Source organism: Microcebus murinus, chromosome 4 (assembly GCF_040939455.1).
Source record: "Microcebus murinus isolate Inina chromosome 4, M.murinus_Inina_mat1.0, whole genome shotgun sequence".
In the NCBI taxonomy this organism is placed as follows: Eukaryota; Metazoa; Chordata; class Mammalia; order Primates; family Cheirogaleidae; genus Microcebus; species Microcebus murinus.
In genome coordinates, this window is record NC_134107.1 from 67,346,123 (window position 1) to 67,490,301 (window position 144,179).

General features: G+C 39.3%; 2 protein-coding genes across 6 annotated transcripts; one reads left to right on the top strand and one right to left on the bottom strand.

Annotated features, from left to right (window-relative positions):
• The first annotated feature begins 6,776 nt into the window (after window positions 1-6,776).
• On the top strand, window positions 6,777-60,685 carry ANKRD42 (ankyrin repeat domain 42). The gene is made up of 13 exons (XM_076001402.1): window positions 6,777-6,801; window positions 7,881-9,020; window positions 12,642-12,805; window positions 18,453-18,560; window positions 20,679-20,798; window positions 21,440-21,575; window positions 30,714-30,914; window positions 33,344-33,469; window positions 38,097-38,202; window positions 42,731-42,906; window positions 46,385-46,511; window positions 49,944-50,088; window positions 60,596-60,685. Exons 1-13 carry the CDS (start codon window positions 6,777-6,779, stop codon window positions 60,683-60,685), a joined length of 2,664 nt encoding a protein of 887 aa, XP_075857517.1.
• Window positions 60,686-63,483: 2,798 nt separating this feature from the next.
• Window positions 63,484-79,756, bottom strand: CCDC90B (coiled-coil domain containing 90B). 5 transcript variants are annotated; one of them, XM_076002361.1, is made up of 9 exons: window positions 79,227-79,751; window positions 75,933-76,052; window positions 74,219-74,322; window positions 72,045-72,146; window positions 71,265-71,306; window positions 71,109-71,180; window positions 70,966-71,019; window positions 69,076-69,190; window positions 63,484-64,089 (listed from the first exon to the last, which is right to left on the bottom strand). In XM_076002361.1, the coding sequence occupies exons 1-9, from the start codon at window positions 79,324-79,326 to the stop codon at window positions 64,031-64,033; spliced, it is 768 nt and encodes a 255-aa protein (XP_075858476.1). In that variant the 5' UTR covers window positions 79,327-79,751; the 3' UTR covers window positions 63,484-64,030. The 5 variants fall into 5 exon arrangements, with proteins under 5 accessions (XP_075858476.1, XP_012591580.1, XP_075858478.1 ...); XM_012736126.3 differs by having other exon boundaries at window positions 63,484-64,073; window positions 79,227-79,749; XM_076002363.1 differs by lacking the exon at window positions 74,219-74,322 and having other exon boundaries at window positions 63,484-64,073; window positions 79,227-79,756.
• Window positions 79,757-144,179: the final 64,423 nt, after the last annotated feature.

The window sequence follows — 144,179 nt, forward strand, 5'->3', positions numbered from 1 at the left end:
ATATATATGTGTGTGTGTGTGTGTATATATATATATATATATATATATCCAGCTATAGAGAACCATCCAGATGTTCATTTTTGGAAAGTATCTAATGAAGCAACTTTTATTCTTGAACATGGACACTGATGCCATCAAACAATTAACAGATATATTTAAAGTACTAAAGATGATTTTTTTTTTAAAGACATTTTTCAAATTGTCAAATGATTTAATGCAGGTGAACATATTTCTATTTTAAGTTACAGGGGAATCTGTAAGAATGTTTATTTGAAACATGGTTAACCTTTTTCCTTTGTTGGTTTTGACTGAATTAGATGGATACCATGAGATGTTAATATTCATACATGTAATAAATAGAATGATGAAGAAACTATTTGTATTCCTTTATTTCTTGAATGGCTGTAGAATGTGACTTAACATCTTTCATCTCTCTGTTCTTTAAAACATGAACGTGGCTCCTGCTATGAGCCAGGTATTCTAAGATACAGAGTAATCTTTTCTGCCATTTATTGGAGACAGGCATATGAAACACTGAGTTTTATTGAGCATTTACTATCTGGTAGGCACTAGTAGACTTTTCTACATGCATTTTCTCTGGTACTCACATCTTATGCTGGTAGACTGTGTCCCCAGTTTATAGTTGAAATTAAGCCACCCACTCAAAAAGTTGTACAAGAATACAAACCTGGCTTTGTCTCACTTTATTCCACACTATTTCTGCATTTTTAAAAAAAGATACCCCATGATTAATGCTAGGATAGAAACAGGCACACCAAACTACCTTCAGGTGGGTTAAGGAAGATTTTTCAGAGGTAATATTTGAGTACTGGAGGATAACTAGGAGTGGAGTCCATATTGATGGGAAGGATATCTTTGGAGAATGAACAGCAAATGTCGGGGCTTGAAACACTTCAGGTGTTTTCAAAAATTTGTTTTTATACAGCTAATACTTGGTAATTTTGAACAGATTATGAAGAACCTTCATAATCATGGGTCATGCTAAAGAGTTTGTTATTACACTGATGACCAGGGTAGCCACTAGAAATTTTAAACATAAGTGAAATCTTATATGCATCTAAGTGTTTGCTTTTTTTAAAGAACCAAGTGAATAGAATGTTTAAGAGATCATCATATGCTGCAGAGAGGTCCAGTAAGAAAACTAGTGTCCATTAGATTTCAGTTAAAAACACATATACAATAGCTGAACTTATGAATATACATGAATACTGCCATGGAAGAATTGCAGAGATCTTTGAATCCAAAAACACAGGCAGAACTTCTGTTGTATACATACTAACAATACATCCTGTTGTATGTTTTTCTGGGGAGACCACCTGTAGCTTTTATCAAATGCTTAAAGGCTGTGGTCCCCAACCCCTGGCTGAGGCCTGGTACTGGTCTGTGGCCTGTCAGGAACCATTTTGTGCATTACCCCCTGAGCTCTGCCTTTCCTGACCTGCAACCCGTGAAAAAATGGTTGTCTATGAAACTTAGGAACTGGATGACAGCAGTAGTGAGCTGCAGAAGGAAGCTTCACCTGTATTTATAGCTGCTCCCCACTGCTCACATCACTGCCTGAGCTCCATTCCGACCCCTGGTCTGTTGAAAAATCATCTTTCATAAAACTGGTCCCTGGTGCCAAAAAGGTTGGGGACTGTTGCTTAAATGTATGGGATGTTCAATAGGAAGGTGACATTCAAACCTACAAGTATACCAACAGTATCTACATAGAAAAGGGCCAAGGGTGGGTCTCTGGGGAATAAACAGACCTGTGGCTGAGAAGGTAAAATAGATGTGCTAAAGAAAAGTGATAAAATAGGAAAATCAGCAATGGGGAAAAAAATTTCAAGGGATAGGTAGTTAGCAAAAAAGTCAAGAAAATACGGTATGATTGAGAAATACTCCCTGTTGACCTAAGAACAGCTGAATATATGGATGACAATGCCTGGTGCAATAGGTAGTGTGTATGAGAGGTAACAAAATATTAAGAGCTGTTTTATGAAATATAACTGTAGAGATAAAATCGTAATTAGAATGAGACAAATAGACACCAGCATGGATATATGTTAGAAGGAACTCTGTGGAGAGACAGGGTGAAGACAGAGATGATTGATACACCAGTTTCAGAGCTGGAATCAGACAGTATCAGTGGCACAGGAGGGATTAGCTTTCTCTAAGATGGTCAGTGGTATTTACAGTTGGAATTCAGAGTTCAATTCTTATTTTCTCTTTGGGGAAGGAGGCCAGAGGTGGAGTAGTGACTTAGATCTATCTGTGGAAGGAGGCCAGAGGTGGAGTAGTGACCTAGATCTATCTGTCCCAAATTTGTGCATCAGAATCACTTTATGGTGAAAGTTAAGAAGAGATTCTCAATGGGGGGGGGGTGTCTCATGTAGTTCATTCTCATCTAGGGCACCTCTAATTTTAAGAAGATCCAGTTGATTCTAATGAACAGCCAGATCTGGTAACTAATCTAGAAAACCAACTTTAGCTTTGAGCCTCAAAAGACAGAAAAGTTAATAGTCAACACATATCACTGGGAGCTAGAACTAGTAATCTAACACTGTAAAGTGCAGCAAGGAAAGCTAAAGGAAGCTCCACAGAAGATGGAACAGTCTCTTTTTTTTTTGAGACAGAATCTCACTTTGTTGCCCAGGCTAGAGTGCATGGTGTCAGCCTAGCTCACAAACTAACTCCTGGGCTCAAGCAATCCTACTGCCTCAGCCTCCCAAGTAGCTGGGACTACAGGCATGTGCCACCATGGCGAGCTAATTTTTTCTATATATACATTTCTATATATACATTCTATATATACATTTTCTATATATACATACAGCCAATTAATTTCTTTCTATTTATAGTAGAGACGGGGTCTTGCTCTTGCTCAGGCTGGTTCTCAGGCTGGTTTCAAACTCCTGACCTTGAGCAATCTGCCCGCCTTGGCCTCCCAGAGTGCTAGGATTACAGGTGTGCCTCGCTGAACATTGTCTTTTTTTTTTTTTTTGAGACAGAGTCTCGCTTTGTTGCCCAGGCTAGAGTGAGTGCCGTGGTGTCAGCCTAGCTCACAGCAACCTCAAACTCCTGGGCTCGAGTGATCCTTCTGCCTCAGCCTCCCGGGTAGCTGGGACTACAGGCATGCGCCACCATGCCCGGCTAATTTTTTATATATATATCAGTTTGCCAATTAATTTCTTTCTATTTATAGTAGAGACGGGGTCTCGCTCTTGCTCAGGCTGGTTTTGAACTCCTGACCTTGAGCAATCCGCCCGCCTCGGCCTCCCAAGAGCTAGGATTACAGGCGTGAGCCACAGCGCCCGGCCTGAACATTGTCTTTTAAATTAAGAGTTGAAGTTTGTGATAACAGAGGAAAAGAATATTGTTTCCTAAAATCCAGAGATTTCATTAAGTTTATAAAGTTTTTGTTTTTGAGACATGATCTTGCTATGTTGCCTAAGTTGGTCTTGAACTCCTGGGCTCAAGCCTCCTGGGTAGCTGAGACTACAGGCACATGCCACCATGCCCAGCTCAGATTTCATTAAGTTTATACCCTCCTGGTTTAAACAATTTTCCTATTTAAAACCACCAACTTTGATGTTTTGGAAAAAATAAAGCAATCTCACTGTAATTCAGCTAAAAATATAAGAAACTTTGGGAAGAAAAATAAGGATTATATATAATATTTTTAAAAAATCTCATGTAATAGTTTAGCCTAAAATAGAGAATTCTACATTCTAGTTATGTTTTTCTGTATGGCTGGGCTTACATACTATTTAGCACCAAGTAAGTACCCTAATAGAGGTTTATACAAAATTATTTGGGAAAATCTAGTAGATCATGCCTGTAAGTGGAAAGATGTAGCTGTGGAGGTAGAAATGGAAAAATCAGGAGGCTACTGTTAAAGGTCTGAACTTCAGTTGAAGTGGAAGTTTTCTCCTAATCCTAAATGAGGTCAGCTCCCAGAGATAATGGGCACTTTGTTGAGTAGGTGGGGAAGAGTAAGCTAAATAGGAGCCAGAAGGTATCCATGGGATAACCCAGTGAGGATTTGGGGGTGAGCACCAAAGGGAGAGCAAGAATGCCTGGTAAGCAAGTAAAGACTGGCACATGGGCAGAAAGGAGTACAGAATGGTTACTAAAACCCACTTAATTGTTTTTGCCTCTCCCTCCTCTGAAATTAGATGCAAAGAGCTGACTTAATGGGGGACAGCTTACTTTATCACCCCACTTTAGAAAAACTGAGGTAGGAGTGGAGGACTAGCCATTTCCAGTTTTATTGGAACCACAGCCGCCTAACTCACAAAGGGATCCAATTTTCTGGAATGTTGAAATGCCCAGTCCAGCATGTTCTGAACCTTGTTTCAGCTGAGAAACTTCCTTCATAGTCAGTCACTTACCTTGAAATCCTGTGCAATCTGGTTTTTGTATCTTGACCATTTTATTAAAACTGCTCTCCTAAATATTATCAATGACTCCTTGCCAAACCAGTGTACTTTTCTTAGCCTCTTAATCTCTCCTGTACTACATACTCTTCCTTAAAACTGTCTTCTTTTGCTTTATGTGACAATAAAAGTTTTTCTTAGGAAGGATTTACTTCCTATTTACTATTTACATTTTTACTTTAGGAAGGATTACGACATTTTTAAAACCATATACTACAAAGTATAAAAAATAAAGTCTCTTTTCATACCTTTTCTTGCTCTGTAAAGTAACCACTGAGTTAACAATTTAGTATAGATCCTTTCCAAACTTAAAAGAAATATTACAAAGTAATTTTTAAAAATAAATGGGATCACATATTGTTTTGCACCTTTTTCACTGCCTATATCTTACAACTCTTTCCATGTTGATGAATGCATGTGGATCTACATTCCTACCACTGTGTAACATTTTGTATTATAAATGTAGCATAGCCATTCTTTTACTGATAGATATTCAAATTTCTAATTATTTATAATTACAAAGTGCTATGATGACCACCATAGTACATATATCTGAGCAAGTCATTTTGAAGACTTTACAACCAGATAGTTGATTGATGAGTAATATGTATTTGACAGGGTTAGGGTTACGCTAGCTTCATAGTTGGGAAACACTACATCTTTCTCCATGCTTTGTTCCTGGTGACATTTGTGGAGGACAGACTGCCTTGGGACTTTTTTTTTCTTGAGACAAAAGTCTTGCTCTGTCACTGGGGCTAGAGTGCAATGGCATTATCATAGCTCACTGCAACCTCAAACTCTTGGGCTCAAGCGATCCTCCTCCCTCACCTTCTGGAGTAGGTGGGACTACAGGCATGTATCACCATGCCTGGCTAATTTTTTGACTTTTTGCAGAGACAGGGTCTCATACACTCTTGCTTAGGCTGGTCTCGAACTCCTAGCCTAAGTAATCCTCCTGCCTTTGCCTCCCAGAGTGCTAGGATTATAGGTGTGAGCCACTGCACCCAGCCAGGGCATTCTTTTATGATTATCAGTTTATTAAGTTCTAACTCTTGAGCCATTTTTTGAAATTTGTATTTTCCAAGTCAATTTTCAAGATTAGTAAAGGTTGATCATCATAAATCTGAAAATCCTAAATGCTCTAAAATCCAAAACGTTTTGAGTACTGACATGATGCCACAAGTAGAAAATTCCACATATAAGTACTTAACAAAACTTTGCACAAAATAACTTAAAATATTATATAAAATTACCTTCAGGCTATACATATAAAGCGTATACAAAACAAATGAATTTCGTGTTTAGACTTGGGTCCCATCCCCAAGCTATCTCATTATGTATATGTAAATATTCCAAAATCCAAAAAAAATCTAAACCTGAAACACTTCTGGTCCCAAGCATTTCGGAAAAGGGATACTCAACCTGTGTAAGGTTACAAAAAATAATTCAATTCTGATTTTCAACGTCTCCTTCATATCTGAAATATGTTCCCTTTGCTTCCACTGTTTTCTCCCTCAGATTTGCCAAGTGTCCATTTATTGTTCTTTTCCAACACCAGCTATTACTATGATCAATTTTATTTTCTATTTTATGAATTTCTACTTTTAATTCCTTTTATTTTTGGAGATTTTACTTTTTCTGCTTTTCTGATACCTGTTTCTGTTTCCTTTTCTGATCCTTTCTGCCGGGTGTGTATACTTTAAGGATGTGTAATGTGCTGCCTCATTCCCTGAGTTTTATCCACTCCATATTGCTGAGCAAAAAATAAAGCTGTTACCATTATAAGTGGCTACAAACACTGTATTAACTTGGAGTCAGTCATAGTAGGTTCCAATTCCTCAACTCCTACTTATGTAATCTTGGTCAAATCTGAGCTGTTTCTTCATCTGTAAAAATAAAAATAACAATACAGATTAAGTTTGAAATTATTTGCAAATCACTTAGCATAGAAACTGGTCCACATTAATAACTCAATAAATGTCTGGTAGACCAAAAGCCTCAGATGTCCCATTTCTAAAAATGAGGGAATTGGGATGACTAATCTCAAATGCCCTTCTAATGTGAAAAACTTTATTTTCATCCTATCAGTTCATGCACCTGACAGTTAACTGATCAATCTACCCAGTCACCCATACAACAGTTACTAAGTCCCTCCCTTGAACTAAATATTCTAGATGTTAGAAATCCCAAGATGAATAAGATACAGTCCATACCTTCAAGAAGCTCAGAGTCCTTGGGAGGTGGGGGTGAGGAAAGATTGTTAAATAGATAATTACAATACAATATAATAAATGATCTAATAAAGGGTGTGGAAATTCAGAGACTGTGAGGAACATGTGCAGCAAAATCAATGACACAGGTTGGAATCCTAATTTAGGTATTTACTACTTACCAGCTGTGTATCCTTAGGCAATTAATTTTTTTGTGCCTCTTTTCACTATCTGTAAAAAGGAAAAGTAATACTTTTTCTGGAGGTTATAACAAGAATTAAATAAGAAAACTAATATGAAGTACCTAGTACAGTGCCAGACTTATGGATTTAACAAAATGGCAGACGACTATGGAAGTTAAAGGCAATTTACTGTGCCTCAAGAGAGGAGAGGTAGGGTCAGGAGAATTCCCCAAACATGTTCACAGAACAAAAATAGGAGGAGGGCAGGGTAGCTTCCTGATAAAAAGAACAGCACGCACAAAGGCAGAAATATGACAAAGTATGGTATGTTTCCAGAACCCCGGTTCATTATTCCCAAAGAGAGAAGATAATGTGTGGCAAGGCAATATGGATGGAAAAAATGGACCGAGCGGGGAATCAAAGTGGATGACGCCCTTGGAGGGCAGAGAATTCTAACTAATTTCTGAATTCTCAGCTGCTAGTACAAAATCTGACTCATGTTTGCACCAAACAGTAAGTAGAAGAATTCATACCTATTGTTAAGCAATAGGGTTGAAGAGAAAGATCTGGGCCAAACTGTTGAAAGTATACATGTTACAATGAAAGGAACCTTGGATTTTGAGTCAGGAATAGTCTTTTGACTAATGACCTGTGCTTTGACACTGGCTTTGCAACTTACCTGCTATCTGGCCATATTGACATCTTGAGCCTATAAAATGGGGATAACACCTAACAAACGATTATCAAAGAGCCTGACGCAATTACCCAATGGCAGAGGCTGCAGCTGCTAACTTCTCCTTTAGTTTTTTTTTTTTTTTTTTTTAACCACCCTTGCGAAATGATAGGGTAGGAACGGATTTTCTTCCAACCAGTACTGAAAAAGTATACTAGGTTTGCTCAAGGACGAAAAGGCCCCGCCCGGCCCGCGCCACACAGGTCACCTACGCAGACTGCAGAGCTGAGGCCTCCACTTGGGTCGCTGAGCGATGGAGGGCGCGATCGATGACAGGCAACTCCAGAGACTGGCCTAGATAGGCTCGTGTGAGGCCAAGCGGAATTCACCGAAAACCAGTCCGTACCAGCGCCCAATTGCTCTAGAGGGGAAAGCCTTGAAAAAGGTGAAAGAAAGGAAGCCGGAATTGACGTGAAGCCGCGAGGAACCGGAAATGACCGCAGCGCGCCGGAAGTTTACTCGTTTCCAAGGCGACGGCTTAGCCACCACTCCAGCTTGGTGGCGGGAGCCGGGAGGCTGGAAAGCAACTCGGAAAAGGTCCCAGCAGAAGGCGGCCGCCGCCACAGCGACTCGCGGGAAGTAGCGAACGAAGACGGCGGCCGCCGCACAACCCACCGCGGGTGGAGGATAAACGGCCGAGAAGGCCACCGCGGCGCCGACTCTAGGGAAAGAGTTAGTGAAGACCAGTACTTTCGTTGCAGCGACGACGGGGAAAGAAAACGTGAAGACGGAGACCGCAGCTCCAGGATCTCCGCGGGAAGAGTAAGTGAAGACGCCGGCTTCTCCCGCAGTGACTCGAGAAGGGTCAGTGAGGACCTAGGCCAACACCGCAGTGTCTCTCGGGAGAAAGTTAGGGGAGACAGTGGCCACTGTCACAGCAGCTCTTGGGGGAGAGTAAAGGGAGACCGCGACGTGAATTTAAGTACAGTCGGCGGCCACCAAACTAGCGACTCCAGGGCAACAGTCAGAGAAGATCGTGGCATCTGTCCCAGTGGTACTTGGGAGAGAGTCCGTGAAGTCTGGGGCCCCCGAACCAGTGGCTGCGGGGAGAGAGGCTCTTGGGAGGCGGGGAGTGTCGATGGCGGCCGTAGCCTCAGTAGTTCTTGGGAGGGAATAAGTGAAGACCGCGGCTACGCAGCCAGCGATTCCTCCGGGGTGAGCATCAGTGAAGACGCCAGCCGCCGTCTCAGTGGCTTCTGGGAGAGAGACAGTGAAGACGAAGGTCCCCGCTGCGGGGTCTCCTCGGAGAGACCAAGGGAGGATCGTGGCCCTAGTCCTAGCGACGAAGACGAAGGCCGCTGCCGCTCCATTGGCTCGTGGGTGAGGGCAAGTGAAGACCGCCGCAGCAGCAGGGGCCTGGGCTCAACTCCTCCCCTGAGCCGGAGGGGCTGCACCATGCCCGGGGTGGCCAATTCAGGCCCCTCAACTTCCTCGAGGGAGACTGCAAACCCGTGTGAGTCAGACTATTTTGTTGGCCCTTATCTCTGCCACCCTGCTTTTCTCACTTCAGGCCACATCAGCCTTGGCCCTTTCTCAATGCATCCCAAAGGCGTTTACTCGTCCCCCATTTCCCTCTTCCCCTCATTTCAGCTTTCTTCCCTTTCTTTCCATCTGCACAGTCCTCTGAGACTTATTATAAGTTTGGTTGTTTGTTTGTTTGTTTTAGACAGTTTCATTTTGTCGCCCTGGCTAGAGTGCGGTGGCCTCATCGTACCTCACTGCAACCTCAAAACTCCTGGGCTCAAGTGATCCTCTTGCTACAGCTCCTGAGTAACTGGGATTACAGGCGCGTGCCATCACACTGGCTAATTTTTTCTGTTTTTAGTAGAGACAGGGTCTCGCTCTTGCTTAGGCTGGTATTGAACTCCTGACCTTCAAGGGATCTTCCTGACTTGGTCTCCCAGAGTGCTAGAATTACAGGGGTGAACCACCGTACCCGGCCTCTTTTAAATTCTTACTTGGCTTCAGTGCAGCATTTGACCCTGTGGACATGACAAATTAGACTTATCTAGTTTTCTTCTTTCCATTCTATTGAGTCTCCCTTTCCTTTGCTGACTTTTTTTCATCTGCCCTCTTTAAATGTTGCTTTTTTTCCCTTGATGGTGCCATCATTGGTCCTTTTTTTCTTGTCATGTACTATCACTTCAACCCTATTGATGACCCTCAAATCTATGTTATTCATTCAACCATCCAGTAAATATTTATTGAGTGCTACCATGTGCTATGTCTTAAGGAAATATCAGTAAAGAAGACAGGTACATCCTTACCTTTTAATGGGGAAGATAAATACTGAGCAAATAAGGACTACTGTGATGGGTGTTATGAAGGACAGGAGAGTGCCATTGGTTCCAGTATAGATTGAGTATGGAGGTCTGAAAAAGCTTTTTAATACTGAGACACTCCTAACACTGAGACATGAATTCTACATCTCTCCTCTGACTGAGCTGCAGACATATATATATATATATGTATATATATATATATATAGGTTTTCCTTCTGGAAATCTTCCTTGGGCACCTCAAGACCAGCATGTCCAAAGTGTAATTTTATATCCATAGGTTGCCTCTGTCCTTCAGTGTTTGCTGTCTCAGTTAATGGCATCAAAGCACTCATGTGACTAAACCAGACACCTCGGAGTTATTCCTTTACTCTTCCTTTATTTCACCCACTATATCCATCCCCAATCAGTTTATCCAATTTCCCTTAGTTTTGGTTGAATCTGTCTCCTTTCCTGTTCCCACTGCCACTATCTTAATTGGGAGTCTCAACTTTTCTGGTCTAGACTATTGTAGGTATCTTCTTATATGGGTGTCCTGACTCTGTACTCTTGCCTTTTTGCTCCTCAGTCAATACATTTCCCTCCCTGCATCCAGCTGTGTAATTTCAGCATTACAAATCTGATCATTGTAATTATTCTGTTTAAAATCCCTCAATGATTCTCTACTCTCTGCTCAAGACAAAGTTTTTTTTTTTTTTTTACAAGTTCTACCATAGTCTGTTTCTTGTCTAGTTCTAGTCTCTTCTTCCACTTTATGCTGTAGCAATAGAAAAATTTTTTGTTGTTTCTCGACCACATCCTACTGTTCATGCTGTCTAGTTAGCCTCTCACTGCTCCTACTTTACCTGGCAAACTCCTGTGAATCCTTGAAGATTCATCTTAGCTGTTACTTTCCCCAGGAATCCTTTTCTATTCCCCTCCTACCCTAGCTAAATTAGAAGTCATCTATGCTTCCATAAGTCTTACGAATATTTCTGTCATAGCTCTTACCACATTATTTTATAATTTGTTTGTATCTTCTTTACTAATCTGTGAGTTCTTTGAGGGTAGATACTGAGTCTTCATCTTTTTATCCTTATAGTACACACCAAATTAATATCAGGTGGACGAATGAGTGGATGAATTAGTTAATTGGGATGAAATGTGGTGAGAAAAAAGGCCATAAAATTAGATGGAGCCAAATTATGAGGGAGAATATACTGTCATACTGAGAGTTTGGATTTTGCCCTGCCTGTAGACTAGCATTGGCCAACCAGTAGCAGTTTAGAATAGGAGCATGAAGTGATCAGGTTAGTTTCCCTGTATAAAATGGATTAGAGTATCCCTGTGTAAAATAGACTAGGTAGAACATTATTTGTAGGTCTTGCTGTACTAGTTTAAAGGAGAAAAATGAAGGTCTGCCTTAGAGATTAGCATCATTAAACATTTATTAAATGTTTGTGTGTGAATACATCTCCCCTAATGTATATACTTTAATTGTTCTTCTGGGTGTTGCTCAAATGTTTCTCTTCTTCTTTGACCTCTTTGATTTCTCCTCCTTCTTAATTTTACCTGTACTCTCTGAGGCATTGCTATCAGGTTTTTGTCATTGTATTTATCTAAAGACATTTTAAAGTGTTGGTAGAAGAAAAGTATATTAATAAATCCATGTTTATTTTCCATCATGTTATTATAGTGCCTGACACATGGTAAATGTTCAGAAAGGATTTTTGAGTACAACATATAGCGTTTTGCTAACAGTTGGTGTTAAGATACGATTCCAGTGTAAGACATGGTTCTAGCTCTTAAGAAATTAGCACTCTGATTATGGAGAAGAGGATATATAGATAGACAAATAGTAGTACAAGTTTGCATAGATTATTTGCCAGAAATGTCGGTGAGTTGTTTTCAGAACAACTTGATGTCTGGAATCATGTGTTTTTTTGGTTTTTTTGTTGAGGGAGTGAACTATTTCAGTTGAACTATTCAGTTGAACTATTTACTCCTTCCTCTTCTACTATCTATTCATGCTTTGATACTTTTATTTGCCTCTGGTTCCCAATACACATTAAAACGTTTCACATTATAGTGGGCCTGAAAAATTGTGACTTGTCCTTACTTTCTTAGTGTAAGACATATGAGTTAGAAAGATAAGAAAAATATTCAAAAAATATATCTGCATATGTCAGCTAAGACTCTTGTAAAGTCTTTTTTACTAGGGAGGCCTTTGTTAAGGAGAACACTCTGGGCATATTTCAAAATGATTACTTTCTCCCCCTGCCAAAAACATGAGGTGATTTTTCATGACTTCACAGTGATAGTCTGGTAGGGTTTCTGAAAGTAAAAATCGATAAAAGTGTAAGGACTTCCTAAGACTGTGGCTCTTAAGACTTTCTCATTCTTATGCAGCTTCTGGCATGTAATCAAAATTACCATTTAAGTACTTCTACAAGTTTATAGTTCCAGCAACTTCTGCTCCAGATAAGCTGAACTTGACCATATTTCTGTGTATTTGTTTGTCTCTAGGTTTGGAGTGGCAGTTTGCCCTGAGACCTCGGTTCTCTGATGGGTCCAAGAAATGTTGTTGATTTTCAGTTTATTCAGTTTTTTTCCCTATAAGGGCGGGAAAATCTCCGTGCTCTTTACATGTCAGAGCCAAAACTGGAAGTCTGATTAAGATACTAATCATAAACATCTTTGTAGCAAATTATCTAGAAAGCCAAAGTGATATTGTGCTTTCTGTTGGATCATTGTTTTAGTCTTTTTTTTCTTTCATAGTTTTGTAGTACATTTTAAGCAATTTGATTTTTCAATAGGTACCAGGAAGAAGGTACATTTTGGTAGCATACATGATGCAGTAAGAGCTGGAGATGTAAAGCAGCTTTCAGAAATAGTGGAACGTGGAGCCAATATTAATGAAGTTGACATTCTTCATAAATTTAGCCCTTTACATTGGGCAGCACATTCTGGAAGTTTGGAGGTAAGAAGCTATACATAATTATTAAACTGAGGTAAGTTTACAGCTTTAGTAGTTTTGTAAATTTAGTGAACAGGGCTGAGACCTTATGCTAGGTACTGTAAATAGTTTCTTTTTAGTCTAATTCAGTTTAATATTTGGGTATTCTGCTTTGCTAGGACTTTATAACAAATTGCCCCAAAACTGTGTCATAAAATAACCATTTATTTATACTCATGAGTGAACCAGGAATTTGAATCCCAGAGACAGCTTATCTTTGCTTCATGATGTTTGGGACTTCAATTGGAAGATTAAAAAACTAGTGCTAGAATCTTCTGAATGCTTGTCACTAAGGTGTCGGGTGGTTGATGCTGTTCGTGGACTGAGCACCTTAATACCTTTCCATGTGGGTTTGTTTGTGAGGTCTCTCCACATGGGCTAGTTTATATTTTCTCACAATATGCTGGGTGGGTTCCAGAGGCAAGCGTAGAGAATAACTTGTAGAGGATAACATAATGAATACTTATCCTGACATTTTTGCTATAGTTGCTTCAGATTTTTAGAAAAGAGATGGAATATTTCAGGTTGAAGTCCCAAGTACCCCTCTCAGGTGTCATTCCTCTCCTTCCAACTCTAGACATAACTATTACCCTGATTTTGGTGCTTATTATTCCCATCTATGCTTTACACTCTTATTACATATGATTATATAGTTATTTCAAATGATATTATACTTTATGTAAATGATATCACATTATGTGTATCATTCTGGAGCTTGCTTTTTTTGTTCAACAATATGTTTTTGTGTTTTAACCATGTGGTTACAGGTATGTACTCTAGGTCATTTCCTTCAGCCCTGTTGTAATAGTCTATTCTTAGACTGATATCAGAATTTATCCATTTTTCTATTAATGGATATTTAGTTGGTTTCAATTTTTAGCTAGTATAAACTGCTTAGTGAATATTTTTATGCAAGTCTTTTTATTCCTGAGCTGTGTACAAGGCCAACTGGAATTTTCCTCATGATTCAAGGTTATGTATGTGGGTGGGGCCTTATTTTAGCTACTACATTTCCCCAGTCTGTAGGCCACAGTAGGTCTATTCACAATGGAGTCTCTCTTTTTCACTCCTGCCACATACACAGACTATTTTCTATGAATATGGCTACTCTGTGCGATTTCTTCATTGTTTGGACTTCTCTGCTTTTGTAACCAAATCTGGTCCAGAGAATCTTCCTCTACTAGTCTGTATGCCTCATTTGTATTGTTGTAAACATGGGATTTTCACTTTTACCTTTCAGTGGATCCCTCTCACTTGGGAGAAATGTACCTTGATGGCTGTTTGTGAGCTTGTAGACCTGGATAGGTGTTCTCTCTGCTCTTTCCTCCCACACCTCCCAATTTGATCTGCACTTTGGGCAGCTTTTTCATTCGTTTGGTGATTTGAGTTACAGATATTTCCTAGTTTCGTCAAAGTTGGAGTTTTCTTTCTGTTTTTCTTGCTGTTTGCTTTTGGGTGATTTTAGAGAGAAGAGGAAAGTACTGATTTTACTATACTGTATCCAAATAGGACATCTTTTTTTTTTTTTTTTTGGAAACAGAGTCTCACTCTTGTTGCCCCAGCTAGAGTGCTGTGGTGTCAGCCTAGCTCACAGCAACCTCAAACTCCTGGGCTCAGGTGATCCTCCTGCCTCAGCCTCCCGAGTAGCTGGGACTACAGGCATGTGCCACCATGCCTGGCTAATTTTTTCTATATATTTTTAGTTGGCCAGTTAATTTCTTTCTATTTTTAGTAGAGACGGGGTCTCTTGCTCAGGCTAGTCTCGAACTCCTGACCTTGAGTGATCCTCCTGCCTGGGCCTCCCAGAGAGCTAGGATTACAGGCGTGAGCCACCACGCCTGGCCAGGACATCTTGATATACCAGTTATTTCATCTCTTGATATACCAGTTATTTCATCGATTTCAACCTCTCTGGTTACTTTCGCTTGGTCTTTGGTTAACTTACCCTTCCTACTCTGTAAATATAGATATTCTTTACATTTTTGCCATTGGCCTTCTCTCTCAAACTTTATACTCTTTTTCTTCAGGCAGTCTTTTAGACTTCCTTGGCTTTATTACTTCTACATAATTAATATATTTGCTTTCTTTCCTGACTTTTGGATTATGTATTAGGTACTTGATCAATAGCTCATGCATATCTGACTGGCATCTCAAATTTAATTGGTCTAAAACTAAAACCATTATTCTGTTCCCTCCCTTTCATAGTTTTCCAGGTTAATAATCTTTCAATCATTACTGAGTTATCTCAATATTTCACAAAAGTGAAACTAAATTATCAACTTTGTCTAGATGAAGGTACATTTTGTGATACACATTGATGCAGTGAGAATTTGTCATTCATTCTGTTCCATCTTTGTTTCCTGAATTTGTCCTCTCCATCCTACAGCCATTGGCTTAGATCTAATTGATTTCCTTCTTTTTTGTCTTGTCTACCTATAATCCATATTCTATGTGCAAAGCTATCTCTGTATAACTAAAATCTATATTACTTAAAACCCTTTAGTGACTCTCTGTCCCCTAAAGCATAAAGTTCAAGCCATTTAACTTTGTAGACTTGTCTCTCCAACCTCATATCTCATCATAATTGTTTTATGCTATAGTGCTGGTGATGACTATCATTTCCCAAACTAGTCTATTGTTTAATATTATTATAGACTTTGTACATGCTGTTTCCTCTACCTGGTCTCACCTTTTCCCAGTGGCTACATGGTTGAAACCCAGGTCAGGCAACATTCACTTGGTAAAGCCTTATGTGTTTACCCGCTCAATATTTCCCAAGTAGCTCCTGACTCCTTAGTGCTACCCCTAAATCTTATACATTTAAAAAAATTTCAGTAGATTTAGGGGTACAAATGGTTTTTAGTTACATGGCTGAATTATATAGTGGCGAAGTCTGGACTTTTAGCATACCCTTCACCTAAATAGTGTACATTGTACCTAGTTGGTAGCTTTTCATCCTTCAGTCCCCTTTCTACCTTACCCTCTGAGTCTCCAATGTCATTATGCTTTCCATATGAGAGAGAGTATGTGTGTGTGTGTGTGGGGCAGGTGGGAGCGGACAGTGTGATAGTTCTGAATAAGGCTAGGGCTCACTTCAGGGACCCTTGATGATGATGTTAAAAAAAATGACCCTGTATGATTCTGTATGTCCCTGCATCCCTACAGCTTAGCTACCACTTATAAGTGAGAACATGTGCTTAAATCTTTTATATTTAAAAAATTCTATTTATTGAATCTTATTCTTTATTAGATTTTAAGCTCTTTGAAGGTAGCATTTGGGTCTTATTCATCTTTTTTTCCATGACATCTAGTGTAGTGTCTGGCATATTGGAGTCACATCGTAGGTTCTCAATAAATATTTGTTGTATTGCTGAATTTGTTGAATTAAATTTATATTTTTAGTGTCTGGCACAGTACATAGCAGATGTTCAATAAATATTTGTTGAATTTTAACAAAAATCAGTGTAAACCAAAAGATTTTGGTGCCTTTCTCCATTCCCACTTAAGGATCATCTCCTAAATCTCTACTTGAACACTACATTAACACTTTTTATTTTGAGACAGAATCTTGCTCTGTTGCCTGGGCTAGATTGCCATGGCATCAGCCAAGCTCACAGCAGCCTCAAACTCCTGGGCTCAAGCCTCCAGCCTCAGCCTCTGCAGTAGCTGAGACTACAGGCATGTGTCACCACGCCCAGCTGAGTTTTTCTATTTTTAGTTGCCCAGCTAAATTCTTTCTATTTTTAGTAGAGACAGGGGTCTTGCTCTTGCTGAGGCTGGTCTCCAACTCCTGGACCTTAAGTGATCCTCCTGCCTTGGCCTCCCAGAGTGCTAGAATTACAAGCATGAGTCATCACGCCCAGCCTACATTAACGCTTTTCTATTTTGTTATCCTTTCTGAAGTTTCCTAAGACTTGTGGTACTTATATGTTGGTAGTGTGAAATAATCACTAAACTAACAATTGGTGAAAACTATGCTTTATTAGACTTCTTTTTTTCAGATGAAATCTGCTATTGAGCCCCTGTAGTGAAATTTTCATTTCAGATATACTTTTCAACTCCAAAATTTCCCTTTGGTTCTTTTGTAATTTTTATCTCTTTATCTGTATTTTCTATTTAATGAGTCATTGTCATCATACTTTCCTTTGATTTTTTTAAACATAGTTCCTTTAGTTCTCTGAACATATTTATAATAGTTACTTTGAAATCTTGCTAAGTCCAATATCTGGGTACCCTCAGAGACGGTTTCTTTTATTTTTTTCCCTGTATATATTAGTTACACATTTTTATTTTCTTTGCGTGTCCATACTTTTTAGTTTGACTTGACATTTTGTAAACTGGACATTTTATATACTGTATTATAGTAACTCTGTATTCTGATCATTTTCCCCTTACCTCTGCCCAGGAGTGGTTATTGCTGTTTGTTTTTTTAGTGACTTGCTTGGACTAATTATGTAGAGTTTGTTTCCTGTACAGTGTGTGGTCACTGATGTCTCTGTTCACCTTTTTTTTTTTTAATTCTTGTTTTTATTTTTAAGCTTGACTTGTTAGGGGATACTCCTAGGTCAGTATACCTTAGTGGTCAGCTAGTGATTGGTCAGAGGTTGTGTTGAAATACTTTGAGCCAGTAAGGATCCTATCTTTTACCCATGGCTCTGTGTGTGGCTTGGGGAATGTTTTCGAAGTGGTTAACAAGTCAACCTAACATTTTTTAAAAAATGGGGTTTCAAGGCTTCATGCTTAATTAGGCAGGGATGACTAGCCAACTTAGGCCTCCTTTAGTGAATACAAGAGGCCTTGTACATACATACAAACTTTTGGACCACCGGGATAGGTAGAGTCTTAGCAATGCCCACTTTGGCTATCTCATTTCTTGGTTTTCTTATTAATTTTGGGGGGTGGCTTTTAGTTTTATTGCTTGTTTCAACCACTATCATGACATTAGGCTAGCTCTGATGTTGACTTTCCCAGATCATTGGCTACTGAGATCAGAATTGTTTTTGACAAGGTGCATGGATATATAATTTTTTATTTTCCAAATAAAGTCAATCTCTATGGCAGGGCATTGGAGATGTCCATTGGAGTAGAACTTTTGTCCCATGGAGTTTGGGGTAGGGATAGTTATAGCCCAAGGCTATAAAATATCACAGACTTCCTCTGTTCTTACTGAGATTCAGTAGATTTTCTTTAATAAATACTTTGCATTTTGTTCTATACCTTTGGCCAATTTTCAGAATCTTTAAATGGTTGTTTTGACAAACTTTGTCTAGTTTTATAATTGTTTTCTCTGGGACACTGAAGTTATTGTTTGTTTTTTTTTTTTTTGAGACAGGGTCTCGCTCTATCATCCCTGCTAGAGTGCATTGGCATGATCATAGCTCAATCAAACTCCTGGGCTCAAGCAGTCCTCCTGCCTCAGCCTCTCCAATGGCTGAGACTACAGGCATGATTCACTGCACCACACCTGTTTTTCCTATATCTTGTCCCCTCTTTTACTTATGATGCTTCTCAGGCTATAGTGGAGATTTCATGATAATAGACTAAATTTAAAAAAGACATAAAAATGTTTAGAAATCTGCCTTATCACTTGTTAACATTCTTATTTTCTTAGTGTCTTCATTGGCTGCTCTGGCATGGAGCTGATATCACACAAGTAACTACAAGAGGTTGGACAGCAGCTCACTTAGCTGCAATCAGGGGTCAGGATGCTTGTATGCAGGTAATAATAATTGAGTTTACTTTTTTTTTTTCAAGTTCTACAATCAGCAATGATAATGATTACATTTTTAAAATTCAGTAAGTTCGATTACTTTAGCATAATTCTGTTGGGCTACTGCTATTATTCTAATTATTTGATCCCATGCATTTAGTTATATGTTCTAAACAATAACTTACTGGATTCCACAACTCAGATGACTCAGATATTTGGATACCAACTGTTCATTTAAAACAAATGATATGAGACCAGTATTCTTCTCTCTCTGAAGTAGTTGGCTATCTATTTGGGTGGTTTTGAGAGATGTCACAGTGATGCCCAGGTTATCTTCTTTATAGCTTGCTGCTATAGTCTGTATGTTTTTGTCTTCCAAAATAAATAGGTTGAAATCTTAACACCCATGGTGATGGTATTAGGAAGTGGGATCTTTTGGGAGGTTATTAGGTTATGAGTGTTTTCCCCTCATGAATGGGATTAATGCCATTATAAGAGACCCAAGAGAACTAGCTAGCCCCTTTTACCATATGAGAATTCAGTGAGAAGGCTCTGTCTGTGCAGAATGGGCCCTCATCAGACACAGAATCTGTTAGCACCTTGTTCTTGGACTTCCCAGCCTCCAGAACTATGAGAAATAAATTTCTGTTGTTTATAAACTACCCAGTTTATGGTATTTTGTTATAGTAGCCCAAGCAGACTAAGACATTTGCCGTGCCTAAAATTATTTATTTAATGTGTTTTCTGGCCAGGGTAACACATTAGTATGTGGTGGGATCTAGTGTATTACAGCAATTAGATTAAATCACTGTACTGAAATAGACTGGAATTTGTAAGAACTGAGAATTGTGTAAGCAAACTGTCTCTGCCTATAAGAAGCCTGAGATTCTGTTTGAAATGATAGGAACTCTACTTCGTGAGTTATAAAACAATATAAAGCAAAGTGTATGATTAAAGTTTTAATGAAAAGTATAGATGAAAAGAATTATAGAACTTAGAAGGAGGTAGAAGAATCATAAATGGAGGAAATAAAATACCATCTAAGCCCAAAAGAATGGGTTGATTTTAAAGAGATAAGTAGTAAGAAAGCATTGTATGTGGGAATATGTTAAGAACAAATAAAAAGTATGATTATTTATTGAGCATTTATTATGTGCCAATCACAGTCTCCCATGTATTATCTCATTTAACGCAGCAAATCTATGAGTTCCCTTTTTATAGATTAGGAAACAGATTTATGGTGTTATACAACTGTGTTGTTTTCTAGGAGTTTTATAATTTTATGTTTTGTATTTAGATTTGTGATCCATTTTAAGTTAATTTTTTGAATGGTATAAGGTCTGTGTTTAGATTCATTGTTTTTTATATGTGGATGTTCAGTTCTTTCAGCAACATTTGTTGAAAAGACAATCTTTTCTCCATTATATTGCCTTTGCTTGTTTGACAAAGGTCAGTTGACTGTATTTATGTGTGTCTGTTTCTGTGTTCTTTATTCAGTACCATTAATCATTTGTCTATTCTTTGGCCAATAACACACCATCTTGATTACTATACCTTTGTAGTAAATCTTGAAGATGGGCACTAATAATTCTTTTCAACCAATTACTCTGTATATTATATATAGAGGGATGTGCTGTGTTTATGATATAACCTGTATATAGAAACTAGACCAATTGCAAATTCAGATGGAACCTAGTTAGATGTAGTTAGAAGCTTGATTTGGGGCTTAGAATGTAACTTTAATAATTAAATTCCTTCATTGCATTCAAAACCCAGTTATAAAAAAATTCTGCTTTTAAAATAGTGGAAGTGTAAATTTCAGTTTTAATAGCTTAGCAATAAAGTATCTTAGTGGTTATTAATCTCTGCTCATGAAAAGTGTATCTTATAAATTGTATGTACATACTCAAATCAGAATATAAGATCAGGTATTATAAATGTCTCCTAGGCAAAGTTAAAAAAGATCTGAAGCATTTTTTTCCACAGTTTGCCTGTAGCACATATGTAAGAACATATATAATAATTTATCTGTTGGTTAATAAATTGCCTGCCTTTAAATAATCTATATCTCCATTTATGATTTAACATCTGTGCTCATGTAAACTTATTCCATTTCTCTATTTTTAGGCTCTTATGATCAATGGAGCAAATCTGACAGCTCAAGATGATCGCGGATGCACTCCTTTACATCTTGCTGCAACTCATGGACATTCTTTCACTTTACAAATAATGCTCCGAAGTGGAGTGGTGAGGGGCTCTTGTTTTATGTGCTAATGTATATTCATATAGATGGAATAGCATTTGGTAGTCTGTTTATCTCTTTCTGACTTTTTAAATCCCTTATATGATTTTGGGAAAGTAATTTAATTTTTCTCTCTAGCTTTTTCATCTTTAAACATGGGAGCAATAATTCAGAGAAATTCCTTCCTCCGCAAAACAACCAGAAATAGTTAAGTTCTTTTTCAAAAATTATTTTATGTGACTAGTTTTTTTTTGAGACAGAATCTTACTCTGTTTCCCCAGCTAGAGTGCCATGGCTTCAGCTTAGCTCACAGCAACTTCAAACTCCTGTCGTCTCGCTCTTGCTCAGGCTGGTCTCGAACTCCTGAGCTCAAATGATCCTCCTGCTTCGGCTTCACAGAGTGTTAGGATTATAGGCATGAGCCACCGCTCCTGGCCTGACTAGTTTTTTTTTTAAATTTCACTAATATCTTATTAGCTAATATGTTCAAGTTAGTGGTTGCAGTAAATTTTTCTATTTATATTTAGTGTTTGACTTATAGTTTTATGAACAGTTTCCAATTCTTATTTGTAGAATTAAGCTGCTAGGCTTAATGTTTTCCCTAAAAAATGGAAAGAAACTGAGTCCTTGTGAATGTTACCTCTAGGATCCCAGCGTGACTGATAAGAGAGAATGGAGACCTGTACATTATGCAGCTTTTCATGGGCGGCTTGGCTGTTTGCAACTTCTTGTTAAATGGGGATGCAGCGTAGAAGATGTGGACTGCAATGGGAACCTTCCAGGTATTTAAAAAAAAAATAGCAAATATTTAATTTTTCATTAATGTAAACTTTTAAATGTTTGATCATGTTTAAGAAATTGAAACTGTCGTTCTGTTGATTCCTTCCAAAACTAAGTAGTAAATATGTTGACACGAATATTTTTTATCTTACATGTCACCTATGTTTTATATCCCTCATGTAATTGATTTTGTTTTTCTGGAACCACATCAACAAAAAAGAAATTGGCAAAATTAAACACAGATTTTTTCTTCCCACCAGCTCTTTCTTTCATCTATTTATAGTGTTCTTATTAATATTTTTAATTTCATACTTCTCTGCCCCACAGACAACTTTTTTATTTTTTAAACAGCTCTGTAGAAATGGAGGATACTAGTGTATTTGAGTTAATTTGCTACTTAAGTTGTCTAACCTGCAGTAAGCTGGCCAGACAGAATAATATGAACAGAACTAATCAACTCACTTTGCTGTTTAGAACTTCCCTGGATTGCTGTGGAGCCTCTTGATTCCTTAGCATAGCATGCTGTACCTTCATAATGTGAATCCTACCCACCTCCCTGGCCTTATCTTCTATCCCTTTACACTACTATCTTTGATCATTTTGCTTCTTTCTAAAATGCATCTTGTAGTGGTTTGTTTAGTGAAAGTCTGTTGGCATTCACTTTCTCCATTTTTGTGTATCTGAAAATGACTTTATTTTTCTCTCATTCTTTTTATTTTGTTTATTGTTTTTTAAATAAAATTTTATTTTATTTTATTTTATCTTATTATTTATTTATTTATTTATTTTTTGAGACAGAGTCCCACTCTGTTGCCTGGGCTAGAATGCCCTGGCGTCAGCCTAGCTCACAGCAACCTCAAGCTCCTGGCCTCAAGCAATCCTTCTGCCTCAGCCTCCCGAGTAGTTTGGACTATGGGCATGCACCACCATGCCCAGCTAATTTTTTCTCTATATATATTTTAGTTGGCCAATTAATTTCTTTCTATTTTTTAGTAGAGACGAGGTCTCGCTCTTTCTCAGGCTGGTTTTGAAATCCTGACCTTGAACAATCCACCCACCTCAGCCTCCCAGGGTGCTAGGATTACAGGCCTGAACCACTGTGCCCGGCCAAAAATAAAATTTTAAATTGCATGCGTATAGGAAAGTGTTCAATTCAAATATACAGCTCATTAAATTTTCACAAATGAGGCCGGGCGCAGTGGCTCACGCCTGTAATCCTAGCACTCTGGGAGGCCGAGGCGGGCAGATTGCTCAAGGTCAGGAGTTTGAAACCAGCCTGAGCAAGAGCGAGACCCCGTCTCTACTAGAAATAGAAAAAAATTAATTGGCCAACTAATATATATAGAAAAAATTAGCCGGGCATGGTGGCACATGCCTATAGGCCTAGCTACTCGGGAGGCTGAGGCAGGAGGATCGCTTGAGCCCAGGAGTTTGAAGTTGCTGTGAGCTAGGCTGAGGCCATGGCACTCACTCTAGCCTGGGCAACAAAGCGAGACTCTGTCTCAAAAAAAAAAAAATTTTTTCACAAATGAACACTTCTTTGTAACCATCATTCAGATTAAGGATAGAATACTACTGGCTGGGCATAGTAGCTTAAGCCTGTGATTCCAGCACTTTGTCGGGGTGAGATGGGAGGAGGATCCCTTCAGTCTAGGAGTTCAAGACCAGACTAAGCAATATAGCAAGACCCCATCTCTACAAAAAAAAAAATAAAAAAAAAATAGAATATTACTAACACCCAGAAAGTTTCCCTCATATCCCCTTTCCAATTATTTCTACCCTCCAGAGTTAATCACTAACTTCTAACATGTATTTAGTTTTTTCACTTTTTGAACTCTAGGGAATGAAATAACACTTGGTAATTTTAGTTTTTTTTGTTTGTTTGTTTTTTAGTCATTCTGGTGGATGTATAGTGATATTTCATTGTGATTTTAATTTACATATTCTATGATGACTAAAGATGTTGAACATCATTTCATGTTTAATGGATATTTCTTTTGTGAAGCACCAGTTCAAATCTTTTGCCTATTTTCTGTTGGAATATCTGCCTTTTACTTATTGAATTGAAGCAGTTCTTTATATATTCTTGGTACAAACTCTTGGTCAGTTACATGTGTTGCAAATATCTCTTCATGCGAACATCTTTTCCATCTGTGCTTTGCCTTTTCATTCTTTTAAGATATTGTTTGATGAATAGAAGTTTTAATTTTACTGTAGTCTAGTTTAATAATCTCTTCCTTCATGGCTAGTGCTTTCTGCAACTTGTTCACAAAAATCTTTCCCTCCTCTGGGTCAAGAAGACATTCTCTTATATTATCTTCTAGAAATTTTATTATTTTATTTTCACATTTATATCCCCATCCCACCTGGAACTTACTCTTTCTGTGTATAATACAAGGTAGGGGTCAGTTTTATTTTTGTGTTGTTCTTTATCAAATATACCTGATCAGTTTTGTTAGTCTTTTGTCTGCTCATTAAAAAGAATCTTGTTTTTTTCTTCAAACATGTATAATTATTTTATAATCATGTAGAGTATATTTTATAATAGTATAATGTACAAGTTAAGAATATGGCCTCAGTGAGGTCAGGAGTTCGAAACCAGCCTGAGCAAGAGCGAGACCCCGTCTCTACTATAAATAGAAAGAAATTAGCCAAACAACTAAAAATAGAAAAAATTAGCCAGGCATGGTGGCACATGCCTATAGTCCCAGCTACCTGGGAGGGTAAGGCAGGAGGATTGCTTGAGCCCAGGAGTTTGAGGTTGTTGTGAGCTACGCTGATGCCATGGCACTCTAGTCCAGGCAATAGAGTGAGACTCTGTTTCAAAAAACGAAAAAAAAATATGCCCTGAGGACTAGACTGCTTGTGTTCAGACCTCTCTCAAAAAATTAACTTTATTGATACATAATAGATGTATGTGTTTTTGAGGTACATGTTATAATTTGATGCATTCATGTATGTTAAGATCAAATCAGGGTAGTTGGGATATCTATTACCTTATCTTTTCTTTATGCTAGGAACATTTGAATTATTCTCTTCTGATTATTTTGAAATGGACATTAGATTACTGTTAGCTACAGTCACCCTACTGATCTATCAAACACTAGGTTTTTCTGTTGCCGGGCTAGAGTACAGTGGCATCATCATAGCTCGCTGCAACCTCAAACTCCTGGGCTCAAGAGATTCTCCTGCCTTGGTCTCCCAAGTAGCTGGGACCACAGGTGTGTGCCACCACACCCAGCTAATTTTTCTATTTTTTATAGAGATAGTTATAGGGTCTTGCTCTTGCTCAGGCTAGTCTCAAACTTGTGACCTCAAGCAGTCCTTCTATTTTGGCCTCCCAAAGTGCTAGGATTACAGGTATGGGCCACCGTGCCTGACCCAAACACTATCTAACTATGTATTTCTACCCATCAATCAACCTTTCTTTATCCTACCCCACAAACTCTTCCTGGTCTCTGGTAGCCACTTCTACTCTCTGTCTTCATGAGATCCACTTTGTTAGCTCCCACATATGAGTGAAAACATGTAATATATTTAGATCATTAAGTATGAAATGTTCAATTTCCTTCAGTACTAAGTGTGACAATTGATATCTCTGACATTTCACTTTTACACTTCTTGTTTTATTTTTATTGTGAAATTAGTTAGTTACACCCTTATTCTTTCAAATGCATGGTTTGGCTTGCACTTATCTTTCAAAGATTTTTTAGAACAATTTTTGTGAATAAGTCCAAAATTACAGGTAAGTCCAAAATTCATGTTGTTTTCAAATATGAGTTCTGTCATGGAACCAGTGCAGCGCAGTCGCCTTGAAATATCAATAAAGTGTTTGGGAAGGATGTGGCTGATGAATGCACAATATGTTGATGGTTTGAGAAGTTTCATTCTGGTGATTTTAATCTTAAAAATGAGCCATATGAGTGACCTGAGACCAAGGTGGATAATGATGAGCTGAAAGCTATAGTGGAAGTGAATCCATCTCAACCTATGTATGAATTAGCAGCAAGCTTTGACATTACTATTCCAATAGTATCGGACCCTTTGAAACAAATGGGCCAGGTAAAGAAGCTGGATAGATGGGTACCATGTGAATTAAACAAGCGTCAGAAGAAAAATTGTCTGTAAGCTTGCCCTTGTTTGCTCTCACGACATAAAGGTGAACTACTTATACACTGTATTGTTATGTGTGATGAATCATGGATTCTTTTGGATAATCTCAAGTGTTCGGCACAATGGTTGGATAAAGACGAAGTGCTGAAACTCAGTCCAAAACTGAATATTTATCAAAAAAAGCTAATGATGTCTGTTTGGTAGTCCAACACTGACATTATCCACTACAGCTTCATGAAGCCTGGTCAGTTGATTACAGTGGATGTCTACTGCAATCAATTGGATGAAATGGTAAGGATGCTGTGATTAACCAGCCAAGACTGGTCAATAGAGACAGGCCAGTCCTCTTGAAAGACAACATGTTGCACAAACAATGCTGCTCAAACTACAGAGGCTGGACTGGGAAACTCTGTATCTACCGTATTAACCAGACCTTGTACCAACTGACTACCACTTCTTCCAGGCTTTGGACCACCTCTTGCAAGGAAAAATATTGAATTCTCAACAAGCTGTGGAAAATGCTTTTTGCGATCTCATCACCACTTGTTTTCCAGGCTTCTTCGCTGCTGGCATAAACAAGCTATTCTTAAGATGGCAAAACTGTGTCGATAGTTTAGGCACATACTTTAATTTGTACTGCTTCTTGTTTTAGATATAATAAACTACACTTTTAATTCAAAATCAGACATTTCATATTTAATGACCTAATAATTGTCTGTGCTTGGCTTATTGCACTTAGCGTAATAACCACTTCCATCCATGTTGCTGCAAATGACAGGATTTCACTCTTTTTTATGTCCAAATAATATTTCACTGTGTCTGTGTACCACATTTTCTGTATCCATTCATTTGTTGATGGACGCTTTTTTTATGTTGATATCATATTTTGGCTATTGTGAATAGAGCTTCAATAAACATGGAAGTGCAGATACCTTTTTGATAAATTAATTTCCTTTCTTGTGGATATATACCTATATATTGCTGGATCATATAGTAATTCTATTTTGAGTTTTTTTGAGAGACTTTGTACAATAGTACATGGTCCATGGTGGACTTTGTACAATAGTCCATGGTGGCTGTACTAATTTACATTCTAACCAAGAGTGTATTGAAGTTTCCCTTTCTCCATATCCTTCCCAGCATCTGTTATTGGCTGTCTTTTTTGATGAAAGCCATTTTAACTGGTGTGAGATGATATCTCATTGTGGTTTTGATTTGCATTTCTCTGATGATTAGTGATGTTGAGTATTTTTTTATATACCCCTTGAGCATTTGTATGCCTCCTTTTGAGAAATATCTGTTCAGATCTTTTTGCTCATTTTTTTCTTTTTAAGCAATCCATTCCTTCCACACAGTTTGGCCCATTTTTTTATTGGATTTTTTTTTTTTTTTTTTTTTGCTATTGAGTTGTTTGAGCTCTTTATATATTCTGGTTATTAATGCTTTGTCAGATGGATAGTTTGCAAATATTTTCTCTTATGCAATGGGTTGTGTCTTCACTTAGTTGAAAATGGGCAGAAGCTTTTTAGTATGAGGTAATACCAATTATCTATTTTTGTTTTGATTCCTTTTGCTTTTGAGGTCTTACCCAAAAATTCTTTGCCCAGACTGATATTCTGGAGTGTATCTCCAATGTTTTCTTCTAGTAGTTTTAAGTCTTAGATTTAATTTTTTAATGCATTTTGATTTGACTTTTGTATATGGTGAGAGATAAGGGTCTAGTTTCATACTTCTGCCTATGTTTATCCAGTTTCTGTAGCACCCTTTATTAAAAAAGACTGTCCTTTCTTCATTGTATGGTCTTGGCACTTTTGTTACAGTTGAGTTAGTTCTAAATGTGTGGACTTCTCTTTGGGCTCTCTGTTTTGTTCCATTGGTCTGTGTGTCTTTATGCCAGTACCATGCTATTTTGATAACTATAGCTATGTAGTAAAATTTGAAGCCAGGTAGTACTATTTGCAGATTTGTTCTTTTTGCTTAGGATTACTTTGGCTATTTGGGCTTTTTTGTGGTCCTATACAAATTTAGGATTTTTGTTTTCTGTTTCTGTGAAGAATGCCATTGGTATTTTGATAGGGAGTTCATTGACTCTATAAATTGCTTTGGGTAGTATTGTCACTTTAACAATATTCTTCTAATCCATGAACATGGGATATCTTTTCATTTATTTGTGTTCTCTTCTATTTCTCTCATCAGAGTTTTATAATTTTTCTTGTAAGGCCGGGCGCGGTGGCTCACGCCTGTAATCCTAGCACTTTGGGAGGCCGAGGCGGGCGGATCGCTCAAGGTCAGGAGTTCGAAACCAGCCTGAGCGAGACCCCGTCTCTACCAAAAATAGAAAGAAATTAATTGACCAACTAAAAATATATATACAAAAAATTAGCCGGGGATGGTGGCGCATGCCTGTAGTCCCAGCTACTCGGGAGGCTGAGGCAGTAGGATCGCTGAGCCCAGGAGATTGAGGTTGCTGTGAGCCAGGCTGATGCCACGGCACTCACTCTAGCCTGGGCAACAAAGTGAGACTCTGTCTCAAAAAAAAAAATTTTTTTTCTTGTATAGCTCTTTTCTTTGGTTAGATTGATTCCTAGGTATTTTATATTTTTTGTAGCTATTATAAATGGGATTGCTTCTTTGATTTCTTTTTCATATTGTTCGCTGTTGGCATATATATTAATGAATGCCGCTGATTTTTGTATCCTACAACTTTGGTGTATTGGTTTATTAGTTCCAATAGTGTGTGTGTGTGTGTGTGTGTGTGTGTGTGTGTGTGTCTGTGTGTGTCTGTAGTCTTTAGCTTTTTCTCAATTTAAGATCTTGTCATCTTCCAACAAGGCTAATTTGACTTCTTTCATTCCAGTTTGGATGCCTTTTGTTTGTTTCTCTTGCCTAATGTGCTGTCCAGGACTTCCAGTATTATGTTGAATAAAAGTGTTGAAAGTGGGCATCCTTGTCTTGTTCCAGATCTTAGAAGAAAGCCCTTCAGTTTTTCCTCAGTCAATACATTGTTGGCTATGAGTTTGTCATATATATGGCTTTTATAATTTTGAGATATTTTCCTTCTGTATCCAGTTTGATGAAGGTTTTTATCATAAAGGGATGCTGAATTTTATCAAATACTTTTTCATCATATGTAGAAAAAATTACATGAGTTTTGTTCTTGGTTCTGTTAATGTGATGTATCATGTTTATTGATTTGTATATGTTGAAACATCCTTTTATACCTGGGATGAATCCCACTTAATTATGGTGAATGATCTTTTTAATGTGTTGTTGAATTTGGTTTGCTAGTATTTTATTGAGGATTTTTGCATCTATGTTCATTGGTGATATTGGCCTGGAGTTTTCTTTCTCTGTTGTGTCCTTGTCTAGTTTTGGATTTAGGATAATGTTAGCCTCATACAATGAGTTTTGAAATATTCCCTCCTGTTCAATTTTTTTTTAAAACTTTGAGTAGAATTGGTGTTCATTATTCTTTGAAGTTTTGGTAAAATTCAGCAGTGAAGCCATCAGGTCCTGAGCTTTGCTTTGATGGGAGACTTTTTTTTTTTTTTTTTGAGACAGAGTCTCGCTTTGTTGTCCAGGCTAGAGTGAGTGCCGTGGCGTCAGCCTAGCTCACAGCAACCTCAAACTCCTGGGCTCCAGTGATCCTTCTGCCTCAGCCTCCCGAGTAGCTGGGACTACAGGCATGCGCCACTATGCCCGGCTAATTTTTTATATATATATCAGTTGGCCAATTAATTTCTTTCTATTTATAGTAGAGACGGGGTCTCGCTCTTGCTCAGGCTGGTTTTGAACTCCTGACCTTGAGCAATCCGCCCGCCTCGGCCTCCCAAGAGCTAGGATTACAGGCGTGAGCCACAGCGCACGGCCTGATGGGAGACTTTTTATTATGGCTTCAGTCTCATTACTTATTATTGGTTTGTTGAGGTTTTCTATTTCTTCATGGTTCAATCTTGATAGGTTGTATATGTCAAGGAACTTATCTGTTTCTTCTAGTTTTTCCAGTTTTTTTGGCATGTAGTTCATAATAGTTTCTAATGATTGCATTTCTGTGATCTTAGTTGTTATGCCTTCTTTTTTGTTCCAATTTTATTTCTAATTTTATTTAGTTGGGTCTTCTCTCTTTTTTTCTTAGTTTAGCTAAAAGTTTATCAGTTTTATCTTTTAAGAAAACTAATCTTTTGTTGATCTTTGGCATTTCTTTTTAGTCTCAATTTCATTTATTTCTGCTCTAATCTTTATTATTTCTTTCCTTCTACTAATTTTGGGTTTGGTTTGTTCTTTCCAAATTCCTTGAGAGGTATTATTATATTGTGTTTGTGATCGTTGCCTCTAAGGTTGTAATAACTCCAGAACCATTCCTTTTTTTTTTGTAGGTTTTGGGTTATGCCAGTCTCTTAGCCTGATCCAATATATACATTGTTTCAGTTATTCCTTAAAATTTCTTATCTGTTCATGGCACTTGTTTCTTTAGTTTTTAATGGCTTTAAAAAATATATTTTCTATTATCTTCAGGGATTTAGGCTGGAAATTGTGAGGTCAGAGTGTATGTGTTTAGTCTGCAGTTTTGATCCAATCTTCTTATTTAAAATAAAAATAATATTATAGGAAAGTAACAAATGCATACTGATCAAAGTAATATCATTCATACTTTCATAGTGACTATTTTGGTTTATTTCTTCTACTTTTCCCCCCAAATATTAAATTTTATTTATTTATTTTACATGATAAGCATTTTCTCATGTAATCATAAAGTACATAAGTGGGATTTAACTTTCTAAGATAATTTTCTGGGGCCTGCTATTTGGTGACCGTCATCTGGCCTCTCTATACTCATAGTAAGTGTAACTAATCAACTATTTAGTCTACTGCTTTGGCATGACTAGATGGCTGTGTAAAGAGATACAGGATGGAAGGTCTTTTCTCCTTGCTCAGGGAAAGTCTCTGTCATATGGGGCAAGTTAATTCTTTTTTCAGGTTATTTTAATCTCAATTTTATAATTAACCTTTTTTTCCATTACTTATAGTTCACTTATCAGCCATGGAAGGCCACCTTCACTGTTTTAAATTCCTATTCAGTAGAATGAGCAGTGCAACACAAGCTTTGAAAGCCTTCAATGATAATGGAGAAAATGTACTGGACCTGGCCCAAAGGTTCCTTAAGCAGAATATTTTGCAGTTTATCCAGGGAGCTGAGTATAAAGAAAATGAACCAGAAGATCAGGAAAGTAAGTAATAAAGCTGATATGTTTTAGGATATAATATGATGAAGATGCTAATCATATAATAAGTAGAATCAATGGAATAGGAAAAGAAATTATAAAGGCAAATGTTATATTAAAATGTATTACATATATTGCCCAAACATTCATCCAAATTCTCTTTTTTTTTGAGTCAGAGTCTCACTCTGTTGCTTGGTCTAGAGTGCCATGGCATCAACCTAGCTCACAGCAACCTCAAACTCCTGGGCTCAAGTGATCCTACTGCCTTGCCTCAGCCTCCTGAGTAGCTGGGACTACAGGCACGTGCCACTATGCCTGGCTAATTTTTTCTGTATATTTTTAGTTGGCCAATTAATTTCTTTCTATTTTTAGTAGAGACAGGGTCTCGCTCTTGCTCATGCTGGTTTCGAACTCCTGACCTTGAGCGATTCACCCGCCTAGGTTTCCTAGAGTGCTAGGATTACAGGAGTGAGCCACAGCACCCGGCCCATCCAGATTCTTTATTATGACATATTTTAGACAAAAATATGTAGAGATTAACATAATGAGCACTGTTTGTGTCACTAAAGAGTAAAATATTATGGAGCTGAAGTCCTTTGAATCTCTCTTCCTGATACCATTACCATTTGTTCTTCCTCCACGGTAGGCTGTTATTTTGGATTTATCATTCTATTCATGATTTTCTATTTTAGTTATATAATATACATATATTCATAAAATATATAGTATAATTTTGTGCATTTGTTAGATTAAGAGACTAAACAGCTGTAACAAAGAAATCCTAAAATTCAGTGGCTTAAATGAGATAGATGTTTATTTTTTGTATATGACAGCTTGGGTTAGAGAGTGAATCTGTTCCATATAGTCATTCAGGGATCTACTGTCTTCTAAACTCTCTGTAGTTGTTGCTAATCCAGCATGGGGTAGGGAGTGAACAAGGGGGTTATAAGTCTAGGACCAGAGATTTCTAAGGTGAATGTTGCACTTACTGCTTTTGCTAGCACTCCACTGGCAAAAATTTACTCAGATGGCCATAAATAGCTGCAAAGAAGCCTGCATAATTTTATTACCTAGCTTGGAATTGGAAGCCTTATCTTAGCTGCAAATCTATTACTGTGAAAGGAAGTGGATTTTGGTAGACAACTAGCAGTCTTTGAAACTTCTTTTAAAACTTTATATAAATGTCATAAAAAGTATATATCCTTCTGTGATTTTTTTCCACAGAATATTATGATTTTTTGATTAGGTTAATAGATATATCCTAGTTTATTATTTTATTTATTTACTTTATTTCATTGTATGAAAACCATTATTTACTTTCCATTTGACATTTCGTTTCCTTACAGTTTTTCATTATTACAATCAATGTGGTAATGGATACTCTTGCACAGGTCTCCTTATGTACACTTAGATAGAGAAGTGCTTTGCTACTTTTTCACACATAGCCCACATAGAAAGTGGTAATATTTGTATGGCATACTGGAATCACTGGATGAGACTTCTTAAGGTTCTGCCTGTCTGCTCAGAATTAAGAGCTCAGCTTTATTTCTAAGTGCCTTGATAAATAGAGAGCTACTTTAGGTTTTGCTTGGTGGGATAGGCCCATTTTCAGCATAAAAGATATTGTCGCATTCTTCATCAAAGTGGTTGTAGAATTTTACACTTCCATCAGCAGTGTTGGGTAAGGATTTAGAGAAACTCAATATTCAATATTGTTAGACTCTAAAACTTCTACCAACCTTGGATTGAAAATATACAGGAAAAAATAACAATACAACAGTAAAAAATAATACAAATAAAAGATAATACATTATGACAACTATTTACATTGTATTGGGTATTATAAGTAATCGAGAGATGGTTTAAAGTACACTGGAGGATGTGCATAAGTTATATGCAAATATGCCATTTTATATAAAGGACTTGAACATCCATGGGTTTTGGTATCTGAGGAGGTTCTGGAACCAGTCCCCTGAGGATACTGAGGGATGACTGTATATGGGTGCACTTACATTTCTAATCTGCTTCTAGTCTATTTTGCTGTCTTTGCTTCCTTGCAGAGAGGGAGTGGTCTGTGCAAATGCAGGCCTTGAGACCAAGTGTGTCTTTATACAAAGGGTTAAAAATGACCATCCCCTTGTATTTTGTGGTGGTATGAGGGAGAAAAAAGAATCGGACTAAGAATAATTCTGGTGCTATACTTCTGATATGTTTGAAGTCCGGAGGGGAGGAGTGGTATCACAACTAGTAATACACTTATTTTATAATTTATTTTATAATTCTCTTGTCATTACTTGTCATTGCATCAACTGAACTCATTCCAATATAGCAGCCTCATACTTGAGATAATATTGAAACCTGAAATATATGATAGCTTAAGGCAGGGAAAGAATAAACTCATGTGTTAACTGAATTGCTGAATTTTTTATTCATAGCTTTAGCGTTTCCAGGTCATGTTGCTGCCTTTAAGGGTGATTTGGAAATGCTTAAAAAATTAGTAGAAAATGGAGTAATCAATATTAATGAGCGTGCTGATAATGGATCAACTCCTATGCATAAAGGTGAGTTATTATGATTCCTCTTTCATGTTCAGTTCTAACACAATTGTTGCTGAGTTGTTCACATCTTAAAATTATCAATCAGAAACACATGAAAACATAAAACTTTTTTCTGATGCCCTAGCAGATATCAGTCTATATTGTATGGTATACATAATGCCTAATTTTCAATTATATTTTCAATTATATTTTTCAATTCAAGTATAATGTTCATTTTATGTTGCCAGACACTCATGCATTATCACATTTGAGGGTAATTCCAACAGAATGTCTGTTATGACATTGTCATGTTAGTGAAGGTATAAAATGTGCTACTAGAGAAGTTTTTTAGGATAAAATTTTAGAATGACCTTATGCTAAAACAGAAAGCATATTTCTTGAAAATAGTTATAGCAGAATTTTCTTCTTCTGTTCTACAAAAATGTTTTTACTTCTGTAGAAATATCAATGAATGTTAGATTTGAACACATTTTCAAGATGTTTGTCACTTTTCTCTGTACTTTTTCTTCCATGTGGAATTCTATAATATTGATCAGGTGTTGTTGGTTTTTAATTAGACTTTGTCAAATTGTTGACTCAGTGTTCAGATACTAGGAATTATGCTTGGTATTCTTCCTTTTATTTATAAAAGCAAAAAGCAGTCTTTAACATACTTTATCTGAAATTTACATTTTGCTTTATTTGTGATATTATATTCAAAGTTTCTTCATGATCTGGTGTCAGGTGATCTGTACAAAACTCTTAAGAGCAAAAAGATAGTATGCTTTTTAATATAATCATCTGTTTGAGTTGGGCTCTATTTCATAAATAATTTCTGACAGTCCCTAGGTTATATATTATGTTTCCATTGGTTAGGTTTTTAGTTTGCTTGTTAAACTTTGTTTAATCTATAATGTATCTCAAAGTATAGAAGCTAAGCACTATGTGTACCAATAGTTTTATGGGGGATGTGGAGTAGGAAGAGGGGGAATGCAAGGGAGTTTTCTTCTACACACAGGTCCCTAGATTGGTGAACTCTGTGCCCTAGAGTTTGATATTTCACTCCATCCATCTCTGCTGGCCATCCAGTGGTTGGGTTAAGCTGTCCACTATGGGATTTGTGAATGGGGAGGAGGTTTAACATGTACATAAAAAAAGTTTTTTATTTTTAAAAATGTGATACTTGGAGCAAAGCTCCTATATTAGTTTACTAGGGCTGACATAACAAAATACCATAGACCAAGTGGCTTAAACAATAGAAATTTATTGCTTCATTGTTCTGGAAGCTAGAAATCTGAGATGGAAGTGTTGGCAGGTTTGATTTCTTCTGAGGCTTGTTTCCTTGGTTTGCAGATGGCTGCCTTCTCGCTGTGCCCTTGAGTCTTTCCTCTATGCACGACCACATTTATATCCTAATCTCCTCTTCTTACAAGGACATCAGTCAAATTTGATTAGGGCCCACTAATTATGACCTCATTTTACCTTAATTGCCTCTTTAAAGACCATGTCTCCAAATATAGTCACATTCTCAGAGTTAGGACATCAACATAGAATTTTGAGGGGGACACAATTCAGACCATAACACAACCATTACAGCCTGCATTTCATATCCTGTTTATAATTAGTTTTTATTGCTAATTTGTGTGTGGTGTCATTTAGACACAGTGACAAAAGATAGGCTCACTCATGGTGAGTGCATCTTTGAGGGAACAGGAAGTTAACTGCCACTGATGGCTGGTTTTTAGCCTATCCTAGTCATTTCTTCACTATTTGAACTGAGTTAGAAATGAGGGATCTGGAAGAAGGTTCTAAAAGACTGATCTACAGCAAGGTGTTTGGAACATAGCCATTGCTAGAGGGTGTGATTGTGAAAGTGAGGAGGAGCCAGGAATTTGCCCTTCACCACCTCTTCTATGAGTTTGTCTGTCAAGGACTCCCAGGGCTGAGGGTGGGGCAGATGGTGTGATAGAGAGGTGATAAGTGGCTACAGCTGCAAAAGGGCATTCTTGGGGACATTAGCCTTTTCTTAGGAACCATCTGTATGTCTAGAATGTATGCAAGTTGGGCATATGAAAGTTGATATCTCCTTATATTTCAGATCACATTTCCTGCATTTTGTCAATCTGTCTACATTTTTCCTTTTGTTTTAGTTTTGATTTAGTAAACTGTAGTATCTATTAATGAGGCATTCTTCTTAGTCATTTAATAATTGTTTAAATTTGCTGTGACTCCCCTTTCTTTCACCATAATTCCTTAAACCATAAATATTTCAAATCATTTCTTAAATGATTTTTAACCACTGCATAATTTTATCTTATTCTCTCATAAAACATTGATCAAATTAACATATCCTAATTGGTATTCAATAAGAATCTTGGGTAAAAATCCTTTTATTATATTTCATTGTAGATAAATTACTTAACCTCCCTCCCTCCTTTTTTTTTCACTTTTATTTTTTTTTTATTTTAGCGTATTATGAGGGTACAAGTGTTAAGGTTACGTATATTACCTGTGTGATAAAATTGAAATGTTGGGCTAAATTTATTCTATGTTATAAAACTCACCATTATCCACCATCATAAATAATGATTTTATGACTTTTAATGACATAAAAGACAAAATATGGGCCGGGCGCGGTGGCTCACGCCTGTAATCCTAGCTCTCTGGGAGGCCGAGGCGGGCGGATTGCTCAAGGTCAGGAGTTCGAAACCAGCCTGAGTAAGAGCGAGACCCCGTCTCTACTATAAATAGAAAGAAATTAATTGGCCAACTAATATATACAAAAAATTAGCCGGGCATGGTGGCGAATGCCTGTAGTCCCAGCTACTTGGGAGGCTGAGGCAGGAGGATTGCTTGAGCCCAGGAGTTTGAGGTTGCTGTGAGCTAGGCTGACGCCACGGCACTCACTCTAGCCTGGGCAACAAAGCGAGACTCTGTCTCAAAAAAAAAAAAAGACAAAATATGTTGCTGCTTTTATCTAAAGTGGGGCTATTTATATGGGTATGGGAAATCCTATAGTATTCTTTTTTAGTTGGTTCTGGATAGGCTGTAGGAGAGAAAGAATCTCCAAACTTCAGGAGCTAACTTGGAGTTTGGCAGATGGCTCTGAGTAAGGCAGAGGACAGAACGGGAGTTCTTATAGACCTTTGCTGTCTGGGCTGTAGTGTGGTAGTGAAAGAGTTGTGTAGTCACTTGATATGGCTCTGTGTCCTTTCCTTTCTGTTGCCAGTGTTGGAGGTAGGTTCACTCTTTAAGGCACCAAATTCATAACAAAAGTTCCTACTCTTTGATCCATTTTGCAAAGTCACGTATATGTATTCAGCACCAACTATGTGCACATACTGTGGAGACAGAATGAGATCTGGACCTTACTGTTAAGGAGCTACATGCTTATACCATGAAACAACTAGAGATTTTTAAAATACAGGATGTAACTAATGGCAAAAAATATTAGATTGTTAAAATACATAAGATAGGAATTCAGGAATAGGAATTGAGGGATGGAAGAAGTTGCTAAGGATCATGGGGATTTAGTTATAATACCTGATGTTTATATGGCACTTAACAGAGTGCAAAGCTCTTATCACATTTAATTTGTATTGCAGTTTTATGAAGCAGCAGTGTGTTCTCCTTATAAATAAAAAATCATCTATGTAAAAGATGAGGAAATTGAGGTTCAGAGAGGTCAGGTTCCTCAACTGAGGTTACATAGCTAGTAAGAGCAGAGCTACAATTTCATTCATGTTTATCATAATTCATTTATTTATTAACCCTACAGACATTTATTGAGGGTCTTTATGTGTCAGCCACTTGCTAAGTTCTGGGGATATGAAGATCATAGTCCTGTATTCAAGTCTCATTGTTTAATAGATTTAAACTCAGGTGTTTTAAGTCTATTCAGTTTGTTTTTCAGTTTCACTGTGTTTTGAAGTGGACCAAGAAGAATAAGTAGAAGTTAAATGAACACATAGTTAAGTGATGGGTCTGAGGTAGGAAGACACATAAGCAGAGTTGTGGAGGTGAAAATTAATATAGAGTGAGTGTGATTTGAGGACAAGAGTTAGACAAAGGTGGTAAACAGTTTAAGTAATCAAAAGTGGCTAAATTAGAGACCTGTACGTTTTGAGTTGTAATAGTCAGAGGAATATATATACATATATGTATGATGGAACAATACTTTTGAATTCTTTGTAGGTCCCTATGGTTGGAATGTGCTCACATTCTGTTGTGATACAAGATTGGTTAAGAGCTATTTATAGCATGAGATAAGCACTTGATAAAATTAGGAAAGCCTAGATTCTAGCTTCAAGTTCATTTCTTACTAGCCACGTGATGTTAAATAAATAAATAACCTCTTTGAGCTTCAACGTATATGTATTCAGCACCAACTAATACTTGGTAAAAGGCCTGAGTACAGTAGATATTTGATTAAATGTTTGTCTAATGAATAAATAAATAAAATAGAGAAAGTAACATTTACCCAACCTACTTTTGTTAGTTAGTGCAAGGATCAGTACTTAAGAATACTCTATAATGGTGCTGTCCAAAGTTTAGAAAATTGTTACTGATAACTTTTTGTGTATGTGTACTTTGTATATATTTTTTCTTTTGTGTGTGTGTGTGTGTTTATTTCCTTTCTTTTTTTTAACAGCTGCTGGACAAGGCCACATAGAGTGTTTGCAGTGGTTAATTAAAATGGGAGCAGACAGTAACATTACCAACAAAGCAGGGGAGAAACCCAGTGATGTTGCTAAAAGGTATATATGCCTATCTGCTTTGCTCCTTTCTTTCATTTTTAAAAAGTTTTGCATATACTCTTGTACTTAGAAATCTCTGAGAATTTAATGGAATTTTAGAGAACTCAATCAAATGTAAATGAAATGACAGTTTTCAAGCTGAATTGACATTTGATATTATATTAGCTCTTCTCTCCAAAGCAGTGATTCTCAAGTGGGAGGGGCATTTAGAAATGTGAGGAAAGGTGGTCATAATGACTGGAGAGCACCACTAACATTTAATGAGTTTGAGTCTAGGAATACTAAGTGTTCTGCAGCCCTCAGAACAGTGATGCCACAGTGAACCCTCCCACCCAAATGCCTATAGCACCCTGTTGAGAAACACTGTAATAAAAAGGAATAGTCAACATTAATAATGGAAAAATAAACCACATGGGTTTTGAAATGTATTTGGGTATTTACATTTGAATTAAATATATCACCTATTATTAAACACTGCCAGCTTATTCAGGTCAGGTTCTCAAGGAATATATAGCCCATCTAGGCGGGGCGCTAGTGGCTCACGCCTGTAATCCTAGCACTCTGGGAGGCCCAGACGGGTGGATTGCTCAAGGTCAGGAGTTTGAAACCAGCCTGAGCAAGAGCAAGACCCCGTCTCTACTATAAATAGAAAGCAATTAATTGGCCAACTAATATATATAGAAAAAATTAGCCAGGCTGGTGGCGCATGCCTGTAGTCCCAGCCACTCGGGAGGCTGAGGCAGCAGGATTGCTTGAACCCAGGAGTTTGAGGTTGCTGTAAGCTAGGCTGACGCCCCGGCACTCACTCTAGCCTGGGCGACAAAGTGAGACTCTGTCTCAAAAAAAAATTAAAATTAAAATTAAAAAAAAAAAATATATATATATATATATCTCCCATCCATTTGTTCATTTGATTATTCCTCATTTAACGTCCTGTATACTAACCATGTTTCAGGTACTGTGGTTAGCATTAGGATTACAAAGATGAGAAAACAGTCTCTGTCCTCAAGGTGCTTATAGTCTTGTGGAGAAACAAATACGCAAACAAAATTCTTAATTATAATCATTATACCATATTATATAGTATGTATAAGGTACAGTAAGAACATGGGAGAAAAAGTGTCCAAGTCTTCCTGTTTGAAAGTGAGGGAGAGACATTAATACATTAATACAGATGATGGTAAAAGTTATACAGGAAACTGCATGGGGACAGGTTTTAGATAGAGGTCAAGGAAAACTTTTTTTTTTTGAGGAAGCAACATTTATGCTGACACTTGAAGGAGGAGAAGTTCTAAGACAACAGCTGTTTGACTGTTTGAGGAACTCCATATGGTTTAAAACTGCTTGAATCTAAAGGAGGAGTGTGGGCTAACAATGGCAGATGAGGCTTGATAGATGATCGGTAGGGCCCAATCATTCACTAAATTGATGTGCAAATTTTGTTTGGAGCTGACGTTCCTTGAAACTTTGCCTGTGGGATTTCTTTGATGCTTGGAGCACAATTTTGTTGTACCTGAGATCATTATCAGCTCAGGATTATTTTATTTTTGTAAAACAGCTTTATCAAGGTATAATTGACATACAATAAAATGCACATATTTGTACAGTACAAACTGATGAGTCTTGATATATGTAAACACCTGTGTAACTATCACCATACTCAAGATAATGAACATATTCATCACCCTGAAAAGTTTCCTTCTGCCACTTTATAATCTCTCTCCCTGCCACTGCTCCCCAGTATCCTTGTTTCAAGCAAACACTAATCTGCTTTCTGTTACTACTACCTGTTACTATAGGTTTGCATTTTCTGGAGTTGTATATAAATGAAATCATACAATATGTATTTATATCTTGATTTTTTCACTTAACATAGTTATTTTGAGATTCATCTATGTGTATTAGTAGTTCATTTCCTTTTTATTGCTGAATACTATTCCATTGTATGTAGCATTCCATAGTACTACATAGTTCAATGGTCCACTCACCTGTTGAAGGGGATCTTGATTGTAGCCATTTTTTGGTGATTACGAACAAATCTGCTATAAACATTCATGTACAGGTTTTTTGTGTCAACATAAGTTTTCAATTACTTGGGTAAATGTAGGAGTAGGATTGCTAGGCCATATGCTTTAACTTTATAAGAAACTCCCAGTGTGCCTTCCAAAGTGGCTGTACCAATTTTCATTCCTGTTAGCAATGGGTGAGAATTTCTGTTACTCCACATTCTCATCAGCATTTGGTATTGTCAGTTTTTTTGATTTTAGTAATTCAAATAGTGGTATTTTCTTGTGGTTTTAATTTGCATCTTTCTAATGAAAAATGATTTTAAGCATTTTTTATGTACATATTTGCTATCTGTATATTTTCTTTGGTGAAGTGACTATTCAGATCTTTTGCCTACTTTTAAAAATTGGATTATTTTCTTGATGTTGAGTTTTAAAGGTTTTATTGATTTATTGAGTGAGTGAGTTTAGAAACATGGTCTCACTTTATTGCCAAGCATGGAGTGCAGTGACCTGATCATAGCTCACTGTAACCTCAAACTTCTGGGCTCAAGCAATCCTCCTGCCTCAGCCTCCTGAGTAGCTGGGACTACAAGCCCATGCTACTACACGTGGCTGAGTTTTAAAGGTTCTTTATATATTCTGAATACTAGTTCTTTCCAGATATATGCTTTGCAATAATGTTCTCCCAGTTGTCTTGTTTTTCATTCTCTTAGCAATGTCTTTGGAGAGCAAAAGTTTTTACTAATTTGTTTTTTTACTGATTGTACTTTTGGACTCAAATGTAAGAAATCTTTGATTAATGTAAAATTATAAATATTTTCTCCTGTGTTTTCTTCTAGCAGTTGTGTAGTTTTAAATTTTATTTGTGGTATATGATCCATTTTGAGTTAAGTTTTTGTATGTGGTCTGAGGTATGTATCCGAGTTCTTTTTTTGTGCATGGATATCCAATTGTTCTAACACTATTTGTTGAAAAGACTATCCTTTCTCCAGTGCCTTTGTCAAAATCAGTTGTCCATATACGTGTGGGCTTATTTCTGACCTATTTTGTTCATTGATCTATTTGTCTATTTTTGCACCAATATCAAATAAGTGATGAGTACCATGAATGTATCTAGGCTAATGCATAATTTCTGGTTCATATTTTTTTTTTCATGCACTTAAATGCTAGGTGTGATGTGTAGTGTTATTATAGAAATGCCCTTGAATCTGGCATAAAGCAAATTACTCAATAAAGAAACCTGTTAAATTACAACCTAGTAGTGGAGATAATGAATTCTATAAACCTTACAACTTCCTACATATGTTTATTACTATGTCTTTATTTTTTTTATTTTATTTTATTTTATTTTATTTTATTTTATTTTATTTTATTTTATTTTTTTTTTGAGACAGAGTCTCACTTTGTTGTCCAGGCTAGAGTGAGTGCCGTGGCGTCAGCCTAGCTCACAGCAACCTCAAACTCCTGGGCTCGAGTGATCCTTCTGCCTCAGCCTCCCGAGTAGCTGGGACTACAGGCATGCGCCACCATGCCCGGCTAATTTTTTTATATATATATATCAGTTGGCCAATTAATTTCTTTCTATTTATAGTAGAGACGGGGTCTCGCTCTTGCTCAGGCTGGTTTTGAACTCCTGACCTTGAGCAATCCGCCCGCCTCGGCCTCCCAAGAGCTAGGATTACAGGCGTGAGCCACAGCGCCCGGCCTATTACTATGTCTTTAATGATTTACGGTACCTGGTGAAAGGTAAGAACATATATATGTATGTATGTGGTTACATAAGTATGGGAAAATAGAATTTGAGGTTTTTATGTTTAGTGAGTAATTCTGAATGTACTAAGAGAAAGTATTAAAAATTCTAATTAGCAAAATTGTGGAAAAATATGCAAATCACATACAGTTAACAACTCCAAAACCAAGAGTATATTACTGGAAGCTTTGTAAAGGTGCAAGAAAGAGCAAAGAGAAGAGAACACGTGAATGAAAAGGTCATTATTTTTCCATTAAATTTCAAAGCCATGCCAAAGGCTTTGGGTTGAGGAAGGATGATTGAAGGGGTTAGAGCTATAGTTAGCCCTAAAACTGGAACCAGAATGAACCCTATAATCTAAATTAGGCCAATAAAAGGCAGGTAACTACAGATAATCAAATAGGATGTTTTTGGGTTTTCTATGCATTTGAGCAACTATGTTTGGAAGCATACCAAATATTCTTTTGATACTGAAGCTTCATTCCTAGTAGATTTTTACTGATAAAAAATTATGGAATCAGTCTTTAGTATGAATATTTGTCCTTAGTGTCCAGTAACTGAGTTTCCTACATAGCTGAATATATTTCCAATTGTCACTCAGCTTCAGTTATGGGTTTTTTTTTTTTTTGTTCAGGTACAGTTTGATTCTTGACTGGTGGGATGGGTTGGTAGCAGAATATACAGAGTGTAATTCCCTAAGTTATTGCAAGCTACAGTTTCAATTTCAAGAAGGTTGTAGATCTGGTTAATTATTGATTCTTTTCTTTAGGTTTGCCCATTTGGCAGCAGTGAAGCTATTAGAGGGTCTACAGAAATATGATATAGATGATGAGAATGAAATTGATGAAAATGATATGAAATTTTTTATAAGACATGGTGTCGAGGGAAGCACTGATGCAAAGGATGATTTAGGTCTGAGTGAGTCGGATAAAACAGATGCCCGAAGTAAGTTTGCTACCTCTGTTGCAATTTATCCTTTCAGAAATACCATAACCACTTTTTACTACAAAATTGGAAATTATCCTTAAGATAATTACTGTCTACAAAGCAAAATAATTTGATATTTTTTGGGAACCAGCACTAATACAAATTTTTGTACTAGGTTTTTTGAACATATAAAGAAGTATAAGAAATAGTCTGCATCTTTGAGAGGGGGAAAGTTATATAACAGAAAAAAATACTTAAATGGATTATAGGAAACAGGGAAAGAGACATCTCAAGGATTTTCATGGTTGGTTGGCAAATAACTTTTATAGATAATAATAGCAGCAAATATTTATTGTCTACTGTGTGCCAGATACATGTGTAGTTATTGGAGAAATAGCAAACACTACAAAGCACCTTATATTCTGGTTGTGGTGGTGCTCAGGTGGGAGGGTGATAAATAATTGATAGGAAAATAGATATGTAGAAAGTAAAGTAAAGTGGTGCTATAGATAACTGTTAGGCCTCTGAGGAAGTCATAAATAGTTGATAAGAAAATAGATACATAGGAAATAAAGTAAGGTGGTGCTATAGATAACTGTTAGGCCTCTGAGGAGGTGACATTTGAAGAAAGCCCTGAATAATGAAAGTGAGCCATATAAAGATCTTAGAAGAACATTTCAAGCTAAGAGAACAGTGTATGTAAAGGCCATGAGGTGAAATTGGGCATGATCAGTGTGGCTAGAGTAGAATTACTAAGGAAGTCGTGACAGATAAGGTTGGAGAAGCAAGCAGAGGCCCAATCAGATCATGTTGAGCTTAATAAGGATTTTAGATTTAAATTTTATTTTACATATTAATAGAAAGCCATTGGTAGAGTTTAGGGTAGGGAATGATGTGATCTGATTCACATTTAAAAACAAATCACTCTAGCTGTTGGGGGGGTAGTAGACTGGGGAGTGGAAAAGAGCATAACATTTCAGGTGGGTTATGAATTAGGTGGGAAGAGACATACCTACCAATGTAAGGTTGGATGAAATTCCTGATGTAATTTAAATTCGTCAAGGATACTAAATTAGAATTGTATGCGAGCAGATGTGGGAGGCTCAGATCTGTTTAGAATTTTCTGACAGTTTTATTTTAAACAGCTTTATTGAGATATAATATCATTAAATTTACCCATTTAAAATGCACAATGTAATGGTTTCTAGTATATTCACAGATTTGTGCAGCCATTACCATAATCAATTGTATGTAATTTCTATCATTCCACAAAGAAACCCCACCCTCATTTAGTAGTCACTCCCCAAATCCCCTCATCCTTATTTGAGTGAGAAATATTTGTGAGGGGATCATCGGCAGGGAATCAAGAAATTTCAAAAAGATGTCTCAGGAAAGACTGAGAACACGACTATAGCAGTTTTCTTACCGTAGTGTGCTTGATACAAATGAGCTTTCAGCACCTTTGCCACACATTGAGTCTGGCATCCACCCGGGTGCTTGCAGCTAGTGAAGGGGTACTACTATATATGAAGTCATATGCTATTTCATTGTCCCTATTTAATTGTATTCCAGGGTAAAACCCAAAGAACTAGATGGTCCCTTCTTGGGACACTAGGTTTTACCAGAGTACCTGCAGAAGACTGGTTGGGTTTCTTGTCATTACAGACTTCTTGGAATCAAGCCTCAATTCAGAGCATTTTTTTAGTGAATTATGTTTAGGCCCATGGCTTATATAACCTTATAACCATTTGAGGTTTGACTGCTGGCTCAACGTTCCTGTCACATGTCCTCTAGCCTCCACTAAGTCACCTTCAGCTATAAGGCACTTACTATTGCCCAGGAGGGTCATTTCCATCTTTTGACAGAGTTCCTGTGAGGATTAAAATGTATAAGGTACTTAGTGTAGTGCCTTGCACATCGTAGGCACTCCATAAATACATCATAGTTCGTACTGTTTTTCTTGGAAAGTTTCTGCTTTGTTAAGTTGAAATCTCTCTTCCTGGGGCTAATTCCAATTAATCCTAGTTCTTACGTCTGAGGACCCCATAGAACAGGTCTTTTAAAAAATAGCATTTCAGGCTGGTCCGAAGGTAGTGAGTTATCTCACGTGATTGTTCACAGTCAGTTACAGATTGAACTCCTTGTTCTACTACTTTCCCCCCTCCTCACTACTGCACTTGACTAGTCTTAAAAAAAAAAAAAATAGCATTTCAAATATCAAAGAAATTAATATACAAGCTAAATCTTTTCAATCTTCTCTGATTTTTTTTTCTTAATCCTCTCTGTCTTCTTGCTTGCTAGCAGTTATTATGGTGGTTCCCAAACCTGTCTGCCCTTCAGAATTGTCTGAGGAGCTTTCATTAAGTACAGATACCTGTATTTGTAGGTCTGGAATGGGGTTCAAGCATGTGTACTTTTTTAAAAAACACCCCAGTTGATTATGGTATATGCAATTTGGATCTTGCAGCTCTAACCCTATTGGTAGATAAATCAGAGTGGTAAGTGTTAGGAAGAGGCTGTGATTTGCTAAACTGGTCCTGTAAAGTAGTTTCTCAACTTTTAAACTCTTGACATTTTGAGCCTGATAATTATTTATTTTTATTAAGAAAATAATTGATAGATTCCATTCTAAAAAATGAGTAGTCAACATAACTGACCTGTGGTAATGGTTGGAAAGTGGAGAGAAAGTAAACTGTCTTTGGTAATTGACTTATTCTTTTTTTCTCTTTTTAAAAAATGTTAATAGAATTGGGGGGGGGGTATAAGTTGGATTCCATTACATGTACCAGGTAATTATTTTTGTTGAGGGGGGGTTCTGTGCATTGTAAGATGCTTAGCAGTATCCTTAGCTTTTACCCACTAGATGCCAGTAGCTTCCCTTTCTCTCCCCACTCCCAGACTGTGACAGGCAAAAAGGTCTCTAGATGTTGGCAAATGACCTTTAGGGGAAATAAATCACCCCAGGTAAAGAACCACTCCTTTACCAGATGGAAAAATTACAGTTTTGATAGTTGGAGAATAGTTCAAAATATTTCTCAACATACTTCCTTCTCACAGAATCCTCTTGCATAGATATTATAAGTGACTAATCACAAAATTTGGGGCTGATTAGTTCTGGTTTACTTTAAGCATATTTCCATTTTTCTAATTTTCTTACATACAGTAGATAATGCACAATCCTGTAATACACCACTAGTCCTAAAATACAGTCTTCTTTAAAACTTCTTGTTCATAGCATTAACATTCATAATCATCTGATACATGCTCCAGTAGCAGGGAAAGAATCCTCCATTTAGGTATTTTATTGCTTGCTCATTCTAATATTGTGTTACTGATATTTATTCTTCTTTGTATATGCCACCTTCCCTCCCGCCTCCTCCCACCAAAACACAGACTCTGGCTCTGAAGGATGAATATGCTCAAGAGGACCATTACCCTGTGAGCACATGAGCTGTTGTCTGTCTAAACTAGTTTCCTATTCAACTCTGTCTTACAGTGAGAGCTTATAAGAAAATTGTAGAATTGAGACACCTCCTGGGAATTGCTGAAAGCAACTATAAACACTTGGGAGGGATCACAGAAGAAGATCAAAAGCAGAAGAAAGAACGGTTCGAGTCTGAAAAGTAATGTTTTTTGAAACTTAATGATTTGTTTTTAGTTTCCTCTCTAAGTGCCATGTAAGGGTTTGTTGATCAGTAGCTTGTTCTTTCATCCTGCCAAAGGGGTTAGGTTTCATTCTGTTTCCCTCCTAAGGCCCCAGATGAGGAATTAAGATTTTTTTTTTTAAATTGTGGTCAAATACATATAAGATAAAATTTACCCTCTTAACCATTTTTAAGTGTACAGTTTAGTAGTGTTAAGTACATTCACATTGTTTTGCCACCAATCTCCAGAACTCTTTTCATCTTGCAAAACTGATACTCTATAAGGAAGTAAGGTTTTTTTTTTTTGAAACCACAGCTACTTTTCAACCGGTATAGGTGACACAGTCTTTAAACATTCACATCAGGTTGGACTGCCCATTCATGAATCTGTGATTCAGTCTTGTGTTCACTGACTATAGTACCCATCAGAGAATACTTGGGTACAGAGGCTGTGAGTGGGTATATTGCTGTCATCACCTTTCACTTCCTGTACCCTAAATTGGCTCTCTGGATATCGGGTACCTCTTAAATTATAGTTGGCTCTCTGAATCCATGGGTTCTGCATCCATGGATTCAACCAACTGTGAATTGAAAATATTTGGATGGTTGTGTCTGTACTGAACGTGTACAGACTATTTTTCCTTGTCATTTCCAGTCCCCTACAGATACCAAGGGATGATTGTAATTAATAGCTGCTGGAATAATTATGCCTCCTGCTTCTTTCCTCCCACTGCCTCTCTACCTGTTTATCTGCTTTCTAGAATGGACAAGGAACAAAGAGAGACAAAAGAGAGGAGATATCTAGTTTAATCAAACATGGGTCTGTAAAGAGAACCACACATGGATTCCCTTTCTCGTTCTCTGTTTTCCTTGTCCTTTCCTTTGGGTGTTTCCCTCATACTCTCAGAACCTTCTGTTCCCCTTTCCTTCACCCATTTTTGAATCTAGTCTCATTAAGAGGTCTGGTAAATGTATTCAGAGTAACATCTAAATCTTCGATAAGGATTAACGTGTTATCCTTCCATGGATGGGCACTTGGAATTTAAACAGAAAGCAAAACCTTAGGCCAAAATATTGTACTGTGATTTTAGACACTAGGGCAGCTGTGGCAGACCAATTTCTTTCTTTCTTGTTTTTTTAATCAAGGGCCTTCTTGGTATCTCACCAATTACATCATGTAGGAAGCTGTCTTCTGTGTTTACATTGCTTAAAGTGTTTCAAGATATAGACAATTTTTAGTGTTAGCCTTGGCCTAAGAGCCTGACTAAAAGTTCTTAGATCCCTTATAGTCTGGAAAAATACTTCACAGAGGAACAATTGTTTCCTAGTAATGACTTTAAATTTTGGGTTTCTTTGTTTTTCTTCTAAAGCAGATTATACTATACTATCATTAATGCTATTTTTATTACTTCTGAGCACTGCTATATGCTAGGCACTAGAAAAACCCCCTTACATACATTATCTCTTGCAATGTTCACAACTACATGAACTATTATTTTGCTATACAGATTAGGAAACCAAGACTTACAGAGGTTAAGTAACTTTTGTAAAGTCACAGAGGAAGTAGTGATGGTGGGGGAGAAGCCAGGATTTGAGCCTGAATCTATGACTCTAACGCTAGTTAAGATCATTACAATTTTAATTTTTACTCTAATGGTCACAGAATAGTCTGTCAGTGCGGAATGGCTATATTATTGATGCAAGTGATTTTTGAACATTTTTTTTTTAAAAGATTGCTTTTAGCCTCGTGCCAGAATGTTGTTTTACATAAGCTGAGACTGCAGTGTTTTTTTCTAAACTCCACCCTGAGTGAGTTTTAATTCTTCTCTAGTATTTGTTTTCCACTTTGTGTTAAGTGCAACTTAAGACATGCACTCTTTGGGTGCAAACTCCTGATCTTAGATATTGTTGTAAGGAAAAACTGGACAGGTGTTGGTTTCAGAGATGTCTTTTTGATTTTGTTGTTATATGTTAGATCAGACTCACTATACAATAAAACATAGTTGTGTTCCCCTGTCCAGGGGATGATTCTCCCTTCTTATTTGCTGAACTTCTAGGCTTCCACAGTTGACATTCTTCTTCCTTGGCCCTAATCTTAACCCCATTGACTTCTGTATCAGAACTACTACTATATATTCTTCGACTGCCCTCTTAGGACCTGGCACTTAACCCAGCATGCCTTGGGAGATCTGTTCCTCTCACCTTTTTCATAAGGCTGAAATAACAACAAAAAAAGAACTGGTTCAAGTCACATCTCTTGTCTGGATTATTGTAGCATCCTCCTAATATATCAGCCAGCTTCCTCTCCCTGCCTCATCTCAAACCTACCTACCCTTTAGTCTGTTTTCAACACAGCATTCAGAGTAATCATATTAAAACTTAAGTCAGACCATGCTATTTCTCTACTGAAACCCTCCTATAGCTTCCCATTGCTCTCAAAGTAAAAGCCAAAGTCCTTACTGTGAATATAAGGCCCTACTTGTTCTGACTCTCATTTATTTCTCTGACATACACTACTTTGCTTTTTATTCTTTAAACTACTCTAGCACATTGGCCTTTGGTTTTCTTGTGCTTCAGCAAGCATACTTCTGTCTTAGGGCCTTTGCATTTGTCCCCTGTCTATAAAGTTCTTCCCCTGATGTCTACATGATTATCTCTCTTATTCCTTTAGGACTTTGCTCAGCAGCCCCCTTCTCTTACCTAGCCACTATATTAACTCTTTCCTCCACATTTTATATTATTCTTTCCTGTTTTATTTCTTTTTCTCCCTTAGCACATATCCAACATACCATATATTTTACTTATTTATTTTCTTTCTTTTTTTTTTTTTTTTTGAGACAGAGTCTCGCTTTGTTGCCCAGGCTAGAGTGAGTGCCGTGGCGTCAACCTAGCTAACAGCAACCTCAAATTCCTGGGCTCAAGCAATCCTTCTGCCTCAGCCTCCTGAGCTGAGACTACAGGCATGGGCCACCATGCCCGGCTTATTTTATATATATATATATTAGTTGGCCAATTAATTTCTTTCTATTTATAGTAGAGACGGGGTCTTGCTCTTGCTCAGGCTGGTTTCAAACTCCTGACCTTGAGTGATCCACCTGCCTCAGCCTCCCAGATTGCTAGGATTACAGGGGTGAGCCACCATGCCTGGCCTACTTACTTATTTTCTTTACTGTCTGTCTTCCTCTACATCTAGGGTAAGGTCCAGGACAGCAGATTTTGGTCTTTTGTTCACTGCCATATCCCCAGTGCATAGATTGATGCTGGTTCATAGTAGACCCCCAGTACATATTTGTTGAATAAAGGTTTTCTTTGTTTTATTTGCCTTAAATACAATGCATAGATGCTTTCCAGTACTGCCAAATAATTGTTAGTTGATGTTGGAGATTGACTGAAAAAAAACTTTTTTGATAGGACCATCAAAGAACTGCAGAGCCAGCTGGAGTATGAACGACTACGTAGAGAAAAATTAGAATGTCAGCTGGATGAATATCGAGCAGAAGTGGATCAACTCAGGGAAACTCTGGAAAGAATTCATGGCCCCAACTTTACAGCTATGGTTGGTGTCCTTCTTAACACATTTAGTTTTCTTGAGAAATAGTATATAAGAGTGGTTAAAAGTACAAGCTTTCGGCTGCTGGGGCTGTTTGGGTTAGAATCCTGGCTACAACCTTTTTGATTTGGGCAAATCATTTAAACTCTTTTTGCCTCAATTGTAAACTGGAGATAATATTAATAAATTATACTTCTAGAGCTGATGTCAGGATTAAAGGAATATATATGTGTGTGTGTGTATAAACTATATATGTAACTATATGACTGTATATATACACATATCCATATGTATCCATATATATATATATGTGTATGTATATATATATATATATATATATATATATATATATATATATGTTAGAACAGCAGCCTAGTTCATAAGTGTGCAGTGTTATTATTGTACCATATAAGGAAAAAAAATTTTTTTTTTTTTTTTTTTTTGAGACAGAGTCTCGCTTTGTTGCCCAGGCTAGAATGAGTGCCGTGGCGTCAGCCTAACTCACAGCAACCTCAAACTCCTGGGCTCAAGCAATCCTTCTGCCTCAGCCTCCCAAGTGGCTGGGACTACAGGCATGCGCCACCATGCCTGGCTAATTTTTTCTATATACATTATTTGGCCAATTAATTTCTTTCTATTTATAGTAGAGGCAGGGTCTCGCTCTTGCTCAGGCTGGTTTCGAACTCCTGACCTCAAGCAATCCGCCCGCCTCGGCCTCCCAGAGAGCTAGGATTACAGGCGTGAGCCACCGCGCCCGGCAGGAGAAAATATTTTTATAAGCAGAGTAATCAATAAGAATTCTAAGGCAGCAAGGAGAGAGCAGAATAAGATGGCCAAATAGAAATCTTTAGCGATCATCCCTCCACACAAACACCAAATTCAGTAACTATCCATGCAAGCAAACACCCTGAAGAACCAAAAATCAGAGGATGAAGACTTTCTCAATGATTTGAACAGCATCATCATTTTTTATTGGTAATAGCCACTAGCAAGTAAAGCTTAGATGAAACTTAAAAAAAAGAATTCTAAGATAGCTGGGGAATGTGTATAGTTAATATTATAAATAACCAAGATAAAGTGCTTTGAATAGAATCCATTTTGGAAAGCTTCAGCTTCTCCAAAGAATAGCTTTGAAAGGAGAAAAGCCAGCATAGAAGTTGTCATAGCATCCTTTTACTCAGAGTAAAGAAATAATGTTTGTGCAACACTTTACCTTTATAAAGTTCTTTTGCATGTTTTCTTATTGTATGTCCTTTGACCTGACCCCATTTTTTTTTTTTTTTAGACAGTCTCGCTTTGTTGTCCAGACTAGAGTGAGTGCTGTGGTGTCAGCCTAGCTCACAGCAACCTCAAACTCCTGGGCTCAAGCAATCCTGCTACCTCACCCTCCCAAGTAGCTGGGACTACAGGCATGTGCCACCATGCCCGGCTAATTTTTTCTATATATATTAGTTGGCCAATTAATTAATTTCTTTCTATTTATAGTAGATACGGATCTGGGGTCTCGCTTTTGCTAAGGCTGGTTTCAAACTCCTGGCCTCAAGCAATCCGCCTGCCTCGGCCTTCCAGAGTGCTAGGATTACAGGCATGAGCCACCGTGCCCGGCCGACCTGACCCCATTTAACATATGAGGAAACCAAGGCTGAGAGAGGTTAAGTGACTTGTCTAAATTCACACAGCTAGTAATGATGGGATCACTATTCAGTCTCTAGTCTTTTGACCCCATTGCCATTGCTCTTTTCATAGCAGGAATTACGAATTTGGAATTCAGAATATAGGCTTAGAAAATAGAAAAATGTTTAGAGTTGGCAAAAAGGACAAATATGTAGAAGGGAGCAAAGAATAAACATGAGAAACATACAAAGAACAAGTACAGAAAAGCAGGTGGAGTATAGAAAAAAGAGTAAAAGTGTCAGCAAGAAACCCTAAGTGATGCTTGTATTTCATGTTATCTAGTCTCAGTAGAACAGGCAGGAAGTACACTGGGGAAACTTTGACACTTATTCTCTTCTGTGAGTGAAGAGGGCCATGATTCAGTCCTTGTGGACAGCTGTTTGTGACATAGTGTAGGGATTCAGGTACATTTCATATTTTCTTTCCATAGGGAAGATTTTCCTTCAGTCATCATGGATGAATGAATTCTATTTCAGAACTCTGTCATCTCAGATAATCATAAAAACTTCCTGGCTTCTGTTTATTTTGCAAAAACTAACCATTAGCAAAAATATTAGTGGGAATATTTTTAATTACCACTTTAAAAATATTAAAATAATATATGTGCTTGTTGTAAAATGTTGAAAACAGGATAGGTGTTCCTCCTTACACCAAGTTCCACCCTCCCGAGGAAGCTAGTTTGGTACATCTCGAATTAGAGAAAATTCTATTTATCTACAAACACATATGTGTATTTCCATATATATATATATATGAATACAAATACTTCCTCAGTTTCTCTAGATTTTGATGTCTTACCAGTGCTTGATTTTCCAAGGGATTTTAATTAACTATAACAATTAATCTATTCTCTTCATTCTTGCAATGCTCTTCTTATAGCATCTTTAGCCCCCAGGGAAACTGTAGTATCAGGGAGGCCAGCTGTGTTGTCATGTGGTATTGGCTAGAGGGCTAGAGGACACAGAATCATTCTTAAGCTACCATTGACACTCAAATCTGTTACCTCTCTACCTTGTGGCAGGGACTCTGTGACTCCCAGTCTCCTCAAAGGTAGGAACGTCAGTTGTTCTTTAGCTGCCTAGGTCAGACAATCTTTTGGGATCACCCAAGCTGCATTCTATCTTTTGAGTCATTACAAACTGATTGCTTATAATTTTTTTTTTGTAGTTATTTAAAAATTCTGTTTTCTTTGTCTGTTCTCAGGTTGGGTATGACTTTATACTCCACAGTCTAGCTTCCCTAAAACCTCACACTACCAACATATAGGCTTTCAGGAGAGCCAACTCAAGGTCTCTGTACTCTGGGCCCATTGGTTTTTGCAATCTGGCTTTAGGTTATGCTCAATTTCTGAAAATAGGCAAATGTCACTGACCCCTCATGGCAGGTACAACTCTGGCATTGCTTATTTTCTCTTTTGCCAAAGCTTGAGTCACCATTTCCTCACTTTAAAATGAGGGCTATTAATTACCTTAACCTTATGGGATTGTATTGATGTTAAATGAAATATTGTGCAGAAATCCTGAGTTGCAGTTTCTGGCACACAGAGGCATTCACTATATAGTAGTGTTCACTGTATTATTTTCTCCCTTTCTTTTTTTCATTTTCGATATTAGAGGTGAATAGACATGATCAGTGGATAAATAAATGGGTAGAGCCTCTTGCATCTAAGAATAAGAAGAGTTCATTTTGAAGTCTAATTATATGTAAGTATAAATAAAATGAACTTCAGGATTCATTTATATGGATTTCTCAAGAAGCTGTGACTAAATCTCTCCTGCCACCTTCTGGTTGGGATCTATGATTGCATAGAATTGTACCTTTAAGGAATTTGTAATAGTATAATTTTTATTTAGGAAAAAAATTCTTAAAATAGTTTTTTAGGATAGTTTGATATATATAAAGCACTTTAATGGGTTTTTTTTAAATAACAGAACAACTGTTTTTATAGTACTTTCAGATATTATCTCATCTTAGTCTACATCAACACTATGAGGAGGTAGAAATGATTTTTTTTTTGATCCCCAAATAAGGGGGGATCAAATGTAAGGAAGTTGAAACTCAGAGACTTTGAGAGAATTTCACAGCTAATGTGAAGCAGGAACAAACTCAGAATCTCTGCCTCCAGATCATATTTCTCTAATACTTCTGGTAAATGACTGTCAAATTCATACTTTAGCACTATGTCCCATCAGGCATCCCCACCTGTATTTCTCACAGTCAGCTGGATATTTCCACCTGAAATTCCTAGTAGTGCCTAATTTTAAAAATGTCTAGAACCAAACTCAACATCAAGACCTGCCATCTAGGCTGGGCACGGTGGCTCATGCCTGTAATCCTAGCACTCTGGGAGGCCGAGGCAGGCGGATTGCTCGAGGTCAGGAGTTCGGACCAGGAGCAAGAGTGAGACCCCTGTCTCTACTATAAATAGAAAGAAATTAATTGGCCAACTAATATATATATAGAAAAAAATTAGCCGGACATGGTGGTGCATGCCTGTAGTCCCAGCTACTTGGGAGGCTGAGGAAGAAAAGGATTGCTTGAGCCCAGGAGTTTGAGGTTGCTGTGAGCTAGGCTGTTGCCATGGCACTCAATCTAGCCTGAGCAACAAAGTAAGACTCTGTCTCAAAAAAAAAAAGACCTGCCATCTTTGCATTTAAATGAATGGCATCATTTTCTCAACTACCTGGTTTTGGACTCTTAAAGTCACAAGTAGCCTTGCTTTCTCCCTTAGCCCATACAGAAGGGGGCTCATCCCATAGATAAGAACATAGTGTCTACTTTCACTGCTTCTCCTGTTTAGGTTTCTATATCTTTTTAACTGAACTACTGTGATAGAAGTTCAGTATCTAGTCTTTCCTTATCCAAATCCATTTGACTCATTGCATATAGTCAGCTTGATTTTTTTTGTCACTCTTTGGATTGAAAAATCTTCTTTGCCTGAATTAAGTATTAATTCTTCAGTTTTACATTCAGTTGTAACCTACCTACTAGCTTTATTTTTTGTCTATTCTACAGGTAGCCTGTATTTTTTCTCTCCTCCTCTCCTCTCCTCTCCTCTCCTCTCCTCTCCTCTCCTCTCCTCTCCTCTCCTCTCCTCTCCTCTCCTCTCCTCTCCTCTCCTCTCCTCTCCTCTCCTCTCCTCCCCTCCCCTCCCCTCCCCTCCCCTCCCCTCCCCTCCCCTCCCCTCCCCTCCCCTCCCCTCCCCTCCCCTCCCCTCCCCCTCCCCTCCCCCTCCCCCTCCCCCTCCCCTCCCCTCCCCCTCCCCTTCCTTCCCCCTTCCCTTCCCCCTTTCCCTTTCCTCCCTCTTCTCCTTCTCCCTCTCTCCCCTTCTCTGTCCCTCCCTTCCTTCCTTCCCTCCCTCCCTCCCTCCCTGGGAGGGTCTCTATTGCCCAGGCTACAGTGCAGTGGCATCATCATAGCTCACCACAACCTCAAATTCCTGGGGTCAAGTGATCTTCCTTGTCTCAGCCTCCCAAAGCACTGGGATTATAGGAATGGCCACCACCACTGGCCATAGCTTGTGTTTTCTGAAGTTATTGCACACTTTCTCATCAAGCCTTTGTTCATTTTGTCCATCGACTCTGCCTCTCAAAATCCTCATTTGTCACTCCTTTCCTAATCCTTCTGATTATATGTGACTTCTCCTTCCACTAAGCTTTTTGTACTTCTCTGAGGGCTTCTCATCATTTGTGTTAAGGCTTGATTGGGTACTTACTTTGCTCACAGTACCAAAAATTTAAGTTTCATGAGATCATCTAACTTACCTTAATAATAACATCTTGGTCATTGTCGACAACAGGCATTGAGTACTTGTTGTATGTTGGGCTTAGTATTCAGCAGGTGTTATCTTCATTTTACAAATGAAGAAACCAACTCTCAGATAATATAATCAATTTGTGAAGTTATACAGCTTGTCAGATGGGTAGCCATGATTTCAACCTAACTAGCCTGAAGTCCATGCTTTTAACTTTGTTACTGACATTTTTAGCCCCTCAACCTCCTTTTCTTACTGGAGGAAAATTTATTTAAAAAAATTCATCTTTGGGCCAAGCATGGTGGCTCACGCCTGTAATCCTAGCTCTTTGGGAAGCCAACATGGGAGGATCGCTCAAGGTCAGGAGTTCAAGACTAGCCTGAGCAAGAGTGAGACCTCCGTTTCTACTATAAATAGAAAGAAATTAATTGGCCAACTAAAAACATATAGAAAAAAAATTAGCCGGGCATGGTAGCGCATGCCTGTAGTCCCAGCTACTCAGGAGGCTGAGGCAGAAGGATTGCTTGAGCCCAGGAGTTTGAGGTTGCTGTGAGCTAGGTTGACGCCACGGCACTCTAACCCAGGCAACAGAGTGAGACTCTGTCTCAAAAAAAAAAAACAAAACATCTTTCAAAATTTTTGATGATAGTTCTTCAATTGTTAATTTACTTACAAATATTTAAATGTAAAATTGATAGTAATTTTGTTAAAATGTTACTTATATTGGGATTATACACTATAAGTTCAAACATATTTCAAGATGTGTTTTAAATTTGAAGTTGAGGTGACAAAGTAACATGTTAGGACATCTTTGTGCCCTTGGAGTAGGACAAAAATGGATAGGCTGGAATTCATTAAAAGCTAACATCAATGGATTTGAAAAGGCATGCCTAAGTATAGGAAAAAATGTATATCCTTCCCATATCTCTTTCTCCCATCTGAGAAAGAAGTCATATCTAGAATGTATAAAGAACTTAAGTCAATATGAAAAAGACAATCCAGTAAAAAACTGGACAAGACTTGAATAGGCATTTCATTAAAAAAGATATCCAAATGGCTAACAAACACATGAAAATGTCCTCAAAAATTATCAGAAATGTAAATTAAAACCCAAAGAAGATACTAATGGATACCCACCAGAATGGCAAAAATTAAAACAAAACAGACATTACCAAGTATTGGTGAGGATGTTGAGAGACTAGAACTATTATATACCACTGGTGGAAGTGTAAATCACTTTTGAAGATTATTTGGCAGTATCTATTAAAGCTGAACTTACACATACCTAGGACTCATTAATTCCTAGTGGAATTTAGTACATGTCTCTTTGTGTGCACAGTGAACACCAAAAGACATATACAAGAGTGTTCATATAAGCATTATTGTAAATATTCCCCAAATTAGAAATAATCCAAAAATCCCATCAACAGTAAGAATCAATAAATAGATTTTGCTGTATTCATACACTGGAATATTATACAGTAATGAAAATGTATGAATTGCTACTATACTGAAATGAACGAATTTCACAATGCTGAGCAAAAGAAGATAATACAAAAGAATACAGGCTGTAAGATTTCCTGTTGTCCAAATAGGCAAAATAAATCAAGTCAGTAGCGCCTGGGAGGGGGCAAATGGAGGCTTCTGGGATGCTGGTAATGTTCAACTCTTGATCATAGTTGTGGTCACACTTCATAAAAATTCACTGAGCTATACATCTTTCTTTGTGATCTTTGGTATGTATAATTAAATAAAAATGTTTATTAAAAAATTTAAATTACATGGGCACTATAATAGCTTTGGCAGAGATGTCTGTCCACAGAGAGATTTATGTAGCACTGAACTCATACCTTCTTTCTTCCGAACACATATTATTCAGGAAGTCATTGGTGTAAAGCTTTGAGCAATATTCGCTAATCAAGAATGGTTGACCTGGAACTGGTAATATTCTATGATTACCTTATTTTCTACCTACAAGTATTTGGAACTGGATTGGACATTGATATGGTCTCTGCTGGGCTTCTCTCTGAGCACTCAGGTCCTAGCCTGTGAGCATACAATAGTCCTTGGAGCAATTTGAGGGCTTAAGTGAGCTTATGCAGGTCTAGCTCTTAGTGTGGGGAAATTCTAGAAGTTTGTGTGTGATTTCTGTCTCTTTCTCTTTTTCTTTGATTACAGTCTCTTTCTTTTATTTTATTTTATTTTTTGTTTTGACACTGTTAGGAAGAGTTTGTCCTGCTAAGTAAGAATTTGGAATTTTCTCCAAAAATTCCTTCCTCATTTTTGAGACAGGCTTTGTCCCCCAAGCTTTGTCCCCCAAGCTGGAGTGCAGTAGTACAGTTTGAGCCCACTGCAGGCCCAAATTCCTGGGTTCAAGTAGTACTCCTGCCTCAGCGTTTTGAGTAGCTGGGACTATATACAAGTGCGCACCACTGCACCCAGCTAATTTTTAAAATTTTTGAAGAGATGAAGTTTTGCTATGTTGTCCAAGCTGGTCTCGAACTCCTGGCTTCAAGCGATCCTCCTGCCTCAGCCTCCTAGAGTTCTGGGGTTACAGGAATTTTCTCCTTTTAGTTTCATATGAGGTCTAGAACTTCTCAGAGTGCATGGACTTTTTAAAAAAAATAAGAATTCCATATACCCAAGCAATAATTTGTAGATCCATAAATTCTGTCAATAGTTTCATGTGTAGAATCATTAATCTCTTCAATAAGCCTGTAAATTCTTTCAGGGCAAAATACACTGGTTATATTTTAAATATATACATTTTAAAAATATATACAGAGATTTTTGTCTAATTTTATTCTAGTAATAGATTGCATTTACATTTACATTTAGAATTGCCTTCAGTCCCTAAGCACCATGATTCACATATTCAGTATCTCAAAATATAGGTCTCTTTTCCTGAGTTTAGGAGAACACACCTATTAGGGATAAATATATTTCTGGCTACTGTATGATGAGGAAATAAGTAATCCTGGTGAAAGATGTTCTCCAAATACAGAACTTTTGGAATTTGAAATTTTTTAACCTTCAACGAGCACTTACGTGAGGCCTATTGAATACCAAACACATATTTTCGTTAGAACTTGTTGTATGGTAAGACTTAGTTTGATAAAACAAGTTTGGTGTTAGTAGAGGCTTTGGTATTTAACCATTATTTATAGAATATTTGGAATCCTTAAAACCTGCAATAAGTTAGCATTATGTGAAAAGTAAAGAAATATATTATTATTTCTGGAAGTCTTATAACTCTATTAAAGCACTAGAAAATTGATTATATCTGACAAGTAGCTAAATCTTTTCCCTTGCATTTTCTATGTTCTTTCTCTAGTTCCATCTAGTTATAATAGATGAGGATAAAATCATGACCCACCTCAGTGTTGTTTTTGTTTTTTTCAGGGTTTGAGAGTTTTTTTCTTTTTTCTTTCTTTTTTTTTGTAATTTTAAAAATTTTTATTTATTCTCCCTGTGCATGAGACAGCATCTTGCTCTGTCACCCAGGTAGAGTACAGTGGCATTATCATAACTCACTGCAACCTCAAATTCCTAGGCTTAAGTGATCCTTGAGCCTTCTGCCTCTGCCTCCCAAGTAGTTGGGACTTCAGGTGCTCACCATGACACTTGGCTAATTTCTCTATTTTTAGTAGAGATGGGGTCTTGTTCTCGCTCAGGTCTTGAACTCCTGAGCTCAACCAATCCTCCTACCTCGGTCTCCCAGAGTGCTAGGATTACAGGTGTGAACCACCATGCCTGGCCCTCAGTGTTTTTCTTTCATGGATATCTTTGCGTCCAGTCCTAATAATCTTGAGGGGTACTTGAAACCAGGAAAAGGGAGGGTGATTTGAGCACTTTCTTTTCTGCTACTCTACTGCGGACTACTGAGTAGGAGATCTTATTCCTTTTTGTAATCTAAAATAATATATAGGGCAGTTGTAGGAACTGAATGATTGAGTGAACATGAACTTTGAAGTCAGACAAAAATCTAGATTTGAATCCTGCCATTTAATTAGTTTTGTGACCTTGCAGGAAGTTGTTTAACTTCTTTGACTTCTATTCCCTTGTCTATAAAATGTTGGTAATGCTACCTACTTTACCTTGTTTTGTATGTATAGTATGAAGTACAGAGGTGTCATATGCTAAGTCCTTATCAAAGGTTTGTTATTACTCTTCAGACTAGCTGGTAAGAGACCATCTGTATTATTCTATGTCCACATAAGACTGGCTGCTATAGGGGAGGGCTAGCATTTTCTCTATTCCATTTTCAAGCTTCTAACCAAAGGAAGGGGAGAGAACAGATGTGTGGTTCTGATTTTCCAGGTAGTGTTGGATAATGTCAGTTTAATTCCATGCTCACACACTACTATGGGTTCAACTAACTGGGCTCATTAGCAAAGGTATGGGCAGGAACATCTTGGAGAACTAACTCTAGGCCTCCATGGACACATGCTTTGTCCTGTTCTTGGAGCTTCTGCATTCAGATCTGTTGTAAGTCCAGAGCATTTTTGACTAGAAGAATTACTCAAATATGATTAACATATAGGGGGCATCCACTGTGTTCTTAGCCCTTCCTTGTTCCTTCCTCTGGCATTTGATTCTTCTGTGCTGGGTCATGAGAATACCAAGATGCATGAGAAATACACAGAAGCAGTGGGGGAGAGGGCAAAGTGGAAAGAAAGACTAGAGCAGTAGAGATGTCTAAACATGAAAGAGGGAATGGAGAAACCAGGAAATGTGATTCTTAGCACTATGGGACTTACAAAGAATCCTGAAGATAACATACTATTAATAATACTTTCTGTATTTCAGTTAGCAACATGTTAAATGCTAGTGTTTGTGGATATATTAGGTAGAGATAAGACTGAATGATTTCTTAAGGTGCCTCCCAGTCTTATGATTCAGCACAATATGATGCACTGTACTTCAGATTAGGGAATTCATTTACACAAAATCCTAAAAGAAATTTAATCAGAGTTAAAAATATGAGCATGGTTAATTTTTTTTCTTTTGAAGGGACATTGTAGAAAGATGAAAATGTGTGCTAGCATTAAAATTGTATTTAACTCTCTTTTCCTTTGTGTATAGGAAGACAGCTCTTCTTGCGAGTCAAGCAAAGAGAAGAGGAGAGTGAAAAAAAAGATGTCTTCTGGGGGAGTGTTTGTGAGAAGGTACTAATCAGTGAAATAATTTTAAATAAAATTGGTTTTTCTCTTTCATTTTAAAAATTGATATAAATGTAAATCAATCTAAACTGTTCTCAGAATTACTCTGATATACTATTCCAATTCTGAAGGCAAACTATGTTATATCAAAAGGATTTTTAAAATTCCATGGATTCAGTTGTGTACCTACTCCTAATATACTTTTTTTTTTTTTTTTGAGACAGAGTCTTGCTTTGTTGCCCAGGCTAGAGTGAGTGCCGTGGCGTCAGCCTAGCTCACAGCAACCTCAAATTCCTGGGCTCAAGCCATCCTTCTGCCTCAGCCTCCCGAGTAGCTGGGACTACAGGCATGCACCACCATGCCCGGCTAATTTTTTCTATATATATTAGTTGGCCAATTAATTTCTTTCTATTTATAGTAGAGACGGGGTCTCACTCTTGCTCAGGCTGGTTTCGAACTCCTGACCTCGAGCAATCCGCCCGCCTCGGCCTCCCAAAGAGCTAGGATTACAGGCGCGAGCCACCTCGCCCGGCTCAATATAGTTTTTATATCTCTACATAGGTAATTCAAGAGATTTGAGTAATTTATTTTGTAAGAATTCATATAAACTTTAAAAAATTAGGTGGTACAGTCTAATATCAAAAGAAATCTAGTTCTAGATATTAAAAATTCTATTATGGTGCCATAATATATTTCTTTCATTTTCTAAAGAGTCCCATTCACTACTAGTATAGATTTTTTTTTTTTTTTTGATTTTGCAAATGGCTTAACTTTTAAAAAGCATCTAGAGTTGGGAGAAAATGAACTTAAGACCAGCAAGTTTTAGAAAAGTACAACTTTACAATAACAAACAAATATCTCACTTAGGAAAATTTTACATAAATAAAACTTAGCTTTTGTAAAAGGCGAGAAATGCGTGCTTGGTAAGGATACTCATTTAAATAATATGCTTCAGAATTCAACCTTTGTTCTGTCTTGTGAGCTTTTAAAGAAAGGAATATAGAGTAGAGGCAGATTGGACAGGATATGAAACATAGAGCTTTATTATTCCTTCTTCCTTTATTCCTCCTTGAGCTTTAAAGATCAGTTGTACTATGCTGAACAAAAAAGAACTATGACATCTCAGTTCAGTTCTGACTTTAATTCTCTCTTTTCCTACCCGTTCCATCTTTCCCTTTCTTCCCTCCAAGAGCTAGCAAAGATATGTGACTATCTTGGGGACAGTTGTCTGGTTTCTTTCTCCCCCTGAAGATCTGATCACTAGCTTTGGGCTTCACTGGCAGCTATTTTCTCACCATACACCAGAATGCCTACCCTCTGGATCCTTGCATGTACCTTATATGGATGCTAAAGTCCATTTTGATCCAGTATCATGACTAGTTTGCCCTGACAAGAGTGCATTTGATTGCTGAGACCAGTTCAGTTGGTCAAGGGTCTGTAAGCTAGTGTTAAAAAATGGCTTATCTATCCTTTTGCTAACCCTTATATTCAGTATTGTTAATTTCTCTGTGGTTTTCAATAGGCTTTCAATCTATAGTAATAATAATTATGAATGTTTACTTTATGTGAGATCTGTGCCAAGTCCTTTACTATCTCTTCTTAATTATCACAATAGCCATATGAGGTAAGTATATTTTATAGACGGAGATTAAGTACTTATGCCTAGGATGATACAATGCAGAGCTGGGATTCTAACCTTGGCAGCAAAAGTTAAGAATCTGCATTCTCTTAACCACTATTGGAATTCCAAATCCATTTCCCTCATCTTCTGGGACTACACACAGCCTTTTCCCTTCTAACCTGATAAAACCCAAATGTTAATACCAAACCTGGAAGCAGTTTGTTATACTTGCTCCAGTTTTCTCTAGTTTCTTTCTGTGCCAGTGAAGTAGAAAATACCTATATAGGGTTCTAATCTATTCTCCCCCTTTCCATAGTAATAGCATTTATCTGGGCTTGTGGCTGCTCAGGATAAGGACTAACTTCCCAGCTTCCCTTGCAGCTAAGATAACAAGTTGTGTCCAATAGGATGTGAGCAACTATGGTATGTAAAACCTTAGGGTCATCCCCCTCAAGGGAAAGGACTTGCTCACTTCTTGCCCCTTCCTTCTTCTGGAATGTGAATGTGGTGGTTAGTAACTAGACCTTGTCAATGAGGGCAACACTAGGATGTAGAGCAGGCGTCCTCAAACTACGGCCCGTGGGCCATATACGGGCCGCTTAGCACACTTATCCAGCCCTCCGGGTGTTTTTGCCGCCACTGCCTGTCCTGCTTAGCAGCCGACTCGTTCTGGGCCCTCAGTGCACACTCTCCAATGGTCTGCCTGACAGTGAACTGGCCCCCTGTTTAAAAAGTTTGAGGACCCCTGAGTAGAGCAATAAGATGAGGAGCAAGGACCCTGACACTCTGGGGCTGGCATATTATCCCTAGAATGTTCACACTGGCTATAAGATAGAAATAAACCTAATCTTATTTATTTATTTTCTTTGAAATTACATATGATCTACTGATATATAAGAAAAAAACAGTAGACCCAATAACAACAAAACAAAAATCTGAATTTCCCTATCAGTTTCCCGAGAGTGGGTACTATATATCAATAAATGTCTGCTGCATTTAAATGAATCATTAAGAAAAGCTTTTTTTTTTTTAATTTTTAAAATTAAAAAAATTTTTTAAATTTAAGATGGGTAAGTTAAGAAGTAGAGATAAATTGGTTTCTGTGAATCAGAAATTTAAAAAAGACATAAAAACCAGAGCTCAATATTTAGCAACATTACAGATTTCATACTAAATGAAATCACTTGTACTACAGCACACATTATTTTAATTTATTGTTTTAGTACATTACAAAAGAAAATATCTAGTTATGTTTATAGTCACTTAAAATCCAAACAACTGTTATAATAACCTTTTATTTTATATAAAAATGTAATTGTGCAATAGTTACCAAGAAAGTTAAATCTACTAATTAGTACTTAGGCTAGGGAACAGTTTTCAGATTTTCAGCAGATACCAACAAAATCCTACACAATTTACACAGTTGAAGCAAACATAAAAAACCTCTGGTTCAGTTTCTATGAACCATCAATAGGATAAGGACAAAATGCCTTTCTATCTCAAATCAGGTTTTGAATGGTAGCTTTCCAATATAATAAAATAAAGACACACATACAAAATAAAGACAAAATATCTCTTCCCATTCTAAAACACGTCTCGTTTTTCCATATATACTTTGAATAATCTTGTAGTAAGTTTCTGCTGCAACTGACAATGTTCAAAATAAATCTATGCTGGTTTAGTGTTCTAAGAAGACAACAGAAGCAGTAGTAGGAGCATTAATCGTTCTTCCAGAATCTATAAAATCCCAATGCTATTGCCAGGCAAGCAAACACTGAGGCTGTGAAAAGAAGAGACTATGTTACAGGTCATGTATTTGTGATTATTTTGCAGAGATAAACAGAATAATGTTATCTTCAATTTAAACAAAGAGCAAAAAACAAAGGAAATCCAACCAATATTCTACCCTATTTTTTATTAGAAAATTAAATTAAGGATAAAAAGATATTCTTAAGGGCAAGATCACAGCCAATTCTTAAAAGGTCCTATATTTGAAAAAAGAATAAGGATGACAATAATTTAAAAATGTAGATGTCAGAATCTGTAACTATTTAGTATCATTAACATTAGCATTATTAATGACTACTTTAATTATATATTGATTTCAGATCTTATGAAAAGTAGAAAACTATCCTTCTCCATATTAAAAAATTATGTAATTAGACTACTATAATAGAGATCCATATATCTATGAGAAGAAAATTTTAGTTGCCTTTTCAGTATATTTTAAAATAACGTCTTTCATAATTGTTAAAAAAAATGAAATGTTAATGAAAACCCTTAAATCAAAAACTCAGTGAGGTAGAAGGAAAGGCAGACAAAGCATCAGGCTTTTCAAATCGTAAACACAACACCTGTTCTTTTTTTTTTTTTTTGAGACAGAGTCTCACTCTGTTGCCCTGGCTAGAGTGAGTGCCATGGCATCAACCTAGCTCACAGCAACCTCAATCTCCTGGGCTCAAGCGATCCTCCTGCCTCAGCCTCCCGAGTAGCTGGGACTACAGGCATGCGCCACCATGCCCGGCTGATTTTTTGTATATATATTTTTAGTTGGCCAATTAATTTATTTCTATTTTTGGTAGAGACGGGGTCTCGCTCAGGCTGGTTTCGAACTCCTGACCTTGAGCAATCCGCCCGCCTCGGCCTCCCAAAGTGCTAGGATTACAGGCGTGAGCCACCGAACACTAAGTATCTTGTCTTACTACCAATGGGCAATTATATATTCTCCCATTTGATCCTGCTACTATTTAACCTGCCACATACCGTGTTTCCCTGAAAATAAGACCTACCCATGAAATAAGCCCTAGCAAGATTTCTAAGCATTTGCACATTATAAGTAAGCCCTACCCCAAAAATAAAACCTAGTGATGGGTGTGGCTACGCAGCATATCTGCACAACCCATGCATTTCCTCGAGGAGCGGTAAAGAAGAGAGATTGGGACCAATGGTTCTAAAGGAAATAGAGTGGCAAGAAATTCAGGATGGAACTCGGGGTTTGAAGAGTTATGATGAAGTTCCAGAAGGAGACCACTTAACTATATTTGGATAAATGTAGATTGTTGTACCGTACTTAAAAAAAAATAACACATTCCCTGAAAATAAGCCCTAGGGTGTCTTCTTGAGGAAAAATAAATATGAGACCCTGTCTTATCATCGGGGAAACACGGTAGTGTGCTAGTGTGCTCAGCAATTACATACACTACTTTATTTAACCATAACTAAAACCCTATGAGATTAGTTTTATTATCCCCATTTTACAGATGAGGCAGCAAGCCCAAAGCTCTATTGCTAGCAAGTAGTAGAGCCAGGATTTAAGACTAAGTGTACCTGACTCCAAAGCTGTTTTTTGTTTTTTTCTTTAAAAACATTTTGTTTCCTTTATTTCTACTGTGACACCTGAAGGACTTGCCATTTTTTTGAGCCACATAGTGCTATCTAGGTAGTTACAGCCTCTGCTAACTTAGAGCTTATGTTTTAGATAATCAAATGAACAATTATTTATTGTGAGGAGGGATTATTTCATTCCTTTATTAGAATACACAACACAATTATAACTGCATTTAACTTTTGTATTTTTTGTTGCTGTTATTTTAGCTTTTATGTGTCATTGCTGTTGTTATGCTAACTATGGAGTCATCCCAAATTACTTTTAAATTTGTTGTTTATCTTCTGTGGCCTGCCTACGAGGCATTCTACATACAGTACAATTCTTAGGTGAGCATGTGCCTTGGTACATTTTAAGCACTCTATAAACATTAGCTTTTATTATTTATCTGCCCAGAACAAAATCTGCCACATTAACTATATAGATTAAATGGAAACTGCACCATCTTACACCTCTTGCTTCTTTGGCAACAGTGTTCTGGGCCAAAGGGTGGTATCTGACCCAAGATGGACAGACCTTCCAGACTCCTTTTATGGGATTTTCGTAATTGGAACTAAGGAAAGGGGATAATTTCTCCTGCTTAGTGAAACTGTAATAAGAGTGTCTAGAAGCTATTAGTGGCAATGTTTCTAACCCATGAAGGAAGCTGGTATGAGAAAATGAGGCAGACATTCACAGACAACATAAAGAGTAAGTCTGATTCCAATTATCCTCGTGGTTAGGCTATAACTCTGCTCCTTCCATAGTTCAGTAGGAAGCCAACACTTGCTCTTTTATTCCTAAGCTAGTTCAAGCTGGATATATGATACTTAAAACTAAAAGAGTACTGACTGATACATGTTCAGAAATCAAATAATCAAACTGATTAACATTTATAATTTGATAAGGATTTCTTCTCTAAGGGAAATGCAAGATCTTTAATGCTGGGGCTTTGAGAGCTGAATGAAGATTTTCTCCCCCTGTGTTCATGACTGAATGTGTGAAACTCAGATAAACAGTGTATTATTGTCTTAGTGGCAACATCTCAGGTATTCTAGAACCCAAAAGATCCACTGATGACATTAACTTCCCACCTGTTTAAAGTGTGGGATTCAGGCTTCCTAAAAGGCTTACCAACAAAGCAGGAGTAACATATATTTTGAGATGGATAAAGAGAAATACCTCAGTACTTTTGATTGCAAATCCTCAGGGAAAAAAGAAAAGAAGGATGACTTAGGAAACATCTTTTTCTAAACAATGACTAACTTGCTAATTTCTTTTGCCACTGCCTCTGAGTCTATTAGATTCTGCCTTGTATATATCCACTGTTAAATGAAAGCTTTTTGGAGATCACCATCTTTAAAGTGAGGGTAAAAAGGATTTTGTTTTTAACTAAGATATTGATTCTTTAGGTAAATACTGTGGAGGCAGCTGAGTGGAATTTGAAGCCCTTCCTAACCTGTGTTACTTTGGGATTGATTTTGACACTGGGAATGAACACTCCAAACTAGGCAGTTTCAGAATTTTCTGAGCATTATAAGTGGACTGAAGGGCTCTGGTTCCAGAGACTTTGCTAGAATAAGGATTTTCAAATTTTTTTTTAGCCTTAGAAGCCTTCCTTCAAATGAATCTTAAACAGAAGCCCAGGGTTTTAAAGAGATAAAAATTGAGCTACCCAAGTTGAAGAAAGGAAAGGGATACATATCATTTGAGGGCTGGGGGCTCCATTTTCACCCTTACATTAGTGGTGACTGCACAGAGAACCACAGATGGTATAAATCAGCAATTTTATTTTAGACAGCAATTTGTTAAAAACAAAAAATTTTTAAATTGCATTATCTTTTTGATCCCCAATTTTAAATGTTTGTAGCTTTGTTATATCTAAGTACTAGCACCAGGGCATAAAATGTGTATGTGACATACATATAGCTGTTCAGTTCGCTATTATTCTTTTCTTTTTGAGACAGAGTCTCACTCTGTTGTCTGGGCTAGAGTGAGTGCCATGTGTCAGCCTAGCTCACAGCAACCTCAAACTCCTGGGCTCAAGCGATTCTGCTGCCTCAGCCTCCCGAGTACCTGGGACTTTAGGCATGTGCCACCATGCCCGGCTAATTTTTTCTATATATATTAGTTGGCCAATTAATTTCTTTGTATTTATAGTAAGAGACAGGGTCTTGCTCTTGCTCAGATTGGTTTCGAACTCCTGACCTCGAGCAATCCGCCTGCCTCGGCCTCCCAGAGTGCTAGGATTATAGGCGTGAGCCACTGCACCGGCCTCTATATATTTTTAGTTGGCCAATTAATTTCTTTCTATTTTTAGTAGAGATGGGGTCTCGCTCTTGCTCAGGCTGCTTTTGAATTCCTGACCTTGAGTGATCCTCCCACCTCTGCCTCCCAGAGTGCTAGGATTACAGGCGTGAGCCACTGAGCCCGGCCGGTATTGTTCCTAATAATGAAAAATTAGAAGCAGAATGCCTGTTAATAAAGGATTGGCTAAATAAATTATGGCATTTTAATGTAAAGGAAGTACTATACTTTCTAATAAAAAGATGTCTGTGTATACACTGATATGGAACAATATTTAAGACATTTCGTTAAATTTTTAAAAATTGTGGAGCAGACTGTAATATACAATTTAATTATTTTTATAAAGTATATATATTAATTATATACAAAGAAAAAACTTAGAAATATTTACTACTAATAATAAATACACATGGGGAAAGGATTTTGAAGGCTTTCACTTTTATTGCTTTTGAATTATATGAATAAATTTTAATGAAAATACATTACTTTTTATAAAAAGTAAAAAGACAAATAATACTTGAGTAGGGCATTTTTCCTAACTCATTAGGGCCCTGTAAGTGGCTCAGGTCAGATGGTACTTAAGGGGCTCAGTATGTGACAATCTAATATTTGGGTAGAATCTGTGCTGAGTCAGTTGATTCAAGACAAGAGATTATCACACCACTACCACCAAGCTTGTTATGGTTTTAATGGCTTGTATATACTGTATTGATTTTTCTTTCTAATCCCACTCAAATCGTTATGAAGGATATAAGGAATAAAAAGCAAATTTTCATTCTTTTCACTGTGGAATACCTACTTTATCCTGGTATCATTTTGTACTTGTGTTTATATATTTCTTTGATATCCATATGCTCTCACCTATTAGTAAGTTACAGAGTTGCCTGTTAAATTTATATCCTGAGATTAGAACTTTCTAAAAGGACTACAGGGGATCAAGCAATACAGAAGCCTTATTATAGCTCCTTCTGTTTTTTTTTTCCTGTGCCTACATTGTTATCTTGGTAGACAGGAACTAACAGGTCCCATTCTTCACAAAGGGCAGGGGGGCAAAAACGGAACAAGTTTATATACTAAATGATAGCAATTCCTTTTTCTGACAAAGTCTTACCTGCAAGATAACGAATTGTCTCAAGTTTGTTAGACTCCATCAGTGTTTTTAAGAAAGCAATTTCAGTGTCAATTTTATTACTGGTCTCTGAAATAACACTTTTGGTTTGGGTATCCTGTAGTAAATAAGAATAAATAAGAGAACTACTTACATTAGAAACCCTTACTTATGGGCTAATTGTGCATTACAAATGTCTTAATTGAGGAAACAGTAAAAGTACAGTGGTATTAAAAAACATTAAATGAACACTACAAACTGACAAATCACATACCTTTTGCTTTCCTATTTGAAGATCATTTCTTAGGATTATCACATACTGGGCATATTCTATTATAAACCTCCTAATAAAATATTTGAGACTTAAATATATAAGAGGATAAACTGAGAAGGAAAAATTTTAGTCACAGAACTATCACTTTATGTGTGTATTGTCCTTAGAATATTATAGATAAAACTTTAAATATATTCTGCAAATAAAAAATCAACAAGGTTTATACTATGAACTGGCACTAATATTAAAGGAACTGGCAGAAATACCTGATGGGTAACATTGAATGCTATGTTTATAGGGGCCAAAGGGTAACAGGAGAGATAAGAAGGCACCTAGAGCTCAGAAACTGGTTGTGAAAGAATTTGCTGTATTTCCCTGTTTATCTCCTTTATCTGGTCAAGAAGAAGAGATTAGTATTCTTGGAAGGACAAATGTGATCTTCTATTAAATTATGAGCAAGAGTGATGGCTTTGAACTTTTAAGAAAAGGACTAGGCTGAGTCAGACAGCAGAGTTTTACTCAAGCCATAGAGAGTAATAATTACATTTTAGAATTATTATTGAAAAAAAAATTATTGACAAGAGGCAGTAGTTCTGAGTTATTAAGTTTAGAATCCAGGTTCTTTTCCAAACTGTACCACTTATTAACTGGTGATCTTAACCCCTCTGTGCCTCATTTTTGAAACTGGTAAAATGTGAATAATAGTGCCTACCTCACAGAGGATGATATGAAGTTTAAGTGAATTAACAGAAACAAATAAAGCATCCAAAATAGGATCTGGCACATTAACAAAAATACTATGATCTTTCAGAATTTTAAGATACTTAACTGAGCCTAGGCACTCATTTAAATACCAAATGTGAAATAGTAACACCAGTAGTGAATCTTTGTCTTTTAAAAAGTAGTATTATTTTCTATATAAAAATAATAGTTTTAAAAAAGTACGCTATGTGGAAAGTTTGATTCTTACTCTGAAGTCACAGCTCATGTATGACTATCTTACCTGGTGGTAACTCCCATAAAAAGCTGGCTAGCTATAATACCGTGTTTCCTCGAAAATAAGACAGGGTCTCATATTTATTTTTCCTCAAGAAGACACCCTAGGGCTTATTTTCAGGGGATGTGTTATTTTTTTTAAGTAGGGTACAACAATCTACATTTATTCAAATATAGTTAAGTCATCTTCTTCTGGAACATCATCATAATTCTCCAAACCCTGAATTCCATCCTGAATTTCTTGCCACTCTATTTCCTTTAGAACCATTGGCCCCAATCTCTCATGTCCAGTAACAGAGCTCTCATGGGGCAGATGAGAAGGGCTGCTCTTCTTTACCACTCTGTAAGGAAATGCATGGGTTATGCAGATATGCTGCACAGCCACATCCATCACTAGGTCTTATTTTTGGGGTAGGGCTTATATTGTGCAAATGCTTAGAAATCCTGCTAGGGCTTATTTCATGGGTAGGTCTTATTTTCGGGGAAACACAGTAGCTATAAGGAAACCATATATTCTACAGGGCTAGCCCTTTAAAGTCCAAACTTATAAACTGATACACATAAAAGCAGTTATACAAGGCATAAGAACTGTACAAAAGAGAAATTTTTACATACTACTTTACCTTTTTTGTAAATTCTGTGGTTGCTTCCATAAGTTGCTTTTCTTGATCTGTAAACTATAGGATGTGAAGCAGCAAAAAGTTTAAAAAACAAAAAGACTAAAAAGGAATAAGTAACAAAGAAAGTACGTCTAAAAGCACATTACCATATCTGTTACTCTGCTCCTTTCTAGGTTGATGTCCAGTTTATTATCTGCTCTGATTCTACTGGTTTCATGCTATAAAGGAAATAAAAATATTTTTTAAAAAAGATCTTGTAATGAGTATTCTGAAATTAATAAGTAGAAAAAAATTTCACTTACTATTAGTTGTTGCTTAACGTGGTCTAATTCAATTTTCATTTTCTAGGTATAAGAAAGATCACATGCAATTAGCAGTAAACCGTGATTTATTTTAAAAATTTAAAACCCCGGATTAGCAAAATTTGGACATTCTATGGATTTCTAATACAGAATTTGTTAAAGAAAAAGTTTTAAAAAGAAACTAATAAACTATCATATTTGGAAAATAAATCTTATGAATAAAACATTAGAAAGTACATTTATATTTTAATATTAAATTTTACTTTTAAAAATGATTTCTAAATTTGAAAATATTTAAGCTAGAGGATAATATAACTTAAAATTCTGATTTAACTACAAAAACATAGTTTTCTCTTAAGTGATAAAGACAATTAGTACAGGATCAAGTCAAACCAAAAATGCCACATTACTTTCAGTTCTGAGAACATTACATTATGAGCTACACTAGAAATTTTATAGAATAAATATAGAACTCAAAGATTTTCCATTTTATGTGACTTTTATATGTATAAAATATAACTCTTATTCTTCACTGTGCAAAAACTATGATATATACATAGAAAGATTAGGTATGGTTAAATAAACAGTATACACTTTATCTAAAAACTTGTTAATTGTTTAATAACCACATAAAATTGTTAGTTGGTCATATTAACTTATTCACCAAGTAAAACACTTGTGAGATCAGTTATTTATTTAAAAAATTTTTTTTTACTTTATACGCTATTTTTACTGTAGAGATCAGTTATTTTATGAGTAATAATTTAAAATTAGTATCACCTCATTCTCTGCTCTCAGATTTGCAAATTCACTTTTCTCTAGGATGACCATGTCTTTCCTGATAGAGTCCAAATGAGCCATTAGCTGTTGTACTGTTATTTCCTAGAAAACAAAATAAAAATAATCTAGTGATTTATGGAATGCCATCCTTTTATTTTTATTTATTTTTTGAGACAGAGTCTCACTCTGTTGCCCAGGCAAGAGTGCCATGGCATTAGCCTAGCTCACAGCAACCTCAAACTCCTGGGTTCAAGCGATCCTCCTGCCTCAGCCTCCTGAGTAGCTGGAACTACAGGCATGCGCCACCATGTCCAGCTAATTTTTTTCTATATATATTTTTAGTTAGCCAATTAATTTCTTTCTATTTATAGCAGAGATGGGGTCTCGCTCACGCTCAGGCTGGTCTCAAACTCCTGACCTTGAGCTATCCTCCCGCCTCAGCCTCCCAGAGTGCTAGGATTATAGGCGTGAGCCACCAGCCAGCCTGCCATCATTTTATGGAATTGTTTTCATGAAATTTAAAAGAATTTGTTAACATGCTACAACGTATGATGTTGATTGGCTAAGTAAAAAAAAATATGAAACCTAAATATCTGAAATATAGAAATGAAAAAGAAGAGATTTAAGAAAGAAAAAAACATTGTTAAGTAGTCAACTAAGTGTGCTGTTGTAACTACTGTGGAGCCATCAGAATATTCAGATTATAAGCAAATTCACAATATAATTGAATTCTTAGATTGAGGAGACTTGACTTAGTATAGCCCTTTCTGAAGTGATCAAAGTATATAGCTTGTTATGCCTATGGCCCTGAGCCTTAGCTCCATCCTTCATAACATCTTTGAGCCTTATTCTATCCTATGTCAGCAATAGGGTTAGGCTCAAGGGTAGAACGGGACTTTAACTTCACACACCAATAATAAAAAAGCCAAAAGTTTAATAGTAATATCCCTGTACCCAATCCTACATTTTGTATGTAGGATTAAATGGTCCTACCAGCATGAAGACTCCTCAAATCATAGTTTTAATTCACTTCTTACATTACAGGTAAAATTATAAAAATTAAAGAGTAAATTACTTTTGTTAAAAATGTCAGTAGCTCCATATAGCCTTTTCAAGGTTAGCTCAGAGCTTTGTGGGAACTAATTAAATGGTTGGCTTTTTCTTTAGAGGATTTACTATGATCCCAGGTAAGCTAGCTAAAATAATGCATATACAAATTTAAAGGTAAGTTAAAGGTAGGGGCTGAATGTTTTAATTCTAAGTGTCTATTTGGACATTACAGTAAAAATCTTTAAAAGCTTTTGATTCTCAATGACCCTTAAAGTAATGACATTTTATGCAAGGGATTCTAATTCTATGTGAGAAATCCTCATTTTTCTTTCCATGCTGTAAAATATTTATCTGAGGAAGACTAGACTTAAAAAATTAAAATTTAAAAAATATTACCATGGGAAGAAAACAGAATCTTGAACATAGTGAATTATTTATGATTGACAGAAATGAATTATTATTCCAGTTAAGTTCATTTAGCCTATTCTATCCTTTATATAAAATTACTGCTTTTTGTCCATATCACTACAATGAAAAGTTACAAATTACTCCTGAGTCCGTCTTCCATGGCAAAATAGAATTTTACCTACTTTCTGAGGCTGTTAGAGATTAAATAATATATGAAAAGTACCCAGCACTTTGCCTCTTACATCTTAAGTTCTTAATAAATAGGACTGACTTTAAAGATGTTTATCGCCAGTCAAATTAAATCATCTTAGCCAGGCAATTTATTAAGTTGTTCCCTGGCATGCAAGTCCCTTTGAGCTTTCTAAGTCTGTGAAAATTACCCAAAACATACATATGACAGCAGTAAAATATACTTATTATATAGAAAGGTTAGTACTTCTACTGTGGTGGGCTTTCTGGGAGAAAAAGTTATTTCACTAACAATGAAAGATTTGGCAAAATTCTGTTCTCCGTGTTACAGTCTTGTTATAATTATTTTAACTCTTTAGTCCTAGATACTAACTTTACTAATGGTTTTTCTTTTTTATTTTGTGGTCCCTTTAGAGAGAACAAGGAAGATATAGGTGTGTCTGGAAGGCCAGTGGGTAGACAGAGATATAGTTATGAAAAAGATTACCTAATAAAACTGTCAGAAGTGATAAAAATGAATATATTACCTGTTGAGCTTGAGTGACCATCTCCTTATAGATAGTATCCAGGGTGACATTTGATAAAGTGGTTAATGCTGATACAATTGTTTCTGCTTGTGTTTTGTCAAATCCTGTAGGCAGCAAATAGGTATTTGTATTTTTTAAAAAGTGCACATTCTTGTAAGAATAGAGCTTTCTACAAGACTTAAGTTTTTATACTCTTTTAAAAAAATGGTTACAATTAAATATTTGACAGATAAAAGCACTCTACAATTCTAATTTCCTTGTCTTCCCTCACATCTATATCAACACTGGATATTCCTAGGCTTTTTTATTTAAAAAAATTTTTTGGCTGGGCACAGTGGCTCACGCCTGTAATCCCAGCACTCTGGGAAGCCAAGGTGGGTGGATTGTTTGAGCTCAGAAGTTTGAGACCAGCCTGAGCATGAACGAGACCCCGTCTCTACTAAAAAAATAGAAAGACATTAGCTGGACAACTAAAAAATGTATACATATAAAAAAATTAGCCGGGCATGGTGGTGCATGCCTGTAGTCCAAGCTACTCAGGAGGCTGAGGCAGGAGGATTGCTTGAGCCCAGGAGTTTGAGGTTGCTGTGAGCTAGGCTAATGCCATAGCTCCCTAGCCTGGGCAACAGAGTGAGACTCTGTCTCAAAAAAAAAAAAAAAAAAAAAAATTTTTTTTTTTTTACAGACAGGGTCTTGCTCTGTCACCTAGGCTGGAGGGCAGTGGCCTGATCATAGCTCACTGTAACTTTGACCTCCCAAGCTCAAGCAATCATCCATCTCAGCCTCCCAAGTAGCTGGGACTACAGGCATGTGCCACCATGCTTGGCTAATTTTTTAAAAAATTTCTTGTAGAGACAGGGTCACATTATATTGCCCAGGCTGGTCTCAAACTCCTGGTCTCAAGCAACCCTCCAGTCTCTATCTTTGGAATTGCTAAGATTTCGGGCACTAAGCCACCTGACCAGCATTTTTTTGAGTGTATAATTGGCATTAAAAATGGCACCGCATTGTTATTTTAATTTGTACTTAAATTTACATTTCTTTGATTGGTAATGAGGTTAAGCACCTTTACACATATTTTTTGGTTATTTATATTTAGTTTTCTGTGTGCTACTGTTTAAAGCTTTTGCCCACTTTTTCTATAAAGTTGTTGATCTTTTATATTTAGCTTTTCATCTATCTGAAATTTAGTTTTCAGTAAAGGGATCTAATATATCTTTTCTCAATGGCTAGTCATTCATTGTAGCTTATTTATTAAATAATCCTTCCTTTCCCTAATTTGTAATGCCTTTATCACATGCTAAATTCATATACATATGTGTCTGAATACCATTCGGTTCTATTAATCAACTTTTCTATTCCTGTAATAACATATGATTTTAGTTACTGTTTTGATATACGGTAATTTTTTGTGTTGTTCTTTGATTTTTTTCTATTATTCTTAAACATCTGTACTTCCACATAGACTTTAGTATCAGCCTGGGAACTCTAGTTTTTTCTTTTTACATAACTGGAATTATTCTGCGCTTACAATTTTATATAATGCTGTTTTCAATTAACATATTTTGAGCATATCAGTAAATGTAAAATATTTCTGGATGGTACTTCTATTTAAATAGCCTTAGTTTTTGTAACAGTGATACTGTCTTGACTAGGCAATTTATTGTATGAATGCTATATTTTTCTTCTTTCAAGAGGTATTCATGTCTCTCACCATGAGTTTCCAAGTCTTGCACCAATGCATGGGTATCAAAAGTTAATTTTCTTTGTTCTAAAGGAGTTATGTCCACTGGCCTCCGATCATATCCTTCCTTGGTTGTGGTGGTGAAGAAATCTGAAAAGAGAATACAACACCTTTTTTTCCCCCTTGTAGTAACTGATAGAGGTATTATACTGTAGCTTCTATATCATTTTCCCCATCTATTTATAATATAGTTCCAGCTCTTCTAATTGGGAATTTTATAATCACACACAAGTTAATTGACTCTCCTGAGCCTCTCTTTTATCTGACATTATTCTCAGTCAGTCTAAAATTGTAATATAATGTACATCAAATGCTTTGGGTATCACTGCCTCAACTCTAACTGCTGAAGAGCACAAACTTTCCAACTTTGACTATGTATGCTGAGAATACAGAAGGATATGTGGAACATTTATTCCTTATATGTGCTCAAATATTTATGTAATATTTTGCTTAGTCCCCACAATCCTATGAGGTAGGTGCCGATACCCTCCCTGGCAGTAGGACTTAAGTTTCACTCCTCCGTAATAAAGCCCCTGGGTATTTGTAGTAGGGTATTATGAGCAGTTCAACTCATAAGTGCTCCTTAGAGTCTTTGCAGGGATATTAATAGGTAGAGATGAAACAACCAGAATCAGTGATTCCAGGTCAAGGTGGAATAACAGGCCCTTAATAATTTAAGTTCCCAGAACTTAAACACTGTCTAAACTGCCAAATCTTTCATTGTTACTTTTGATTCTTTCATGCTTATATTCTTTTGGATATTAATAGGTAGAGATGAAACAACCAGAATCAGTGTTTCCAGGTCAAAGTGGAATAACAGGCCCTTAATAATTTAAGTTCCCAGAACTTAAACACTGTCCAAACTGCCAAATCTTTCATTGTTACTTTTAATTCTTTCATACTTATATTCTTTTTTGTTTTGTTTTTTACAGTGCGAAACAAATTCAGAGTTTAAAGCCTTCACAAAGCAACTAAGTCATATATTGTGGATTGGAACTCTGGCCCATCTTATACCAAGCTCCTTTTTACTGGCAAAGTCCAGAGTTTACTTTTGAAAAAAACATGGAAAATAGTGTTTCATTAAATCTAAACTGTAAGCTTTATATTAATTTACTGCTAACTTTAGAGCTGAAACACTTCAGTGACATGGCTGGTTATTTTTGTCAGGAACTCAAAGAATGGGCATTACAGCATATGTTCTTAAATGCTGGTCTATTAACATGCACTACACTCGTCGCATCAGAATTGCCAGGATTGATACATTAAATAATAAACTAAGAGATCCCTGGGCTCCACCCCTAGAGAGGGACTTAGTTGTTCTGGGATAGGGCCTGAGAATCTCTATTTTTAAAAGCATTTCTAGTGTTTCTGATGTTCTAAGTTTGCATAGTAGTAATGACTAGAAGTCCAGCACTACTAGGCATAAAACGAAGACAAATCACATTACCTTCCTATGTCTTTGCTTATTTATCTTTAAAAAGGGAATTGGACTAGATGATAAATAAGGTCCTTCTATGGGTCAGAGGTCAAAAGGTTTCAAATTCCATGATTACTGACATTATTAGGTAAATTTAAACTCATTGTACACAGCAAACATTCAATAAATACCTGTTGAGTGAGGAGGGACACAAATCATAATTAGTTGTAAGAGGAGACTTAAAGTTTCTCTAAGAACTCTCAGACTCAAGTGGGATAACTCCATTAAGTTAAAACATTAAACTTTACTTATGGTGACATATTTCCCAGTATGATATGTACTTCAAAGTTCATTCTCTAAAAATGTTTAATTTTATGTTTTTATTTGCATATGTAAAACAAAGAATATCTCACAGTTAACAAAGATGAGATCTGGATGATTTTCTAGGATTCAAAAAATGCCAACTCCTGTTTGCAAAGTCCATTATAATGTATGTGCATGCTAAACACCCAAATATGTAACCAGACTTTGTGAATGACCTTGCCAGCTAAACAGCAATCTTATAGATCAGCAGTCCCCACCCATGTTGGCACCAGGGACCGGTTTCACAGACTACAGTTTTTCCATGGATATGGGGAGGCAGGAGGATGAGGGGATGGTTTCAGGATGTTTCCAGCACATTACATTTACTGTGCAGCCAAACCTCTCTGCTAACGATAATCCGTATTTGCAGCTCTTCCCCAGCACTAGCATCATCGCCTCAGCTTCACCTCAGATCAGGCATTAGATTCTTACAAGGAGTGCGCAACCTAGATTCCTCGCATGCACAGTTTACAGTAGGGTTCCCGGTTCTATGAGCATCGAATGCCTCCACTGATCTGACAGGAGGCAGAGCGGTGATGCAAGCCACGAGGGGCAGCTGTAAATGCAGATGAAGCTTTGCTTGCTCGCCCACCGCCCACCACTCACATGCTGTGCAGCCCTGTTCCTGACAAGCCACGGACTGTTCATCAGTCCATATCGGTCCTTGGCCTAGGGGTTGGGGACCACATGGCAGATCAGTAACTGCAGTTTTGACTGCAGCTGTCACTGGTGTGAGTAAATGAAACAGTGAGCAACAAAGTGAAACTTCAGAGCACAATTAACAGTGTAGAGGTGGGAAGATGTGTTTGGGTACTGAATGGCTCAGTTTACCTGGCAATTAAGATTTAAGAAGGTAAACAATACTAAGTACGAGGTGCCTATTTTGTGGACAAATGTAAGGAGTATAAAAATTGGGAAAACAAAAACAAGCCAACTGTTGAAACATTTCTCAGAATAAAGTCAGATGTTCTTCAGGATGCACTAACAGGGGTGCAACTGACAGGTTCCAGTATTCATTTTGTTTTTGAATGGCTACGATATGATTGCAATGTACCGAGAATTACAGCAAGAATAAAGCAGACCTGACGTGGGCTCGAGGCTAGAACCTAAGTAAGTCTAAATTTGGAGAGTAAAGAAAAGAAATCCCTATGCTTGCTCCTGAGAGACCTACGTAATTACCGGCCTCCTGTCACAGAAAAAATGGAAACCCGGGCTCAGGAAGAAGCCGGGCGAGATGCCCAGGCCTTCAGAGGCTTGCTCTCAGAAGTGAAAGGCGGTTCTCTTTTCAGTCCTAGAACTTTGGGGCGAGCTTGGGCGAGTTGGGCGAAACCTCGGCCCAACCTCGGCGATTGGTATTGCCGGCATCAGGCGTGGACTGGGGAGGGCGTGGCACCTTCGCCTCACGTTCGCCTAGCGGGCACAACCCACGGGAATCGTATCCCTAGAGAGCACTCAGGCATCGTTAACACGATGCCTCGTCTCACCTCTCCGCAGGACCGGCGAGAAATGCCCCCGGGGAGTTGAAGCCCAGCAGTTCCCTCTGCTTTTAGAGTTCAAGAGCCGCCAAGCCCACCGACTCCTCATGTCCTTAGAGGTTTCCGGTTGGTAGGAGGAGGCGGAAGTCGGGCTGAATCTCGCTCAGGCTTTCGGGAAGGGTAGTTCTGGCGCCTCAAGAATCCTGGGAAATGTAGTTTTCGATCTGTTACACGACAAACTTCCACCGCAGGAGCGAACCGCGGCCCCTCCAAAGCTGGGCCTCTTCACAGACGTGCCCACAGTTCACTAGCATAGCTCAGAGCTTCTCCGCTTCTCCCACCGCCCCTTCCCGACCTGTGAACACCGTTACCGCCCTAAGACAGCGGGATCTTGTCGGAGAACCTTCCGGCGCCCATTTCCTGGCAATGAGTCCAACAGCAGGTTCCTGCTACTTAGCAAGTGGCCGTTGTGCGCCCGCCTCGGTGGGAGACGGAGGCGTATCTAACCGCACAGCCACCTGGGGCCTGAAGTCCTCGGCCGCCGAGCGTCCCGGAGGGCCGTGCGTGGCGCAGAGGCGGACAAAACCTTCTGGGAAATGTAGTCCGGCGAGCAGCTCGTTCGTGCCGCCTCGCATCCTCCTGCGTCGCCCTCTGGTGCGCGGGAGGACCAACCATTTTAGCTGGTTTATTCCCGCTCTTCAGAGGAACTGAATTCCTCCGTGGACCTCATTTTCTCTGTTTATCCCTCTCGGACCTCAGTTACTCCGGACTTTGCTTCGCATGGTAAAATGCCGAAAGTAGTAATGCACAGTAGTTGCTGTGGTGTTCGAATGCGTTAATATACGTGAATACTGTTTATAAATCCTAAAATGGTGCACAATCGTTAGGTTTTAGTGGCTTAATTATTCTCACAAGAAGCTAAACAGTTACCGCCAGGTTTCCTATCTGTGTATTCAAAGCTCTGTGAGAGTCAGCCCTGTAACAAGCACCATTGTAAGCACTGAGGCGCATTAAAAAGAAGAACAAAACTTGATTCCCGCCAGCAAGGGCTTTAACAGATAATTCATGGAGAGGAAATATAAATTGCTGTTTTAAAAATTGGAAAAAAGTTTAATCTCACCACTAAAAAACAAAAACAAAACATTTTTTACCTTTCAAAGGGTTTAAAAAAAAATTCTCAATGCTACTGAATATGCAATTAGATAGGTTACTCACGCTGCTGACAGAAGTGTGCATAAGTACAACATATTTGGAAAGAAATTAAATAGTATATATGAAGCTATAAAAAGTGAATAGCTAAGAGTTTCACTTCTGAGAAGCTATCCTAAGAAGAAAATAATCACATCTGTAGCTAAGATTTTCAAAAACGATGGCTATTTCAGTGGTATTTATAGTAGTGAAAAATTAGAAATAATCTAAATATTCAAAAGAGACTCAATGAGTTGCAAAACGGAGGCTGAAGCAGGAGAATCACTTGAGCCCAGGAGTTTGAGGTTGCAGTTAGCTATGATGATGCCACTGCATTCTACCCTAGGCAATAGAGTGAGACTTTGTCTCAAAAAGAAAAAAAAAAAAAAAAAAACTTGCAGAAATACCCCAAGCTGGAATAGTATGCAAACATTAAGTATTTTTTAAAATAATCTTAGATACAGAAAAATTCTTGTTTTTATATATGTGTGTATATATAAATAGATATATGTATGATTATAATTTTGTTAAATGATATGATCCCTGTTGTGGAGTAGCTCACAGGCTAGTGGAAGATATAGACCAGTAAATAGTACCACGATATTTTTACTTACCTTAAATTAAGTAATGATAATGGAAAAAGTGGACCTCTTTATTAATACATGTTAGTTATTGTTTATATTACTGTAAAGCTCTCTCCCCAACACACATACACAGTGTTGATTATTCACCTGGCCAAAGTTGGGCTGATCATGTTTTGTTTTGTGGACCTGGCAATTAGATTCAGGGATTCTTTTTTTTTTTTTCCGTTTTTCTTGAGACAGCATCTCACTCTGTTGTCCCGGCTAGAGTACCATGGCATCACCCTAGCTCATGGCAACCTCAACCCCCTGGGCTCAAGGGGCCCTCCTGCCTCAGCCTCCGGAGTAGCTGGCACTACAAGCATGTGCCACCATGCCTGGCTAATTTTTTCTATTTTTGATAGAGACAGGGGTCTTGCTCTTGCTCTGCTGGTCTCGAACTCCTGAACTCAAATGATCCACCCGCCTCAGCCTCCCAGAGTGCTAGGATTACAGGCGTGAGCCACCACGCCAGGATTGATTCAGGGATTCTTAATTATCTTCTGAAGCTGGCTAGAACTATAGCAAGTGAGCTGAAGAGCTTGGAGCAGCCATATTCTACCAAGTGGGCCAGAAAAGTACAGTGAGGAAGAAGCAGGGATAGCAGATGGAGTGAGAGTCCAGATGGTATTCAGCTAATAGATATAGCTCCTCTCTTAGACCTCTTTAATGTACCTGTGTATTTTCAAATTCTCCATTTTGCTATTATTTGTATCCTGAAGGTCTTAATTTATAGAAATATTTTCCCATAAATTTGTTAATATTTTCTCATATGTTTATTTAGAGGAATAAAAGAGATAATGCATATAAAATACTTAGCAAAGGACCTGGCACATGTAAGCACTCAATAAACAATAATAATGCCTGTTTACTCAATGTTGTAAGATAATTCTCCATGAGTCTCTCATGTTTCTGCATATCTTGCAAGCAGAGATCTCTCTGCCTTTTGTTACGGACTCTTTTTTTAAGGCAGTTTGTATAATGAACAATCTTGGGAAATATAGTGTCTCCCTCTGGAGCGAAAGGCCTAATGCTCACTGCCTAGTATAAAAGATTTGGGTTCTCCTAGCTCTCGGTTCCTCTCTGTAATGCAACACAGGCGCATGCTGAAACATCCACGTGACTGCCCATCTGCATCACCCTCATGGGACTGGGGCCAAGGGGAACTGACACAAACATGCTGGTGCTCATGCTGCTTACTGCACCATCAGTAATTGCGTCCTTTGTTTCTGGCCAAGGAGTCTCGTGTCTTCCACCAGCATCCATGCAACCATGGCAGGCTAACTTGACAGCTTGCAAAGAGGGTAAGAGCTCAGACTCTTCATGGTTCTTGAAAATCATTATTCTTCTCTGTACTTGTGAAAAATTTTCATTCTTTCTAGTTTACTCACAGAAATATCTGAGTGCCAGCTAGGTTTAAGGATAGAAGTTGTAAAGAAAAATAATTCAGACCAACAACTCTTTGAATTTGTACCATCTGCAAGGATGTCTGCTCTCCAAGAACTTGTAATATAACTGAGAGAATAGAACAAGTATGCTAATAGCCTTCCACACAAAGCAGTGATAGATTAGTGTCATGTAAATGTGAAAAAAATAATAAGTCTGGTAGTTCAGTTGAGATACTTTTTTTTTTTGAGACAGAGTCTCGCTTTGTTGCCCAGGCTAGAGTGAGTACCGTGGTGTCAGCCTCGCTCACAGCAACCTCAAACTCCTGGGCTCGAGCGATCCTCCTGCCTCAGCTTCCCGAGTAGCTGGGACTACAGGCATGTGCCACCATGCCTGGCTGATTTTTTTCTATATATAGTAGTTGGCCAATTAATTTCTCTCTATTTATAGTAGAGATGGGGTCTCGGTCTTGCTCAGGCTAGTTTCGAACTCCTGACCTCAAACAATCCGCCCGCCTGGGCCTCCCAGAATGCTAGGATTACAGGCATGAGCCACCTAGCGCCCAGCCTTGGATGAGATACTTTTTAGTTACGGTTATCAAGAAGAGATAGGATTTGAACCTGTTTTTAAAGGTTTTTATAGAGATTTTAAGGCAACAGATCTGGGAGAGAGGGTTGGCAGGAGCAAGTACACTCAGGGTCTTTGCATGTGGTAAAACGCTATATGCAGCACTCAACTGGGAGAGCTTTCTCCTCTTTACTTGGCTAATTTCTTTGTATCCTTCAGATTCCAGTTTCAATGCCATCTCTTTAGAAAGTCCCCCACACTCAAAACAACATGCAGATTGGGTGTTATGGACTCTTACAGCAACCCAGTGGTACAGATCACATCTGTCTCTGTGTCTCCAGCGCTAGCACAATGGAGACTCATAACAAGCCTTTGGTAAATACTTGTTGAATGAATGAGTGAATGTTCAAAATATGATCTTAGTTTGGTGTGGAGACCTGGTCAACTGGAGTTACCAGGAGTTACGTGGTTAGGAGTTACGTGGAGATTGGGTAGAACTGGTAGAGGTAAAACTAAAAAAAGGTAGAATAAAAAAGACTTAGGAATTTTGGCTTCATACAGTAGACTTGCAGGAAACTTTGAAATTAAAAGTTTTTTTCATTCCATATTTCATTTCAAAAGATTTTGAAATTTTTTGAGCCCAAACAGATAAAAGTCAGTTTGAGTTCCTTTCCAGAAAAATAACTATTTGACATTCACTAGTACAGACAGGTGAATCATTTATTCTCCCAATATCTGATGAGGTGGCCTCTCTGAAAGTAGCCTAGTTTATCCATGCCTCTAAGGCCAATAGGGCAGCAGGGAAGTGGGTCCAGCTTTTCCACTGGAAAGGACCGCTTTATTTTTTATGTTTATGAGCCCCAAACTTAAACATATCTTACACTCTTTACCAACCACATGTATGAAACCATCACTTATTTTCCTATTTTCAACTAATTCAAGATAAACTACCATTAGTGAGTGGGGAGATAGGCAGTGCTGATCCAATACCAAGCTGATAAATTTCCCACTGAAGGCAAAGATATTTGCCAATTTCTTTGGTGGTTTCCAGTTTCACTTTTAGTGATGGTGCGATATCTTTAGGCATTTTGAAATGCCACAACCGTCTCAAGGACCCCAATGTGCCCTTTCTTTCCTCTGATGGCCAGGGGCCTGGGGACCTAGGTTGGACACAATTGCATGAAGATGGCCAGGGGCCACCCAGCACTGTGACTGTAGCCCTGGTGACTTCAAGGAAAGAGGATACAGCCTGGACCCTTCGCATTTATTGGTCCATTTCTTTCAGAATAGGCGATGTGAAGGAATCTCGATGTATTTTAAAAGCCGGTGAATGAGGCTTGAGAAAGACAGCTTTGAACTCATGGGTTTTTTTTTCTTCCTTAGCTTACTTGGAGTTCTTGACACTAGGGGGAGTGAGTGGAAAGAAAGACGACAATTCTTTGCTCTCATTTCTGAACCTGATTTTATAGTGTTTGTGTGATCCTTGAGTCAGAGGAGCCCTTGTCACAAAAGCTTTGTGTAGCTTTATGTTAATTTCACATTTTTCACGGCCTGAACCCCTTCCCCCTGCAGATCTAGGGAAGCTTTCTTTCCTAATTGTACTAGGAGGCTGGCAATGACCCCCAATGACAAGTTTGCTGATTACAATGAATCAAAGGGAAGAACGATTAAAAGAAAAGAAGAAAAGAACTGTCGAAACATTATAGACTTTACAATGTTACCTCATATCCTGGTGTCTCTCATTGATTTTATTCTTTTAACTAATCCTTATCAAGCACTATATATGGTGCTAGAAACTATGTTAAGCCATGAGGATACAGACACAAGACACACCTGCTGTCAGGTTGCCATCAGTCTATTGTAATATATTTTATGAGGAAGGTAAGTATGGGCTGCCAAGGGAATGCATAAGCGAGGCTTATGCTACCCTAAGGATGGAGACCTGGGAAGGCTTTAGTTTGGAAGGATGAGTGCAAAGTGTTAATTATTTAGTTAAATGGATTTGGTGTGGGGTATGTTGTGCGCAAAAGGCAACAGCACTTTCAAAAGCCAAGAAGTATGCATGAGATAGCGTGGTCCATTTGGGAATGGAGACAATGGCTGGAGCAATGGGTTGAGGGTAGAGGGATTCAGAAGGTGAGGTTGGAAAAGGTGGGGCTGTCCTCCAAGGTCACTTTTACTTATCCATGGGTAAGAGGAATCACTGAAGGACATAAGGCTGGGAATGGCATTGAAAATAAAGGGTGTCTGCCTGCTCTTTGCTTAGTCCTCTTATCTGGGCCATTCTCTTGGTAGTCAGGGACATGTATTTTGTATAGGTTCCCTGTCCTAGGTACTGATCTGGGAAACCTTGGAGATTCCCCTCCTATCCTGGCCAGGGAGGACACTTTGCCTGCAAGAGCCTATAGCTCCAGCCTCAAGGTGCCTGATTAGAGAAATCCTCCTCATTGTATGGCTCGGGTGCCTCGGACCTCACAGGGACCTACCTCACAGGGAAATGACATTTGGGGTTCTCAACTTTGTAGCCCATTTTCTATGCTGGGGAATAGGGAAGCTGGAAAATCCCACCAACGCCTCACCATGGTCTGTATCCTCCCCATCCCCAACAACAGGGTGGGGCATTCCCCCCTCCCCCCAATACACTTGATATATAGGTGTTACCTAATCTCTTTTGGAGCTCACTCATATACATTAGCTCATTTGAGCTCCTTAGCAACTCCATGAGTTGGGTATCATTGCTCCCATTTTACAGATGGGAAAACTGAGGTTCAGAAGGCTAAACTGACTTGTCCCGGGTCACAGAGCAAGTTAAGTGGTAGAGCTCGTAAACATGATGTACACCGTTTAAGTCACCCCTGTTCCTTTTATCATTTGTTTTCATTGGGCACAGGGTACAAACTGTGAAATTATGTGTACTCTTAGGGACACAGGACCTCTCATCCCCCAAGAAATCGTTTCGCATCTTTTTTTCATTTGTACAAGAAAACAAAATACCTAGTACAGGGGTCGCAAATAGGGTTCTTCTTCATGCCAACTCCCTTCAATTGACAGTGGCTGCTCGGAACAAAGCAATGAGGATTGTGAGGCGACGCCTTGGTGTAGCAGGAAAGAATACCATGATTCATTGGTAATGTCTGCTCTGAGTGCAGGAGAGGGAAGGGGCAGCACAGAAGCACCGGTCTTGACATTTCCACTGACACCCACCTTCATCCCCAACACCAATTGTGCTCATTTTCTCTTATTCCTTCTGAGAAATAAAATAAAATCCTAAGCCCCCTAACACACTGCATGGGCGCCCCCTCTTGGCTAAGGGGATCCCAGCAAAACCTTAAAATGGAGTTCCTAGCCATGACAGTAGGAGAGGTCAGACATGCCTCATTATAACCCCTCCCTGGTTTTTTTTTGTTTTTGTTTTTGAGACAGAGTCTCACTTTGTTGTCCAGGCTAGAGTGAGTGCTGTGGTGTCAGCCTAGCTCACAGCAACCTCAAACTCCTGGTCTCGAGTGATCCTTCTGCCTCAGCCTCCCGAGTAGCTGGGACTACAGGCATGCGCCACCATGCCCGGCTAATTTTTTCTATTTTTAGCAGAGATTGGGGGGGGGGGTCTCGCTCTTGCTCAGGCTGGTTTCGAACTTCTGACCTTGAGCAATCCTCCCGCCTGGGCCTCCCAGGGTACTAGGATTACAGGCGTGAGCCACCGCGCCCTAACCCCTCCCCTTTAACCGCCATTGGCTTTCTTCCCTAAGGGTTAAACGTAACCAGCCCTTTGGAAAGACTCGCTCCACAGCTGATTTCAATCAACTGCCTGAGCTGCTCTGTTTTTGCGGTTTCAGCACTGCAGCCGGCTAGCTTGTTCCTCCCTGGTAAGGGGCCTACTGACCACGCAGTGGTCCTCACCAGTCTGCGGAGGCTGCATGGAGAGGGTTTTCCCGAGTTCTGCTTCACCTTTTGACATCAGAGGACTGAAAACTCCGCCCTCGGATCGTGCTAACTCCGCCGTTTTTTGAACATGGGTCCTATGAGGTAACATGAAGCTCAGTTGTGCATGTGCGTATTTCTCCTTTCATAAATATTCATGGCTCCTCCTATAGCTTGTTAAATATGTATATTTGGCCACCCTGCTCAGCATCAATTCCTGTTCCTGCTGCCTTTCCCTGGAGGTACTTGTTCTCAGCTTCCGGCCAGAGGCTATGCTGCCCAGCCTGCAAGATGGCCAACCTGCAGGCTGCAACCTTTTGTGAGAAATAAAGCTTTCCTTTCCAAATTTATGAACCTTGTCATTCTTTGTGGACACTTCCCTTCCCTGCCAGAACTCTCCCTGCTCATTTAATAATAGCTTCAATTTACTGAGCATATACTGGGTAGTAGGTACTTCGCATATATTATTTCCAATTCTCACAACAATCTTATAGGTAGGGACAAAAACAAGATTTAGGGGGTGTTAAGTCACTTGTCCGAGGACACACAACAAGCTGAAATTCGAACCCTCAACCACATAGAAACCTTTGCATTTTTATGGTGAGTACCTTCATATTCACTGTTTGCTTTGAGCCTCACCACAGCCCTGGGACGCAGTTCTCTGAGTTTGCAGCTGAGAGAGCTTGAGGCTCAGAGGAGAGGGGCTATTTGGTGACACAGTCATAACTCCTGACTCCTATTTCAGGCCTCTTCCTGCTATTACCTCAGGATCTCGGAAAGGAGCCCTGGACTCCAAAAAAGCCATCTTAAACAGTCGATCTGTACTACTGTGGGGAGACTTTGGGGACCCTTGATTGATTTTACTTCTGCCATCCTTACCCCGTTTTCAGCTCTTATCAAGAAGGTCCTTCTTTTATTGCTAGCTCCTTCTGAAATTTATCTCATTTCTTAAAAAAATTAATTTATTGAGGTTAAATTCACATAACATAAAATGACCCATTTTAAAGTGAACGGTTAAGTAGCATGTAGTACATTCACAATGTCGTGCAACCACCACTTCTATCTAGTCCCAAAATATTTCCATCACTCCAAGGTAAAGTCCCTTACCTATGAAACAGGTTTTCCCTCTTCCCCACTCCCCCCAGCCCTGGGCTAACACCAATCTGCATTCTGTTTCTATGGATTTATTTATTCTGGATATTGCATATAAATCGAATCATACAGTGTGTGACCTTTCGTTTATGATTTCTTTCACTTAAATGTTTTAGAGATTCACCTGTGTTGTAGCATATATGAGTACTTCATTCCTTCACATGGCCAATATTCCATTGTATGAATATATAGTACCACGATGTGTTTATCCATTCATTCATTGATAGACATTTGGGCTGTTTCTACTTTCTGGCTAGTATGAATAGTGTTGCCGTGAACATGTGTAAACATGTACTTGCCTGAGTATTTGTTTTCAATTCTTTGGGTTCATACCTAGGAGTGAAACTGCAGAGTCATATGGTAGTTCTGTATTTAACTTTTTGAGGAAAGGCCCACTTGTTTTTGTTTGATCCTATTGGAGGTAGAAGTATATGCTGATAATGAAGAAAACCAGCCTTTTCTGAGCTATATAATTTTGATGTCTAGCTTTATTTTGGAAACTTTTAAATCAGGTTTGCCAATTGAAGTTACCTCCCTGTGGCAAACCTGAAATTGGGATTTAAAGAACTTGCAGTTCTTTCTTATTACATGCATTGTATGTGCCAAGGAGAGCGCTAGGCAGTCTTTGGATATGAGTTCTCTTCCACAGGACAGCACTGCCTAGTAGCAATTATTATCCCCATTTTGCAGATGAAGAAGCTGGAGTCTAAAATGTAACCATTGAGCCTATTTAGTACCTTCTAGTGGTCTGACTCCAGAGGACATCTTTCTGCCACACCATGTATCCTTCCTCAAGAACTTTCTAGGCTGCTGTTATCAGCTATATTGCTGAGCTTTTATGAGAAATGAGAAGCAGGCTTTTGTTGTAGAGTTTTTCACAATAAAAAGCATAACGTTTATTAAGATTCTTTTGATTGGCAAGTACAGAAATTGTGAAAGGAGAGTGTGAATGAATAAGTAGGTCAGGAAATCCACAGGCAGTAATGCGTCAGGGTCTCAGGAAGGGTTGGAACTGGGTCTCAGAAAGCTTCTAAGAACCAGGGATTTTCTCTCTTCTTCATCTCTTGTTCCTACTTCTCTCTGTGTCTGCTGCCTTATTTCTCTACATTGATTGGTTTTCTCTGATACATAGTGTGTGGGATAGAAAATAGCCACATCACAGTGTCAGCATTTATATGAATATCTCTCCTGTTCAAGAGAGTAGCTAGATGAGTCTGAAATCACTTAGTTCCAATTCCAATTTACCAGGGAAGGGACTTGTAATGGCTCCACTTGGATAGGTCACCCAACCTTTGACTGAAAACTGAAGGTACGTGGCAGAGCATTCAGACCATGTGGAGGCAAGTGGAGTGAGAATTCCTTGTGAAAGAGGTAAATGTTTGCTTGTGGAAGACCCAGAGATGACAAAGGGTATCTGCTTCAGCTTTTATGAGAACATCTATAAACCAGACATGGGAGGATTTGGAATGGAGAAACTGTGATACTCCCAGCTCTGCTCTAGGCAGGAGGGAATGTTTGTGAGACACTGGAAGTAGCCTCTGAGGTAGAGGACCTGTGGATGGCGTGGGAAACTCCTGAAGGTGGCACTTCATCTGGAAGTGGTGCTCTTTTCTCTAGGAGGAGACACATGCTACGGAGACGCCAGTACGATTATGAACCTCTTCAAGCATTTTGTGAATGTTTGCATTGGCATATTAGGAATAACAGTTACTAGAACCACAGAAGATTGATGTAATGACTCCATCAACACTGAAAGCATGAACTCGAAACTACTACAGATAGAAAGACTAAGAATTCTCAAAACCTCAAAACCAGGAGGTGGCTATTAAAGGCAGACATGTGGAACATGGTCCCTGGGAGGCCTAGAGATGGATCGTAATGCAGAATCAGGATGACAAATGAACTCCTCTGGAAAGGAATGGGGCAGAAACTTGTCTTTAGACATACCTAGCTATGGATGAAAGAATTTCACCATTTCTGAAGATACCTTCCTACCCCATTGTGGTGGCTATAATTGGTTTTATGTATATTTAAGCTTAAATAATTTGAATAGTATTCTGTATAGAGGTCATTCCATAGCTTGGGTTTGTTTATTCTCAACTTTTTGCAGCCATTATAAGGTTCTAAACCTTGAATCCTACAGACGAGTTTCTGATGTCCAGGGCAGGCCAGTTACACAGCTTGCTGTGTAAAGTGCAATCCGAGTACAGCTTGCTTCTGTATTCAGAGCCTCGATAGAGACAGTATTTATGTTGTCACATTGGTCAAATGGACGCCAAGATGTCAGTATGGTTTCTGATGAGACAGGCAGCTCTTGAGCGATGGGCACAGGCAAAGAGTCTAGTCCTCCTGGCTTAAATTATTCAGACAATTACCTTGGCTCACCTTAAACTTAGCAGCCCAGCACAAAAGAGAAATTTCTGAATTTCTGTCCTTTTGGAAAGGTAGGCCCTAAAAGGCATCCATATTTGGCTCTGAAATATGAAGCCTGTGGCCCTGAACATAAGCAGAAACATAAGCAGTTTCTTCCCAGAAAGTTCCAACAAGGAGGAGCAAATCTTGGAACAGAGCCTCCCTTTGCCTACAAAATGATCAAACTGTAATTATCACATTTAAGGGATAATTGTTCCAATTGTAGCAGAATGAGGTGCTCAAGCCCTCTTTCTTCTGCTGACACAAATAGAATTGCTGTGAAGATGGAATAGTACTTCCAGAACAGCTTGCTTTGAGCTAGTTCGGTTCTTTTTATAGTGAATCTAGGGTCAGGGAAAGGTGCTGTGTGGGCACCTCTGAAACTCTTTCCTCTTCCCTCTTCGTGACTGGGCCCTTTGGTACCAACCTGTACATGCAGACTCGGACCCCACAGTAGCACCTGTCTTGACCTAAGGTTTTAAGGCTTGAAGCTATTCTTGTCAGATCCCTGGACTTGGACAGAAGCTGATATTTCTTAGATATGCTACAGGGCAGATGAAGTGGGGAGTCTGATACTTTCACAGGGGCAGGATAAGGATAATCACTCTTCAACAATAGGGTTACCAGGAGAGGAAGAAGGGAAAGAAGGAAAATATTGCATGCCGAGCAGCTCCTATGTTCCAGGCACTGTGCAGGGCATTTTCTCATCTGTCATTTCAATTTGGCATCAGGGGCCCAGACAAATGAAGCAGAGTGAACAGAAATGATGGGGTACAGTGTTTGGGAGTTAGCCAGGTATGCAGTCCTTTTGTGGTGTGCTGAGGTCCTGAGCATTAGTCTTTGGATTTCTGCCTCTGGAGTGGGGAATAGCCAAAGCCAGTCTGGGTAGCAGGACCCAAGGCAGATGCCAATTCTGAGAGCCACCTGGGAGCAGTTGGAGAGAGATTAGTTTAGACAAAATGGTGGTGAGGAGCTGAACCCAGGGGAGTTTAGTTCTAGTTGTAGAGTGTGGTGGGAAGAGGGCAGGGTCAGGGGAATGGTGAGAAATGAAGCAGAAGCAAGACCCTGAAGGGCCTTGTATGTTGCAAAGAAAAGTTTATGGGCAATTCCTGTTCAAGTAAGTCAAAATATTTTTTAAAAGAAAGAGAAAATTTAAAAATTGAAATAAAAAAAAGTTTGGACTTTCTCTTAGGACATTGGAAGGCTATTTAAAGGCTTTAAGGATATGGTTTCACTTGGAATTGGGATCTCATGTTGGCTGCCTGGTACCGATGGGAAGAGCAAGATGCGGTGTAAGAAGGTTGTTGTGGACAATACGCTACATGCTGGGGACATACTGTCTTGTCAGGAATTTTTTAGTTGCTAGTGACAGAAACTTACCTTGTGAACCAACCCTGTGTTGCTTACACAAACTTCCTCCTCTACATACACATGGCAGCACAGTTACAGCTGCAGACTGACTTTAGGAACCATTGGAACAGGGGCTTGAAAATGACCAGACCTCTCGCTGTCTCTCATTTTACTCCCTTCTGCCTGCTAGCTCCGCAAGGTAGAGAGTAGTGGTTGAGACAATGGGCTCTGGAGCTAGAGAACCTTTGTTTCTTACTAGCTGTGTGGCATTGAGCAAATTACTTAACCTTGCTGTGCCCCAGTTTCCTCATCTGTAAACAAGGATGATCATATCATTTACCTCCTGGGATTGTTGTGAGAACTAAATGAGTGAATGCACTTAAAGGGCTTGGCATAGTGAATGGGACATAGAAGGTTATTAGAAAGTGTTTGCTGTTATTACTGTTATTTATATTATTTGACTGTAGACTGCTATTTTTTTTTTTTTTTTTTTTTTTTTTTGAGACAGAGTCTCACTTTGTTGCCCAAGCTAGAGTGAGTGCCGTGGCGTCAGCCTAGCTCACAGCAACCTCAAACTCCTGGGCTCAAGCAATCCTGCTGCCTCAGCCTCCCGAGTAGCTGGGACTACAGGCATGCGCCACCATGCCCGGCCGATTTTTTCTATATATATTAGTTGGCCAATTAATTTCTTTCTATTTATAGTAGAGACGGGGTCTCGCTCTTGCTCAGGCTGGTTTCGAACTCCTGACCTCGAGCAATCCGCCCGCCTCGGCCTCCCAAAGTGCTGGGATTACAGGCGTGAGCCACTGCACCTGGCCTAGACTGTTTTTTTTTTTTCTGGATGGTAGGAAAACAGGCTCTGGAAGCTCTGAAGTGTTGCATCTGGCTTTAGCCACCAGAGAGATACTGACTGAATATTTTCCGGTTCCAAGTCCCAACATCTGAGGAGAAAACCTTGAGTTTGATTTCACTCCTGGCTCAATCCACATGATCAAGTGGACAAGTGCCACAATTGCTCCACTTTGAGTTCTGGTTCCATATATAGATACAAGGACTACCAAGATGAGTCCCTGGCCAGTCTAGTCAAGGAGGAGACAGGAACCCAACTCCCCAGGTGATGGTGCCTTCTGAGGGAGGCACTCACCAAGCCCAGCAGATGTTCGAATATTTCAGAGGACACTTGCCAAGGCTTTTGGGACTCTGTGCTTGGGGTGTCCTCCGTAGCTTCGTATTCCCTTCACAGAATGCAGAAAAAAGCATAATGGAATTATGTGACCCTACCAGGCTCAATCAGTAGATGTAATGAAGGACTATGGAAATGTGGATTTGTGGCTCCTGGGTGTCTGGTCAGCAATCTGGCCCTAAGGCCTAAGCAACTACCTGACAACTGGTGCCTGAGCCCTGGCCGCTAGCCAGCAGTGCTTCAGTCCTGCTCCCTTGGTCCTTGGCCATCTGCTCTACACAGCCTTCCTCTTCTCTGTATTAGAGGACCCGGCCTACACTTCCTGACGCCCCCCAGACCTTTTTGCTGGCCTTCAGGAAGTAGATCCCAGTCCCAGACCAGTCCCTTCTCTATTAGGGTCGAGTAAAGGTGAGTGTAGAAGTAGGAGGCTCTACCATTCTGTCTTCCTTATCCTCCAGGGACTCGTTTGTACCAAACCTTCTCACCGCCCTCTTGGCTCAGTGACATTTTCCTGTACACCAACCAATCTCATAGCATCTGTGATTCAAATTCTCAACAAAATTCCAGATTAGTCCAGGTCTTGGACGTTTAGGGTGGCTTGAAAATGGTCAAAATGGAAAATGTTAAAATCTGTAAATGTCAAGGGTCTACAATACAGATGTAGAACAAATTAATCCTGTCTTTAGAAAGCCTTCAACCAATTGGTTGAAGGCTTTTTGGTGCAGGTGTTATTTAGCTGCACCATTGAGGGTGGGCAGGATTTTGACATAGCAGGAGAGCAGTGTGAAGGATTGGGGTGGGGAAGGTGCAAGAGGACAGGGCAGACTGTCTTTGCGGGGGGGGGGGGGGCAGGTCAGATGTGCCCGGAACTCAGGATGAATGGAGGGATTAATGGGAGATAAAGCTGGGACACTACAGAGTCCTCAGAATCCCCAAGACAAACGGCATTCTCTTCCTCAGAAGCCACATGTGGATAAGACCTTGAGTGTCCCTTGAGCTGTTGTAAGCAAGGAGTGACAGCCTTTACTATGAAGAAACAAGGTAGAGTTGGTAGGGCTTGTGCATCTATTATCCTTACGGAAGTCAGCCTGGAGCAGTGTTTTTTGTTTGGTAGATTTGGTAGTGTTTTGTTTGGTAGATTTAAAAAGTCCATCACTTCATAAAATATTTACCCATCCCTGATTCACTTTTCAGAAGATGCTCAGCAAACACTTGGGAAAGGGAGATGAGCTTGTTTCCAAGAGATCTTTCCAAAACGTTAAGTATCTCCCATTTAAAACCATCCAGAGACATCAGGATCTTCCATTTAAACCTTCTTGGATTTTCTTTTTCTGATTGGTATTTGATTACACAATTAGTTGCATCATTAGACTGTAAACTCTAGTGCAGTATCTAGTTCAGGGCCTGGAGCAGAATGAGTTCCTCCTGCTGCTTAGGTAAACTGAGCTGTGATGAAGAGTGTGGGAGTTTGAGCTTGGGGAATATCTTTGGAAGGTGTAAGGGCCAGGAGTAGTTCGAGAGGGTGTGGGGGGCTCAGTAAGGGCTTGTAGTTGGAAATAATAAACTCTGTTCTATCTGGCTGGGCAAAAAGGAGTTTATGAAAAAACATTTATGGCTCACAGAAGTGCTGACAGGGTTGAAAGTACTGAATCTAAATTGAACTTCCAGGAATGGCTCCCCAGAATCACACTGCCGAGTGGCTGCCTCTGCCCTGATCGGGAAGCTGCACCATCAGGAAGCTGCTGCCCCCAGCTCTTGGCTCAGGAACCAAGTCAGTTCAACTCTGACCTATACAAGATAATGGAAGCCTCACGCTATGTCTCTTTCCCTGTGCAACTCAGTTCTGAATTCTAGTCTCAAGAGTTTCCGATTGGAGAAACTAAATCACATTCACAATCGAGGTGACAGGAAGCTCGGGGAATTGTGTTTTTAGTTTCGTAGCCTCTGTGTAGAACACCAGAGAGGGCCTGAACAAGCCAATTCATGGTGTCTGCCGCAGGGGCGCGGCTAGGGAGCCTGCCGGGCTGTGGATTAGGCAGGCACAGGGAGCCAATGCTTCATTCGTTCAGTGGACATTCTCTGAGGAACTGCTGTGTCTGGGGCCTGAGCCAGGAGACATGCAGAGACTGAGTTACTGCCCTTGGGACACTGGCAGTCTGAAGGAACCACACAGAAATGGTCAGGATGAAACTATCACCCATGCCTCGGGACAGGAATGGCTCAGAGACTGGGTGAGGATATTGCTGCAGGTGGGAGTCGAGTAGCACCCGCCTGACCCCGCCGCTGGAGGCCAAGCGTGCAGGTCCTGGCAGTGCGTGAGGCTGGGCCTGCCAGCACGACATTGTCAGAGGCGGAAAGGGACTTAGAGGATAGTCCTGTTGTGATGGCTGCACACACTTCTCCCTCTCCGGCGTCTCTGAAGAGTGATCGAGATTATTTTTAGCTTTCTCTAGACTCAGTTTAATTTTTAGTTTTCAGGTTCTCATTTTACAGGTCAATACTCTGTGGCAGGTTGCCTCCCAGATAAAATATGCGAACAGGTGTAAGAATAGAAAATTTAGTAACAGTGAGTTTAAAAATGTTAATGGAATCAGGACACAAAGGAATCATAAGAGTTTGGTTCCCACCGCAGCTCAGTGAATGTGTCGGGTTTTTGAGGCTGTGAACGAATCTGTGAGGCTAAGCTGGGAGTCCTCTCTGAAGGACGTATGATGGGACGATGATCCTCGTGGGAAGAGCAGCTGTAGAGGACACTGCTTAAATCAGAAGGGAATGTATATACATGGGTCCCCTTGGTACTAACAGAGCTCAAGCTGTTCCTACTTCATGTATTCTGTCTCACTGGTAACTGTGTGGAGTCTCTGGGCCCAGGTCTGAGTCCATATCCAGGCTCTGGGTGGTCTTTCCCTCCATGTGATGGGGCCAGCTCTAAGCAAATGGCGGCTGCTATAAGGTGGGCTTTCCCAAACGCACGCCAGCTCTGCGGGTCACTGCAGCTGGAGGGGCCTGCCTGTCAGCCTCCCTGCCATTGAAGGCAGTGTGAGAAGGAGAGGGTGGGGCATTTACTGAAGAGATGTGGTAATATGGAAACAGAGGTGTGAACCAGCCCTGGGGTTCATGGAAAGTCGACAGACAAGGCCCTCAGTATGCCTGGGCAGAATGAGACCTGGAGCAGGAGGGGTATGCAGGATTCAGGCCTCAGGAGTAGGGCTTTGTGGCTCCTCACTCCGGTGCTACGCCACTAAGAGGACTGCTCCCTTTCTCTTGGGAAGTCTGGATCAGTCCGGGGCCAGCAGGGCATGGATGACACTCCTCAGCTGGGGTTTTTGAAGCAATTTTTTTTTCTGGGTACATGTGATAATTTAATGCATTGATATAATTTGTAAAGATAAAATCAGTGTGCTTAGGACATTCATTATCTTAAATATTCATCTTTTCTTTATGTTGGAACCATTCAAATTCTTCTCTTCTAACTATTTTGAAATATATAATAGGTTATTATAAACTGTAGTCACCCTACTGATCTAACACTCAGTCTTATTTCTTCTATCAAAGTATATATTTGTACCCATTCATCACCTTCTCTTCATCCCACTCCCTTCCTCCTAACCTTCCATCTACTACCAATCTACTCTCTATTGAAGCAACATTTTAGTGCAGAGACTATTTGCAAAGATGTGGGCAGAGATACTTGTAATCCCAAGGAGCCATCGTCACTCCTAGGCCTGTGGAGATGGTCGTCTTGGAGCCTGGTTGGAAGGTGGAGTCGTCTAAAGGCTGCCTGACAGGAACTGTGGCCGTGGAGGAAAGGAGACATTACCAGAACTGGGCTGTGAGAGGGCTGAAGGGAGTTGGGGGAAGAAATACCGTGACCTCTCTCTCCTCTGGTCTTCAGCCTCCTGCCAGTTGCCCCATTGGCTGAACCCGAATCCAGCTGGAAGCCAGAGCATAAGGGACCCTGGAGATGCACCTGTAGAAGTCAGCCCCATAGGAGACCAGGACTGAGGAAAGTGGAGAATGGATTGGTGTGGTGGGACGAGGGCAAGCAGAGGATAATGAGCATGGCATTCTTAAGTTCTTGAGTCTTCTCTCTCTACCAGACGTCTGACTCTGCCTGCTCTCCAACCAAGTTCCTGAGAGAGAATCAGATAGGCTCAGTTAATTACTGTTGTCTGTGTTTGGGTAGAACTTTTCTCTACAGGTTGCTGGCCAGCCTTGGGATTGGCTGTCCTTGAGTAGTTGTCCCCTTGCTTCCAAACAGTCTTGCCAGAGAAGGAAGGACAGGTCTAGGGGCTCAGAGCATGGCCTCTTCCCTCAGTAGGGAGTATGGACAGGGTGTTTTCACGCAGAATTGGCTGCTGTAAATTGAACTTACCCAAATGCTGTGACAACTTTGCATAGCCACCTGCAGTGAGGGCTTGACTTATGGCCTCCCACCCCACCTGGATGATTTTAAGGTGGTGTGAGGAAGCATGAGCCAGCCTCATTTTCGTCTTGTTGAAGATGAGACCAGTGTGCTTTCTTCGCAATGTTCTGGCTGCAAACATCAGAGCCTGGGCTGGATGGGCTGACTTGGCGTCTGACCAAGTGGGCAGTCCATGTGTCCTTAGGCCTCAGGAATGTACCTGATCTCAGAACTACCTTGGAGCTCTTTAGGACTATCCCCAATAATCTTCTCATTATATTTCGGGCTGTGGTTATATCATAAACATGATCTCAATAGTTTTCTATCTTTCAAGAATTCCCCAAAGTTCTGATTTGGTCATGGGTGATCTTTCTTGTCTTCAGTGTTGTTATTAGCATATATATATATATATATATATATATATATATATATATATATAACTATGATAGGTGGAATAATGGGCCCAAAGATATCCACATCCTAATCCCTGGAACCTTGTGAATATGTTACCTTACATGGCAAAAGGTACTTTGTGGATGTGAGTAAATGAAGGATCTTGAGATGAGATTATCTTGGATTATCCATGTGGACCCAAGGGCATGTATTAGGGAAAGAGGGAGGTGAGAGAGTCAGAATCAGACAAAGGGATGTAACAGGGAAAGCAGAGGTCAATGTGATTCTGGCTTTGAAGATGGACTGCAAGTGGCCTATAAAACTGGAAAGTGCAAAGAAATAGATTTTCCCCTAGAGCCTCCAGAGGGAACATAGCCTTGACTTTAGCCCAGTGATACCCCATTTGGGACTTCTGACCTCCAGAACAGTAAGATAATAAATTTGTGTTGTTTTAAGCCACTAAGTTTGTGGTAATTTGTTACAGCAGTGATAGGAAACTGATACACTTACTATATTAACTCTTCTAACCCTCAAATCAACCCACTTTAAAGATAGGAAACTGAGGCTCAGAGAGGTTAGACAATTTGCCTAATGTCACACAGCTGATAGATGACAGAGAGCTGAGATGTGAACCGAGGTAGTCTGACTCCACGGTCCGTGTGCTTACCCAATGTACTATACTGCCTCTCATGTTAACTGGTTTATTTTTTTTTTCAAAATATCTTTCCTCCAGTTTTGTAGAATGTTAAGGGGGAGGTAAATTTTTGTGCTCAGTCTAATATTTTGGTGCATCACTCATGAACGCCAAGATTCTACTGTACAAACCAAGAATGGGGCTGCTAAGCCAGTCTTAGTATTGCTACTCACTAGCTGAGTGATGTTGGGAAAGTTATTTAACAGAGCGTCAGTGTTCTCATTTGTAAAACTGGGATGATAACAGTACTTACTATAGGATTGTTTTAAAGTGAGATAATGCATACAAAGCATTTGTCACAGTATTGGACACAGAAGAAGAAGGTAATATGTATTGAGCTATTATATAGCTAATAATATTAGAGCTAACAATATAAGATTGTAAGAATTATTTTTATGTACTAAAGATGTATATTTCGGGCTCTCTCAGCCCAGTTCAGATCCTAAAGCTTACACAGTCGGTGGGAGGAGAGGCTCAGTTGGCTTAATGTCCTTTCCTCAGCTTCTGGAATGTCGGCGATGCCAGACCTAGGTCCTGACGTATAATGAGAAGAAAGTTGGCAGCGGCCTCACCCGGGTGCCCTTTTCCACCATTTAACGCAGAGACAAAGGACACTCATCCAAAGAGAGAGATTAAATTAGGCAATTTACCAATTCTCGGAATTCATTCCACTGTTTCTGTCCTTTCCTTTCCAAGGAGCTGTGTCCCCATCTGCCTTCTACAGGCAGCGCTGGGCAGGCCAGCCTGTGTGTCTGTAGCAATCTCTGTTGCTGGGGGACCCTGCCTAGGACCTAAGACGTCACTGGAAGTGAAGATGGAGGGGCTGTTCCTGCAGTTAATTTATGCACCCACAGTTCGTTTCCCTTCTAATTCTGGGCTCAAAGAGGCAGCCTTGAGGGGAAAAGGCAGAGGCAGCTTTTGATGTCAGAACTCTCCCTCCTACCTGCCCTGCTCCCGCCTGTTCTGCTCTATGCACCTCCCCAACCTCCCAGCACGATCAGCGAGGAAGAGGGGGCGTGATTGGCAGCTGGGAGGGAGCAGCAGTCAGAGCTGTGCCTTTCTCCTGAAGCACCTGCAGAAAAGCAGGTTCTAGCTTTTCCAGTCTGTGATCAGCCCTGGCCTTATCTTCCACAGCATCTAAAGGGTAGCTGGGGATTGGGTGGGGGGAGGGTTTCTGCCTTTTTTTTTTAAATGCTATGTATTTTATTTTAAATGTATTGCTTTTGCTTAGAAAAAAAAAACATATGGAAATGTATAGAGTTCAGAATGAAATTATTCACTAATTCCATGCCCTAAAGATAACTACTATTAGCAGTTTGGTGTATTTCCTTCTTATTGTGCTGCAACTTGTTTTTTACATATAGATCTATTTCATTTTTTTAAAATAACTAACATAACATAGTATAGATATAACGCTATTCATTTAACTGGTGCTCCTATTAATGAATACTTAGGTTGTATCCATTTTTTTTTGCTATTATTAACAAAGCTATAATGAACATTCTTGTAGATATTTCTCAGTGCATGTATGTGAGAATGTCTATAGGAAGAATCCCTAGAAGTATTAATAGAATGGATAAGTCAAAGAGTTTACACATTTAAAATATTGAAATATATTGCTATATTGCACTCTAAACAGTTTTAAGAATTGACATACTCTAACGTAGGTGTTGTTTAACTTTCGATAGCTCGTACCAGCATGCAACATGAAAACTGCTGGAATTAATAGCTCCTGAGTTCCCAGAGATTTGGGCAATCTTTAAAAGCTCTTTCAGTGCCTGGTACAGATACTGTGGTAGGCATGAAGTATGTAAGGATGGTGAAAGGTTGAATAACATTTCATACCCATCTCAGAGGAGTTTACAAGTAGAGGAAGAGACAAAAATACACGTATACATTGGAGACACTGCAGGTTTGGTTCCAGACGGCCAAAATAAAGCAATTATCACAACAAAGGGGGGCACAAGAACTTTTTAGTTTCTCAGTGCTTATAAAAGTTATGTTTACACTATACTGAATTCTATTGAGTGTGCAATGACATTATGTCTAAAAAATTATGCGTCTTAATTAAAAATACTTTATTGCTAAAAAATGCTAATAATCATCTGAAACTTCAGTGAGTCAAAATCTTTTTGCTGTTGGAGGGTCTTGCCTCCACATTGATGGCTGATAGGGGTGGTGGTTGCTGAAGGTTGGGGGGGCTGTGGCAATTTATTAAAATAAGACAACAATGAAGTTTGCCACATCAATCTACTGTTTCTTTCATGAAAGATTTATCTGTAGAATGCAATGCTCTTTGATAGTATTTTACCCACACACAGTAGAACTTCTGTCAAAATTACAGTCAGTCCTCTCAAACTCCTCGGCTGCTTTATCAACTAAGCTTGTATAATATTCTAGATTTTTTGTGGCCATTTCAATATGTTCACAGCATCTTTGCCAGGAGTAGATTCCATATCAAGAAACCACTTTCTTTGCTTGTCCATAAGAAGCAACTCCTCATCTGCTCAGGTTTTATCATGAGATTACAGCAATTAAAGTAACATCTCTAGGCTCCACTTCAAATTCTATATCTCTTGCTATTTCCATCTGCAATTACTTCCTCCACTTAAGGCTTAACTCCTTCGGAGTCATCTATGAAGATTAGAATCAACTTCTTCCAACTCCCCTTAATGTTGATATTTTGACCTCCCCCTGAGTCATAAATGATCTTAATTGCATCAGAATGGTGAAGTGTTTTGATAAGGTTCTCAATTTACTCTGCCCAGATCCTTCAGAAGAATCACTGTATATTGCAGCTATTGCCTTATGAAATGTATTTCTTAAATAATAAGACTTGAGAGTCAAAATTACTACTTGATCTATGGGCTGCAGAATGTATTTTGTGTTAACAGGAGTGAAAACAACATTAATCTCTTTATGTATCTCCATCAGAGCCTTCAGGTGACCAGGTGCTTTGTCAAGAAATAGTAATATTTTGAAAGGAATCTCTTTTCCTGAGCAGTAGGTCTCAACAGTGGGCTTAAAATATTCAGTAAGCCATGCTAGAAGCAGATGTGCTATCATTCAGGCTTTGTTGTCCCATTTATAGAGAACAGGCAGAGTAGATTTACCTAACTCTTAAGCACTGTAGGATTTTTGGAATGGTAAATGAGCATTAGCTTCAACTTAAAGCCACCAGCTGCATTAGCCCCTAACAAGAGAGTCAGCCTGTTCTTTGAAGCCAGCCATTGACTTTTCCTCTCTAGCTATGAAAGTCCTAGATGACATCTTCTTCCAATATAAGATTGTTTTATCTACATTGAAAATCTGTTGTTTATTGTAGCCACATCCATTAGCACTTACTGCTTCATTGTGCACTTTTGTGTTGTGGAGGTGGCTTCTTTCCTTAACCTCATGAAACAACCTCTGTTACCCTCAAATTTTTCTTCTGCAGCTTCTTCACCTTTCTCTTTCTTTTCTTTCTTTTTTTTTTTTTTTTTTTTGAGACAGAGTCTTGCTTTGTTGCCTAGGCTAGAGTGAGTGCCGTGGCGTCAGCCTAGCTCACAGCAACCTCAAACTCCTGGGCTCAAGCGATCCTCCTGCCTCAGCCTCCCGAGTAGCTGGGACTACAGGCATGTGCCACCATGCCCAGCTAATTTTTTTCTGTATATTTTTAGTTGGCCAATTAATTTCTTTCTATTTATAGTAGAGACGGAGTCTCACTCTTGCTCAGGCTGGTTTCGAACTCCTGACCTCAAGCAATCTGCCTGCCTTGGCCTCCCAGAGTGCTAGGATTACAGGCATGAGCCACTGCGCCTGGCCGCTCTTCACCTTTCTTAGCTTTCATGGAATTGAAGAGAATTAGAGCCTTGCTCTGGATTAGGGTTTGGCTTAAGGGAATGCTGTGGCTGCTTTGATCTTTTATCCAGACCACTAAAACTTTTTCCATATCAGCAATAAGGCTGCTTTGCTTTCTTATCATTCATATGTTCACTGGAGCAATGCTTTTAATTTTTTTTTACAAGAACTTTTTCTTTGCATTCACAACCTGGCTAATTGTTTGGGGCAAGAAGCCTGGCTTTTCACCTATCTCAGCTTTTTTTTTTTTTTTTAAACAAGAAAAAAACAAAGAGTTTATTAACATCTCAGAGTGCATACACATAGGAGAACTCAGTGGTGAGTAACTCAAATGAGTGTTAGAAGTTGGTTTTATTTGGCATCTTGACAAAGAACAATAAATTGTAGAGAAGTGACAAGACAAGGAAAAAGTTGTTTAGGCTTTTATGGGTGACAAACTGTGGGAGGGTAAATATATGAGGGAAACTAATGGTAGATAAAGGTGATTTCAGGAATATTTGCAGACCCGTCTTGGTGCTGACTTCCTGTCTTCTTCATGGCCTCCAAACACCCTGGGAGAGGGGGTGTATGGCAGTCCTCATTTCTCAGGAGTTTCTGCTTTTAGTCAAATAAGGGAAACTCCAAGGAGGCTTCTTTCTGCATATGTTGATTCTCATTTGCCCCTAGCTCAAAATGATCCTTATGCCAAAGTGGCATATATCTCAGTTTTGACATGCCTTCCTCTCTAAGGTAATCATTTCTAGCTTTTGATTTAAAGTGATAAACATACAACTCTCCTTTTTATTTGAACAAATAGAGGTCATTGTAGGGTTATTAATTGGACTGATTTCACTATTGCTGCGGCTCAGGGAATAGGGAGCCTGAGGAGAGAGAGAGTCAGGGGAACGGATGGTGGGTGGAACCATCGGAACACACACATTTATTAAGTTCACTATCTTACATGGGCATGGTTTGTGGAGCCCCAAAATAATTACCATAGTAACATTAAAGATGATTAATCACAGACCACCATAAAATTATTTTTCATAATAGTGACAAAATTTGAAATATTGTGAGAATTACCAAAACGTGACATAGTGATGTGAAGTGAGCACATGCCTGGAAAAATGGTGTCCATAGACTTGCTCAACACAAGTTGCCACAGAACTTCAATCTGTAATAAAACACAGTACCTGTGAAGTGCAATAAAGCAAAGTGCAATAAGACAAGGTATGCCTGGAAACAAAAATTAAGATAAGTGCCAGGTATCAGGATTTGAATAAATACTGAGAGAGCATGGAAGGGGAAGTAACTCTCCCACTTTGGGGCCTTTGAGGAAGGCTTTCTGGAGTAAGTGGGCCTTGAAAGATAAGTGGGAGTTCTCCTGGTGAAGAAATAGGAAGGCCACTCTAGGCAAAGGGACTAGCATAAGCAAACACCCAGAGGTAGGGAATTCATGTGCTCTCTGGGAATGTTTCCATAGATGTGTAGCATGATAGAGAAGAGTGGTGAGAATCTAATTGGGAGAGTTGGGCTGCATTGGGAAGGACCTTGAGTGCCATAGGGAGGGAGAAATGTTCAGATCAGATGGAGGAAAGGCAGAAGGGCAGAGGGCCTGGAGCCTGGGAGAGTAATTAAGAGACTATAGAAGATCGGGCAAAGCTGATAAAGGATGGTGCTTAGGACAGAGAGGGGAGGGTTGGGGGATTAGAGATTATTTGGACATATTCCTTTGGTATCTCAGACTCATCCTGGATTGGTTAGATTTGGGCCTAGAGGCTGTCATCTGGGGCAAGTTTATTATACTGGATGCTATTAAAACTGTATTGATTTTGTTTTGTTTTGATTTTGTTTCGAACCGAGAAATCCCTCAGCTGGGAGAAATGTCAATCTGATGTGTCTGAGGCGAATGAGCAGTAGAACTGCTTGGGTTGGCTCAACTGAAAACTGCTGTCTCAGGATGAGAGGGGCTTATGTTCTGTGCTGGGCCAGAGTGAGGCTTTTATTGGGTTATAATTTTCTTCTTGATTAGAAGCTCTGACTTGACTCGGGTGACAAAGACATTGGGGAGAATGTAGGGGAGAAAGCCAAAGGTGTGGGCAACGGGCCTTGTGAAAGATGAAACCAGGAGTTTGTGTGGACACATAGTGATTTGTTCATCAAATGTATATAAGAATTTATCCTGTGCCTCGGAGAATCCTGACCATTGGAGATGCGAAGTTTCTATCCCCCAGGATCACCTGGTCTGAGACCAGAGGCAGAAAGAGCATGCAAATGGGCTGGTTTGGCTTTGTCAAATCCAATCTTCAATAAGAGGGTGGAGTTTGAGATGTTTGTCCTTGGAGCCCTACTCTTCTCTCCTTTTTCCTATCTCTCCCCAGGCTTCCCCGTGATAGTGGATTTGTGTACCATTCTTGTTCTCCGCTGCCTGCCAGCTCATTCCCATTAAAGCATCAACTGATGATCAGAGCATTTCTAATAATAGCTTAATAGGCTTAATAATAGCTTAAGGCATGATCCATCCTGAGCTTTCTTTCCCACTGCGTGTGAGAAAAAGCCTGGGAAAATGATCTAGTCTAGATTCTAGTCCCAGCCTGACTGCTCACTAGCTTTGTGACTTTGGAAAAATCATTTAGCCTTTCTGAGCCTCATTAATCATAATTCCTGCTCTGCCCTCCTCATGGGATGGTTGGAAGGCTCAATAGGATGTGGATGTACTTTGAAAATTGTTGAGTGCAATACAAAAGCAAGAGCCTATAATTACTCCCCATGCTCTCTGTTGCTCGGAGACAGAGATCTAGATTATTAGTGCAGGATGCTCACAATTCACAGGCTGCCTCTCTCTTTATCCCAGCTCTGACGGGAATGAATGTACCACACACCTTGGTTTACTTCCTGTCATTCAAAGGTGGTGGACTCTGTAACTAATGAGGTTGAACTAATTTCTTCCTAGAAGATATCTGTGTGAAGGGCCAGGTGAGTGAGATTTAAGAAGGGATCACTAAAGATTTCTATGTAGGTGGTAGGATGAGAGTGGGTAAGCTTGGCCCAAAGCAGGAGAGATTAAGTTAAACATTGGGAAAAATAAACCTGGTGTTAAGAATTGGGAGACACTGGGTTATGTGATGTTAGTACTTTATAAGACCTGGTGTCATCCCTTCCAACCAACTGTGTGACTTTGGGCAAGTTACCAAGGTCATTCAGTTATCACTCACTAAATTATCTAGTGTCTCTGGGCTTAGTTCCCAGGGATTGTATCGAGGTAATATAGTGCATACATACACCAAAATGTGAGCTGAATTGAATCTCCTTTTCTAGAACTTGTTCTGATACGAAAGATGGAGGCAGCTTTTTTTGTATCATTCATGGGGCAAGGGGTTAAGTTAGGTAATTAGAATCCTAGTATTCTGGAAAACCCTCATGGAGAATTCACATAGCAGATAGTATGAAAACTTGCAGAAAATCTAGTTGGTAATTCTGAACTGAATGTAGCTGTTCAACTGTCTCAATGCCATTATTTGTGCTCAGTTGGAGGAGAAAACAAAAGACATTTGGCAGGCTGTGTGTAACCATTTTGAGCTCTTCCCTACAAACGTTTGGCAAAAAGAAAAATGTACTTAATTAGCCAGGACAAAAGGAACTAGTAAGGAGTTAGCGAAGTCTGGCTTAAGTGGGAGAAAGTTGAGTTTACTTTCTGCATGGAAGGAAAATGAGGATTTCAGTTGATTATTCAAATCAGAGGGAGAAACTCCTGTCTCTCATCAGTGTTTGTGCAGAAATCTTCCCAAGTCACAGTCATTGAGTGACAAATCGGAGGACAAGATCGTGACTGAAGATGATGAAGATGACCATGAGGGTGACTGGTGCTGTCCTTTTCTGGGAATGTACCATATGCCAGGCCCTGTGCTAAATAGATGCATTATTATCTTCACTTTACAGGTGCAGAAACAGAGGTTAGTGAAGGTAAAAAGCCACGCTCAAGGTTACCTCTCTAGTAAATGAGCAAAGCTAGGTAGTCTCATCCAAGAGGCAGCAGCAATTATATATTGTCTCTTAATTTGAATTACTTTCTAGCGCCTGCTCTAATCATTACCCTAAGTTATAAGATATTTAAATTAAATTAAAGCAGCATATGGAGATTTCCTTTATTGTAATGCTGCTACATGGCTGAGTTTTAAACTTCTTGAAGAAATTTTCTGAGCTTTAAAATAAAGCCATCTTATTGTTTGCAAGGTAATGTATTGTTAATTTTTTGGAACAATCTCACAAGGTAGATACTATTATCCCTTTTAACAGATGAAGAAATTGAGGCTCAGATAACTTAAATCAGTGCTCCTTAAACTTTAATGTATATATAAGTCATCTGGGATGTCTTGTTAAAATCAGATTCTGATTCAGTAGGTCTGGGGTGGGGCTTGAGAGTCTGCAGTTCCAACAAGCTCCCACTTGATGTTGATGTTGCTGGTCTGGGGACCATACTTTGAGGAGCAAGGAGAGTAACTTGCTCAGGATTACGTAGCCCATAAGAAGGATGCTTAAAGCCTAATCTTTTAACAATATCTGGTAGCTTCTAAGGTGTGGCATTGCTGGTATTAAAAATATTAATACATGGGGCCAGGTGTAGTGACTATTAGCTGTAATCTCAGTGCTTTGGGAGGCTGAGGCTGGAGGATTGCTTCAGGCTAGGAGTTAAAGACCAGCCTGGGAAACATAGCAAGACCCCATCTCTAAAAAAGAAAAAAATAAGGATTTGAAAATAAACAGTTACCCCTTGTCTGGGTGGGACAGGCAGTTGGAAAGGAATCTGGACTTGAGTCTGGCTCTGACAGCTGTCATGCCCTGTCATTTCTCTGAACCTCAGTTTCTACATACAAATTTGGGGGTGAATTACATGGCTTCTAGGATCTCTGAGTATTATTAGCCCTGGATGGAAAGATATTTCTATGAGACAGGAAGATTGAAAGGAGTCACTTTAGAATGCAGATCATTTCTAGGAGAGCTTCCTGCCCAGGATCAGTAGAGAAAACATTTTATCTCTGAAAAAGAGAATGACTTATGCCTAGAAGGGTATTGATTTTTTTCAGGGATTGTGGTTTAGCCTCAGAAACCTGGAAAGCTGCAAGATCAGATTCTTTGGCTGTTCTTTACACAGTAGTGAGAGACCAGTGGTGAATATTTGTCAATCTGGGTGGCTTTTCTGGGCTCTTGATGCTGTCTGGGAAGGTGGGGGTTTCCTTCTCACCCATAACCCTAGGGCAACTAATCTTACCTCTAGGAGCCTGAAGGTAGATGGGAGTGTTTGCTGAGGGGTATAGTAAGTGCTCAAGTTTTCAAAACTGTCTAGTGAGGAGCAAGGTAGTGTCTTTAAGAAACCAACAATGGCCAAAACAGAGAACTTTCTTGTCTAATTCATTCCTTACTAGAGATACCTGGAAAAATAGGATTGACTCTGTGGGAGTGAAACCAGGTGGAGAAAGGCATTTACCTCAAGGCAGATGCTGATAGAGAAAGAGAATCAGAATGATACTGATTATAGCTACTACTCTTGTTTGTCTCATTTAATACACAAAACTACCCTATGAGGGAGATATTGTTAAACCCATTAGGAAACAGAGGCTTTCAGGGTTAAGATGCTTGTCAAAGGCAGTTCAACTTGTGAGTGGGATTCAGGTCCATGTCTGATGACTCCAAAGTCCCTGCTCTTTCCATTCTGCTATATCACTTCTCCTGTAAAACTGTTTCCAAGAGAGGGGCTGATGGTCACATTGGAGAAGTCACATTTGCTTTTCAGTCCTGGAGAGTTGACCTTGGATCTAGAAACAGAAGCTACAATCAAAAGGAATAGAGAAGAAGTAAGGAGTCGAGGTGGGAATGAGCTATGGGAGTCCAGAGCTTTAGTGGCCAATGGGGCTGGGATGCCCTGAACTCTGATCAAAGACTTGATGGAAAGGGCTTATCACCTTGCAGGTGCTGCTTGCCCAAAAGGTACCAGTGAGTTTCTTGGCTCAGAGTGAGCTATTGATTTTTGGTTCTAGGTGAAGCTGCAATTTTCCTTGAGTTAATTCACTCCAGTTAGCTCTGGCTTCATTTTAGTCCCACAGTAAGTAAATACATGGAGTTCTCTTCTTTAGCAATGGCCTTCCTCCCTCTGACTCTTTCTACCCTATCCTTCATCTGATCATCAAGATGAAATATAATCCTCTTGGAAAGTATGGGTACATGTCTCCCTGAGATGTATACAAGTTAATCACAAGAGACATGCCCTCCATCTCTCCTGGGCAGAGTTGACCTAGTTGGGTAGATTCACTTGGCCTGGTTTTCCACAGTTCACTACACCCGGGGCAGGGATACGTTTTTATTTATTTATTTATTTATTTTTTCTGTGTTAGATTTTTTTTTTTATTTCGGCATATTATGGGGGTACAGATTTTAAGGTTTCAATAAATGCCCATTTCCCCCCCTCCCCCCAAAAGTCTGAGTCTCCATCATGACCATCCCCTAGATGGTGCACATCTCACTCATTATGTATGTATATACCCGCCCCCTCCCCCCTCCCACCTGCCCAATACCCTATTACTGTAGTACCTATGTGTCCACTTAGGTGCTACTCAGTTAATACCAGTTTGCTGGAGAATATATCTGGTGCTTGTTTTTCCATTCTTGGGATACTTCACTTAGTAGTATGGGTTCCAGCTCTAACCAGGAAAATATAAGATGTGCTATATCACCATTGTTTCTTAGAGCTGAATAGTACTCCATAGTATACATATACCACATTTTATTAGGGATAAGTTTTGACATGATAAATCTCTGATTCAAAGAAAAGAATGCACAAGTGTTAGATTCATTCATCATTTCATCAGTAATCATAATTGCATCCCTAGCATGTACCTAGCACTGTGTTAGTTCCTATGATGGGTGGGGGTATGGAAGAAAAAGAACACGAAGCGAAAGACTAGTCTATGCCAAACAGACCCTGTCTACCTTGCTGAAGACTTCAATACAAGAAAAGTGGAGAGGATATTTGAGATTGAGATCATCAAATTTTATGGCTAAGGTTTGCATTTTTTGACAGCTGTTTATTAGATTTCTCTTAAATGCCAGGCACTATGCTAGACACTGGATACACCAAACATAATTATTCTCCAAAAGGGGTTAAAGTCTAAAAGGAGATGTTTACATACAAGTAGAAAGGGCATAACAAACCTTTATTGGGTACTTGCTAAGTGATTGGGCACTATACTACACTTTGTCTTTTGAACTTAGAGTAAAAGATGAATAAAGACAAAAACATAATCCTTTAACAAACCCACATACCAATGGCAATGACAACAATGTAAATACACTTTAATGTGCATATGAAATGTGGTCGATAGAATTATAAAGCAAGTACCATGGGAACTCAAAAAACAAAGAATGTCTGTATTATAGGAAGTGTAAATGGCAAAGGCAGGCATAGTCAGGGAAGAGGGCAGATTTAGGATATGATGATGGAACAGCCAACCTTTTCCAGATGGACAAGACATTACTAGTAGAGGAGCCGTGGTTGAAGTGTCATGGTGTTAGAGTAGGAGACTAGGAAACAGGGCTGAGACCAGATTCGGAGGGCTGAAGATGAGATGCAGATGTTAAACAACTCTTAGGCAGACTAGGGGGGCTGATAACTGCAGAAAAGAACCAGCTTCGACGGCTGGCTTGTCAGCTATCTCTGCCACCTTACATACACTTTGGCTAATTACAATATCATTTACATTGCAGTTTTAACATTTTTCCACCCTTGGGAAATTGCCATGACAGTTCTGAAACAATGATATAAAATATGAAAGTGAGAGGGAACCAAGTTCTAGGATTACTACCCGAATTCTTAGTAAAAGAATTAGACTTGAATAGTCTTTAAGACTATTTAGACTTGAATAGTCTCCCCTCAATTAGCAAGACTGCAAAGGATCTAAAACCACTTCCTCTCAGTGCATCTGTTCTCTTTTGAGCCTGCCCATGCTCCTCCCTGAGAGTGTACTTTTGCTTTCAGTAAAAGCCTTCAATACTTGGCTTATGTGGTGTGTCTTGAAATTCTTTTCTTGACACACATCAAGAACTTGGAAAAACCTCCACTTGGAGGCCGGTAACAAGCAGGTGTTTGGTACCTGCAGGTAGCTGTTTAGGTTTGGGAGGTAAGTAAGAGTAAGTAGCATAGAGCAACAGGGGCTAGATGATGAAATGCCTTGTAGGCCATGATTAAGAGAGCTTGGATTTTATCTATAATAGTAAATGATGAAGAATTACTGAGGCATTTTTAGAAGGGAAATGAGTTTAATGGTTTTGAAATGTAACAGGAAGATGAGACTCAAGGCAACGGGATCTGTTTGGGGATATTTAATAATTCAGGTAGAGTTAGTGGTGTGGCAGTGGGCATGGGAATGAAGAGGAAGGAAGTCTAGAAATGCTTGGGAGTTAGTATTTTCAGTGTGAGGGAGCAGAAAGGATCTAGAGATTATTTCTTACTTGGGCAGTTGGGAACATGGTATTGACATTGACTGAGATTTGGAATATGAAAGATGTTATGGTCAATATTGTGTGTCAACTTTGCTAGGCTACTGTATCCGGTTCTTTGGTCAAACATGAATCTGGATGTTGCTGTGAAGGTATTTTTTAGACGCGATTAACATTTAAATCAGTAGACATCTGAGTATGGCTGATTACTCTCCATAATGTGAGTGAGCCTCATCCAATCAGTTGAAGACCTTAGAAAAGACAGAGGTCTCACAAGGAAGGAGGAATTCTGCCTTCAGACTGCTTCAGACTCAAGACTACCACAGTAACTCTGTCCTGGGGCTCCAGCCTGCTGGCCTGCCCTGTGGTTTTCACACTTGCCAGCCCCCACAATCGTGTGAGCCAATCCCTTAAAATAAATCTCTCTCTCTCTCTCTGCATTCTATTGGTTCTGTTTCCCTGGAGAGCCCTGACTAATACAGGGGGATTTCTATTTGTTCAGGTTTGTAGTTCAGAAATGCTTTGCTGAACATGGATGGGGCTGGAGGACATTATATTAAGTGAAATGAGTCAGGCACAGATAAATGTTGCATGTTCTCACTCATATGTGGGAGCTAAAAAAAATTGAGCTCTTAGAAGTAGAGAGTAGAATTGTGGTTATCAGAGGCTGGAAAGGGGAAGGAAGAAGGGAGGATAGAGAGAGGTTGGTTAACTGAAGTAAAATTACAGCTAGAGAGGAGGAATAAGATCTAGCGTTTTGTAGCACCGCAGGGTGAATATCATTAATGACAATTTAGTGTATACTTTCAAAACGTTAGGAGAGGGTTTCGAATGTTCATAGCACAAAAAATGATAAATGTCCAAGGTGTTAGGTATGCTGATTACTCCAATTTGGTCATTACACATTGTATACATGTACTGAACTATCACTATGTCCCACAGATATGTGCAATAATTGCATATCAACTAAAAATAAAAGGGGAAAAGTGCTTTGCTGAAGCAGTGGTTCAGATTTTTAAAAAAGAAAGTAAGGGTTTGTTTTTGTTGTTTATGCCAGCGGGTATTGTGGTTCAATATCAATATTGTTTATTTATTCCTTTGCATTGTTGGACAATGTCCCTTTTAGGCTTCTGTTGCTTTGTATTAGAGAAAGCAGGATATACTTGTATAATCCTCACTAATAATAAAATCCACCAAATACTATAACTTCTAATTATTTCACTGAAGCCAGCATTTTTTTTTTTTTTTGAGACAGAGTCTCGCTTTGTTTCCCAGGCTAGAGTGAGTGCCATGGCGTCAGCCTAGCTCACAGCAACCTCAAACTCCTGGCTCAAGCAATCCTCCTGCCTCAGCCTCCCAAGTAGCTGGGACTACAGGCATTCGCCACCATGCCTGGCTAATTTTTTGTATATATTAGTCGGCCAATTAATTTCTTTCTATTTATAGTAGAGACGGGGTCTCGCTCTTGCTCAGGCTGGTTTTGAACTCCTGACCTCGAGCAATCCGCCCGCCTCAGCCTCCTAGAGAGCTAGGATTACAGGTGTGAGCCACCACGCCCGGCCTAAGCCAGCATTTTTGTATGGCAGTTTCTTTGGAAGTTGTACAGATAATTGTACCTGTAAGGAAGTGTTGGAAATGCTTCCCAGAAAGGTGCATCACTTTAGATAAGTGCCTAAAGGGATACAAGTTCAAGAAGTCTGCTCTAATTTCATCTGTGGGAAGAGAAGTGGGTCCTTCAGTGGGTCATAGGAGGTGATGAGATAGATAAGATTCTCCTAAACAACTACAGTTGGAGAGATCTGGAACAGGGAGAACTTTGTATGACTTCTTAATGCTTTACTATTAATATTTCTTTATTCATTTTAATTTCCCCAAGAGCGAACCTGTGGAATCAAACAGATCTCCCCCATCTTTGTGCCTTTGGGCAGATAAATTCATTGTTCTGAGCCTTAGTTGCAATGTCCGTAAAACACTGTTATTTATAAAGAGCTCTGTCCAGGGCCTGGTGCAGATTTGGCACTCAAGTAATGGAAGATGTTTTTATTATTCTTTAAATTTATTTGTTCCCTCATAGGCTTTCAAATTCTGGATCCCCCAGGATAATTGCCTATGCTCCATCTGTTGGACCCTGTGCAATTTTCTCCTGTTCAAAATGGAGTTTGTAGATTCTCAACACCTGAATTTTCTCAAGAATGAAGGGAACTGGCGGGAAGTGGGCATGACATCTTCACAACTGAATGATCCCATCTGAGGAATAAACCTTATTTTATGAGGAACAAAACTGTACCATCACAGGTATCTCCCCCTGTTCCTCCTTCACACATCCAGTTCTACTCATTCTCTAAAACCCAGGTCGGCTGGGCGAGGTGGCCCACGCCTGTAATCCTAGCACTCTGGGAGGCCAAGGCGAGCGGATTGCTCAAGGTCAGGAGTTTGAGACCAGCCTGAGCAAGCGTGAGACCCCGTCTCTACTAAATATAGAAAGAAATTAATTGGCCAACTAAAAATATATAGAAAAAATTAGCCGGGCATGGTGGCGGATGCCTGTAGTCCCAGCTACTCGGGAGGCTGAGGCAGAAGGATTGAGCCCAGGAGTTTGAGGTTGCTGTGAGCTAGGCTGATGCCATGGCACTCTAGCCCGTGCTACAGAGTGAGACTTTGTCTCAAAAAAATAAAAATAAAAATAAATAAACAAAACCCAGGTCAATGCATCTTCTAAAGGAGTCTTCACTGCCCTCACCCAGGCCTTCCTTGGATCTCAACAGCATCCTCAGTACTCCTAACAGGCATCTCCAGGGAACAGCAGTCACATTTTATTTTAGGTGACTGGTGGCCCTAGAGTTGTTCAGTAGATAGCACTACTTAAAAATGTAAGGTAGCTTTACATTACTTGCAACCAACCGTTGTCTTCATTGTACCCCTTTATAACAGGAAACTCTTTTAAGGGAAAGGACTACATTCAAGTTTTTATCCTCCAGTGCCTAGCACAGTGCCTGGAACATTGTCTAAGGAAAAAGAGAGTGGATGGATGGATGAAAATCTGTAGTGAGTTACAGTCAGGACTATGTGATAAATATTATTTTTCAACACTCATTGTTCTCTATTACGTCTGCATCTCCCCAAGTACTGCTGATGGCATTGTCATCTAAATGTAAAATTCATGACATTTCAGAATTCTGAAATTCCATCCTCGGGCTCTGCCCATCACAGTCGGATTCAATAAAGCAGCTTCTGTGTGCATAAATCGGATGAGATGGGGGGGGATGAGTAGAAATTGTGATTAGTTTTTAATGAGGCTAATGGTTCTGAATATCAAGTTGGTTTGCATTCATTCTCATTAGCAACTTTCATAAATTGTTTGAAATGCTCATGAAGTCAGGATTGCAAACTCAGAGATGAATCACTTATAACTTGGCTTCCTGCTGAGTGAAGATTGTTAATTGCATCCTTTCTCATCAGAGCTCCCCATACAACTGCAGCCTTTATTTTTAGACCACTCCCTATTGCCAGCTCCTATCTGAACCAATTCTGCTTCAGTCTAATCAGGGGATGTGAAGTTGAATCTAGGGCAAAGGGAAAGGAAAACCTAGAAAACTAAGTCAACAGTCCTGTTGGAGACAGTTTCAAAACACTGTGACTTTGGAAAGAAGTCATTATAGGACGTCTACAGCATCTTCCCAGTTATAAACTTCCCCATAACCCTGTCTCATATCCAAGCTGGCTCTTCCTGGCCACAAGAGAAGCTTCTGCAAACATTTCTGCCAGTGTATCACCTAGTCTATCACCTTTAAACCTTGGGGCCCTAACCCCCAGAGAGGAGCCACCATTCAGAATCTGTGTCTATGATTCTTTTGATTTTAGTTACTGATAAAATGTGTGCATTCCTAAATAGTAGGAGGATTTGAACTTGATATAACATGCATCATGCTGAATGTTTTCTTCTGTGACTTGCTTTCTTTCATTCAACATGCTTTCAAGATTCATCCATGTTGATATATGTAACTGTAACTCATTCATTCTCATTGCTAGTGGAATCCCACTATTGGAGTATACAAGTCCTCAACTCCTTAGTCCCTGGGGCCTGATGTGCTTCCAAATACAGACTTTTTTGGCTTGTTTTTATAAAGGCAATATGATATTCTAGTTTGTCAATTATACAACACAACCAGTGGGAAATGGAGAAGCATTTTATAATTAAACATATGAATATTTCTGGTTAAAATGTAGAAAATATCTACACTAAGTGGGATAATACAGACACTAAATAACCTCATGTTATTTCATGTCAGGCTTTACTGCCAAATGAATTATGAAATCACTTTCAGTTTCTAAAGTTTAGGGACTGTGGGCCTACTTGATGATTATTTTTCTATTTTCTCTTTGATGGAGAGACATTTGGCTGGTTTCCAGTTTTTTGTTATCACAAATAATGCTACTAAAGTCATCCATATATGGCTGCCTTCCTCCACTGGGCTCTTTGAAGGCAGGGGCTGGCTCTATCTATCTTCATGGTCTAGCACAAGGACTCAATAAATGTATTTTGAATGAATGAATAAATACTCAGACATTTTGCCCTTCTTGAAAATTATGATGCTCTATTAAAACCACAAAAATTAGTCCCAGGGTAGGAGTTCAATTCACCAATGCCATTAAAAAAAGGCTGTAATAAATCAAATAAATAAAACTCCCCAGCAACTCTAGAAGTATTTTCCTCTAGTGTTCCTTAAATAGAATGCCCTAACGTGTCTCTCTGTTATGATACCATTAAGGTCTTTCAAGGACATTCTGTTACTTTTAAGTGTAATATTAGTATAATTCATGTACCTCCAACTTCCCTCTCTTCTCACCCTGGCTTCAAGGAATGGGGAATTAAGGAAATGGTCTTATAACTGGCTCTATGAACAAATTTCAGTGACCCCTATTTGTTTTTTAGAATCATTTTTCTCTCATGTTTTAGATTCTCAGGCCAGTAGGGTTTGATGACCAGAATCCTGTAACTTCTAACTACTTGACCTTTTTGAGTTGTTTCTGCAAAACAAAGGAGTTGAGATCCCAAAGGTCCCTGAGCAGACTTCCTGTTGCCAAGACTCTCCATCTCCCACTGATCTGCTCCAATGCACATGGCCCCTCGTTAATTTCAACACAACATGCCCCAATGCTGGCAGCCCCGTGTTAAAAGCCCCTTCTCTCCATTAGTCAGAGAGCTGGATTTGAGGCTGCCCTGCCTGGTCTCCCAGCTGACATCAATTGTAATACATACATGCTTTCTTTCCTGGCGATACTTGTCTCAGTAATTGGCTTTCTGTGCGGCAAGCAAATGGAGCTAGGTTGGACCTCTTTGGGGTTTAGTAACAGTCTTTCTGAATTTATTGGACAAAGTCCTGCTCTCTAACACAGTCTCTACCTGTGATTCACACCATGCGATTCACCTTAAGAGTCCTTTATGGATGCATTTCTGCTTCCACTCAGGCGCACTGGAGGGGTGGAGAACCTGTGGCCTTCTGGATCCTTGAATGTGGCATTTTGACTGAATCCAAATTTTACAGAAAAAAATCAATTATTAAAAAGGTAATCTGTGAAGTTTGGATTCAGTTGAGGGACCACACTTGGGGATCTGGAGGGCCACACGTGGCCTTGAGGACGAAGGCCCCCCAGTCTGGCAGAGCATGGCATATCCTTTCTCATGCCTGAACACATGCTTATTTTTATCTTCACAGGATTTCTTCTTAACGTTTCTGCCTGTGGGTCCAGATTACCCATCAATCTCTGAATAGAACATTGCCACCATTTTAAGGATTTTTTTGGTAATCATATTGATAAGTTAAAAAAGAAAAAAGAATTACTGAGTGAGCATTTGTTTACAAGAAAGAAACGAATTTAAAAAAAAGAAAAGAAAAAGAACATGTCTGGGTTGTACTGAACTGGATGTTTCAAATCTCTGAGAAGGTTGCTTCTTTATTCATTGGACATCATTTTGTTCAACAATCACCGTGTATATTAAGTCTTTGCTGGGTACTGAGGATGTCACATGCAAATGAGACAAAGTCCCCTGTTATGGTTAAGTTTATACATCAACTTGGGTAGACCACAGTGCCCAGATGTTCGGTCAAACATTATTCTGGATGTTTCTGTGAGTGGTTTTTGATGAGATTTACATTTAAGTCAGTAGACTTTGAATAAAGCAGATTGCCTTCCATAATGTGGGTGGACCTCATCTAATGAGCTGAAGGCCTGAATAGAACAAAAGACTGAGCTTGCAGACTGCCTTTGGATTTGAACTGCAACTCTTTCTTGAGTCTCCATCCTGCCAGCCTGCCCCATCAGATTTTGAACTCACCAAACATCCACAATGGTGTAAGCCAGATGCTTAAAATAACTCATTATGTTAGTATGCGCGTGCACACACACACACACACACACACACGCACACGCACACACACACACACACACACACACATCCCATTGATTCTGTTTCTCTAGAGACACTGACTAATATAGTCCCTGTTCTCAAGCACTTCAGTGTCTCTAGAAATAGCCGTACAGATAAGCAATTCTAGCCCAGTGTGAAGATTACCCTAAAGGTCAATTTTATGCACAAAGTGTGATAAGAACATACAAAGGAGCACTTGCATTCCTCTGGGGGTACTTTGGTAAGGCTTCCCAGGGGATATTTTCTAGGTGAGCAGTGTCTTAGGCAGAGGGAGCATCAAAGTGCAAAGGTCCAAAGGTGTGAAAAACAATGCGCTCTGAAGACCATCTGTGTAGGAGGAAGTGGTGCAAAATAGAAATTAAAGGTGTAGCAATTGAACAAAATGCTCAGAAGTTAAGAAAAAGCAATAATGTGCCTGTGCGCACATCTGTGGACAGACTCTCCTTAGGGACAAGGACTGGGAAGGAACTCATTCTGCAATAGAGTCTAGTTCAGAAAACAAGGTAAACAAATGCCACAGTAGCACTCATGTCAAACCAGATGAAACTGGCCCGCCTTAGACTAGAATTTGAGAGCTCAAGGTAGCTCTGAATACAAGCAGTGGCCTTCCCATAAGCACCTATAACCAGGGTGGCCTTCTCTATATAGCATTTTAAGGCAGAGTCTCACTGTGAGACTGTGAATATTTGTTAAAAAGCACTGACATTTAATACACTTTGCTCATTATCTCAAATCTATTAGTATATGGAAGCAAGGGCTTATTCTTACAGGTATTATCTTACATAATATAAACAAGTGGGCTTTTGAAAAAAAAAAGAGAGAGAGAAGCAGAACCCCATTGAGATACAGTCAGTTGAAAATTCTGCCCCATTTTCTGAGAGAAGTTTTGGAGAAAAAACTAAAAATAGATACTGAGAAGGAAATGATGGAAATATGAATCAAAAAATCCACAGCTCTAGGCTAGAGATTGATTAGGATTGAAAGAAGATACACTTAAAAAGATATACTTAACCTAATTGCAGTGCAGTCAGTAACTGTAATGAGGTTAAGAGAAATTTAGAGCGTTAACATTTAAAGGACTCCTAGACCTATATCAGTTTCCCAAGTGGAGATGTTTAGTAGGGAAGGAGCACCACTTTGAGAGTCTTATCCCTCTTAAGGATAGTTGGTAGCATGGTGTGAAGGCTGGAAGGAGTGTCTGTCTTAGCTTGGTCCCTTCTGAGCACCTTACCCACCACTCAGGTGCCTGTTAGTCTTCCCAGATGCTTGAATTTATCTGCTATCCAGAGGCTCTCCCTGTGCTGAGCTCTGTCTTGCTTGGTTTTCCTCCAGGGCCTACAGCAATGATCTCCCATCAACCCCAGCAAGACCCCTATAAACCTGTCTTATTTCTAAGACTTGTACACTGGTGGAAGCAATTTTTAATGACATTTCAAAATAAATTGAATGGCTCCTGTAGCAGCAACATTACATTATTGTATCTTGTGTGGTCATGTTGTCAGAGCCTGTGGCATATAGAAAAGGGCTTTGCTTGGTAAACAGAATCCTGTGGAGATGTCAAGGAGAAAATTCAATTTCCTTTCAACCGTCAGTAACAATGGTATCTATCATGTCTGCAACACTCACATGAAAGTCCAAACTGCACACAGAGCTTATGCTGACCTCAGAGTAGACCTCTCTGTGTGTGCACGTATGTGTGCACGTCTGCATGTGTGTTGGTGGGGTTGAAAATAATTCTGGTATGTTGCCACCAACTTCTTCTCATCAAGGCATCGTGGGGGAAGATAAAAGAACTGGTCATCATATATAAGTTTATTTTATTTGTGTGAAGATTAAAACTTGATGATAGAAGGTTTTGCAACTAATTGGCTGTTCGGTCTTAAATAAGTCACTTAATCTCTTGGAGCTTCTGTATCCTCATCTGTAAAATGGGATGAAAACGCAAAATCAGTGACTGAGGCAAAAGTCTCAATCAATGGAGGTTTATTAAGCCGAAGTTTGAGGACATGTCTGGGAAAAACACAAACCACAGACAAATCTGGGAATGTTTTTCAGAAGGGGAATTAGGAAACTTCAGTATTTAAAGAGAAGTTTACAGAAAAAAAAAAAAAAGTACGGGGGAGTTGAGGCAAATGGTTACATTCTTGTGAGGCCCAGGAAACCTACATTTTAAATAAGATAAGGTGAATATTAGAAGAGAAAAAGGGATTGAAGGAAACATCAATTATGTAGACACCCCTGGCTAGGTAGAAGAACGTTTGATCTTGTCTTGTCTCTGTTTTGCAGAGATTAGTGTGGAATCTTAGAGACTTCAGTTTTAGGGGCTAGACTTAGCCTACAGACCCAAAGCTACAATTTGCATGTCCTTGCTTAGAGGAAGCCAGCAAGGAATTGTCCTTATGGGTGACCTGTAAAGGCAGTCAGTCCTTTGCAGGTGCCTGAGGCCTTTTACCTTTCTGTGGGGATCTGGCTGTTACACAATGTTAGTAACAGCTATTCATTTGGAAGGGGCTGCTGCAGGACTCAGCCTCCAGGCTTGACCTTCTCTTTTGCATAAGGAGTTGGGATGGTGGTTCTGAGATTTTTATTTTCCTTTACAGGGGATACAGGAATTTCCTACTTAACAAGATTTTTTGTGTGAGGATGCAAAAGGTAATATCTGTGACACTGCCTAGTCTGGCATTAAAAAATCCATCATTATGTAGCTATCAATGAACTCTCTTCCCATCTTGCACTCTTCCTCTACATAAACCCTTTGCTCCATTCAAGCTAGTGGGCTGGGGCACCTTACCTGTGCCATGTTGTTGCTCATCTCATTTTCTCTTCCTAGAATACCAGCTCCAGTTTTTAGTGCATGTCTGAGGAATATGAAATTTTCCAAACCCTGCTTGAATCCCATAGATGTCATGAAGTCTTCCTGAACTATCCAAACATTGATTGTTCTTCCCCTGAACTCTTCTGAATTCCTGTATCACCTTATTAAGTATTTAACACAGCCTCTTGGAGTCCTTAATGTTTTACAGGTGTAGCAAAGGTAATATTTTTCAAAATAAATCTTGTTGCACTTTCTCCAACTAGTAATACTCTTTTTCCTGATGTTCCCCCAAAGTAATGCTTCCTGGGGCTGTCCCTTTTGGTTTCATACATTTTTAGGCCCCTTCCCTATAGCTAGTGCTGTAAACTATCAAGTCCCATCCTATGTTCAGCATTTTGGCATTTGATGTTGGACTTGCACTTTCTGAAGGTGCTTCTGTCTACAAGTTGTCCAACTCCTTTCTTCCTTCCTATGCTTTTTCACGAAACCACTTAAACTTCTCCCTCCTCACTGCCCTCATGGGTTTGTAATGGTAGGCAAGCAGTAGTAGTCCTTTAGAATTTTTTCCCCCTCTACTTACAGATAACTTGAAGGTCATGATGTTCTATCTCCTAGTAATGCTGAAGACTCAAATCAGGTACAGTTTTATTTGTTCTCATTGTTTACTTTGTCTTTTACGCGGGGAGGTGGGGCAGGGGAGAGTATGAAGAAGATTCAAAATCAGGCAGCTGCCATTGCTCTCTAAATCTGGGGGATCCTGGGAAGACGACTTTGCTGATTGAAAGCTAACTCATGGAGAATTATATGTAAATATCTTCCCCATGATCTGACCTCTGAGCGTATGTCTGTCTAATTGCCTCTTGGTTCATTCTGGTGGTGGGCTGAGTTCTGCAACGTCAGGATGAAATGTTAGGTTTATGTCTTCAAGTGGTGTACATTTCCTCTGTTGTATTTCTATGAGGCAAATAGTTCCCTAGTTTGCATTTATTTTCCTCTGTCTCTCTTCATTTGTGTATGCCTTTGTTGAGGTCTCCTCTGCTCCTTCCTGACTTCTCTCCTGAAATAATGCGGTTGTCAAAAGCAGGTCATGCTTTCAGTGCTTTCAAGTGACCTGGTGCCAACCCTGGAGGCTTGGGAACCCCATGTCCTCACAGAGGACTGTTAGATGGCTGGGTTTCTTAATTAATTGGTCATCACACTGACACAGAGACTTAAACTTATGGACCTTATTTGTGTTTAATTAATATGGATTTGTTTGTCTGACTTGGGAGTGAGTTCTGGCCATTTTTGACATATTCCCAAGGCCAAGACAAGAGGAAGGTAAAAATAATAATTTAGAATGACCAACTTCCAATCACTACAGACACGAATAATGGCTCTCTGCATTGTTATTTCCATTTCAATACAACCATTGCTGTAGGATACAATTAAACCTCTAGAGGCACATCCAGCCAGCACATCATTTGATTCAGGGAAATCCAGTCAATATACAGTGAGATTGTGTATTAACATGCAATTTAGGAGGCATTTGTGCTAAGCTCAAAAATATAATTAGTGGTTTCCTGTTTAGGGGATAGTGCTTGTTTATTCCATTTTCAGTTCACCTGAGGCTGTAATCAGTTCTCTTGCTTGATTTCCATTCGGATGTTAACATTTTACCTTTCATCCCCAGCTCTCCACAGAAAGACCCAGGAACCAAATGTACCAGAAACAAATGGCACTAAGGTTCAAAGTGAGGATTTTAATTAAAATGCTTAGGTCCCCACATCATTAATTGAAGGGAGCTAATAAAGTTCATTATTTCAATAATGAGAGAGGACATTAGCAATGTGCCTTTCTAAGGAGCTTCTCACTTGAAATGCCTGATTTTATTTCTCACCAAGGGCCTGGTTACTTCCCATCTGTGGCTCTGAGTGTCCCTCATGACTATGAGTAATAAACTGCTATTGTCTCATTACCCTTGGGTTCACAGGAAGTCTGGATGCCATAATTCTACTGCTGCCTCATTTAAGCCTTGTGGGAGGAAGAGCTGTTGTTTGTGGGTGTTTTAAAGCTTCTTTTTCAACCTATTTATGTGTATAAGGTTGTTTAAGGCTGAGCTTGTATACCTGCGGGAAGAATGAGAGCAAGAAATAGTCATCCAAATGGCCCTGGACACCATGTGGTCACTCAGTGGGTAGGAATGAGTTGTAACCTAGGAAGCACATAAAGGAAGCACATTGAGATTTCTGTGCATCTAATAACTGGGCCTTCAGAGTATAGGATAAATATTTTTGAATTGTGCAGGTACATGTTACAGGATTTGATCTAAAGGATTGCCTTTTTTTTTTTTTTTTTTTGGTATTGGCAATTTGGTACAAAGCAAGCTTAATGGTTTATCCCTGTGTTTAAATGTTTGAAACCATATTCTTACATTCAAGACCTGAAATTTGGCCGGGCGCGGTGGCTCACGCCTGTAATCCTAGCTCTCTGGGAGGCCGAGGCGGGCGGATTGCTCGAGGTCAGGAGTTCGAAACCAGCCTGAGCAAGAGCGAGACCCCGTCTCTACTATAAATAGAAAGAAACTAATTGGCCAACTAATATATATAGAAAAAATTAGCCGGGCATGGTGGCACATGCCTGTAGTCCCAGCTACTTGGGAGGCTGAGACAGAAGGATCGCTTGAGCCCAGGAGTTTGAGGTTGCTGTGAGCTAGGCTGATGCCACGGCACTCACTCTAGCCTGGGCAACAAAGTGAGACTCTGTCTCAAAAAAAAAAAAAAAAAAAAAGACCTGAAATTTGGTGGCACTTAAGTACTATGTGTCAAAGGATTACATTAGTTACAGTGGGGTTGTGTGTTTCCATTTGAAAGAATATTTTGTCTTACTTGTCTCTCTCTTTGTGATGTTAGCAGCTGTTGATGATCATTGACTATTGATCTATTATAACATTTGAAGTTGCAAAATGGTGCTTTCTTATTGTATACTTTCTTTGTCCATTAACTTGAATACTTCTACAAAGAGACACTCCTTATCAGCTCTTTAGTGACCTTTAGGTATGGTGTGCACAAGAAAGAGCACCCTTTAAAGATGACTAATAAAATTTTTTCAAGTATTGTAACTCATGGCTTTACACACATAAGATGTATTCCAACCAATTGCAGATATTATTCTTATTGAAGCTCAAATTTTCCAGTCTTTGTACAATCTTTGTCCAGTGGGAGCCTCTTCAAGTTGGCTCCTGAATCCTTTTGCCATGACTTCATCCTGGAGGAGCACTTCCTCACCCAAGCCATACAGGATTCTGATAGTCAAAGCGTGGCTGGAGATGATGCTAAGATCACAAATTTAAAAACCCACAAGGAAACGTATGAGCAAGAATCAACAGAACAGGAGAAATAGAGGTCTAAGAATTTCATAACATAGAATTATATCAGAGACTATATATTGTTTAAAAAGATAGTCAGACAAATATAAAAAAAGAAATTGAAACCCTGAGAAAGGAAAACAACTCTGGACAAAAAAGAACAGACAGATATGAAAAGTACTGAGTGGAGTTTATAAAAACAAAAGCAAAAAAGTTATGATTGAGACCTCTAAGAAGGAAAGATATGATAATTAAAAATTTAAAAACTCAGGAGATGGGTAAAATAGGTTCTTTAAATATATTTTAAAACTGTCCGTTGAGTCTAATCTATGAGCACTTAGAGATAAAAATATGGAAAATATAGTGGAAATATTAATGAATGGGAAGGATGGAAGGAGAATCTTTAGTAGGTTTAATAGGAGCTTCAAAAAAATAGAATTGGTTACATTCAGGAAATGACTGAGAATTTTCTAGAACTTATGAAAATATTCAGACTCAAGAGGTCCAATGAGTCCCAAGGAGTATTTTTAAACACACACACACACACATCATAACCCTGCACTGGGAAGTTATATATGTCCTGCCAAAAGATGCCCATGCAATTATTTAGATAAGTTGCTACCAGGATTAATGTCTGATTTTGACATCATTATACCTTTCTGCCATGATAGGCAAAGAAGGAATGTTGTTGGTTGGCACTTGGGATACTTTCCCCAAAGGAGCTCCTCTTTTAACAGCCACTTCCCATCTGCTCTTCCCTGCAGCAGAAGCTTTCCAGTGTAGATGTTTTCAGCTGGAACGGGAGCACATGGCTTGGGTAAATATAATTAATGTGTTCCTAAGAAAATACAATGAGCTATGCAGAATGCAAGTGCTTTGCACTTTTAGAGAAATGTAGGAGATATGCTCCAGTACTTTCTACCTTATTGGGGGGAAAAAAAAGCAGATGGGGATTATGGTAATTAAAGTATAGAATTATTTAAAATAAAAAAACAGATAATGGTCATACATTCTGGTTATGTTCGTTCAGTCTCAAACATTTGAAACTCCTTTCATGAGGTATAAATAACTATAAAGAAATCTGCAAATCAGAGGAATTCAAATAAGAACTATACAAGAACCCGACAGTTATAATCCCTATCGCAGCCTTGAGGGAGGGAGTCAGCCCTGAGGGAGAAAGGCAGCCCTGAGGGAGGGAGGTGGCAGGAAGATGGGTCTTTTTGCACTGTCTGGGAGAGAGCAGGAACAGGCTCAGGGTCCCAGGTGTGTCTGTCATTTCTCCCAGAACGCCCAGCTGCCCCAGATGGAAGGCAACTTAAAGGAGCATGCCTGAGAGATTTGTGATGTTGGCAAGTCATCTTAACTTTTTAGACTTAGGTTTCCACTTGTAAAATTGGAATAAACATTTTTTAAGAATCTTTATGATTCTAACTTTTCTTGAATTCAGAAGGACGCTGGTGATAATAACAACTGCGTCTTACATATACTAGTTCATTATTTTTCCTCACAGCAACTTTGTGTAATGATCTCTCATTTACAGTTTCCTGATGAGGACAGGAAAGCTCAGAGTCGCCAGCTGGTTGGCTTTAGACAGCAATTAAATGGTCAAGTCTGAATTTGAACCCAGGTCTGCCTGAGTCACTAAGTCAATTGCTTTTTTTACTTTAGAAAATGATGTTTCCTTGCATCCTAAAGATTAGGAGAATGAATGTGCTAGTGGTAACTATTAGTTCTTTCATTATCAGATATTTATTAATATTAACTACCTATAGTTGCCAGATCTTGTCAGACCTTGTGCTCCCAGGTGAGAATAATATAGTGGGAGCCCACATGTAGCTAACAGTCCAGGGAGGCTTGGAGGTGTTATTGTTAATGCTCTTCCTTGCTGCTAAAGAAGAAATACAAAAATAACATTTGATCTTCCTTAAACTTATGTAGCCTTCTACAATTTCCAGGCTCTTCAGTTTTGTTTTCTTATCGTGATCTTCACAATAAGCAAGAGAGGAAATACTGCAGATGGTCTTATCCCCATTTTCTAGATGAGGAAACTGAGGCTGAGAAAAATGTCATGTAGCAGAACTTGAGTCTTCCTAGATCATAGCTGGTGCTCTTATATTACACAAAGCAACCTTCGCATTTGGCAGGAAAGTACAATTACTGTTGAATTCAGCCAATAATTCTTTAGTTTAGTTGTTTTTTTATGGGGTGCTATTTTTTTTTAAGTAGCTTCAATGGCATTTTCCACTTTCCTTTGGCTTTTGTAGGCACACGCAGATCTGCCTGACACATCCCTGGGCTGAGGCCCGCTGTGGCTGTGGCCAGGTAGTAGACAGGGCTTCTGGGCTGGACCCTCATGACCTAGGCAGTGATAATGGGCCCAACTGTCACTGCCTGTCAGCAAGATCACACCGTTTTGGATAAGACATACCTCTACCCCAGTTCAACCTGCACCCACACACTCGGTGTCCAACATGGTCCCAGCTATTAGGACCAAACTTTCTGAGCCCCTCGTTCAATCCGCACCTCTTTTCCAGGGCTGGGCACTGTGTCTGAAGAGAGGCACAAAGTAAATGGAGATGAATGCAGAGTGGGGGCGCATCCCAGAGTCCACATGGCTGAGATGCAGCTAAGGGGATCAGGGAGATTTTTGTCTGGAAAAGAGAACACATGGATGGATGAGGGAGGAAGCAGTGAAAATAAATATTGATTTAATATTCATTTTGTTTCAGGCACTGTACTAGGGTCTGGAAATGGAATGGCATTCTTGTCCTCATAGAGCATATGTTAAATAATAGGCATATTGACTTACATTTTTCCCAGGGCTTATCTTGGCCAGACAATTGATTTGGGATCCTCATGTAAATAATCGCTATTCCTCCCAAACCCCCTAGAAGGCTGCTGTTGGTATCATCCTCATTTTCAAGGTGAGAAAACTGAGGCACGAGAGGTAGAGAACTTGCTCCAGATCTTCTCATCAGTGCGTGGTCGCTGGAGGCTGACCCTGTGCTCTCAGACTGCAGCGCCGTGGGCTTAACCGCTAAGCACAACGCCCTCCTGGAGCCTGAGCAGCGGCTGCGGTGTGTGAAGTGCTTGTGCACACACAGTCCATCTGACCCTCACAACAGCTCTGCAAGGTACATGTTTTTGCCACCATTTTACAAATGAGGACGCTGTGGCTTGGGGAGAGGAAGCGGTTTGCCAGCAGGTTGTAATCCCAGAGCCTGGCCTGGAGCCCACCACAGGGCCCAGGCTGCGGGATCCCCTTTGTGCTATAGTGTAAAAATTCCCTGAAGAGAACACATAATACTTTTATAGCGATAAAACAGGATTAAAGCGGAGAAAATGGCTTTTCCTTCTCTGTGTTTTCTGTAGTTGCCTCCCAGCTGTGGGGGCCTGTGTTGAAGAGGCACATCCGGGATACTTTGCGGTCCTGTCGTCTGGAGGAGCAAGGTGCTCTTGCATTTTCCTCATTAGTAGTCTCACACTCGTGAGTTGTGCACTGTGGAGAATTCTGCAGCGAAGTTTCTGGGGGCATCACGAACCACCTCAGCATCTCTGCATTTCCTGTCAGGAGGCGCTCACAGATGCCTTTCCTTCTGTGTGCCCAGTGGGGTGGACGGATCTCAGAGATGACACGTGTATTTCTTCCCCAATTATGCACATGTCTTAGGGCAGGCTGCCCTGCTTTGAAAACAACATCATCTAGACCAGTCACTCTTTTTTTTTTTCTCCCTTCACATTCTGGTAAATTAGCCCTGAATATTATGGGGTTGGGAGAAGGGCATAGATTCTGTGGCTTTTAGAGCTGGAGGAGGTGAGAGGCTTTACAAGGGAAGAAAACTGGGGAAACTGAGGACTCAGAGAAGGCATGACTTGCTTATCCAGTGAGTAGAGGCTCTTTCTGCTACCTACACACTTCTTAGCTCTCCTAGTCCAACTTCTTCTTTTAAGGGATAATGAAACAGATGCCAGAAGTGCACGTGACTTGGCCAAGGCCAACAAGTGGGTAGTAGAAACCAGGCCTTCTAGCTCCCAGTTTTAGCAGCCAAATATTAGCTGGGAGACAAGTTGTACTTGTTCTTGCCCTGTTGTTACCTTGTTTAGCTTAAGCACATGCTCTCCACAGAGCTGTATGAAGCACACACCAAATAATGATGCACATGCGGGTGGAGAGAGAGAGGGAGGGGAAGAGAGAGAGAAAGAGGGAGAGAAGATTTTATTTTTCTGAAAGTTGACACAGATTTCCTATCGGGGAGCGAGCCACCTCTTGTGGGAAATCACAACGCTGAACCCTCTAGGAGAGCCCAGTCCTGTGAATATCTGCTGTACCGGAGAAGGGAAATGAACCACCTGAATACAGGGAAATTCTGGAGCTCCGAGGGGGTGACTGGTGGGTGTCTTGCCCTTAGAGATGAGGGCTTGGGGGCAGGTAGTTTGTCTGGAGGAGATCCAGGGAGCACAGTGGTGGGTGGGTAAGGGACTGGCAGGGAAGGAAAGAGCCCCCAACATGCTTCGGTGAGGAGGCTTCGCTGTGGGCACCTGGGGCTCAGCCCCAAGGGGACCCAGGAACTGTGTTAAGTGTACCTCAGAATTGTCCCATCAGAGTTGGAGACTCTTGTCCCTCACGGGTTGGAGATTGTTCCTGGCTGGCACTTCTGGGATGCCCAACATGGGTAGAGCAGGATTCGTGTCCCAGAGAAAGTCTGCAGGTGGAGAAGTAGAGGGACACAGGTAGCAGGTGGCAGCGTCTGGAAAGTATAATATGTATTGTAGCTGTTGGGGGACTCAGAAGTGGATCGAGGGTGTGTGGGCTGGAGTCTCAAGAGTGTGTATTACAGGGCATGGTCCAGACTGGAGCTGGGAGTGGGCAGAAGCCTGTACTTTCTGTGATGGGACACCTCTCTCCCAGCTCTCTTAAATGCACAAGATGCTTAGCATGAGTGGATTTTCCTGGAGAAATGGTGAAGGGACTGAGGCATGCATCTGGGGCCATAGGTGCAAAACAGAGGCAACTGCACAGACCCAGGAGCTGCATCACGAGGGCGCAAACCTCAGGAATTGGCCAAACCCTGAGCAGGGCCTCATGTACTTCCATGAGGGTGGAAGGGGGTGCTAGGGCTCTAAGGGGCATTTGGGTACATACATAGCCCTCTGTGGCCGCTCTAGCATTGGAATGAGATGCGTGGGAATGAGTGAGGTTTCTTTCCACTGGAACAGTGACTCTCCTATTCCTCCCACTGGAATAGGGACCCTGGATGGTGTCTCCTGGGCCAGGACTGGCAGCAGCTCATGTCTCCTCCCCTCAGCCCAGAGCCCACCTGCTCTTTGAGGCCTGTGAGCAGTTCCAGGTGTGAGCGCACTCGCTCACCATTCTCAGGTGTCAGCAGGTGCTGGTGGCTGCTGGGAACTTTCCAGCTGAGACGAGCCCTTCACTGATGACAACTTCATGTCAGGTGATTGTGTCCCACACTGACAAACAGGTATTTATGGTGAAGCCCAGGTGAAAGAAGGCGATGAGAGAGCTACTCCTGGCCAAAGCACTGATTATGGGCATGGTTTTCCCATTATTGGGACAAACGTCTGATAACATGGTTTGGGTGCAAAAGTGGGAGGATAAACTTAATGCTTCCCCCTCTATTTTTATTTTTTTTAACCAAGAAAAGGCTGCTAAGAGTGCAAAGTAGAGCTGGGCAGAGGAGCCCCCTCCTTTGGGTTTGGTGTATCCTGCAGCTGCGGGGCTCAAACAGTGGCTGACTCGGCGGGGCTGGTGAACACTTGGCCTCCCTGCTCTTGGCGCAGTCAACAGGAAACCAGGTACCATGCTGCCCGCTCTCGTGGTCTTTCATCATTTTTCCTTCTCTGTCACTCTGTCAGTATCGCTATCAAACCACTGGACTGTTACCCAGATAAGCAGAGAGAGGGGCCCTTCATTCTAAACAGAACAGTGTGTTGGGCTGGCAAGTGGGGGGCCCGGGTTCGAGCCTTGGTGCTGCCACTAATGGGCTCTCTGGGCCTTGGCGTTCTCGTCCACAAAGCCGAGGAGAAAGGCTAGAAGATCTCTGTCTCCTTTTCCAATTTAGGAGGTGACACATTCTCATTTTATTTTTTCCCTGGGAAAAAATTCTGATATTGAACTTCTGCTGTGAGAAAAGGCATTGTCACTTACTCTAGCAGCTACTTTGGCCTTTCTGAAGCTGTTTTCTCCTCTAACATGGGAATGAGAAAGCCTGCTCTTCCTAACTCATAGGATTTGGGGAGAAGATCAAGTGAGACAATGACTATAAAAATGTTCTGCATTTTTATACTGTAAACTGTATACCGTTTCATTCATTCATTTGCATATATTATTAAGAAGTGTCTACGTATGTTTTGATTTCTGAGAATGTAAGGAAGCAATATAGTCCCTGTCCTTGAGGGCTTTTTGGTTTTATGCAGATATAGGCACATAAACACATAATTAAATTATTGTGATTCATCATAAAATAGCTATGGGAGCACAGATGATTTGGTGGCTCTCAAGGGCGAATCAACACACCTAAGAGAAGAGTGACGTGTTTACACAGTCCACAAACATTTGTAGAGCTCCTGCTCAGTACGTGTGTATCTGTTTCCTGGTTGAGGCTTGAGCCTCCCTGGCTCTTAAGTCACTGTTTCTTTTCCTCCTCTCTCCTGTTGCTTGTTATGTCTGTCTTTGGCAAGTCCTCCTTTGTAGGCCACAGGGACAGACCAGGTCTGCTGTCCTTCTTGGGCGAACGTCCCATAGGGGGAATGGTGCCAGCTTCCCAGGCAGTGCAGGCTGTTCGTATCTGCACAGCTTCCGAGGCAGGAGTCTGCCAATCTTAACATGCTTCCTCGCACATATATTGTTTCTGAAGTCATGGCATGTGGTGGAAAAAGAGACCAAAGATCCCAGCTTTCCTTCTCCCCCCAGTGAAATCCAAAACACCCTTAGATCTACCGAGCATATGAGGAGCGGTGCCCTGACCCAGCCCCATGACCACCACCTCCTACCAGATGGCAGGAAGCAAGCCTGCAGGAGGTCAGAGAACTGCCTCTTTTAAAATCTCTTGAGCTTGAGTGAAAGGGCAGATTGGTGGTGACAGCAGTGAGATTAGTCCAAGGAGTGATAAGGATTTCTTTGTCTAGCAGTGGTCACTTCTGGCGGTGCTGCTGTGTCTACTCTTTTCCCCCAAAGACCTAAATGACCCAAATACATTCCTGTGCCTTTTGTCTCTGTAGTAAAAGCTCTTAACTAACCTTCATGTTATTACTTTATCAGGTAATCCAGGGCTCTCTATCTCTTCTGCAAATGTTCTGACTGGTACCGGGGAAGGGGGAGTTCTTGCAGCTAAGAGGCTACTCTGGTTTGTATGTAGACTTTCGCTTCAGCTAATTGAGCTATTTTTTTTACTCATTAACTGTTATTGCTTACTAAAAGTTAGGTCTATTTGATCCTAAATTCTTTGTTTCCATTGTAGTTATTATTTTTGGGGGGAGTCTAACCTAGGGCTATACATATATATGTGTGTGTATATATATATATATATATTTTTTTTTTTTTTTAATTCAGGATATTATGGGGCTACACACATTTTGGTTACATGAAATGCATTTGCCTCACTTAAACCAGGGCCACAAGCGTGTTCTTCCCCCATACAGTGTGCCTGTCTCCATTAGCTGTGGGTTTACCCCCCACCATGAGTATTACTACCATGTGAGCACCTTAGTGTTGATCACTTGGTACCAGTTTGATGGTGAGTACATGTGGTGCATATATTTCCATCCTTGTGATACCTCACTTCAAAGGATGGGCTCAATCTCTATCCAGGATAATACAAGAGCTGCTAGATCACCATTGTTTTTTGTAGTTGAGTAGTACTCCATGGTATACATATACCACATTTTATTAATTCACTCATGTATTGATGGGCATTTGAGTTATTTCCACATCTTTGCAATTCTCATTTAATTCTTCCAACAACACTGTGGCATATTAATAGATATCAATATACCTGTTCTACAGGTGAGAAAATGGAGGCTCAAACAAGTTAAATTCAAGGTCAAATGGCCGGGCGGGTAGCAGAGCCAGCTGGGCCTGCTGGAATGGTAAAGAAATAACTCTCAGCAATTCCTTTCTGAATAATGGAGGCAGCTGAGCCCCAGTCTTTGGATCTGCCATTCACAGTGACAACCTGTGCACTGTTTGTCATTTTAGGAACTGTGAAATATGAGACAGAGCCTCCATATGTTACGTATTCACCAGCATTTCTAGAGGCTGTAGCTAAAGTGGAGGTTGGGGGAAGGGAAGAGACAGTGCAAAGAATATAGCTTGGTTTAGTTTGAAATGAGCTATTTTTTTCTCTCATCTTTTCTGCCTCCTGTTTAATTGCTTTATAGAGATAAATAAAGCTGGGTAAAATTATATTTGGCAGGCTTCAATAGGGCTTGGATTCATGGTTCTTTCTTCACTGCTGCTCAAGATGGTGACAACTATTTTGTTAATGGTAGATTTGTTAGCTGAGATTTTCTTCTTTTATGGTTGTATGCTTTTTTTGATTATAGAAGAAAATGACATGCAAGTGATACCCTAGTTCTAGGCAAACAAACATATGCATAAAACATATGCATAAAATATGCAAATAGAAACTAAACCTCTAGGCTAACTGTCCTTGTTATCTGAAACCATTTGCTTAACCTATGGAGGCCTTTGTAGTGTCATTCATAAATTGAAAAATAAGAAATCCAGCCAAAAGCAGCACGGCTGCTGGAAAGATCCAGTAAGATAATAATACTTCCTTGAATTTATTTAGGCTGTTATGTTTTCAGATCAACTTTTAAGTCCTCTCACTGTCTCTGGGAGGTGGACAGCTTTATTTCCATTGCACACATTGCGTGTAGGAATAACCTTTAAAATGTTAGGTGGCTGGGTTATTGCCACCCAGCAAGCATATGGCAGCGTCAGGACTATAAGTCATTCCCTTCCCAGGGACAAGAGATTGTTACAATTATTACAAAATTTATTACAAAACAATTCTACAGACAAAGGTCACATTATTTCTTTTTCTCTTAATTATTTTCTCTGGCACACAATTAATATGAGTTCATTGTTTTAAATTCAAACACAATAGAAGTGCAAATCTAAGTGTCTTTTAATCCCATCTTTTGAATATAAACATTGTCAAAGGTTTGCTGTGTTTTTTTTTTGTTGTTGGTTTTTTTTTTTTTTTTTTGAGACAGGCTCTCACTCTGTCACCCAGGCAATGGCAACATCATAGCTCACTGCAGCCTCAAACTCCTGGGCTCAAGGGATTCTCCTGCCTCAGCCTCCTAAGCAGCTGAGACTATAAGCAGATGTCACCACACCCAGCTAAATTTTAAAAATTTTTTGTGGAGACAAGGTCTTTCTGTGTTGTCCAGGCTGGTCGTGGACTCCTGGCCTCAAGCCATCTTCTCACCTTCGCCTCCCAAAGTGCTGGGATCACAGGTGTGAGCCACTGTACCTGGCCTAGTTTGCTGTCTATTATTCCAGATTTTTTCTATAACATTATCACTATTAACATTAACGTGGTAAATCACAGTCTGGAGGCACGTTATAGTGGCAAAATGCTTTTACATAAATGATGTCAAGGCATGCATGTTTATTATAATTTGCTTTTCCTGTGATTAGAGGGACGTTGAGCCTGTGCGTTTCAGTCATTAAAGATCCAGTCAATGAGATTTGTATCTGCCTGAGGTCAGAAGAGTAAGCATTTTAAGTGAATTGAGACTTCAGACTGGGGAGTTGGCTGCTTTCCCTTCAAGCAGCACTGATGAGCTGTTTGACAGAGCTCAATGGCTGTTTTGGCATTTCATAGACACAGCCTCAGCCATTCCAGACAGAAGGGAGTCAGCATCTACCAAATTTCAACAGCTGGGATCCACAGGTTTGTAATAAATTAATTTGCAAAATGAATGTCTTGAATGTCTTGAATTGAACTGAGAAATTGAATATTCTAAAAAGATATGCAAGGTAGGGTCATAGAATGTTAGCACCAGCAGAGACTTCGGAAATCACCTGGTCTTGTCTATACCTTTTATTTTACAGTGAAGAAAACAGAGCTGCAAAGCTGGGAAGAGCATTAACTTGTAGTTCCATTTGGTTGGAAAAATATTTTCCAAGTACCAATGATGTGTTAGATTTTTATGTGATGTTTGGCTTAGACCTGTTTCCAGCCTTCAGAGAACTGACAGTACATGATTCACTGTTCGAGATATCATAAAAGCATAAGGTGGCATATTCTGAACATGTTCATAGGGGAGTAGAGGTTGTCTTAGTATGTTTGGACTGCTATAATAAAAATACCAGAGACTGGGTGGCTTATAAACAACAGAAATTTATTCTTCACAGTTCTGGAGGCTGCAAAGTCCACAATCAAAGTGCTGGTATATTCAGTGTCTAGTGAAGGCCCATATATTCGTGGTTCATAGATGGCCACCTTCTTGCTGTAACCTCATATGGCAGAAAGGGATGAGGGACTTCTCTGGGGTCTCTTTTACAAAGGCACTAATCCCATTCACAAGGGCTCCATCCTCATGGCCTAATCACTTCCTAAAGCTTTTACCTCCAAATGTTCTCACATTGGGGATTAGGTTTCAACATATAGATTTTGGGAGGACATAAATATTCAGTTTATAGCAAAAGTACATTCCATGGCTTTGAAGTATATCCTGGAGTGAATGAACCAGTTTAACAACTGCCTTCCCAATGCAACCTTCTGCAGTCCCACCCTGGCCATGCACAAGTCCTCTGCCCTGAGCCCCCTCTGCCCCAAGTCTTTCATCTGGACTTAGTCTGTAACACTTGAACTCTCCACCTCACATACAGTCACTTCCCTCATCGGACTGTAACTTCTCCCTAAGCAAAGGCTATGTCATGCTGATATTTTTATTTCTAGTGCCTAGCATGTGTCGAATAAATGCTTATCAATAGTGGATGCATTTATGCTTCCAATAGACAGATTATACTTTCCATGGTGTCATACATGGCTTCCAAACTATGTATTTCTGGAATGTGAGATCAGATAGGTATACAGACTTGGGAGGAATATAAATTCAATATACTTTCTAAAATTATAGGTATGTTTGCCTCCACATCACATTCTGTCTTTAGATGTTCATGCTCTGATTTTTGGCAATCTGTCTGGTATCATCTACCAAGATCAAACCTGGCACTTTTCTTCCTTTGTGGAGTGCCTATAGGAGAAATACTTGGTTTATGATCCACTTTGACCATTGCTAAAATTGTGTAGGTTAAGTCCTTGCAGTGTGCATTTATCCAAACACTCCTCCTATCTTTAATCTCTGGATTGGAAGCTGACGTGGTAGACGCTCCTGTTCCCAGCTCCCTGCAGCGAAGGAGTGGGTAAGGCCTAGGCTGTGCTAACCAGATACCTCAGCTTGGGACTGTGAATTTGAAGCAGGTGATAAAAAGAAGCAGTTCTGAATTTATCCTGGGGTGGTAGAGGCAGGGGCATCAGAGGTACATGATGTTTGGCAGTAGCAGTGACAGCATTTGCTGCCAAGGGTACCGCCAGTAGTGTTGGCAGTGCCACAGCCTCAACTCCACTGGGCCTAATTTGGTCATAGTTCTGTCTGCTTAGCTTTCTTTGGTTCGGCCCTATTTTCTGATCCTTATTGCTTAACTTGCCCATCAAGTCTGTGAGCTATCTAATATCCTTCTACTAAATTTCTTTTCTTCTTAAGTTGCCCCAGATTGTTTTCTGTTGTTTGCAAGTAAGAATTTTGACCAATATAGTCATGAAATAATAATATCCATACTTGGAATGATGGCTTTTTAGTAACTGATTTTAGACTTCAGGCTTTTTCTTTCTTTTATAGTTCATGACTGCCTTTAGAAGATAAAGTTTAATTTTGTGGAAAGATGGTAGAATGTCCTGGTTGCCAACCTCAGCCCTGACAATTACCAGCTGAATAAACTTAGAGCCATAATTTAACTTCTATGAACCCCCATTTTCTTATCTACAAGATGGGGACTATACTGGGCTACAATATGTCCCCTGAAATGCATATGTTGGAGTCCTAACCCCCAGTACCTCAGATGTGCCTTTATGTAGAGCTAGGGACTTTATTGTAGTAATTAAACTAAAATTAGGCCATTAGCATGGGCCCAAATTCAATATGACTAGTGTCCTTATAAGAAGAGAAAACAGCTACAGAGAGAAGTCTATGTGAAGACATAAGGAGAAAGCAGTCATCCATAAGCCAAGGAGAAAGAAACCAGCCCTGCTGACACCTTGATGTTGGACTTCCAGCTTCTAGAAAGATATGACGATACATTTCTGTTGATTAAGTTACCTAGTCTATAGTACCTTGTTATGGTAGCCCTAGCAAACTAATACAGGGACAGTAAGATTTGTCTGGTGAAGATGTAAAGATTCAAGTTTTGTATTTCCATGAATATAGAAGTAGTTGTTATAATGAAAGATTGGAAACAACCAAAATACATATTTTTAAAAAGTCTAACTAAATGCGATCAGCTTTTAAAATGAACTAGATCTACATGTAACAATAGAGATGAATCTCAAAAGCAAAATGTCTCTCTTGATATTGTTTTACAGGTGTTACCTTTTGAAGAAACTGGGTAAATGGTACATCAAGTTACTCTCTATTATTTCTTACAATTGCATGTGAATCTACAATTAATTAAAAATAAAATGTTTAATTTAAAAAAATATAAACAGAACTTTAGGGACCTGTGGAACAATATCAAATGGTTAATATAAGTGTACTTGTAATCTTTGAAAGAGAAGAGGGAGAATTGGGTAGAAAAAAACAAACCTTGTAGAAATAATAGGCAAAGTCCCCTAAAGTTGATGAAAACCATTGACCAAAAAGTCTGAGAAGCTCAGCAGACCCAAACACCTAGGCACGTAATGGTCAAACTGCTAAAATTGATTGCTTGAGGTCAGGATTTTGAAACCACCCTGAGTAAGAGCAAGACCCCGTCTCTACTATAAGTATAAAGCAATTAATTGGCCAACTAATATATATAGAAAAAATTAGCCGGGCATGGTGGCACATGCCTGTAGTCCCAGCTACTCAGGAGGCTGAGGCAGAAGGATTGCTTGAGCCCAGGAGTTTGAGGTTGCTGTGAGCTAGGCTGATGCCACAGCACTCACTCTAGCCTGGGCAACAAAGTGAGACTCTGTCTCAAAATATTAATTAATTAATTAAAAAAAACCTGCTACAATTATTAGCAGAAATTTAGAAATGTCTTTAATACTTCAGGTAGGGAAATTTTGTTAGACTAAAAGTGTAACATAATGATTTGAGAACCCATTCAGACTCCCAGAGTTGGTATAAAGATTATTTTAAGGTGAAAAATGTTTGGGCTATGGGAAGATGCAGAAAGAAATTTAAACTTACCTTATGCCACTAAAGCAGAGCCTTCCAACAATACAACTGCCATTAACCCTCCATCCCAGGAATCTTCTTGTGAATTAAACAGCCATGGAGATAGTCTCCCCATTCCCAATAGCATTAGAAAACCAGAGCTTTTCACACTTTCTCATTGAAGCCCTAAAGCACTCCCCTCTCACTTTGTTAAATTGGTATATAAACGATGATCTCTGGCTATTTAGTGAATTACTCATTACTGAGCAACTCCTATTTGCACATGTAAATAAACTTTGTTTTTCTCTTGTTAATCTGTCTATTGTCAGTTAATTTTCAGGCCCCCAACTAATCGGCTTAAATTGGAAGAGGAAAAAGTTTTCCTCCAAACAATGGTGAAGATAAGACGCTACCAAAATTAAAAACTTCTACATGGAAAAAAGACAAGAATAAAGTTAAAGACAAGTAGGACAATGGGGTAAGAAATTTGCAATCTGTATAAATAGGGTAAAAAATAATTCATATAGATCAGGAAAAAAACTACTTTTTAATAAAAAGTGCAAAAGATAGGAATGGAAAATACACAAAATGAGCATGAACATATAAAATTATGCTCAACCTCACTAATCAGAAAATGAAAATTAAAAATAGGATATGATTTTATACCCATCAGACTGAAAACAATTTAAAAAAATCTCACAGTTCTGAGCATTGGTAAAGTTCTGAGAAAATGTGAACTCCCCTGTTCACTGCTGGTGCTGCAGATTAGGGCATGCTGAAAATATTGCAAGTATGTATAATGATGAGGTTCAGAACACACCATCCCAAATATGACTGTAGGAGACCAGAATATTCTACCCCAGATATGCTTCTTTGACACAACAATTATTTTGAGCTAGTTATTTTGAGAAACTACAGATATAGGAAAAGTTCTGAAAAGTTTGCCTTTTGTAAGAGCAATTTACATCTGTAAAGGGACTATCTTTTTGTAAGGGTGTTGCCTTCTCTGTACAAGGAAGACAGAGATAAATAAATCACTGGAGACTCTTAATCAATGGAGAAGGCATTGACTTAAATCGGCACAACAATACTTTGCAACTTAATACAGTATAATAATTTATAACTCAGCTATTTTAATCGAGATATATATCCTAGAGAAAGTTTTGTATTTCCATGCATCTAGGAGAAGTAGTTGTTATGGTGAAAAATTGGAAACAACCTAAATATATATTTTTTAAAAGTCTAAATAAATGCGATCAGCTTTTAAAATGAACTAGATCTACATGTAACAACAGGGATGGATCTCAAAAGCAAAATGTCAAGTGACAAAATAAGTTGTAGAATGATACAGAGTATGCCATTTATTATTTTTAAAAATACAATAGCTCACAATATTGTTAGGGACCGACCTTCCACAGCCCCACCGGACAGAAAAGCAGAGACATCGAGGATGCAATCACACAAGAGGAGGTTTATTTTCTGGCTAGCCAGGGTCCAAGCCCCAGAGCACCAACGCAGTGGCCACTCTCACAGGCAAGGACCCCGACCGGAACAACGGCATGCCTTTTATCCCCATGGTGCACAAGCTGCGCACAAGCCGACTACGCATGGATCATTGACCTTTAAAATGATTGGTTGCCCACTATTGCCTTTTGAAATAATTGGCGGGTTGGTTGCCCTCTATTGCCTGATGGGCCAGTCGCCCGTGCTTCAATGACCTCATCCCATAATTCCCCTTACAGCAGTACAGCAAGCAAGCAATGACCAGAAGCAAAGGTTTGTGGTTAGCTCAAACCTTACTTAGGTGGGGTTACTTGCCCCACCCAAGTAAATTCCTCTGCCCTTCCTCTGTCCTACAAATTTCTCTGCCCTACAAATATATTTGTGGATTCACAAATAGACCGTAGGTTGAACTATATAAAATTGCTGTTTTTGTAAGTCAGAAGTGGTAAACACTAGCAACTTCATCTGATGCTAACTATTAGTAAAAGAATGAATACTGAACTGGAAGGATTAACACCAAATTCGTAATAATGGTTTCATTTTAGAGGATGGGTATAGCAGGTAACAAAAAGGACTTTGTTTATCTGTAATATTTTTCTTTTATTTAAGAAAATGAAGATGTGTTAATTCTAAGTGGCAAATACATGTATGTTTCTTTTATTAATACTTGAATTTCTTCTCTGTATGTTTAGACTTTCAAAAAGGGAATGGGGCAGAATATATGCTAATAAATCCCATGGTCTGCTGTCTGCAAGCTGGGGACCCAGGACAGCCAGTGGTGTCATTCTAGCCCAGGTTTGAAAGCTTGAGAACCAGGGCAAATCCCCACCCAAGGGCAGAAGACAGATGTCCCAATTCAAGCAGGCAGGAAGCAAAAAGGATGCATTTTTTTTCTGCCTGTTTTTTTTTTTTTCTATTCAGGCTATAGGGGTGTGGGGAAAGTTGCCCTTTCCCTCAAAAGTTTGCTGAAAGATCAACTCACAATTAAGGCAGATTAAAAAAAGAAATGTTTATTTACCATGTGCATGGTGAGAATCACAGAGTGATTACCCAGTATCCCAGGGAAGTTCAGATATTTTTATACCTTTTTGGAGGGGAGGGGAAATGAGGAGTAGAGGTAATTCTGTTTAGGGTTGACAAATGGTGTTAGGGAGGACAAATGGATGGGGGAAACAGATTGACTTGTAAATTAACCTGAGAAATAGGACTATGTTCAAAATAATTTGGGGCAGGTCTGGTTACATTCTTGATCTTCTTTCCTACAATATATTGAGATAACAGGGAGAGGAAAGGAAGTCAATTGCCCCCTTTGATCTTTTTTTTATTTCGACATATTATGGGGGTACAGATTTTAAGGTTTCAATAAATGCCCATTTCCCCCCCTCCCCCCACAAGTCTGAGTCTCCATCATGACCATCCCCCAGATGGTGCACATCTCACTCATTATATATGTATATACCCGTGATCTTTTGATTTATCAGGTCAGTCCAGTTTATGCAGATAGAGCCCCTTCTAGTGCTTTATGACCTGGAAGGGCCTTTACTTCAAAATGTTCTTTATGGCCGGGCGCGGTGGCTCAAGCCTGTAATCCTAGCACTCTGGGAGGCCAAGGCGGGCGGATTGCTCGAGGTCAGGAGTTCAAAACCAGCCTGAGCAAGAGCAAGACCCCGTCTCTACTATAAATAGAAAGAAATTAATTGGCCAACTAATATATATATATATAATTAGCCGGGCGTGGTGGCGCATGCCTGTAGTCCCAGCTACTCGGGAGGCTGAGGCAGCAGGATTGCTTGAGCCCAGGAGTTTGAGGTTGCTGTGAGCTAGGCTGACGCCACGGCACTCACTCTAGCCTGTGCAACAAAGCGAGACTCTGTCTCAAAAAAAAAAAAAATGTTCTTTATAACAAGGAGTCATATTTTGGGGTGAAATTTCCTGAGCTCCTTCAAGGCCCTAGGTGGATTGCAGGGTAGTGTACTTTTCCTAGTCCACTGATTCAAATGCTAATTTCATCTAGACACAGCCTCAGACACTCCAAAATAACGTTTAAAATCTGGGCACCCTGTGGAATAGTCAAGTTGATACATCAAATTAACAAGTGCAGCATTCCAATATCATAATCCCTTATCCTGCTTAATTTTTCTTAACAGCATTTATCACCATCTGATATATTCAGTTTCTTTGTTTTCTGTTCATCTGCCCCTCTCAACATAAGCTCCCTCAATATAAGAGTGAGTGAGAGTGTTGGCTATTTTGTTTATTGCCATAATCCCAATGCATACAACAGTGCAGAGTGCTTGTGGGGCACTCAACATGTGTTGAATAAATACATTATCTGAGCCTTTAAAATGTTTTGTAGTTGTTAAGTAGACACAGAGACACTTCCAAATTGTTCCAATATTTTATGACAACTCAAGAAGTCTACTTTCATTTCCTCTAGAGAAGATGTAGCTCCTATATCTGCATCAATTGCAATCAATCTTTTTTTTTTCAGCATATTATAGGGGTACAAATGTTTAGGTTGTGTATATTGCCCTTATCCTCTTTCCTGGACCCACTCCAGTCAGAGCTTCAAGAGTGTCCATCCCCTAGATGGTGCTCATCACACTCATTATGTATGTATATACCCATCCCCTCCTCCCCCTCCCATTTGCCCCCCTGACACTGATGAATGAATGTTATTCCTATATGTGCACTTAGGTGTTGATCAGTTAAAACCAATTTGATGGTCTTTAAATAAATTTAGAATAATTTGCTTTTTCATTCAAGTTTCCCAGACTGAGTTTTTCAGGCCACTGTGTTTTGGGAGCCCCAGACCTAGAGTCAGAGAGACCTGGGTTGAAGCATCAATTCTACCTCTTACTAATTCTGAATTTTCTGAGTAGGTCACAAACCTTTTCTGAGCAACAGTTTCTCACTTGCAAAATGCTGATTATCACACACTGAGAGTTCTTGTGAGGATTAAAAACCCTAGTGTCTGTGAAAGTACCTTAGAAACTGCAAAGTGATTTGTAAACTGTAAGGTGGTATTCAACTGTAAGGGACACAAAGCCCTTTTTGCAGGAGGCTTTGCAAGAAGCCCAGACTGTTAATTCCACATCTGAATGATTTGTCTTTTTCTCTTCTTTGTACTTTCCACCAAGAATAGAAATCACTTAATAAAGCTGGCTGAATGACTGACATTAAGAAATCACAGGAGCTGATAAAGAAACAATTGAGTAAGCTCTAAGAAGATGGCATCTCATTTGAAATTCTAAGTGAGGCTGAGCTGGGAACACATAATCCTTAAAGGGTTTATGAAGTTTAATTGGTTTGTCTGAGGTGACTGGAGTGATAAGGAAAAAAATAAAAGGAAAACTGGGAAAGGTTAAGTGCCACCATAGAATTCGAGTGATAGTATAAAACATAGAATTTAGTAATTTAACATTCTTTTTTTTGCCTATTTTCTCTCTTTTTCATTCTCCCACATAATTTTTTAAGAATCTGATCTTCAGGGACAGATAGAAAACTAAAAAGAAGATGCTATCAAGTTTCCTTTTAAGGAGTAAATGTGTTCTTGGAATGTCATATGCAAATTGAATTGTTACACATTGAACTCTCTAAGTTATATATTTAAATACACTCAGAGAGCTCACTCTTTGGCAAATAAAAATAAAAACATGTGTGTAGTAATATATCAGGTTAACTACTGAATGTGAGACCCTTGTGTCCATTGTCCTAATCTCACAGCAACCCCACAAGATAGAATATATTATTTCCATTTTACAGATGATGGAATTCAGGTAGGTAGTTTAAGAATCTTGTCCATGGTCACATTGATAATAAGTGATAAAGCCAGCATTTGAACTGGTTTCAAGTCCAGCCTACTAAACCACAGTTGCCTAAAAGTAGAAATGTTTTTGAAAAGTGAGTAATTTCCCTCTAAATTTTTATGGAAAATAATTAAAATTTTTACACCATTTAGGTGACTAGGGTTTTCAGTAAGTTTGCATTTGGTTAGTCTTCCAAACCTTCTTCCCTCTCTTACACATACAAGTCCATCCTGAGTGGTGGCCAGTAGGATCTCTCAAAGAGACCAAGTGGATGTATTTCTTCCTTACATAACCTTACTGGCTTCTCATTACCTATAGGATTGTGTTACTTAATATTCTATTCAAAGCCTTTAGGATCTCACACTGACCACTATCTCTCTAGTCTTGCCTCTTCTGCTTTCCCATAAATTCCTGTCTGTGGTCCCTAAATGTTCTAGGCTTTGTCTCACCTCTATCTGGAATAATTTCTCCCTCTTGGCAGTCTGGTAAACTCCTCTAAGCTTTACCCTAAAGATTCAGCTGTAACGTTACCTTCTATCCAACCTTCCCAGATAGAAATACTTTCTCTTTTGATCCCTCTGTTTGAACACTCATGTCTTTCCTGGATCATTTCTATGTCTGCTCTAGACCATAAGGAACTTGAGGAGGACAAATACTGATGTTTCTAAGTACTCCACATAGTGTCTGACTAAACTGATGACTTAAGAATCTAGCCAGAGCCCACCATTAGACTGGTGGAATACATCACCTTAATAAGGCACAGAGAAAAAAAAAATCTTGTGCTTTTAGGGCTTTGTGCTGATCTCCAAATCGCCCCCACCCCCTTCTTTTCTGGAAGTCTAGCAGATATTTTTGCAAACAGTTTGTGCTCAATCAGTGCTCCTTGAATGCAAGGATGGATGACTGGGTCGGCTAGATGTTTCAGAATGCCCGAGCTTCCTATGGAGACTCTTCCCCTGGTCCCTCCCATTATTAAATGCACCCATTCCTTATCTTTCAAACAAAATGATGAGAAAACTGAAGCACAGTTATTGCAGGTGTCTTAAATTTGGTCCTTCTCTTATGTCCCTTTAGTTTGATGTTGTACCTGGGCAGCTCTTCACCTTAGGAGAGTCCCTTAACTTTCTAGTCTCCCAACTTCGTCCCAAGCTAAAGGGAAAGCCGAGTTATCAAGCTGTAGGTACTTTTCACAAGAACCCCATTTTATTGTTACCATCTTTCCCGTTTGCAGAAAAGGAAATTGGAGGTTTCAGTAAAATTAAGTAACTTTCTTATGTTCTCTTAACTTTTAAGTGTTCGGCTGGAATTTGGCCTCAGGCTCTTGGACTCTGAAATCCACTCTTTTTTCACTGCAGCGATAATATCATTCCAGTCTCAGGGTTAATTGTGAACACGGAGTAAGATAATGACCATGAAATTGCTTTGGACTGTGTAAAATCCTATACAGATGTTATTTTTTTAAAAAGTTATCTATCAGCATATCAATAACATGCAGTATTCTATACAGAGTACAAACTCTAAGCAAGATTACCCCCTCAAAGGAGGAAAAAAAATGAAGGGGAAAAGATGTCATAAACAACTATTATAAATTCAGCAGACAAAACAAATTAGAATGTGACCTATACCATAAAATATGCTTTACTTAATTATTTGCAAATGTGCAGAATTAATCTCAGATTTAGAAAATATTGTTTTAGCTAGAAGAGACCTAAATGGTCAGATAGTCCAACTTCCTCATTTTATTGATGCTGAAACCAAAACACAAAGTGGGCAAAGTCCCATAGCCAAGTCCACAACTAGAGCCCAGGAGTTTTGACTCTGACTCCAAGACTGTTCATATTGCATCATCTTAAAAGATCCAATTTAGAGAACTGCAAAGGAAATTGGATCTGATGTCCTTCACAACTCAGCATGTGTGATAGGACTGCCCTCCCACTCTGGTTATCAGTTACAATGGACTGAGCATATCTCCTAATTTTTAGAAATGTATGTGGGTGTACCTAATCTTTCCTTCCCAAGGGCAATTATCTCTCAAAATTGAGTTATTGCTTATGAAAATGTCTTAATCCTTAGTAAGAAAGAGACCCAAA

Excerpts from the sequence above, each read along its gene's own strand:
- CCDC90B (XM_012736126.3), bottom strand. The coding sequence starts at position 79,326 with ATGAGGAGTCGGTGGGCTTGGCGGCTCTTGAACTCTAAAAGCAGAGGG. Across the intron at positions 76,053-79,226 it reads CTCGCCGGTCCTGCGGAGAG|ATTTCTTCACCACCACAACC; the intron begins GTGAGACGAGGC and ends TTCTCTTTTCAG. Across the intron at positions 74,323-75,932 it reads GCAAGACTTGGAAACTCATG|GATTTGACAAAACACAAGCA; the intron begins GTGAGAGACATG and ends TGCTGCCTACAG.
- ANKRD42 (XM_076001402.1), top strand. The coding sequence starts at position 6,777 with ATGTGCAGCAAAATCAATGACACAG. Across the intron at positions 9,021-12,641 it reads GAGGGAGACTGCAAACCCGT|GTACCAGGAAGAAGGTACAT; the intron begins GTGAGTCAGACT and ends ATTTTTCAATAG. Across the intron at positions 30,915-33,343 it reads TGAACCAGAAGATCAGGAAA|CTTTAGCGTTTCCAGGTCAT; the intron begins GTAAGTAATAAA and ends TTTTATTCATAG.